Source organism: Stegostoma tigrinum, unplaced genomic scaffold, assembly GCF_030684315.1.
Source record: "Stegostoma tigrinum isolate sSteTig4 unplaced genomic scaffold, sSteTig4.hap1 scaffold_270, whole genome shotgun sequence".
In the NCBI taxonomy this organism is placed as follows: domain Eukaryota; kingdom Metazoa; phylum Chordata; class Chondrichthyes; order Orectolobiformes; family Stegostomatidae; genus Stegostoma; species Stegostoma tigrinum.
In genome coordinates this window covers 144,590-278,805 of record NW_026728199.1, presented here as the reverse complement: position 1 = coordinate 278,805, position 134,216 = coordinate 144,590, and the positions used below count along the sequence as shown (strand labels likewise).

Sequence of the window (134,216 nt, the reverse complement as noted above, 5' to 3'; positions counted from 1 at the left end):
GAGAGAGAGAGAGACTGGGTTATATATACTGTGTAAATAATCACTGTGCCAGTGAGAGAGAGAGAGACTGGGTTATATATACTGTGTAAATAATCACTGTGTCAGTGAGAGAGAGAGACTGGGTTATATATACTGTGTAAATAATCACTGTGTCAGTGAGAGAGAGAGACTGGGTTATATATACTGTGTAAATAATCACTGTGTCAGTGAGAGAGAGAGACTGGGTTATATATACTGTGTAAATAATCACTGTCAGTGAGAGAGAGAGAGACTGGGTTATATATACTGTGTAAATAATCACTGTGTCAGTGAGAGAGAGAGACTGGGTTATATATACTGTGTAAATAATCACTGTGTCAGTGAGAGAGAGAGACTGGGTTATATATACTGTGTAAATAATCACTGTCAGTGAGAGAGAGAGAGACTGGGTTATATATACTGTGTAAATAATCACTGTGTCAGTGAGAGAGAGAGACTGGGTTATATATACTGTGTAAATAATCACTGTCAGTGAGAGAGAGAGAGACTGGGTTATATATTACTGTGTAAATAATCACTGGTCAGTGAGAGAGAGAGACTGGGTTATATATACTGTGTAAATAATCACTGTCAGGAGAGAGAGAGAGACTGGGTTATATATACTGTGTAAATAATCACTGTGTCAGTGAGAGAGAGAGAGACTGGGTTATATATACTGTGTAAATAATCACTGTCAGTGAGAGAGAGAGAGACTGGGTTATATATACTGTGTAAATAATCACTGTCAGTGAGAGAGAGAGACTGGGTTATATATACTGTGTAAATAATCACTGTCAGTGAGAGAGAGAGAGACTGGGTTATATATACTGTGTAAATAATCACTGTGTCAGTGAGAGAGAGAGACTGGGTTATATATACTGTGTAAATAATCACTGTCAGTGAGAGAGAGAGAGACTGGGTTATATATACTGTGTAAATAATCACTGTGTCAGTGAGAGAGAGAGACTGGGTTATATATACTGTGTAAATAATCACTGTCAGTGAGAGAGAGAGAGACTGGGTTATATATACTGTGTAAATAATCACTGTGTCAGTGAGAGAGAGAGAGACTGGGTTATATATACTGTGTAAATAATCACTGTGTCAGTGAGAGAGAGAGACTGGGTTATATATACTGTGTAAATAATCACTGTCAGTGAGAGAGAGAGAGACTGGGTTATATATACTGTGTAAATAATCACTGTGTCAGTGAGAGAGAGAGACTGGGTTATATATACTGTGTAAATAATCACTGTGTCAGTGAGAGAGAGAGACTGGGTTATATATACTGTGTAAATAATCACTGTGTCAGTGAGAGAGAGAGAGACTGGGTTATATATACTGTGTAAATAATCACTGTGTCAGTGAGAGAGAGAGAGACTGGGTTATATATACTGTGTAAATAATCACTGTGTCAGTGAGAGAGAGAGAGACTGGGTTATATATACTGTGTAAATAATCACTGTGTCAGTGAGAGAGAGAGACTGGGTTATATATACTGTGTAAATAATCACTGTGTCAGTGAGAGAGAGAGAGACTGGGTTATATATACTGTGTAAATAATCACTGTGTCAGTGAGAGAGAGAGACTGGGTTATATATACTGTGTAAATAATCACTGTGTCAGTGAGAGAGAGAGAGACTGGGTTATATATACTGTGCAAATAATCACTGTGTCAGTGAGAGAGAGAGACTGGGTTATATATACTGTGTAAATAATCACTGTGTCAGTGAGAGAGAGAGACTGGGTTATATATACTGTGTAAATAATCACTGTCAGTGAGAGAGAGAGACTGGGTTATATATACTGTGTAAATAATCACTGTGTCAGTGAGAGAGAGAGAGACTGGGTTATATATACTGTGTAAATAATCACTGTGTCAGTGAGAGAGAGAGACTGGGTTATATATACTGTGTAAATAATCACTGTCAGTGAGAGAGAGAGAGACTGGGTTATATATACTGTGTAAATAATCACTGTGTCAGTGAGAGAGAGAGACTGGGTTATATATACTGTGTAAATAATCACTGTGTCAGTGAGAGAGAGAGAGACTGGGTTATATATACTGTGTAAATAATCACTGTCAGTGAGAGAGAGAGACTGGGTTATATATACTGTGTAAATAATCACTGTGTCAGTGAGAGAGAGAGACTGGGTTATATATACTGTGTAAATAATCACTGTGTCAGTGAGAGAGAGAGAGACTGGGTTATATATACTGTGTAAATAATCACTGTCAGTGAGAGAGAGAGAGACTGGGTTATATATACTGTGTAAATAATCACTGTGTCAGTGAGAGAGAGAGACTGGGTTATATATACTGTGTAAATAATCACTGTGTCAGTGAGAGAGAGAGAGACTGGGTTATATATACTGTGTAAATAATCACTGTCAGTGAGAGAGAGAGACTGGGTTATATATACTGTGTAAATAATCACTGTGTCAGTGAGAGAGAGAGAGACTGGGTTATATATACTGTGTAAATAATCACTGTGTCAGTGAGAGAGAGAGACTGGGTTATATATACTGTGTAAATAATCACTGTCAGAGAGAGAGAGAGACTGGGTTATATATACTGTGTAAATAATCACTGTGTCAGTGAGAGAGAGAGACTGGGTTATATATACTGTGTAAATAATCACTGTGTCAGTGAGAGAGAGAGACTGGGTTATATATACTGTGTAAATAATCACTGTGTCAGTGAGAGAGAGAGACTGGGTTATATATACTGTGTAAATAATCACTGTCAGTGAGAGAGAGAGACTGGGTTATATATACTGTGTAAATAATCACTGTGTCAGTGAGAGAGAGAGACTGGGTTATATATACTGTGTAAATAATCACTGTCAGAGAGAGAGAGAGAGACTGGGTTATATATACTGTGTAAATAATCACTGTCAGTGAGAGAGAGAGACTGGGTTATATATACTGTGTAAATAATCACTGTGTCAGTGAGAGAGAGAGAGACTGGGTTATATATACTGTGTAAATAATCACTGTCAGTGAGAGAGAGAGACTGGGTTATATATACTGTGTAAATAATCACTGTGTCAGTGAGAGAGAGAGACTGGGTTATATATACTGTGTAAATAATCACTGTCAGTGAGAGAGAGAGACTGGGTTATATATACTGTGTAAATAATCACTGTGTCAGTGAGAGAGAGAGACTGGGTTATATATACTGTGTAAATAATCACTGTCAGTGAGAGAGAGAGACTGGGTTATATATACTGTGTAAATAATCACTGTGTCAGTGAGAGAGAGAGAGACTGGGTTATATATACTGTGTAAATAATCACTGTGTCAGTGAGAGAGAGAGACTGGGTTATATATACTGTGTAAATAATCACTGTGTCAGTGAGAGAGAGAGACTGGGTTATATATACTGTGTAAATAATCACTGTGTCAGTGAGAGAGAGAGACTGGGTTATATATACTGTGTAAATAATCACTGTGTCAGTGAGAGAGAGAGACTGGGTTATATATACTGTGTAAATAATCACTGTCAGTGAGAGAGAGAGAGACTGGGTTATATATACTGTGTAAATAATCACTGTCAGAGAGAGAGAGACTGGGTTATATATACTGTGTAAATAATCACTGTCAGTGAGAGAGAGAGACTGGGTTATATATACTGTGTAAATAATCACTGTCAGTGAGAGAGAGAGACTGGGTTACATATACTGTGTAAATAATCACTGTGTCAGTGAGAGAGAGAGACTGGGTTATATATACTGTGTAAATAATCACTGTGTCAGTGAGAGAGAGAGACTGGGTTATATATACTGTGTAAATAATCACTGTCAGTGAGAGAGAGAGACTGGGTTATATATACTGTGTAAATAATCACTGTGTCAGTGAGAGAGAGAGAGACTGGGTTATATATACTGTGTAAATAATCACTGTCAGAGAGAGAGAGAGACTGGGTTATATATACTGTGCAAATAATCACTGTGTCAGTGAGAGAGAGAGACTGGGTTATATATACTGTGTAAATAATCACTGTGTCAGTGAGAGAGAGAGAGACTGGGTTATATATACTGTGTAAATAATCACTGTGTCAGTGAGAGAGAGAGAGACTGGGTTATATATACTGTGTAAATAATCACTGTGTCAGTGAGAGAGAGAGAGACTGGGTTATATATACTGTGTAAATAATCACTGTCAGTGAGAGAGAGAGACTGGGTTATATATACTGTGTAAATAATCACTGTGTCAGTGAGAGAGAGAGACTGGGTTATATATACTGTGTAAATAATCACTGTCAGAGAGAGAGAGAGACTGGGTTATATATACTGTGTAAATAATCACTGTGTCAGTGAGAGAGAGAGAGACTGGGTTATATAATACTGTGTAAATAATCACTGTCAGAGAGAGAGAGAGACTGGGTTATATATACTGTGTAAATAATCACTGTCAGTGAGAGAGAGAGAGACTGGGTTATATATACTGTGTAAATAATCACTGTCAGTGAGAGAGAGAGAGACTGGGTTATATATACTGTGTAAATAATCACTGTCAGTGAGAGAGAGAGAGACTGGGTTATATATACTGTGTAAATAATCACTGTGTCAGTGAGAGAGAGAGAGACTGGGTTATATATACTGTGTAAATAATCACTGTGTCAGTGAGAGAGAGAGACTGGGTTATATATACTGTGTAAATAATCACTGTGTCAGTGAGAGAGAGAGAGACTGGGTTATATATACTGTGTAAATAATCACTGTGTCAGTGAGAGAGAGAGACTGGGTTATATATACTGTGTAAATAATCACTGTGTCAGTGAGAGAGAGAGAGACTGGGTTATATATACTGTGTAAATAATCACTGTGTCAGTGAGAGAGAGAGAGACTGGGTTATATATACTGTGTAAATAATCACTGTCAGTGAGAGAGAGACTGGGTTATATATACTGTGTAAATAATCACTGTGTCAGTGAGAGAGAGAGAGACTGGGTTATATGTACTGTGTAAATAATCACTGTCAGTGAGAGAGAGAGACTGGGTTATATATACTGTGTAAATAATCACTGTGTCAGTGAGAGAGAGAGAGACTGGGTTATATATACTGTGTAAATAATCACTGTCAGTGAGAGAGAGAGACTGGGTTATATATACTGTGTAAATAATCACTGTGTCAGTGAGAGAGAGAGACTGGGTTATATATACTGTGTAAATAATCACTGTGTCAGTGAGAGAGAGAGAGAGACTGGGTTATATATACTGTGTAAATAATCACTGTGTCAGTGAGAGAGAGAGACTGGGTTATATATACTGTGTAAATAATCACTGTGTCAGTGAGAGAGAGAGACTGGGTTATATATACTGTGTAAATAATCACTGTGTCAGTGAGAGAGAGAGACTGGGTTATATATACTGTGTAAATAATCACTGTGTCAGAGAGAGAGAGAGACTGGGTTATATATACTGTGTAAATAATCACTGTGTCAGTGAGAGAGAGAGACTGGGTTATATATACTGTGTAAATAATCACTGTGTCAGAGAGAGAGAGAGACTGGGTTATATATACTGTGTAAATAATCACTGTGTCAGTGAGAGAGAGAGACTGGGTTATATATACTGTGTAAATAATCACTGTGTCAGTGAGAGAGAGAGACTGGGTTATATATACTGTGTAAATAATCACTGTGTCAGTGAGAGAGAGAGAGACTGGGTTATATATACTGTGTAAATAATCACTGTGTCAGTGAGAGAGAGAGAGACTGGGTTATATATACTGTGTAAATAATCACTGTGTCAGTGAGAGAGAGAGAGACTGGGTTATATATACTGTGTAAATAATCACTGTGTCAGTGAGAGAGAGAGACTGGGTTATATATACTGTGTAAATAATCACTGTCAGTGAGAGAGAGAGACTGGGTTATATATACTGTGTAAATAATCACTGTCAGTGAGAGAGAGAGAGACTGGGTTATATATACTGTGTAAATAATCACTGTGTCAGTGAGAGAGAGAGAGACTGGGTTATATATACTGTGTAAATAATCACTGTCAGAGAGAGAGAGACTGGGTTATATATACTGTGTAAATAATCACTGTCAGTGAGAGAGAGAGACTGGGTTATATATACTGTGTAAATAATCACTGTGTCAGTGAGAGAGAGAGACTGGGTTATATATACTGTGTAAATAATCACTGTGTCAGTGAGAGAGAGAGACTGGGTTATATATACTGTGTAAATAATCACTGTGTCAGTGAGAGAGAGAGACTGGGTTATATATACTGTGTAAATAATCACTGTGTCAGTGAGAGAGAGAGACTGGGTTATATATACTGTGCAAATAATCACTGTGTCAGTGAGAGAGAGAGAGAGAGAGACTGGGTTATATATACTGTGTAAATAATCACTGTGTCAGTGAGAGAGAGAGAGACTGGGTTATATATACTGTGTAAATAATCACTGTGTCAGTGAGAGAGAGAGAGACTGGGTTATATATACTGTGTAAATAATCACTGTGTCAGTGAGAGAGAGAGAGACTGGGTTATATATACTGTGTAAATAATCACTGTGTCAGTGAGAGAGAGAGAGACTGGGTTATATATACTGTGTAAATAATCACTGTGTCAGTGAGAGAGAGAGACTGGGTTATATATACTGTGTAAATAATCACTGTCAGTGAGAGAGAGAGAGACTGGGTTATATATACTGTGTAAATAATCACTGTGTCAGTGAGAGAGAGAGACTGGGTTATATATACTGTGTAAATAATCACTGTGTCAGTGAGAGAGAGAGAGACTGGGTTATATATACTGTGTAAATAATCACTGTCAGTGAGAGAGAGAGAGACTGGGTTATATATACTGTGTAAATAATCACTGTGTCAGTGGGAGAGAGAGACTGGGTTATATATACTGTGTAAATAATCACTGTGTCAGTGGGAGAGAGAGACTGGGTTATATATACTGTGTAAATAATCACTGTCAGTGAGAGAGAGAGACTGGGTTATATATACTGTGTAAATAATCACTGTGTCAGTGAGAGAGAGAGACTGGGTTATATATACTGTGTAAATAATCACTGTGTCAGTGAGAGAGAGAGAGACTGGGTTATATATACTGTGTAAATAATCACTGTGTCAGTGAGAGAGAGAGAGACTGGGTTATATATACTGTGTAAATAATCACTGTCAGTGAGAGAGAGAGAGACTGGGTTATATATACTGTGTAAATAATCACTGTGTCAGTGAGAGAGAGAGAGACTGGGTTATATATACTGTGTAAATAATCACTGTCAGTGAGAGAGAGAGAGACTGGGTTATATATACTGTGTAAATAATCACTGTGTCAGTGAGAGAGAGAGAGACTGGGTTATATATACTGTGTAAATAATCACTGTGTCAGTGAGAGAGAGAGAGACTGGGTTATATATACTGTGTAAATAATCACTGTGTCAGTGAGAGAGAGAGACTGGGTTATATATACTGTGTAAATAATCACTGTCAGTGAGAGAGAGAGACTGGGTTATATATACTGTGTAAATAATCACTGTCAGAGAGAGAGAGAGACTGGGTTATATATACTGTGTAAATAATCACTGTCAGTGAGAGAGAGAGACTGGGTTATATATACTGTGTAAATAATCACTGTGTCAGTGAGAGAGAGAGAGACTGGGTTATATATACTGTGTAAATAATCACTGTGTCAGTGAGAGAGAGAGACTGGGTTATATATACTGTGTAAATAATCACTGTGTCAGTGAGAGAGAGAGAGACTGGGTTATATATACTGTGTAAATAATCACTGTGTCAGTGAGAGAGAGAGACTGGGTTATATATACTGTGTAAATAATCACTGTGTCAGTGAGAGAGAGAGACTGGGTTATATATACTGTGTAAATAATCACTGTGTCAGTGAGAGAGAGAGACTGGGTTATATATACTGTGTAAATAATCACTGTCAGTGAGAGAGAGAGACTGGGTTATATATACTGTGTAAATAATCACTGTCAGTGAGAGAGAGAGACTGGGTTATATATACTGTGTAAATAATCACTGTGTCAGTGAGAGAGAGAGAGACTGGGTTATATATACTGTGTAAATAATCACTGTCAGTGAGAGAGAGAGACTGGGTTATATATACTGTGTAAATAATCACTGTCAGTGAGAGAGAGAGACTGGGTTATATATACTGTGTAAATAATCACTGTCAGTGAGAGAGAGAGACTGGGTTATATATACTGTGCAAATAATCACTGTCAGTGAGAGAGAGAGAGACTGGGTTATATATACTGTGTAAATAATCACTGTGTCAGTGAGAGAGAGAGAGACTGGGTTATATATACTGTGTAAATAATCACTGTCAGAGAGAGAGAGAGACTGGGTTATATATACTGTGTAAATAATCACTGTGTCAGTGAGAGAGAGAGAGACTGGGTTATATATACTGTGTAAATAATCACTGTCAGTGAGAGAGAGAGACTGGGTTATATATACTGTGTAAATAATCACTGTGTCAGTGAGAGAGAGAGAGACTGGGTTATATATACTGTGTAAATAATCACTGTGTCAGTGAGAGAGAGAGACTGGGTTATATATACTGTGTAAATAATCACTGTCAGTGAGAGAGAGAGACTGGGTTATATATACTGTGTAAATAATCACTGTGTCAGTGAGAGAGAGAGACTGGGTTATATATACTGTGTAAATAATCACTGTGTCAGTGAGAGAGAGAGACTGGGTTATATATACTGTGTAAATAATCACTGTGTCAGTGAGAGAGAGAGACTGGGTTATATATACTGTGTAAATAATCACTGTCAGTGAGAGAGAGAGAGACTGGGTTATATATACTGTGTAAATAATCACTGTCAGTGAGAGAGAGAGACTGGGTTATATATACTGTGTAAATAATCACTGTGTCAGTGAGAGAGAGAGAGACTGGGTTATATATACTGTGTAAATAATCACTGTGTCAGTGAGAGAGAGAGACTGGGTTATATATACTGTGTAAATAATCACTGTGTCAGTGAGAGAGAGAGAGACTGGGTTATATATACTGTGTAAATAATCACTGTCAGTGAGAGAGAGAGACTGGGTTATATATACTGTGTAAATAATCACTGTGTCAGTGAGAGAGAGAGACTGGGTTATATATACTGTGTAAATAATCACTGTGTCAGTGAGAGAGAGAGAGACTGGGTTATATATACTGTGTAAATAATCACTGTGTCAGTGAGAGAGAGAGACTGGGTTATATATACTGTGTAAATAATCACTGTGTCAGTGAGAGAGAGAGACTGGGTTATATATACTGTGTAAATAATCACTGTGTCAGTGAGAGAGAGAGACTGGGTTATATATACTGTGTAAATAATCACTGTCAGAGAGAGAGAGAGACTGGGTTATATATACTGTGTAAATAATCACTGACACAGTGAGAGAGAGAGACTGGGTTATATATACTGTGTAAATAATCACTGTGTCAGTGAGAGAGAGAGAGACTGGGTTATATATACTGTGTAAATAATCACTGTCAGAGAGAGAGAGAGACTGGGTTATATATACTGTGTAAATAATCACTGTCAGTGAGAGAGAGAGACTGGGTTATATATACTGTGTAAATAATCACTGTGTCAGTGAGAGAGAGAGAGACTAGGTTATATATACTGTGTAAATAATCACTGTGTCAGTGAGAGAGAGAGACTGGGTTATATATACTGTGTAAATAATCACTGTGTCAGTGAGAGAGAGAGAGACTGGGTTATATATACTGTGTAAATAATCACTGTGTCAGTGAGAGAGAGAGACTGGGTTATATATACTGTGTAAATAATCACTGTGTCAGTGAGAGAGAGAGAGACTGGGTTATATATACTGTGTAAATAATCACTGTGTCAGTGAGAGAGAGAGAGACTGGGTTATATATACTGTGTAAATAATCACTGTGTCAGTGAGAGAGAGAGACTGGGTTATATATACTGTGTAAATAATCACTGTCAGAGAGAGAGAGAGACTGGGTTATATATACTGTGTAAATAATCACTGTCAGAGAGAGAGAGAGACTGGGTTATATATACTGTGTAAATAATCACTGTGTCAGTGAGAGAGAGAGAGACTGGGTTATATATACTGTGTAAATAATCACTGTGTCAGTGAGAGAGAGAGACTGGGTTATATATACTGTGCAAATAATCACTGTGTCAGTGAGAGAGAGAGAGACTGGGATATATATACTGTGTAAATAATCACTGTGTCAGTGAGAGAGAGAGACTGGGTTATATATACTGTGTAAATAATCACTGTCAGTGAGAGAGAGAGAGACTGGGTTATATATACTGTGTAAATAATCACTGTGTCAGTGAGAGAGAGAGAGACTGGGTTATATATACTGTGTAAATCATCACTGTGTCAGTGAGAGAGAGAGAGACTGGGTTATATATACTGTGTAAATAATCACTGTCAGTGAGAGAGAGAGACTGGGTTATATATACTGTGCAAATAATCACTGTGTCAGTGAGAGAGAGAGAGACTGGGTTATATATACTGTGTAAATAATCACTGTGTCAGTGAGAGAGAGAGACTGGGTTATATATACTGTGTAAATAATCACTGTGTCAGTGAGAGAGAGAGAGACTGGGTTATATCTACTGTGTAAATAATCACTGTGTCAGTGAGAGAGAGAGACTGGGTTATATATACTGTGTAAATAATCACTGTGTCAGTGAGAGAGAGAGAGACTGGGTTACATATACTGTGTAAATAATCACTGTGTCAGTGAGAGAGAGAGAGACTGGGTTATATATACTGTGTAAATAATCACTGTGTCAGTGAGAGAGAGAGACTGGGTTATATATACTGTGTAAATAATCACTGTGTCAGTGAGAGAGAGAGACTGGGTTATATATACTGTGTAAATAATCACTGTGTCAGTGAGAGAGAGAGAGAGACTGGGTTATATATACTCTGTAAATAATCACTGTGTCAGTGAGAGAGAGAGACTGGGTTATATATACTGTGTAAATAATCACTGTCAGTGAGAGAGAGAGAGACTGGGTTATATATACTGTGTAAATAATCACTGTCAGTGAGAGAGAGAGACTGGGTTATATATACTGTGTAAATAATCACTGTGTCAGTGAGAGAGAGAGAGACTGGGTTATATATACTGTGTAAATAATCACTGTGTCAGTGAGAGAGAGAGAGAGACTGGGTTATATATACTCTGTAAATAATCACTGTGTCAGTGAGAGAGAGAGACTGGGTTATATATACTGTGTAAATAATCACTGTCAGTGAGAGAGAGAGAGACTGGGTTATATATACTGTGTAAATAATCACTGTCAGTGAGAGAGAGAGACTGGGTTATATATACTGTGTAAATAATCACTGTGTCAGTGAGAGAGAGAGACTGGGTTATATATACTGTGTAAATAATCACTGTGTCAGTGAGAGAGAGAGACTGGGTTATATATACTGTGTAAATAATCACTGTGCCAGTGAGAGAGAGAGACTGGGTTATATATACTGTGTAAATAATCACTGTGTCAGTGAGAGAGAGAGACTGGGTTATATATACTGTGTAAATAATCACTGTGTCAGTGAGAGAGAGAGACTGGGTTATATATACTGTGTAAATAATCACTGTGTCAGTGAGAGAGAGAGACTGGGTTATATATACTGTGTAAATAATCACTGTCAGTGAGAGAGAGAGAGACTGGGTTATATATACTGTGTAAATAATCACTGTGTCAGTGAGAGAGAGAGACTGGGTTATATATACTGTGTAAATAATCACTGTCAGTGAGAGAGAGAGACTGGGTTATATATACTGTGTAAATAATCACTGTGTCAGTGAGAGAGAGAGACTGGGTTATATATACTGTGTAAATAATCACTGTGTCAGTGAGAGAGAGAGACTGGGTTATATATACTGTGTAAATAATCACTGTGCCAGTGAGAGAGAGAGACTGGGTTATATATACTGTGTAAATAATCACTGTGTCAGTGAGAGAGAGAGACTGGGTTATATATACTGTGTAAATAATCACTGTGTCAGTGAGAGAGAGAGACTGGGTTATATATACTGTGTAAATAATCACTGTGTCAGTGAGAGAGAGAGACTGGGTTATATATACTGTGTAAATAATCACTGTCAGTGAGAGAGAGAGAGACTGGGTTATATATACTGTGTAAATAATCACTGTGTCAGTGAGAGAGAGAGACTGGGTTATATATACTGTGTAAATAATCACTGTCAGTGAGAGAGAGAGAGACTGGGTTATATATACTGTGCAAATAATCACTGTGTCAGTGAGAGAGAGAGACTGGGTTATATATACTGTGTAAATAATCACTGTGTCAGTGAGAGAGAGAGAGACTGGGTTATATATACTGTGTAAATAATCACTGTGTCAGTGAGAGAGAGAGAGACTGGGTTATATATACTGTGTAAATAATCACTGTGTCAGTGAGAGAGAGAGAGACTGGGTTATATATACTGTGTAAATAATCACTGTGTCAGTGAGAGAGAGAGAGACTGGGTTATATATACTGTGTAAATAATCACTGTGTCAGTGAGAGAGAGAGACTGGGTTATATATACTGTGTAAATAATCACTGTGTCAGTGAGAGAGAGAGACTGGGTTATATATACTGTGTAAATTCAGGCCTTGTCCCTGGGAAATCTTCACTCTCCACCCCCCCCACCCACCATCCCCCTCCCCCCACCCCCACCCCCATAAGTACAGCGCTGCAAACGTTTTTGATTTCAAATTAGACTGTTAGACCATAACCTTGTGTCTTGTGCCTTCTGATCTTACGTAAGCACATCAGGGTGGTAGAACAGGATGTAGCGTTACTGAGAAGGTGCCGTGTAAGATTAACTCTAATGCATGACAGGTCCGTTCATAAACCTGATAACAGCGAGGGAACAAACCGCTCTTCAATCTAAATGTGTTATTAAACGTTTGTACCTTTTTCCTGATGGAAGAGGTTGGGAGCGATTGAAACCTGTGTGGGACGTGTCTTTGATGTTGGCTGCCTTCCCGAGGCAGGGGGAAGTGTAGATGTATGGGAGGTTGGTCTCTGTGATGGTGTGGGCTGTGTTCACAACCCTCTGTAGTTTCTCACAGCCCTGGATAGAGGCGTTGACAGACCAAGCCGTGGTGCGTCTATAAGAACTGCTCTGAGTGCTTGGCGAGATGCTGAATGCCCTTAGCCTCCCGAGGAAGTAGACGCGCGGGTAGGTTGTGACAGACACTCGCTAATGCCCCTTTTTTAGGGAAGCTGGTCTGCCCATCCTTACGCGGCCTCGGGTAACTGCAGACCACAAAGCGATCGGGCTGGACTCTTCCCTCGCAAACAGCCAAAGGGTTCTGTGTCAATCAGGGATCGGCGATCTTTCTTTTAGATCGCCCACGTAGCTCCGTTGATGCAGTCTAACGTTGGAGTATTTTTGTACTGGAAGCGTGGCGAAGAAACGCCACTCTGTCCTCCTGGGTTTTAACGTAGCTTCTCTCTGTCTTCTTCCCGTCTGTCAGTGTGTCGTCATGTCATACCTACAGTGGCTTCAAGATAGTGATTATAATTCCGACTGTAACCTGTGCGATACTCCACTGACAGATGAGGACACCATCCGGTTAGTTTGTTATGGTGAGTCTCCTCCTCTTCGTTACCGACTTTGACCCAGCGACACCATATATTTCCCAGTCGGGATGGGGAGTGGCTCGGAGGGGAGCGTGCAGGGGGTGGTGTTCCCATGTACCTGCTGCCCCTTGTCCTTCTGGATGGAAGTAGTGGTGGGTTTGGAAGGTGCTGTCTAAGGAGCCTCGGTGAGTTGCTGCAGGGCGTCCTGTAGATGGTACACACTGCTGCGGCTGAGCGTCGGTGGGTGCAGGGGATTGACACTGAAGTTTGGAGTGCAGATCCAGCAGCAGACTTTTGTCCTGAGTTGTATTGTGTGGAGAGTATCTGTCGCGCTGCTGTCTTGTGGGGTGCCTGGAGAGTCAGAAGATGAGTTGTGTGCTGAAAGAGTTCCCACGCCCACACCGCTCACCCCTGTGCCTATACCACATACTCTGTGCCTGTGTTCCTGTGTGTGTTCCAGTCTCTACACATGCGCATATGGCGATGTTGCTGTCCCTCTCCCACTGTGTGTCGGTGTATTTGAGTGCCTGTGTGTGTCGGTGTATTTGAGTGAGTGTGTGTGTGTGTGGGTGTATTTGAGTGTCTGTGTGTGTGTGTGGGTGTATTTGAGTGTCTGTGTGTGTGTGTGGGTGTATTTGAGTGTCTGTGTGTGTGTGTCGGTGTATTTGAGTGTCTGTGTGTGTGTGTCGGTGTATTTGAGTGTGTGTGTGTGTGTGTGTGTGTGTGTGTGTCGGTGTATTTGAGTGTGTGTGTGTGTGTCGGTGCATTTGAGTGTGTCGGTGTATTTGAGTGTGTGTGTGTGTGTGTCGGTATATTTGAATGTGTGTGTGTGTGTCGGTATATTTGAGTGTGTGTGTGTGTGTCGGTGTATTTGAGTGTGTGTGTGTGTGTGTCGGTGTATTTGAGTGTGTGTGTGTGTGTGTCGGTGTATTTGAGTGTGTGTGTGTGTGTGTCGGTGTATTTGAGTGTGTGTGTGTGTGTGTGTCGGTGTATTTGAGTGTGTGTGTGTGTGTGTGTCGGTGTATTTGAGTGTGTGTGTGTGTGTGTGTCGGTGTATTTGAGTGTGTGTGTCTGTGTCGGTGTATTTGAGTGTGTGTGTGTGTGTGTGTCGGTGTATTTGAGTGTGTGTGTGTCGGTGTATTTGAGTGTGTGTGTGTCGGTGTATTTGAGTGTGTGTGTGTCGGTGTATTTGAGTGTGTGTGTGTCGGTGTATTTGAGTGTGTGTGTGTCGGTGTATTTGAGTGTGTGTGTGTCGGTGTATTTGAGTGTGCGTGTGTGTGTCGGTGTATTTGAGTGTGTGTGTGTGTGTCGGTGTATTTGAGTGTGTGTGTCGGTGTATTTGAGTGTGTGTGTGTGTGTGTGTGTCGGTGTATTTGAGTGTGTGTGTCGGTGTATTTGAGTGTGTGTGTCGGTGTATTTGAGTGTGTGTGTCGGTGTATTTGAGTGTGTGTGTCGGTGTATTTGAGTGTGTGTGTCGGTGTATTTGAGTGTGTGTGTCGGTGTATTTGAGTGTGTGTGTCGGTGTATTTGAGTGTGTGTGTCGGTGTATTTGAGTGTGTGTGTCGGTGTATTTGAGTGTGTGTGTCGGTGTATTTGAGTGTGTGTGTCGGTGTATTTGAGTGTGTGTGTCGGTGTATTTGAGTGTGTGTGTCGGTGTATTTGAGTGTGTGTGTCGGTGTATTTGAGTGTGTGTGTCGGTGTATTTGAGTGTGTGTGTGTGTGTCGGTGTATTTGAGTGTGTGTGTGTGTGTCGGTGTTTTTGAGTGTGTGTGTGTGTGTGTCGGTGTATTTGAGTGTGTGTGTCGGTGTATTTGAGTGTGTGTGTCGGTGTATTTGAGTGTGTGTGTCGGTGTATTTGAGTGTGTGTGTCGGTGTATTTGAGTGTGTGTGTCGGTGTATTTGAGTGTGTGTGTCGGTGTATTTGAGTGTGTGTGTGTGTGTCGGTGTATTTGAGTGTGTGCGTGTGTGTGTCGGTGTATTTGAGTGTGTGTGTGTGTGTGTGTCGGTGTATTTGAGTGTGTGTGTGTGTCGGTGTATTTGAGTGTGTGCGTGTGTGTGTCGGTGTATTTGAGTGTGTGCGTGTGTGTGTCGGTGTATTTGAGTGTGTGTGTGTGTGTCGGTGTATTTGAGTGTGTGTGTGTGTGTCGGTGTTTTTGAGTGTGTGTGTGTGTGTGTCGGTGTATTTGAGTGTGTGTGTCGGTGTATTTGAGTGTGTGTGTCGGTGTATTTGAGTGTGTGTGTCGGTGTATTTGAGTGTGTGTGTCGGTGTATTTGAGTGTGTGCGTGTGTGTGTCGGTGTATTTGAGTGTGTGCGTGTGTGTGTCGGTGTATTTGAGTGTGTGTGTCGGGGTATTTGAGTGTGTGTGTCGGGGTATTTGAGTGTGTGTGTCGGGGTATTTGAGTGTGTGTGTCGGGGTATTTGAGTGTGTGTGTCGGGGTATTTGAGTGTGTGTGTCGGGGTATTTGAGTGTGTGTGTCGGGGTATTTGAGTGTGTGTGTCGGGGTATTTGAGTGTGTGTGTCGGGGTATTTGAGTGTGTGTGTCGGGGTATTTGAGTGTGTGTGTCGGGGTATTTGAGTGTGTGTGTCGGGGTATTTGAGTGTGTGTGTCGGGGTATTTGAGTGTGTGTGTCGGGGTATTTGAGTGTGTGTGTCGGTGTGTGTGTGTGTGTGTGTGTCGGTGTATTTGTGTGTGTGTGTCGGTGTATTTGTGTGTGTGTGTCGGTGTATTTGTGTGTGTGTGTCGGTGTATTTGTGTGTGTGTGTCGGTGTATTTGTGTGTGTGTGTCGGTGTATTTGTGTGTGTGTGTCGGTGTATTTGTGTGTGTGTGTCGGTGTATTTGTGTGTGTGTGTCGGTGTATTTGTGTGTGTGTGTGTGTGTGTCGGTGTATTTGAGTGTGTGTGTGTGTGTGTGTCGGTGTATTTGAGTGTGTGTGTGTGTGTGTGTCGGTGTATTTGAGTGTGTGTGTGTGTGTCGGTGTATTTGAGTGTGTGTGTGTGTGTGTCGGTGTATTTGAGTGTGTGTCGGTGTATTTGAGTGTGTGTCGGTGTATTTGAGTGTGTGTCGGTGTATTTGAGTGTGTGTCGGTGTATTTGAGTGTGTGTCGGTGTATTTGAGTGTGTGTCGGTGTATTTGAGTGTGTGTCGGTGTATTTGAGTGTGTGTCGGTGTATTTGAGTGTGTGTCGGTGTATTTGAGTGTGTGTCGGTGTATTTGAGTGTGTGTCGGTGTATTTGAGTGTGTGTCGGTGTATTTGAGTGTGTGTGTGTGTGTCGGTGTATTTGAGTGTGTGTGTGTGTGTCGGTGTATTTGAGTGTGTGTGTGTGTGTCGGTGTATTTGAGTGTGTGTGTGTGTGTCGGTGTATTTGAGTGTGTGTGTGTGTGTGTCGGTGTATTTGAGTGTGTGTGTCGGTGTATTTGAGTGTGTGTGTGTCGGTGTATTTGAGTGTGTGTGTGTGCGTGTGTGTCGGTGTATTTGAGTGTGTGTGTGTTTCGGTGTATTTGAGTGTGTGTGTGTGTGTGTGTCGGTGTATTTGAGTGTGTGTGTGTGTGTCGGTGTATTTGAGTGTGTGTGTGTGTGTCGGTGTATTTGAGTGTGTGTGTGTGTGTCGGTGTATTTGAGTGTGTGTGTGTGTGTCGGTGTATTTGAGTGTGTGTGTGTGTGTGTGTGTGTGTCGGTGTATTTGAGTGTGTGTGTGTGTGTGTGTGTGTCGGTGTATTTGAGTGTGTGTGTGTGTCGGTGTATTTGAGTGTGTGTGTGTGTGTGTCGGTGTATTTGAGTGTGTGTGTGTCGGTGTATTTGAGTGTGTGTGTGTCGGTGTATTTGAGTGTGTGTGTGTCGGTGTATTTGAGTGTGTGTGTGTCGGTGTATTTGAGTGTGTGTGTGTCGGTGTATTTGAGTGTGTGTGTGTCGGTGTATTTGAGTGTGTGTGTGTCGGTGTATTTGAGTGTGTGTGTGTGCGTGTGTGTGTGTCGGTGTATTTGAGTGTGTGTGTGTTTCGGTGTATTTGAGTGTGTGTGTGTGTGTGTGTGTCGGTGTATTTGAGTATGTGTGTCGGTGTATTTGAGTGTGTGTGTGTGTGTGTGTGTGTCGGTGTATTTGAGTGTGTGTGTCGGTGTATTTGTGTGTGTGTGTCGGTGTATTTGAGTGTGTGTGTCGGTGTATTTGAGTGTGTGTGTCCGTGTATTTGAGTGTGTGTGTCGGTGTATTTGAGTGTGTGTGTCGGTGTATTTGAGTGTGTGTGTCGGTGTATTTGAGTGTGTGTGTCGGTGTATTTGAGTGTGTGTGTCGGTGTATTTGAGTGTGTGTGTCGGTGTATTTGAGTGTGTGTGTCGGTGTATTTGAGTGTGTGTGTCGGTGTATTTGAGTGTGTGTGTCGGTGTATTTGAGTGTGTGTGTCGGTGTATTTGAGTGTGTGTGTGTGTCGGTGTATTTGAGTGTGTGTGTGTGTCGGTGTATTTGAGTGTGTGTGTCGGTGTATTTGAGTGTGTGTGTGTGTCGGCGTATTTGAGTGTGTGTGTGTCGGCGTATTTGAGTGTGTGTGTGTCGGTGTATTTGTGTGTGTGTGTGTGTCGGTGTATTTGAGTGTCTGTGTGTGTGTGTGTCGGTGTATTTGAGTGTCTGTGTGTGTGTGTCGGTGTATTTGAGTGTGTGTGTGTGTGTCGGTGTATTTGAGTGTGTGTGTGTGTGTGTCGGTGTATTTGAGTTTGTGTGTGTATGTCGGTGTATTTGAGTATGTGTGTGTGTGTCGGTGTATTTGTGTATGTGTGTGTGTGTCGGTGTATTTGAGTATGTGTGTGTGTGTCGTTGTGTTTGTGTGTGTGTCGTTGTATTTGAGTGTGTGTGTGTGTGTCGGTGTATTTGAGTGTGTGTGTGTGTGTCGGTGTATTTGAGTGTGTGCGTGTGTGTGTCGGTGTATTTGAGTGTGTGTGTGTGCGTGTGTGTGTCGGTGTATTTGAGTGTGTGTGTGTGCGTGTGTGTGTCGGTGTATTTGAGTGTGTGTGTGTGTGTGTCGGTGTATTTGAGTGTGTGTGTGTGTGTGTGTGTGTGTGTCGGTGTATTTGAGTGTGTGTGTCGGTGTATTTGAGTGTGTGTGTCGGTGTATTTGAGTGTGTGTGTCGGTGTATTTGAGTGTGTGTGTCGGTGTATTTGAGTGTGTGTGTCGGTGTATTTGAGTGTGTGTGTCGGTGTATTTGAGTGTGTGTGAAGGTGTATTTGAGTGTGTGTGAAGGTGTATTTGAGTGTGTGTGAAGGTGTATTTGAGTGTGTGTGAAGGTGTATTTGAGTGTGTGTGTCGGTGTATTTGAGTGTGTGTGTGTGTGTCGGTGTATTTGAGTGTGTGTGTGTGTGTCGGCGTATTTGAGTGTGTGTGTGTGTGTGTCGGCGTATTTGAGTGTGTGTGTGTCGGTGTATTTGTGTGTGTGTGTGTGTCGGTGTATTTGAGTGTCTGTGTGTGTGTGTGTCGGTGTATTTGAGTGTCTGTGTGTGTGTGTCGGTGTATTTGAGTGTGTGTGTGTGTGTCGGTGTATTTGAGTGTGTATCGGTGTATTTGAGTGTGTATCGGTGTATTTGAGTGTGTGTGTGTGTATCGGTGTATTTGAGTGTGTGTGTGTGTGTATCGGTGTATTTGAGTGTGTGTGTGTGTGTATCGGTGTATTTGAGTGTGTGTGTGTGTGTGTCGGTGTATTTGAGTGTGTGTGTGTGTGTGTCGGTGTATTTGTGTATGTGTGTGTGTGTCGGTGTATTTGAGTATGTGTGTGTGTGTCGTTGTGTTTGTGTGTGTGTCGTTGTATTTGAGTGTGTGTGTGTGTGTGTCGGTGTATTTGAGTGTGTGTGTGTGTGTCGGTGTATTTGAGTGTGTGTGTGTGTGTCGGTGTATTTGAGTGTGTGTCGGTGTATTTGAGTGTGTGTGTGTGCGTGTGTGTGTGTGTGTGTGTGTGTGTGTCGGTGTATTTGAGTGTGTGTGTCGGTGTATTTGAGTGTGTGTGTCGGTGTATTTGAGTGTGTGTGAAGGTGTATTTGAGTGTGTGTGTCGGTGTATTTGAGTGTGTGTGTGTGTGTCGGTGTATTTGAGTGTGTGTGTGTGTGTGTCGGTGTATTTGAGTGTGTGTGTGTGTCGGTGTATTTGAGTGTGCGTGTGTGTGTCGGTGTATTTGAGTGTGTGTGTGTGTGTGTGTCGGTGTATTTGAGTGTGTGCGTGTGTGTGTCGGTGTATTTGAGTGTGTGCGTGTGTGTCGGGGTATTTGAGTGTGTGTGTCGGGGTATTTGAGTGTGTGTGTCGGGGTATTTGAGTGTGTGTGTCGGGGTATTTGAGTGTGTGTGTCGGGGTATTTGAGTGTGTGTGTCGGGGTATTTGAGTGTGTGTGTCGGGGTATTTGAGTGTGTGTGTCGGGGTATTTGAGTGTGTGTGTCGGGGTATTTGAGTGTGTGTGTCGGGGTATTTGAGTGTGTGTGTCGGTGTATTTGAGTGTGTGTGTCGGTGTATTTGAGTGTGTGTGTCGGTGTATTTGAGTGTGTGTGTCGGTGTATTTGAGTGTGTGTGTCGGTGTATTTGAGTGTGTGTGTCGGTGTATTTGAGTGTGTGTGTCGGTGTATTTGAGTGTGTGTGTCGGTGTATTTGAGTGTGTGTGTCGGTGTATTTGAGTGTGTGTGTCGGTGTATTTGAGTGTGTGTGTCGGTGTATTTGAGTGTGTGTGTCGGTGTATTTGAGTGTGTGTTTGTGTGTGTCGGTGTATTTGTGTGTGTGTGTGTCGGTGTATTTGTGTGTGTGTGTGTCGGTGTATTTGTGTGTGTGTGTGTCGGTGTATTTGTGTGTGTGTGTGTGTGTCGGTGTATTTGAGTGTGTGTGTGTCGGTGTATTTGAGTGTGTGTGTGTCGGTGTATTTGAGTGTGTGTGTGTGTGTGTGTGTGTCGGTGTATTTGTGTATGTGTGTGTGTGTCGGTGTATTTGAGTGTGTGTGTGTCGGTGTATTTGAGTGTGTGTGTGTGTGTGTGTGTGTGTCGGTGTATTTGAGTGTGTGTGTGTGTGTGTCGGTGTATTTGAGTGTGTGTGTTTTTGTGTGTGTCGGTGTATTTGTGTGTTTGTGTGTGTCGGTGTATTTGTGTGTTTGTGTGTGTCGGTGTATTTGTGTGTTTGTGTGTGTCGGTGTATTTGAGTGTGTGTGTGTCGGTGTATTTGAGTGTGTGTGTGTCGGTGTATTTGAGTGTGTGTGTGTCGCTGTATTTGTGTATGTGTGTGTCGGTGTATTTGAGTGTGTGTGTGTCGGTGTATTTGAGTGTGTGTGTGTGTGTGTGTGTGTGTGTGTGTCGGTGTATTTGAGTGTGTGTTTGTGTGTGTCGGTGTATTTGTGTGTTTGTGTGTGTCGGTGTATTTGTGTGTTTGTGTGTGTCGGTGTATTTGAGTGTGTGTGTGTCGGTGTATTTGAGTGTGTGTGTGTGTGTGTGTGTGTGTGTGTGTCGGTGTATTTGAGTGTGTGTTTGTGTGTGTCGGTGTATTTGTGTGTTTGTGTGTGTCGGTGTATTTGTGTGTTTGTGTGTGTCGGTGTATTTGAGTGTGTGTGTGTCGGTGTATTTGAGTGTGTGTGTGTCGGTGTATTTGAGTGTGTGTGTGTCGGTGTATTTGAGTGTGTGTGTGTCGGTGTATTTGAGTGTGTGTGTGTCGGTGTATTTGAGTGTGTGTGTGTCGGTGTATTTGAGTGTGTGTGTGTCGGTGTATTTGAGTGTGTGTGTGTCGGTGTATTTGAGTGTGTGTGTGTCGGTGTATTTGAGTGTGTGTGTGTCGGTGTATTTGAGTGTGTGTGTGTCGGTGTATTTGAGTGTGTGTGTGTCGGTGTATTTGAGTGTGTGTGTGTCGGTGTATTTGAGTGTGTGTGTGTCGGTGTATTTGAGTGTGTGTGTGTCGGTGTATTTGAGTGTGTGTGTGTCGGTGTATTTGAGTGTGTGTGTGTCGGTGTATTTGAGTGTGTGTGTGTCGGTGTATTTGAGTGTGTGTGTGTCGGTGTATTTGAGTGTGTGTGTGTCGGTGTATTTGAGTGTGTGTGTGTCGGTGTATTTGAGTGTGTGTGTGTGTGTCTCGGTGTATTTGAGTGTGTGTGTGTGTCTCGGTGTATTTGAGTGTGTGTGTGTGTCTCGGTGTATTTGAGTGTGTGTGTGTGTCGGTGTATTTGAGTGTGTGTGTGTGTCGGTGTATTTGAGTGTGTGTGTGTCGGTGTATTTGAGTGTGTGTGTGTCGGTGTATTTGAGTGTGTGTGTGTCGGTGTATTTGAGTGTGTGTGTGTCGGTGTATTTGAGTGTGTGTGTGTCGGTGTATTTGAGTGTGTGTGTGTGTGTGTGTGTCGGTGTATTTGAGTGTGTGTGTGTGTGTGTGTCGGTGTATTTGAGTGTGTGTGTGTGTGTGTGTCGGTGTATTTGAGTGTGTGTGTGTGTGTGTCGGTGTATTTGAGTGTGTGTGTGTGTGTGTCGGTGTATTTGAGTGTGTGTGTGTGTGTGTGTCGGTGTATTTGAGTGTGTGTGTGTGTGTCGGTGTATTTGAGTGTGTGTGTGTGTGTGTGTCGGTGTATTTGAGTGTGTGTGTGTGTGTCGGTGTATTTGAGTGTGTGTGTGTGTGTCGGTGTATTTGAGTGTGTGTGTGTGTGTCGGTGTATTTGAGTGTGTGTGTGTGTGTCGGTGTATTTGAGTGTGTGTGTGTGTGTCGGTGTATTTGAGTGTGTGTGTGTGTGTCGGTGTATTTGAGTGTGTGTGTGTGTGTCGGTGTATTTGAGTGTGTGTGTGTGTGTGTGTCGGTGTATTTGAGTGTGTGTGTGTGTGTGTGTGTCGGTGTATTTGAGTGTGTGTGTGTGTGTGTGTCGGTGTATTTGAGTGTGTGTGTGTGTGTGTGTCGGTGTATTTGAGTGTGTGTGTGTGTCGGTGTATTTGAGTGTGTGTGTGTGTGTGTGTGTGTCGGTGTATTTGAGTGTGTGTGTGTGTGTCGGTGTATTTGAGTGTGTGTGTGTGTGTGTGTGTCGGTGTATTTGAGTGTGTGTGTGTGTGTGTGTCGGTGTATTTGAGTGTGTGTGTGTGTGTGTCGGTGTATTTGAGTGTGTGTGTGTGTGTGTGTCGGTGTATTTGAGTGTGTGTGTGTGTGTGTCGGTGTATTTGAGTGTGTGTGTGTGTGTCGGTATATTTGAGTGTGTGTGTGTGTGTGTGTCGGTGTATTTGAGTGTGTGTGTGTGTGTGTCGGTGTATTTGAGTGTGTGTGTGTGTGTGTCGGTGTATTTGAGTGTGTGTGTGTGTGTGTCGGTGTATTTGAGTGTGTGTGTGTGTGTGTCGGTGTATTTGAGTGTGTGTGTGTGTGTGTCGGTGTATTTGAGTGTGTGTGTGTGTGTGTCGGTGTATTTGAGTGTGTGTGTGTGTGTGTCGGTGTATTTGAGTGTGTGTGTGTGTGTCGGTGTATTTGAGTGTGTGTGTGTGTGTCGGTGTATTTGAGTGTGTGTGTGTGTGTCGGTGTATTTGAGTGTGTGTGTGTGTGTGTCGGTGTATTTGAGTGTGTGTGTGTGTCGGTGTATTTGAGTGTGTGTGTGTGTGTCGGTGTATTTGAGTGTGTGTGTGTGTGTCGGTGTATTTGAGTGTGTGTGTGTGTGTCGGTGTATTTGAGTGTGTGTGTGTGTGTCGGTGTATTTGAGTGTGTGTGTGTGTGTGTCGGTGTATTTGAGTGTGTGTGTGTGTGTGTCGGTGTATTTGAGTGTGTGTGTGTGTGTGTGTGTGTGTGTGTGTCGGTGTATTTGAGTGTGTGTGTGTGTGTCGGTGCATTTGAGTGTGTGTGTGTGTGTGTCGGTGTATTTGAGTGTGTGTGTCGGTGTATTTGAGTGTGTGTGTCGGTGTATTTGAGTGTGTGTGTCGGTGTATTTGAGTGTGTGTGTCGGTGTATTTGAGTGTGTGTGTCGGTGTATTTGAGTGTGTGTGTCGGTGTATTTGAGTGTGTGTGTCGGTGTATTTGAGTGTGTGTGTCGGTGTATTTGAGTGTGTGTGTCGGTGTATTTGAGTGTGTGTGTGTCGGTGTATTTGAGTGTGTGTGTGTGTGTGTCGGTGTATTTGAGTGTGTGTGTGTGTGTGTCGGTGTATTTGAGTGTGTGTGTGTCGGTGTATTTGAGTGTGTGTGTGTGTCGGTGTATTTGAGTGTGTGTGTGTGTCGGTGTATTTGAGTGTGTGTGTGTGTCGGTGTATTTGAGTGTGTGTGTGTGTGTCGGTGTATTTGAGAGTGTGTGTGTGTGTCGGTGTATTTGAGAGTGTGTGTGTGTGTCCGTGTATTTGAGTGTGTGTGTGTGTCGGTGTATTTGAGTGTGTGTGTGTCGGTGTATTTGAGTGTGTGTGTGTCGGTGTATTTGAGTGTGTGTGTGTCGGTGTATTTGAGTGTGTGTGTGTCGGTGTATTTGAGTGTGTGTGTGTCGGTGTATTTGAGTGTGTGTGTGTGTGTGTCGGTGTATTTGAGTGTGTGTGTGTGTGTGTCGGTGTATTTGAGTGTGTGTGTGTGTGTGTGTCATGTGTGTGTGTGTGTGTCGGTGTATTTGAGTGTGTGTGTGTGTGTCGGTGTATTTGAGTGTGTGTGTGTGTGTCGGTGTATTTGAGTGTGTGTGTGTGTGTCGGTGTATTTGAGTGTGTGTGTGTGTGTCGGTGTATTTGAGTGTGTGTGTGTGTGTGTCGGTGTATTTGAGTGTGTGTGTGTCGGTGTATTTGAGTGTGTGTGTGTCGGTGTATTTGAGTGTGTGTGTGTCGGTGTATTTGAGTGTGTGTGTGTCGGTGTATTTGAGTGTGTGTGTGTCGGTGTATGTGAGTGTGTGTGTGTCGGTGTATGTGAGTGTGTGTGTGTGTGTGTGTGTGTCGGTGTATTTGAGTGTGTGTGTGTGTGTGTGTGTCGGTGTATTTGAGTGTGTGTGTGTGTGTGTGTGTCGGTGTATTTGAGTGTGTGTGTGTGTGTGTGTCGGTGTATTTGAGTGTGTGTGTGTGTGTGTGTGTCGGTGTATTTGAGTGTGTGTGTGTGTGTGTGTGTGTGTGTCGGTGTATTTGAGTGTGTGTGTGTGTGTGTGTGTGTGTCGGTGTATTTGAGTGTGTGTGTGTGTGTGTCGGTGTATTTGAGTGTGTGTGTCGGTGTATTTGAGTGTGTGTGTCGGTGTATTTGAGTGTGTGTGTCGGTGTATTTGAGTGTGTGTGTCGGTGTATTTGAGTGTGTGTGTCGGTGTATTTGAGTGTGTGTGTGTCGGTGTATTTGAGTGTGTGTGTGTCGGTGTATTTGAGTGTGTGTGTGTCGGTGTATTTGAGTGTGTGTGTGTGTCGGTGTATTTGAGTGTGTGTGTGTGTCGGTGTATTTGAGTGTGTGTGTGTGTGTGTCGGTGTATTTGAGTGTGTGTGTGTGTGTGTGTCATGTGTGTGTGTGTGTCGGTGTATTTGAGTGTGTGTGTGTCGGTGTATTTGAGTGTGTGTGTGTGTCGGTGTATTTGAGTGTGTGTGTGTCGGTGTATTTGAGTGTGTGTGTGTGTGTCGGTGTATTTGAGTGTGTGTGTGTGTGTGTCGGTGTATTTGAGTGTATGTGTGTGTGTGTCGGTGTATTTGAGTGTGTGTGTGTGTGTGTGTCGGTGTATTTGAGTGTGTGTGTGTGTGTCGGTGTATTTGAGTGTGTGTGTGTGTGTGTCGGTGTATTTGAGTTTGTGTGTGTATGTCGGTGTATTTGAGTATGTGTGTGTGTGTCGGTGTATTTGTGTATGTGTGTGTGTGTCGGTGTATTTGAGTATGTGTGTGTGTGTCGTTGTGTTTGTGTGTGTGTCGTTGTATTTGAGTGTGTGTGTGTGTGTCGGTGTATTTGAGTGTGTGTGTGTGTGTCGGTGTATTTGAGTGTGTGTGTGTGTGTGTCGGTGTATTTGAGTGTGTGTGTGTGTCGGTGTATTTGAGTGTGTGTGTGTGTGTGTCGGTGTATTTGAGTGTGTGTGTGTGTGTGTGTGTCATGTGTGTGTGTGTGTCGGTGTATTTGAGTGTGTGTGTGTCGGTGTATTTGAGTGTGTGTGTGTGTGTCGGTGTATTTGAGTGTGTGTGTGTGTCGGTGTATTTGAGTGTGTGTGTGTCGGTGTATTTGAGTGTGTGTGTGTCGGTGTATTTGAGTGTGTGTGTGTGTGTCGGTGTATTTGAGTGTATGTGTGTGTGTGTCGGTGTATTTGAGTGTATGTGTGTGTGTGTCGGTGTATTTGAGTGTGTGTGTGTGTGTGTCGGTGTATTTGAGTATGTGTGTGTGTGTCGGTGTATTTGTGTATGTGTGTGTGTGTCGGTGTATTTGAGTATGTGTGTGTGTGTCGTTGTGTTTGTGTGTGTGTCGTTGTATTTGAGTGTGTGTGTGTGTGTCGGTGTATTTGAGTGTGTGTGTGTGTGTCGGTGTATTTGAGTGTGTGCGTGTGTGTGTCGGTGTATTTGAGTGTGTGTGTGTGCGTGTGTGTGTCGGTGTATTTGAGTGTGTGTGTGTGCGTGTGTGTGTCGGTGTATTTGAGTGTGTGTGTGTGCGTGTGTGTGTCGGTGTATTTGAGTGTGTGTGTGTGCGTGTGTGTGTCGGTGTATTTGAGTGTGTGTGTGTGTGTGTGTGTGTGTGTCGGTGTATTTGAGTGTGTGTGTGTGTGTGTGTGTGTGTGTGTGTGTGTCGGTGTATTTGAGTGTGTGTGTCGGTGTATTTGAGTGTGTGTGTCGGTGTATTTGAGTGTGTGTGAAGGTGTATTTGAGTGTGTGTGTCGGTGTATTTGAGTGTGTGTGTGTCGGTGTATTTGAGTGTGTGTGTGTGTGTGTCGGTGTATTTGAGTGTGTGTGTCGGTGTATTTGAGTGTGTGTGTGTGTCGGCGTATTTGAGTGTGTGTGTGTGTGTGTGTCGGTGTATTTGAGTGTGTGTGTGTCGGTGTATTTGTGTGTGTGTGTGTGTCGGTGTATTTGAGTGTCTGTGTGTGTGTGTGTCGGTGTATTTGAGTGTCTGTGTGTGTGTGTCGGTGTATTTGAGTGTGTGTGTGTGTGTCGGTGTATTTGAGTGTGTATCGGTGTATTTGAGTGTGTATCGGTGTATTTGAGTGTGTGTGTGTGTATCGGTGTATTTGAGTGTGTGTGTGTGTGTATCGGTGTATTTGAGTGTGTGTGTGTGTGTGTGTCGGTGTATTTGAGTTTGTGTGTGTGTGTCGGTGTATTTGAGTATGTGTGTGTGTGTCGGTGTATTTGTGTATGTGTGTGTGTGTCGGTGTATTTGAGTATGTGTGTGTGTGTCGTTGTGTTTGTGTGTGTGTCGTTGTATTTGAGTGTGTGTGTGTGTGTCGGTGTATTTGAGTGTGTGTGTGTGTGTCGGTGTATTTGAGTGTGTGTGTGTGTGTCGGTGTATTTGAGTGTGTGTGTGTGTGTCGGTGTATTTGAGTGTGTGCGTGTGTGTGTCGGTGTATTTGAGTGTGTGTGTGTGCGTGTGTGTGTCGGTGTATTTGAGTGTGTGTGTGTGTGTGTGTGTGTCGGTGTATTTGAGTGTGTGTGTGTGTGTGTGTCGGTGTATTTGAGTGTGTGTGTCGGTGTATTTGAGTGTGTGTGTCGGTGTATTTGAGTGTGTGTGTCGGTGTATTTGAGTGTGTGTGTCGGTGTATTTGAGTGTGTGTGTCGGTGTATTTGAGTGTGTGTGTGTGTGTGTCGGTGTATTTGAGTGTGTGTGTGTGTGTGTCGGTGTATTTGAGTGTGTGTGTGTGTGTCGGTGTATTTGAGTGTGCGTGTGTGTGTCGGTGTATTTGAGTGTGTGTGTGTGTGTGTGTGTGTCGGTGTATTTGAGTGTGTGCGTGTGTGTGTCGGTGTATTTGAGTGTGTGCGTGTGTGTGTCGGTGTATTTGAGTGTGTGCGTGTGTGTGTCGGTGTATTTGAGTGTGTGTGTCGGTGTATTTGAGTGTGTGTGTCGGTGTATTTGAGTGTGTGTGTCGGGGTATTTGAGTGTGTGTGTCGGGGTATTTGAGTGTGTGTGTCGGGGTATTTGAGTGTGTGTGTCGGTGTATTTGAGTGTGTGTGTCGGTGTATTTGAGTGTGTGTGTCGGTGTATTTGAGTGTGTGTGTCGGTGTATTTGAGTGTGTGTGTCGGTGTATTTGAGTGTGTGTGTGTGTGTGTCGGTGTATTTGAGTGTGTGTGTGTGTGTGTGTCGGTGTATTTGAGTGTGTGTGTGTGTGTGTGTCGGTGTATTTGAGTGTGTGTGTGTGTGTGTGTCGGTGTATTTGTGTGTGTGTGTGTCGGTGTATTTGTGTGTGTGTGTGTGTGTGTGTGTGTGTCGGTGTATTTGAGTGTGTGTGTGTCGGTGTATTTGAGTGTGTGTGTGTCGGTGTATTTGAGTGTGTGTGTGTGTGTGTGTGTCGGTGTATTTGTGTATGTGTGTGTGTGTCGGTGTATTTGAGTGTGTGTGTGTCGGTGTATTTGAGTGTGTGTGTGTGTGTGTGTGTGTGTCGGTGTATTTGAGTGTGTGTGTGTGTGTGTGTCGGTGTATTTGAGTGTGTGTGTGTGTGTGTCGGTGTATTTGAGTGTGTGTGTTTTTGTGTGTGTCGGTGTATTTGTGTGTTTGTGTGTGTCGGTGTATTTGTGTGTTTGTGTGTGTCGGTGTATTTGTGTGTTTGTGTGTGTCGGTGTATTTGAGTGTGTGTGTGTCGGTGTATTTGAGTGTGTGTGTGTCGGTGTATTTGAGTGTGTGTGTGTGTGTGTCGGTGTATTTGAGTGTGTGTGTGTGTGTGTGTGTGTGTGTGTGTCGGTGTATTTGAGTGTGTGTTTGTGTGTGTCGGTGTATTTGTGTGTTTGTGTGTGTCGGTGTATTTGTGTGTTTGTGTGTGTCGGTGTATTTGTGTGTTTGTGTGTGTCGGTGTATTTGTGTGTTTGTGTGTGTCGGTGTATTTGTGTGTTTGTGTGTGTCGGTGTATTTGTGTGTTTGTGTGTGTCGGTGTATTTGTGTGTTTGTGTGTGTCGGTGTATTTGAGTGTGTGTGTGTCGGTGTATTTGAGTGTGTGTGTGTCGGTGTATTTGAGTGTGTGTGTGTCGGTGTATTTGAGTGTGTGTGTGTCGGTGTATTTGAGTGTGTGTGTGTCGGTGTATTTGAGTGTGTGTGTGTCGGTGTATTTGAGTGTGTGTGTGTCGGTGTATTTGAGTGTGTGTGTGTCGGTGTATTTGAGTGTGTGTGTGTCGGTGTATTTGAGTGTGTGTGTGTCGGTGTATTTGAGTGTGTGTGTGTCGGTGTATTTGAGTGTGTGTGTGTCGGTGTATTTGAGTGTGTGTGTGTCGGTGTATTTGAGTGTGTGTGTGTCGGTGTATTTGAGTGTGTGTGTGTCGGTGTATTTGAGTGTGTGTGTGTCGGTGTATTTGAGTGTGTGTGTGTCGGTGTATTTGAGTGTGTGTGTGTCGGTGTATTTGAGTGTGTGTGTGTCGGTGTATTTGAGTGTGTGTGTGTCGGTGTATTTGAGTGTGTGTGTGTGTCGGTGTATTTGAGTGTGTGTGTGTGTGTGTCTCGGTGTATTTGAGTGTGTGTGTGTGTCTCGGTGTATTTGAGTGTGTGTGTGTCGGTGTATTTGAGAGTGTGTGTGTCGGTGTATTTGAGAGTGTGTGTGTCGGTGTATTTGAGTGTGCGTGTGTGTGTGTCGGTGTATTTGAGTGTGCGTGTGTGTGTGTCGGTGTATTTGAGTGTGTGTGTGTGTGTCGGTGTATTTGAGTGTGTGTGTGTGTGTGTGTGTGTATCGGTGTATTTGAGTGTGTGTGTGTGTGTGTCGGTGTATTTGAGTGTGTGTGTGTGTCGGTGTATTTGAGTGTGTGTGTGTGTCGGTGTATTTGAGTGTGTGTGTGTGTGTCGGTGTATTTGAGTGTGTGTGTGTGTGTGTCGGTGTATTTGAGTGTGTGTGTGTGTGTCGGTGTATTTGAGTGTGTGTGTGTGTGTGTCATGTGTGTGTGTGTGTCGGTGTATTTGAGTGTGTGTGTGTCGGTGTATTTGAGTGTGTGTGTGTGTGTGTCGGTGTATTTGAGTGTGTGTGTGTGTCGGTGTATTTGAGTGTGTGTGTGTCGGTGTATTTGAGTGTGTGTGTGTGTCGGTGTATTTGAGTGTATGTGTGTGTGTGTCGGTGTATTTGAGTGTATGTGTGTGTGTGTCGGTGTATTTGAGTGTGTGTGTGTGTGTGTGTCGGTGTATTTGAGTGTGTGTGTGTGTGTCGGTGTATTTGAGTGTGTGTGTGTGTGTGTCGGTGTATTTGAGTTTGTGTGTGTATGTCGGTGTATTTGAGTATGTGTGTGTGTGTCGGTGTATTTGTGTATGTGTGTGTGTGTCGGTGTATTTGAGTATGTGTGTGTGTGTCGTTGTGTTTGTGTGTGTGTCGTTGTATTTGAGTGTGTGTGTGTGTGTCGGTGTATTTGAGTGTGTGTGTGTGTGTCGGTGTATTTGAGTGTGTGTGTGTGTGTCGGTGTATTTGAGTGTGTGTGTGTGTGTCGGTGTATTTGAGTGTGTGTGTGTGTGTCGGTGTATTTGAGTGTGTGTGTGTGTGTGTGTGTGTCGGTGTATTTGAGTGTGTGTGTGTGTGTGTGTGTGTGTGTCGGTGTATTTGAGTGTGTGTGTCGGTGTATTTGAGTGTGTGTGTCGGTGTATTTGAGTGTGTGTGTCGGTGTATTTGAGTGTGTGTGAAGGTGTATTTGAGTGTGTGTGAAGGTGTATTTGAGTGTGTGTGAAGGTGTATTTGAGTGTGTGTGTCGGTGTATTTGAGTGTGTGTGTGTGTGTCGGTGTATTTGAGTGTGTGTGTGTGTGTGTCGGTGTATTTGAGTGTGTGTGTCGGTGTATTTGAGTGTGTGTGTGTGTCGGCGTATTTGAGTGTGTGTGTGTGTGTCGGTGTATTTGAGTGTGTGTGTGTCGGTGTATTTGTGTGTGTGTGTGTGTGTCGGTGTATTTGAGTGTCTGTGTGTGTGTGTGTCGGTGTATTTGAGTGTCTGTGTGTGTGTGTCGGTGCATTTGAGTGTGTGTGTGTGTGTCGGTGTATTTGAGTGTGTATCGGTGTATTTGAGTGTGTATCGGTGTATTTGAGTGTGTGTGTGTGTATCGGTGTATTTGAGTGTGTGTGTGTGTGTCGGTGTATTTGAGTTTGTGTGTGTGTGTCGGTGTATTTGAGTATGTGTGTGTGTGTCGGTGTATTTGTGTATGTGTGTGTGTGTCGGTGTATTTGAGTATGTGTGTGTGTGTCGTTGTGTTTGTGTGTGTGTCGTTGTATTTGAGTGTGTGTGTGTGTGTCGGTGTATTTGAGTGTGTGTGTGTGTGTCGGTGTATTTGAGTGTGTGTGTGTGTGTCGGTGTATTTGAGTGTGTGTGTGTGTGTCGGTGTATTTGAGTGTGTGTGTGTGTGTCGGTGTATTTGAGTGTGTGCGTGTGTGTGTCGGTGTATTTGAGTGTGTGTGTGTGCGTGTGTGTGTCGGTGTATTTGAGTGTGTGTGTGTGTGTGTGTCGGTGTATTTGAGTGTGTGTGTGTGTGTGTCGGTGTATTTGAGTGTGTGTGTGTGTGTGTGTGTCGGTGTATTTGAGTGTGTGTGTCGGTGTATTTGAGTGTGTGTGAAGGTGTATTTGAGTGTGTGTGTCGGTGTATTTGAGTGTGTGTGTGTGTGTGTCGGTGTATTTGAGTGTGTGTGTGTGTGTGTGTCGGTGTATTTGAGTGTGTGTGTGTGTGTGTGTCGGTGTATTTGAGTGTGTGTGTGTGTCGGTGTATTTGAGTGTGTGTGTGTGTCGGTGTATTTGAGTGTGCGTGTGTGTGTCGGTGTATTTGAGTGTGTGTGTGTGTGTGTGTGTCGGTGTATTTGAGTGTGTGCGTGTGTGTGTCGGTGTATTTGAGTGTGTGCGTGTGTGTGTCGGTGTATTTGAGTGTGTGCGTGTGTGTGTCGGTGTATTTGAGTGTGTGTGTCGGTGTATTTGAGTGTGTGTGTCGGGGTATTTGAGTGTGTGTGTCGGGGTATTTGAGTGTGTGTGTCGGGGTATTTGAGTGTGTGTGTCGGTGTATTTGAGTGTGTGTGTCGGTGTATTTGAGTGTGTGTGTCGGTGTATTTGAGTGTGTGTGTCGGTGTATTTGAGTGTGTGTGTCGGTGTATTTGAGTGTGTGTGTCGGTGTATTTGAGTGTGTGTGTCGGTGTATTTGAGTGTGTGTGTCGGTGTATTTGAGTGTGTGTGTGTGTGTGTCGGTGTATTTGTGTGTGTGTGTGTCGGTGTATTTGTGTGTGTGTGTGTCGGTGTATTTGTGTGTGTGTGTGTGTGTGTGTGTGTCGGTGTATTTGAGTGTGTGTGTGTCGGTGTATTTGAGTGTGTGTGTGTCGGTGTATTTGAGTGTGTGTGTGTCGGTGTATTTGAGTGTGTGTGTGTCGGTGTATTTGAGTGTGTGTGTGTGTGTGTGTGTCGGTGTATTTGTGTGTTTGTGTGTGTCGGTGTATTTGTGTGTTTGTGTGTGTCGGTGTATTTGAGTGTGTGTGTGTCGGTGTATTTGAGTGTGTGTGTGTCGGTGTATTTGAGTGTGTGTGTGTCGGTGTATTTGAGTGTGTGTGTGTCGGTGTATTTGAGTGTGTGTGTCGGTGTATTTGAGTGTGTGTGTGTCGGTGTATTTGAGTGTGTGTGTGTGTGTGTCGGTGTATTTGTGTGTGTGTGTGTCGGTGTATTTGTGTGTGTGTGTGTCGGTGTATTTGTGTGTGTGTGTGTGTGTGTGTGTCGGTGTATTTGAGTGTGTGTGGGTCGGTGTATTTGAGTGTGTGTGTGTCGGTGTATTTGAGTGTGTGTGTGTGTGTGTGTCGGTGTATTTGTGTATGTGTGTGTGTGTCGGTGTATTTGAGTGTGTGTGTGTCGGTGTATTTGAGTGTGTGTGTGTGTGTGTGTGTGTGTGTCGGTGTATTTGAGTGTGTGTGTGTGTGTGTGTCGGTGTATTTGAGTGTGTGTGTTTTTGTGTGTGTCGGTGTGTTTGTGTGTGTCGGTGTATTTGTGTGTTTGTGTGTGTCGGTGTATTTGTGTGTTTGTGTGTGTCGGTGTATTTGAGTGTGTGTGTGTCGGTGTATTTGAGTGTGTGTGTGTGTGTGTCGGTGTATTTGTGTATGTGTGTGTCGGTGTATTTGAGTGTGTGTGTGTCGGTGTATTTGAGTGTGTGTGTGTGTGTGTGTGTGTGTCGGTGTATTTGTGTGTGTGTGTGTCGGTGTATTTGTGTGTGTGTGTGTGTGTGTGTGTGTCGGTGTATTTGAGTGTGTGTGGGTCGGTGTATTTGAGTGTGTGTGTGTCGGTGTATTTGAGTGTGTGTGTGTGTGTGTGTCGGTGTATTTGTGTATGTGTGTGTGTGTCGGTGTATTTGAGTGTGTGTGTGTCGGTGTATTTGAGTGTGTGTGTGTGTGTGTGTGTGTGTCGGTGTATTTGAGTGTGTGTGTGTGTGTGTGTCGGTGTATTTGAGTGTGTGTGTTTTTGTGTGTGTCGGTGTGTTTGTGTGTGTCGGTGTATTTGTGTGTTTGTGTGTGTCGGTGTATTTGTGTGTTTGTGTGTGTCGGTGTATTTGAGTGTGTGTGTGTCGGTGTATTTGAGTGTGTGTGTGTGTGTGTCGGTGTATTTGTGTATGTGTGTGTCGGTGTATTTGAGTGTGTGTGTGTCGGTGTATTTGAGTGTGTGTGTGTGTGTGTGTGTGTGTCGGTGTATTTGAGTGTGTGTTTGTGTGTGTCGGTGTATTTGTGTGTTTGTGTGTGTCGGTGTATTTGTGTGTTTGTGTGTGTCGGTGTGTTTGTGTGTGTCGTTGTATTTGTGTGTTTGTGTGTGTCGGTGTATTTGAGTGTGTGTGTGTCGGTGTATTTGAGTGTGTGTGGGTCGGTGTATTTGAGTGTGTGTGTGTCGGTGTATTTGAGTGTGTGTGTGTGTGTGTGTCGGTGTATTTGTGTATGTGTGTGTGTGTCGGTGTATTTGAGTGTGTGTGTGTCGGTGTATTTGAGTGTGTGTGTGTGTGTGTGTGTGTGTCGGTGTATTTGAGTGTGTGTGTGTGTGTGTGTCGGTGTATTTGAGTGTGTGTGTTTTTGTGTGTGTCGGTGTGTTTGTGTGTGTCGGTGTATTTGTGTGTTTGTGTGTGTCGGTGTATTTGTGTGTTTGTGTGTGTCGGTGTATTTGAGTGTGTGTGTGTCGGTGTATTTGAGTGTGTGTGTGTGTGTGTCGGTGTATTTGTGTATGTGTGTGTCGGTGTATTTGAGTGTGTGTGTGTCGGTGTATTTGAGTGTGTGTGTGTGTGTGTGTGTGTGTCGGTGTATTTGAGTGTGTGTTTGTGTGTGTCGGTGTATTTGTGTGTTTGTGTGTGTCGGTGTATTTGTGTGTTTGTGTGTGTCGGTGTATTTGTGTGTTTGTGTGTGTCGTTGTATTTGTGTGTTTGTGTGTGTCGGTGTATTTGAGTGTGTGTGTGTCGGTGTATTTGAGTGTGTGTGTGTCGGTGTATTTGAGTGTGTGTGTGTCGGTGTATTTGAGTGTGTGTGTGTCGGTGTATTTGAGTGTGTGTGTGTCGGTGTATTTGAGTGTGTGTGTGTCGGTGTATTTGAGTGTGTGTGTGTCGGTGTATTTGAGTGTGTGTGTGTCGGTGTATTTGAGTGTGTGTGTGTCGGTGTATTTGAGTGTGTGTGTGTCGGTGTATTTGAGTGTGTGTGTGTCGGTGTATTTGAGTGTGTGTGTGTCGGTGTATTTGAGTGTGTGTGTGTCGGTGTATTTGAGTGTGTGTGTGTCGGTGTATTTGAGTGTGTGTGTGTCGGTGTATTTGAGTGTGTGTGTGTCGGTGTATTTGAGTGTGTGTGTGTCGGTGTATTTGAGTGTGTGTGTGTCGGTGTATTTGAGTGTGTGTGTGTCGGTGTATTTGAGTGTGTGTGTGTCGGTGTATTTGAGTGTGTGTGTGTCGGTGTATTTGAGTGTGTGTGTGTCGGTGTATTTGAGTGTGTGTGTGTCGGTGTATTTGAGTGTGTGTGTGTCGGTGTATTTGAGTGTGTGTGTGTCGGTGTATTTGAGTGTGTGTGTGTCGGTGTATTTGAGTGTGTGTGTGTCGGTGTATTTGAGTGTGTGTGTGTCGGTGTATTTGAGTGTGTGTGTGTCGGTGTATTTGAGTGTGTGTGTGTCGGTGTATTTGAGTGTGTGTGTGTCGGTGTATTTGAGTGTGTGTGTGTCGGTGTATTTGAGTGTGTGTGTGTCGGTGTATTTGAGTGTGTGTGTGTCGGTGTATTTGAGTGTGTGTGTGTCGGTGTATTTGAGTGTGTGTGTGTGTCGGTGTATTTGAGTGTGTGTGTGTGTGTCTCGGTGTATTTGAGTGTGTGTGTGTGTGTCTCGGTGTATTTGAGTGTGTGTGTGTGTGTCTCGGTGTATTTGAGTGTGTGTGTGTGTGTCTCGGTGTATTTGAGTGTGTGTGTGTGTGTCTCGGTGTATTTGAGTGTGTGTGTGTGTCTCGGTGTATTTGAGTGTGTGTGTGTGTCGGTGTATTTGAGAGTGTGTGTGTCGGTGTATTTGAGAGTGTGTGTGTCGGTGTATTTGAGTGTGCGTGTGTGTGTGTCGGTGTATTTGAGTGTGCGTGTGTGTGTGTCGGTGTATTTGAGTGTGTGTGTGTGTGTCGGTGTATTTGAGTGTGTGTGTGTGTGTCGGTGTATTTGAGTGTGTGTGTGTGTGTGTGTGTGTGTCGGTGTATTTGAGTGTGTGTGTGTGTGTGTGTGTGTGTGTGTCGGTGTATTTGAGTGTGTGTGTGTGTCGGTGTATTTGAGTGTGTGTGTGTGTGTCGGTGTATTTGAGTGTGTGTGTGTGTGTCGGTGTATTTGAGTGTGTGTGTGTGTGTCGGTGTATTTGAGTGTGTGTGTGTGTGTGTCGGTGTATTTGAGTGTGTGTGTGTGTGTGTCGGTGTATTTGAGTGTGTGTGTGTGTGTCGGTGTATTTGAGTGTGTGTGTGTGTGTCGGTGTATTTGAGTGTGTGTGTGTGTGTCGGTGTATTTGAGTGTGTGTGTGTGTGTGTGTGTGTGTGTGTGTCGGTGTATTTGAGTGTGTGTGTGTCGGTGTATTTGAGTGTGTGTGTGTGTGTCGGTGTATTTGAGTGTGTGTGTGTGTGTGTCGGTGTATTTGAGTGTGTGTGTGTGTGTGTGTGTGTCGGTGTATTTGAGTGTGTGTGTGTGTGTGTCGGTGTATTTGAGTGTGTGTGTGTGTGTCGGTGCGTCGGTGTATTTGAGTGTGTGTGTGTGTGTCGGTGCATTTGAGTCTGTGTGTGTGTGTGTCGGTGTATTTGAGTGTGTGTGTCGGTGTATTTGAGTGTGTGTGTCGGTGTATTTGAGTGTGTGTGTCGGTGTATTTGAGTGTGTGTGTCGGTGTATTTGAGTGTGTGTGTCGGTGTATTTGAGTGTGTGTGTCGGTGTATTTGAGTGTGTGTGTGTCGGTGTATTTGAGTGTGTGTGTGTCGGTGTATTTGAGTGTGTGTGTGTCGGTGTATTTGAGTGTGTGTGTGTCGGTGTATTTGAGTGTGTGTGTGTGTGTGTCGGTGTATTTGAGTGTGTGTGTGTCGGTGTATTTGAGTGTGTGTGTGTGTGTGTGTCGGTGTATTTGAGTGTGTGTGTGTGTGTGTGTCGGTGTATTTGAGTGTGTGTGTGTGTGTGTCGGTGTATTTGAGTGTGTGTGTGTGTGTGTCGGTGTATTTGAGTGTGTGTGTGTGTGTCGGTGCGTCGGTGTATTTGAGTGTGTGTGTGTGTGTCGGTGCATTTGAGTCTGTGTGTCGGTGTATTTGAGTGTGTGTGTCGGTGTATTTGAGTGTGTGTGTCGGTGTATTTGAGTGTGTGTGTCGGTGTATTTGAGTGTGTGTGTCGGTGTATTTGAGTGTGTGTGTGTCGGTGTATTTGAGTGTGTGTGTGTCGGTGTATTTGAGTGTGTGTGTGTCGGTGTATTTGAGTGTGTGTGTGTGTGTGTCGGTGTATTTGAGTGTGTGTGTGTCGGTGTATTTGAATGTGTGTGTGTGTGTGTGTCATGTGTGTGCGTGTGTGTGTCGGTGTGTGTGTGTGTGTGTCGGTGTGTGTGTGTGTGTGTCGGTGTATTTGAGTGTGTGTGTGTCGGTGTATTTGAGTGTGTGTGTGTGTGTCGGTGTATTTGAGTGTGTGTGTGTGTGTCGGTGTATTTGAGTGTGTGTGTGTGTGTGTCGGTGTATTTGAGTGTGTGTGTGTCGGTGTATTTGAGTGTGTGTGTGTCGGTGTATTTGAGTGTGTGTGTGTGTCGGTGTATGTGAGTGTGTGTGTGTGTGTGTGTCGGTGTATTTGAGTGTGTGTGTGTGTGTGTGTGTCGGTGTATTTGAGTGTGTGTGTGTGTGTGTGTGTCGGTGTATTTGAGTGTGTGTGTGTGTGTGTCGGTGTATTTGAGTGTGTGTGTGTGTATGTCGGTGTATTTGAGTGTGTGTGTGTGTGTGTGTGTGTCGGTGTATTTGAGTGTGTGTGTGTGTGTGTGTGTGTGTCGGTGTATTTGAGTGTGTGTGTGTGTGTGTCGGTGTATTTGAGTGTGTGTGTCGGTGTATTTGAGTGTGTGTGTCGGTGTATTTGAGTGTGTGTGTCGGTGTATTTGAGTGTGTGTGTCGGTGTATTTGAGTGTGTGTGTCGGTGTATTTGAGTGTGTGTGTCGGTGTATTTGAGTGTGTGTGTGTCGGTGTATTTGAGTGTGTGTGTGTGTGTGTCGGTGTATTTGAATGTGTGTGTGTGTGTGTGTGTGTCGGTGTATTTGAGTGTGTGTGTGTGTGTGTGTCGGTGTATTTGAGTGTGTGTGTGTGTCGGTGTATTTGAGTGTGTGTGTGTGTGTGTCGGTGTATTTGAGTGTGTGTGTGTGTCTGTGTATTTGAGTGTGTGTGTGTGTCGGTGTATTTGAGTGTGTGTGTGTGTGTCGGTGTATTTGAGAGTGTGTGTGTGTGTCGGTGTATTTGAGAGTGTGTGTGTGTGTCGGTGTATTTGAGTGTGTGTGTGTGTCGGTGTATTTGAGTGTGTGTGTGTGTCGGTGTATTTGAGTGTGTGTGTGTGTGTCGGTGTATTTGAGTGTGTGTGTGTGTCGGTGTATTTGAGTGTGTGTGTGTGTGTGTGTCATGTGTGTGTGTGTGTCGGTGTATTTGAGTGTGTGTGTGTGTCGGTGTATTTGAGTGTGTGTGTGTCGGTGTATTTGAGTGTGTGTGTGTCGGTGTATTTGAGTGTGTGTGTGTGTCGGTGTATTTGAGTGTGTGTGTGTCGGTGTATTTGAGTGTGTGTGTGTCGGTGTATTTGAGTGTGTGTGTGTGTGTCGGTGTATTTGAGTGTGTGTGTGTCGGTGTATTTGAGTGTGTGTGTGTCGGTGTATTTGAGTGTGTGTGTGTGTGTCGGTGTATTTGAGTGTGTGTGTGTGTGTCGGTGTATTTGAGTGTATGTGTGTGTGTGTCGGTGTATTTGAGTGTATGTGTGTGTGTGTCGGTGTATTTGAGTGTGTGTGTGTGTGTGTGTCGGTGTATTTGAGTGTGTGTGTGTGTGTCTCGGTGTATTTGAGTGTGTGTGTGTGTGTGTGTCGGTGTATTTGAGTGTGTGTGTGTGTGTCGGTGTATTTGAGTGTGTGTGTGTGTGTGTCGGTGTATTTGAGTGTGTGTGTGTGTGTCGGTGTATTTGAGTGTGTGTGTCGGTGTATTTGAGTGAGTGTGTGTGTGTCGGTGTATTTGAGTGTGTGTGTGTCGGTGTATTTGAGTGTGTGTGTGTCGGTGTATTTGAGTGTGTGTGTGTCGGTGTATTTGAGTGTGTGTGTGTCGGTGTATTTGAGTGTGTGTGTGTCGGTGTATTTGAGTGTGTGTGTGTCGGTGTATTTGAGTGTGTGTGTGTCGGTGTATTTGAGTGTGTGTGTGTCGGTGTATTTGAGTGTGTGTGTGTCGGTGTATTTGAGTGTGTGTGTGTGTCGGTGTATTTGAGTGTGTGTGTGTGTGTCGGTGTATTTGAGTGTGTGTGTGTGTGTCGGTGTATTTGAGTGTGTGTGTGTGTCGGTGTATTTGAGTGTGTGTGTGTGTGTCGGTGTATTTGAGTGTGTGTGTGTGTCGGTGTATTTGAGTGTGTGTGTGTGTCGGTGTATTTGAGTGTGTGTGTGTGTCGGTGTATTTGAGTGTGTGTGTGTCGGTGTATTTGAGTGTGTGTGTGTCGGTGTATTTGAGTGTGTGTGTGTCGGTGTATTTGAGTGTGTGTGTGTCGGTGTATTTGAGTGTGTGTGTGTCGGTGTATTTGAGTGTGTGTGTGTCGGTGTATTTGAGTGTGTGTGTGTCGGTGTATTTGAGTGTGTGTGTGTGTGTGTCGGTGTATTTGAGTGTGTGTGTGTGTGTGTCGGTGTATTTGAGTGTGTGTGTGTGTCGGTGTATTTGAGTGTGTGTGTGTGTCGGTGTATTTGAGTGTGTGTGTGTGTCGGTGTATTTGAGTGTGTGTGTGTGTCGGTGTATTTGAGTGTGTGTGTCGGTGTATTTGAGTGTGTGTGTGTGTGTGTCGGTGTATTTGAGTGTGTGTGTGTGTGTGTCGGTGTATTTGAGTGTGTGTGTGTGTGTCGGTGTATTTGAGTGTGTGTGTGTGTGTCGGTGTATTTGAGTGTGTGTGTGTGTGTGTCGGTGTATTTGAGTGTGTGTGTGTGTGTGTCGGTGTATTTGAGTGTGTGTGTGTGTGTCGGTGTATTTGAGTGTGTGTGTGTGTGTCGGTGTATTTGAGTGTGTGTGTGTGTGTGTCGGTGTATTTGAGTGTGTGTGTGTGTCGGTGTATTTGAGTGTGTGTGTGTGTCGGTGTATTTGAGTGTGTGTGTGTGTGTCGGTGTATTTGAGTGTGTGTGTGTGTGTCGGTGTATTTGAGTGTGTGTGTGTCGGTGTATTTGAGTGTGTGTGTGTCGGTGTATTTGAGTGTGTGTGTGTCGGTGTATTTGAGTGTGTGTGTGTCGGTGTATTTGAGTGTGTGTGTGTGTCGGTGCATTTGAGTCTGTGTGTGTGTGTGTCGGTGTATTTGAGTGTGTGTGTCGGTGTATTTGAGTGTGTGTGTCGGTGTATTTGAGTGTGTGTGTCGGTGTATTTGAGTGTGTGTGTCGGTGTATTTGAGTGTGTGTGTCGGTGTATTTGAGTGTGTGTGTCGGTGTATTTGAGTGTGTGTGTCGGTGTATTTGAGTGTGTGTGTGTCGGTGTATTTGAGTGTGTGTGTGTCGGTGTATTTGAGTGTGTGTGTGTCGGTGTATTTGAGTGTGTGTGTGTGTGTGTCGGTGTATTTGAGTGTGTGTGTGTCGGTGTATTTGAGTGTGTGTGTGTGTGTGTGTGTCGGTGTATTTGAGTGTGTGTGTGTGTGTGTCGGTGTATTTGAGTGTGTGTGTGTGTGTCGGTGCGTCGGTGTATTTGAGTGTGTGTGTGTGTGTCGGTGCATTTGAGTCTGTGTGTGTGTGTGTCGGTGTATTTGAGTGTGTGTGTCGGTGTATTTGAGTGTGTGTGTCGGTGTATTTGAGTGTGTGTGTCGGTGTATTTGAGTGTGTGTGTCGGTGTATTTGAGTGTGTGTGTGTCGGTGTATTTGAGTGTGTGTGTGTCGGTGTATTTGAGTGTGTGTGTGTCGGTGTATTTGAGTGTGTGTGTGTCGGTGTATTTGAGTGTGTGTGTGTGTGTGTCGGTGTATTTGAGTGTGTGTGTGTCGGTGTATTTGAGTGTGTGTGTGTCGGTGTATTTGAGTGTGTGTGTGTGTGTCGGTGTATTTGAGTGTGTGTGTGTGTGTCGGTGTATTTGAGTGTGTGTGTGTGTGTGTCGGTGTATTTGAGTGTGTGTGTGTCGGTGTATTTGAGTGTGTGTGTGTGTCGGTGTATGTGAGTGTGTGTGTGTGTGTGTGTCGGTGTATTTGAGTGTGTGTGTGTGTGTGTGTGTCGGTGTATTTGAGTGTGTGTGTGTGTGTGTGTGTCGGTGTATTTGAGTGTGTGTGTGTGTGTGTCGGTGTATTTGTGTGTGTGTGTGTATGTCGGTGTATTTGAGTGTGTGTGTGTGTGTGTGTGTGTGTCGGTGTATTTGAGTGTGTGTGTGTGTGTGTGTGTGTGTCGGTGTATTTGAGTGTGTGTGTGTGTGTGTGTCGGTGTATTTGAGTGTGTGTGTCGGTGTATTTGAGTGTGTGTGTGTGTGTGTCGGTGTATTTGAGTGTGTGTGTCGGTGTATTTGAGTGTGTGTGTCGGTGTATTTGAGTGTGTGTGTCGGTGTATTTGAGTGTGTGTGTCGGTGTATTTGAGTGTGTGTGTCGGTGTATTTGAGTGTGTGTGTCGGTGTATTTGAGTGTGTGTGTCGGTGTATTTGAGTGTGTGTGTGTCGGTGTATTTGAGTGTGTGTGTGTGTGTGTCGGTGTATTTGAATGTGTGTGTGTGTGTGTGTGTGTCGGTGTATTTGAGTGTGTGTGTGTGTGTGTGTCGGTGTATTTGAGTGTGTGTGTGTGTCGGTGTATTTGAGTGTGTGTGTGTGTGTGTCGGTGTATTTGAGTGTGTGTGTGTGTCTGTGTATTTGAGTGTGTGTGTGTGTCGGTGTATTTGAGTGTGTGTGTGTGTGTCGGTGTATTTGAGAGTGTGTGTGTGTGTCGGTGTATTTGAGAGTGTGTGTGTGTGTCGGTGTATTTGAGTGTGTGTGTGTGTCGGTGTATTTGAGTGTGTGTGTGTGTCGGTGTATTTGAGTGTGTGTGTGTGTGTCGGTGTATTTGAGTGTGTGTGTGTGTCGGTGTATTTGAGTGTGTGTGTGTGTGTGTGTCATGTGTGTGTGTGTGTCGGTGTATTTCAGTGTGTGTGTGTGTCGGTGTATTTGAGTGTGTGTGTGTCGGTGTATTTGAGTGTGTGTGTGTCGGTGTATTTGAGTGTGTGTGTGTGTCGGTGTATTTGAGTGTGTGTGTGTGTCGGTGTATTTGAGTGTGTGTGTGTGTCGGTGTATTTGAGTGTGTGTGTGTCGGTGTATTTGAGTGTGTGTGTGTGTGTCGGTGTATTTGAGTGTGTGTGTGTCGGTGTATTTGAGTGTGTGTGTGTCGGTGTATTTGAGTGTGTGTGTGTGTGTCGGTGTATTTGAGTGTGTGTGTGTGTGTCGGTGTATTTGAGTGTATGTGTGTGTGTGTCGGTGTATTTGAGTGTATGTGTGTGTGTGTCGGTGTATTTGAGTGTATGTGTGTGTGTGTCGGTGTATTTGAGTGTGTGTGTGTGTGTGTGTCGGTGTATTTGAGTGTGTGTGTGTGTGTCTCGGTGTATTTGAGTGTGTGTGTGTGTGTGTGTCGGTGTATTTGAGTGTGTGTGTGTGTGTCGGTGTATTTGAGTGTGTGTGTGTGTGTGTCGGTGTATTTGAGTGTGTGTGTGTGTCGGTGTATTTGAGTGTGTGTGTGTGTGTCGGTGTATTTGAGTGTGTGTGTGTGTGTGTCGGTGTATTTGAGTGTGTGTGTGTGTGTCGGTGTATTTGAGTGTGTGTGTCGGTGTATTTGAGTGTGTGTGTGTGTGTCGGTGTATTTGAGTGTGTGTGTGTCGGTGTATTTGAGTGTGTGTGTGTCGGTGTATTTGAGTGTGTGTGTGTCGGTGTATTTGAGTGTGTGTGTGTCGGTGTATTTGAGTGTGTGTGTGTCGGTGTATTTGAGTGTGTGTGTGTCGGTGTATTTGAGTGTGTGTGTGTCGGTGTATTTGAGTGTGTGTGTGTGTCGGTGTATTTGAGTGTGTGTGTGTGTGTCGGTGTATTTGAGTGTGTGTGTGTGTCGGTGTATTTGAGTGTGTGTGTGTGTCGGTGTATTTGAGTGTGTGTGTGTGTCGGTGTATTTGAGTGTGTGTGTGTCGGTGTATTTGAGTGTGTGTGTGTCGGTGTATTTGAGTGTGTGTGTGTCGGTGTATTTGAGTGTGTGTGTGTCGGTGTATTTGAGTGTGTGTGTGTCGGTGTATTTGAGTGTGTGTGTGTCGGTGTATTTGAGTGTGTGTGTGTCGGTGTATTTGAGTGTGTGTGTGTCGGTGTATTTGAGTGTGTGTGTGTCGGTGTATTTGAGTGTGTGTGTGTGTGTGTCGGTGTATTTGAGTGTGTGTGTGTGTCGGTGTATTTGAGTGTGTGTGTGTGTCGGTGTATTTGAGTGTGTGTGTGTGTCGGTGTATTTGAGTGTGTGTGTCGGTGTATTTGAGTGTGTGTGTCGGTGTATTTGAGTGTGTGTGTGTGTGTGTCGGTGTATTTGAGTGTGTGTGTGTGTGTGTCGGTGTATTTGAGTGTGTGTGTGTGTGTCGGTGTATTTGAGTGTGTGTGTGTGTGTGTCGGTGTATTTGAGTGTGTGTGTGTGTGTGTCGGTGTATTTGAGTGTGTGTGTGTGTCGGTGTATTTGAGTGTGTGTGTGTGTCGGTGTATTTGAGTGTGTGTGTGTGTGTCGGTGTATTTGAGTGTGTGTGTGTGTGTCGGTGTATTTGAGTGTGTGTGTGTCGGTGTATTTGAGTGTGTGTGTGTCGGTGTATTTGAGTGTGTGTGTGTCGGTGTATTTGAGTGTGTGTGTGTCGGTGTATTTGAGTGTGTGTGTGTGTCGGTGCATTTGAGTCTGTGTGTGTGTGTGTCGGTGTATTTGAGTGTGTGTGTCGGTGTATTTGAGTGTGTGTGTCGGTGTATTTGAGTGTGTGTGTCGGTGTATTTGAGTGTGTGTGTCGGTGTATTTGAGTGTGTGTGTCGGTGTATTTGAGTGTGTGTGTCGGTGTATTTGAGTGTGTGTGTGTCGGTGTATTTGAGTGTGTGTGTGTCGGTGTATTTGAGTGTGTGTGTGTCGGTGTATTTGAGTGTGTGTGTGTCGGTGTATTTGAGTGTGTGTGTGTGTGTGTCGGTGTATTTGAGTGTGTGTGTGTCGGTGTATTTGAGTGTGTGTGTGTGTGTGTGTGTCGGTGTATTTGAGTGTGTGTGTGTGTGTGTCGGTGTATTTGAGTGTGTGTGTGTGTGTCGGTGCGTCGGTGTATTTGAGTGTGTGTGTGTGTGTCGGTGCATTTGAGTCTGTGTGTGTGTGTGTCGGTGTATTTGAGTGTGTGTGTCGGTGTATTTGAGTGTGTGTGTCGGTGTATTTGAGTGTGTGTGTCGGTGTATTTGAGTGTGTGTGTCGGTGTATTTGAGTGTGTGTGTGTCGGTGTATTTGAGTGTGTGTGTGTCGGTGTATTTGAGTGTGTGTGTGTCGGTGTATTTGAGTGTGTGTGTGTGTGTGTCGGTGTATTTGAGTGTGTGTGTGTCGGTGTATTTGAGTGTGTGTGTGTCGGTGTATTTGAATGTGTGTGTGTGTGTCATGTGTGTGTGTGTGTGTGTCGGTGTATTTGAGTGTGTGTGTGTCGGTGTATTTGAGTGTGTGTGTGTGTGTCGGTGTATTTGAGTGTGTGTGTGTGTGTCGGTGTATTTGAGTGTGTGTGTGTGTGTGTCGGTGTATTTGAGTGTGTGTGTGTCGGTGTATTTGAGTGTGTGTGTGTCGGTGTATTTGAGTGTGTGTGTGTCGGTGTATTTGAGTGTGTGTGTGTGTCGGTGTATGTGAGTGTGTGTGTGTGTGTGTGTCGGTGTATTTGAGTGTGTGTGTGTGTGTGTCGGTGTATTTGAGTGTGTGTGTGTGTGTGTCGGTGTATTTGAGTGTGTGTGTGTGTGTGTCGGTGTATTTGAGTGTGTGTGTGTATGTCGGTGTATTTGAGTGTGTGTGTGTGTGTGTGTGTGTCGGTGTATTTGAGTGTGTGTGTGTGTGTGTGTGTGTCGGTGTATTTGAGTGTGTGTGTGTGTGTGTCGGTGTATTTGAGTGTGTGTGTCGGTGTATTTGAGTGTGTGTGTCGGTGTATTTGAGTGTGTGTGTCGGTGTATTTGAGTGTGTGTGTCGGTGTATTTGAGTGTGTGTGTCGGTGTATTTGAGTGTGTGTGTGTCGGTGTATTTGAGTGTGTGTGTGTGTGTCGGTGTATTTGAATGTGTGTGTGTGTGTGTGTGTGTCGGTGTATTTGAGTGTGTGTGTGTGTGTGTGTCGGTGTATTTGAGTGTGTGTGTGTGTCGGTGTATTTGAGTGTGTGTGTGTGTGTCGGTGTATTTGAGTGTGTGTGTGTGTCGGTGTATTTGAGTGTGTGTGTGTGTGTCGGTGTATTTGAGTGTGTGTGTGTGTCGGTGTATTTGAGTGTGTGTGTGTGTGTGTGTCATGTGTGTGTGTGTGTCATGTGTGTGTGTGTGTCGGTGTATTTGAGTGTGTGTGTGTGTGTCGGTGTATTTGAGTGTGTGTGTGTCGGTGTATTTGAGTGTGTGTGTGTCGGTGTATTTGAGTGTGTGTGTGTGTCGGTGTATTTGAGTGTGTGTGTGTCGGTGTATTTGAGTGTGTGTGTGTGTCGGTGTATTTGAGTGTGTGTGTGTGTGTCGGTGTATTTGAGTGTGTGTGTGTCGGTGTATTTGAGTGTGTGTGTGTCGGTGTATTTGAGTGTGTGTGTGTGTGTCGGTGTATTTGAGTGTGTGTGTGTGTGTCGGTGTATTTGAGTGTATGTGTGTGTGTGTCGGTGTATTTGAGTGTATGTGTGTGTGTGTCGGTGTATTTGAGTGTGTGTGTGTGTGTGTGTGTCGGTGTATTTGAGTGTGTGTGTGTGTGTCTCGGTGTATTTGAGTGTGTGTGTGTGTGTGTGTCGGTGTATTTGAGTGTGTGTGTGTGTGTCGGTGTATTTGAGTGTGTGTGTGTGTGTGTCGGTGTATTTGAGTGTGTGTGTGTGTGTCGGTGTATTTGAGTGTGTGTGTCGGTGTATTTGAGTGTGTGTGTGTGTGTCGGTGTATTTGAGTGTGTGTGTGTCGGTGTATTTGAGTGTGTGTGTGTCGGTGTATTTGAGTGTGTGTGTGTCGGTGTATTTGAGTGTGTGTGTGTCGGTGTATTTGAGTGTGTGTGTGTCGGTGTATTTGAGTGTGTGTGTGTCGGTGTATTTGAGTGTGTGTGTGTCGGTGTATTTGAGTGTGTGTGTGTCGGTGTATTTGAGTGTGTGTGTGTCGGTGTATTTGAGTGTGTGTGTGTCGGTGTATTTGAGTGTGTGTGTGTGTCGGTGTATTTGAGTGTGTGTGTGTGTGTCGGTGTATTTGAGTGTGTGTGTGTGTCGGTGTATTTGAGTGTGTGTGTGTGTGTCGGTGTATTTGAGTGTGTGTGTGTGTCGGTGTATTTGAGTGTGTGTGTGTGTCGGTGTATTTGAGTGTGTGTGTGTGTGTCGGTGTATTTGAGTGTGTGTGTGTGTCGGTGTATTTGAGTGTGTGTGTGTGTCGGTGTATTTGAGTGTGTGTGTGTGTCGGTGTATTTGAGTGTGTGTGTGTCGGTGTATTTGAGTGTGTGTGTGTCGGTGTATTTGAGTGTGTGTGTGTCGGTGTATTTGAGTGTGTGTGTGTCGGTGTATTTGAGGGTGTGTGTGTGTCGGTGTATTTGAGTGTGTGTGTGTGTGTGTCGGTGTATTTGAGTGTGTGTGTGTGTCGGTGTATTTGAGTGTGTGTGTGTGTCGGTGTATTTGAGTGTGTGTGTGTGTCGGTGTATTTGAGTGTGTGTGTCGGTGTATTTGAGTGTGTGTGTGTGTGTGTCGGTGTATTTGAGTGTGTGTGTGTGTGTGTCGGTGTATTTGAGTGTGTGTGTGTGTGTCGGTGTATTTGAGTGTGTGTGTGTGTGTCGGTGTATTTGAGTGTGTGTGTGTGTGTGTCGGTGTATTTGAGTGTGTGTGTGTGTGTGTCGGTGTATTTGAGTGTGTGTGTGTGTCGGTGTATTTGAGTGTGTGTGTGTGTCGGTGTATTTGAGTGTGTGTGTGTGTGTCGGTGTATTTGAGTGTGTGTGTGTGTGTCGGTGTATTTGAGTGTGTGTGTGTCGGTGTATTTGAGTGTGTGTGTGTCGGTGTATTTGAGTGTGTGTGTGTCGGTGTATTTGAGTGTGTGTGTGTCGGTGTATTTGAGTGTGTGTGTGTGTCGGTGTATTTGAGTGTGTGTGTGTGTCGGTGTATTTGAGTGTGTGTGTGTGTGTGTCGGTGTATTTGAGTGTGTGTGTGTGTGTGTCGGTGTATTTGAGTGTGTGTGTGTGTGTGTCGGTGTATTTGAGTGTGTGTGTGTGTGTGTCGGTGTATTTGAGTGTGTGTGTCGGTGTATTTGAGTGTGTGTGTGTGTGTCGGTGTATTTGAGTGTGTGTGTCGGTGTATTTGAGTGTGTGTGTGTGTGTCGGTGTATTTGAGTGTGTGTGTGTCGGTGTATTTGAGTGTGTGTGTGTCGGTGTATTTGAGTGTGTGTGTGTGTGTCGGTGTATTTGAGTGTGTGTGTGTGTGTCGGTGTATTTGAGTGTGTGTGTGTCGGTGTATTTGAGTGTGTGTGTGTCGGTGTATTTGAGTGTGTGTGTGTCGGTGTATTTGAGTGTGTGTGTGTCGGTGTATTTGAGTGTGTGTGTGTGTGTGTCGGTGTATTTGAGTGTGTGTGTGTGTCGGTGTATTTGAGTGTGTGTGTGTGTCGGTGTATTTGAGTGTGTGTGTGTGTCGGTGTATTTGAGTGTGTGTGTGTGTCGCTGTATTTGAGTGTGTGTGTGTGTGTGTCGGTGTATTTGAGTGTGTGTGTGTGTGTGTGTCGGTGTATTTGAGTGTGTGTGTGTCGGTGTATTTGAGTGTGTGTGTGTCGGTGTATTTGAGTGTGTGTGTGTGTGTGTCGGTGTATTTGAGTGTGTGTGTGTGTCGGTGTATTTGAGTGTGTGTGTGTGTGTGTCGGTGTATTTGAGTGTGTGTGTGTGTCGGTGTATTTGAGTGTGTGTGTGTGTGTCGGTGTATTTGAGTGTGTGTGTGTGTGTGTCGGTGTATTTGAGTGTGTGTGTGTCGGTGTATTTGAGTGTGTGTGTGTCGGTGTATTTGAGTGTGTGTGTGTGTGTCGGTGTATTTGAGTGTGTGTGTGTGTCGGTGTATTTGAGTGTGTGTGTGTCGGTGTATTTGAGTGTGTGTGTGTCGGTGTATTTGAGTGTGTGTGTGTCGGTGTATTTGAGTGTGTGTGTGTCGGTGTATTTGAGTGTGTGTGTGTGTGTGTCGGTGTATTTGAGTGTGTGTGTGTGTCGGTGTATTTGAGTGTGTGTGTGTGTCGGTGTATTTGAGTGTGTGTGTGTGTCGGTGTATTTGAGTGTGTGTGTGTGTCGCTGTATTTGAGTGTGTGTGTGTGTGTGTCGGTGTATTTGAGTGTGTGTGTGTGTGTGTCGGTGTATTTGAGTGTGTGTGTGTCGGTGTATTTGAGTGTGTGTGTGTCGGTGTATTTGAGTGTGTGTGTGTCGGTGTATTTGAGTGTGTGTGTGTGTGTGTCGGTGTATTTGAGTGTGTGTGTGTGTCGGTGTATTTGAGTGTGTGTGTGTGTGTCGGTGTATTTGAGTGTGTGTGTGTGTGTCGGTGTATTTGAGTGTGTGTGTGTGTGTCGGTGTATTTGAGTGTGTGTGTGTGTGTCGGTGTATTTGAGTGTGTGTGTGTGTCGGTGTATTTGAGTGTGTGTGTGTGTCGGTGTATTTGAGTGTGTGTGTGTGTCGGTGTATTTGAGTGTGTGTGTGTGTCGGTGTATTTGAGTGTGTGTGTGTGTGTCGGTGTATTTGAGTGTGTGTGTGTGTCGGTGTATTTGAGTGTGTGTGTGTCGGTGTATTTGAGTGTGTGTGTGTCGGTGTATTTGAGTGTGTGTGTGTGTCGGTGTATTTGAGTGTGTGTGTGTGTCGGTGTATTTGAGTGTGTGTGTGTGTCGGTGTATTTGAGTGTGTGTGTGTCGGTGTATTTGAGTGTGTGTGTGTGTGTCGGTGTATTTGAGTGTGTGTGTGTGTGTCGGTGTATTTGAGTGTGTGTGTGTCGGTGTATTTGAGTGTGTGTGTGTCGGTGTATTTGAGTGTGTGTGTGTGTCGGTGTATTTGAGTGTGTGTGTGTGTCGGTGTATTTGAGTGTGTGTGTGTGTCGGTGTATTTGAGTGTGTGTGTGTCGGTGTATTTGAGTGTGTGTGTGTGTGTCGGTGTATTTGAGTGTGTGTGTGTGTGTCGGTGTATTTGAGTGTGTGTGTGTGTGTCGGTGTATTTGAGTGTGTGTGTGTGTGTCGGTGTATTTGAGTGTGTGTGTGTGTGTGTGTGTGTGTGTCGGTGTATTTGAGTGTGTGTGTCGGTGTATTTGAGTGTGTGTGTCGGTGTATTTGAGTGTGTGTGTCGGTGTATTTGAGTGTGTGTGTCGGTGTATTTGAGTGTGTGTGTCGGTGTATTTGAGTGTGTGTGTCGGTGTATTTGAGTGTGTGTGTGTCGGTGTATTTGAGTGTGTGTGTGTCGGTGTATTTGAGTGTGTGTGTGTCGGTGTATTTGAGTGTGTGTGTGTCGGTGTATTTGAGTGTGTGTGTGTCGGTGTATTTGAGTGTGTGTGTGTGTGTGTCGGTGTATTTGAGTGTGTGTGTGTCGGTGTATTTGAGTGTGTGTGTGTGTGTGTGTGTGTGTGTCGGTGTATTTGAGTGTGTGTGTGTGTGTGTCGGTGTATTTGAGTGTGTGTGTGTGTGTGTGTGTCGGTGTATTTGAGTGTGTGTGTGTGTGTGTCGGTGTATTTGAGTGTGTGTGTGTGTGTCGGTGCGTCGGTGTATTTGAGTGTGTGTGTGTGTGTCGGTGCATTTGAGTCTGTGTGTGTGTGTGTCGGTGTATTTGAGTGTGTGTGTCGGTGTATTTGAGTGTGTGTGTCGGTGTATTTGAGTGTGTGTGTCGGTGTATTTGAGTGTGTGTGTCGGTGTATTTGAGTGTGTGTGTCGGTGTATTTGAGTGTGTGTGTCGGTGTATTTGAGTGTGTGTGTCGGTGTATTTGAGTGTGTGTGTCGGTGTATTTGAGTGTGTGTGTGTCGGTGTATTTGAGTGTGTGTGTGTCGGTGTATTTGAGTGTGTGTGTGTCGGTGTATTTGAGTGTGTGTGTGTCGGTGTATTTGAGTGTGTGTGTGTCGGTGTATTTGAGTGTGTGTGTGTGTGTGTCGGTGTATTTGAGTGTGTGTGTGTCGGTGTATTTGAGTGTGTGTGTGTGTGTGTGTGTCGGTGTATTTGAGTGTGTGTGTGTGTGTGTCGGTGTATTTGAGTGTGTGTGTGTGTGTCGTGCGTCGGTGTATTTGAGTGTGTGTGTGTGTGTCGGTGCATTTGAGTCTGTGTGTGTGTGTGTCGGTGTATTTGAGTGTGTGTGTCGGTGTATTTGAGTGTGTGTGTCGGTGTATTTGAGTGTGTGTGTCGGTGTATTTGAGTGTGTGTGTCGGTGTATTTGAGTGTGTGTGTCGGTGTATTTGAGTGTGTGTGTGTCGGTGTATTTGAGTGTGTGTGTGTCGGTGTATTTGAGTGTGTGTGTGTCGGTGTATTTGAGTGTGTGTGTGTGTGTGTCGGTGTATTTGAGTGTGTGTGTGTCGGTGTATTTGAGTGTGTGTGTGTCGGTGTATTTGAATGTGTGTGTGTGTGTGTGTCATGTGTGTGTGTGTGTGTGTCGGTGTATTTGAGTGTGTGTGTGTCGGTGTATTTGAGTGTGTGTGTGTGTGTCGGTGTATTTGAGTGTGTGTGTGTGTGTCGGTGTATTTGAGTGTGTGTGTGTGTGTCGGTGTATTTGAGTGTGTGTGTGTGTGTGTCGGTGTATTTGAGTGTGTGTGTGTCGGTGTATTTGAGTGTGTGTGTGTCGGTGTATTTGAGTGTGTGTGTGTGTCGGTGTATGTGAGTGTGTGTGTGTGTGTGTGTGTCGGTGTATTTGAGTGTGTGTGTGTGTGTGTCGGTGTATTTGAGTGTGTGTGTGTGTATGTCGGTGTATTTGAGTGTGTGTGTGTGTGTGTGTGTGTCGGTGTATTTGAGTGTGTGTGTGTGTGTGTGTGTGTGTCGGTGTATTTGAGTGTGTGTGTGTGTGTGTCGGTGTATTTGAGTGTGTGTGTCGGTGTATTTGAGTGTGTGTGTCGGTGTATTTGAGTGTGTGTGTCGGTGTATTTGAGTGTGTGTGTCGGTGTATTTGAGTGTGTGTGTCGGTGTATTTGAGTGTGTGTGTCGGTGTATTTGAGTGTGTGTGTCGGTGTATTTGAGTGTGTGTGTGTCGGTGTATTTGAGTGTGTGTGTGTGTGTGTCGGTGTATTTGAATGTGTGTGTGTGTGTGTGTGTCGGTGTATTTGAGTGTGTGTGTGTGTGTGTGTCGGTGTATTTGAGTGTGTGTGTGTGTCGGTGTATTTGAGTGTGTGTGTGTGTGTGTCGGTGTATTTGAGTGTGTGTGTGTGTCTGTGTATTTGAGTGTGTGTGTGTGTCGGTGTATTTGAGTGTGTGTGTGTGTGTCGGTGTATTTGAGAGTGTGTGTGTGTGTCGGTGTATTTGAGAGTGTGTGTGTGTGTCGGTGTATTTGAGTGTGTGTGTCGGTGTATTTGAGTGTGTGTGTGTGTCGGTGTATTTGAGTGTGTGTGTGTGTGTCGGTGTATTTGAGTGTGTGTGTGTGTCGGTGTATTTGAGTGTGTGTGTGTGTGTGTGTCGTGTGTGTGTGTGTCGGTGTATTTGAGTGTGTGTGTGTGTCGGTGTATTTGAGTGTGTGTGTGTCGGTGTATTTGAGTGTGTGTGTGTGTCGGTGTATTTGAGTGTGTGTGTGTCGGTGTATTTGAGTGTGTGTGTGTCGGTGTATTTGAGTGTGTGTGTGTGTGTCGGTGTATTTGAGTGTGTGTGTGTCGGTGTATTTGAGTGTGTGTGTGTCGGTGTATTTGAGTGTGTGTGTGTGTGTCGGTGTATTTGAGTGTGTGTGTGTGTGTCGGTGTATTTGAGTGTATGTGTGTGTGTGTCGGTGTATTTGAGTGTATGTGTGTGTGTGTCGGTGTATTTGAGTGTGTGTGTGTGTGTGTGTCGGTGTATTTGAGTGTGTGTGTGTGTCTCGGTGTATTTGAGTGTGTGTGTGTGTGTGTCGGTGTATTTGAGTGTGTGTGTGTGTGTCGGTGTATTTGAGTGTGTGTGTGTGTGTGTCGGTGTATTTGAGTGTGTGTGTGTGTGTCGGTGTATTTGAGTGTGTGTGTCGGTGTATTTGAGTGTGTGTGTGTGTGTCGGTGTATTTGAGTGTGTGTGTGTCGGTGTATTTGAGTGTGTGTGTGTCGGTGTATTTGAGTGTGTGTGTGTCGGTGTATTTGAGTGTGTGTGTGTCGGTGTATTTGAGTGTGTGTGTGTCGGTGTATTTGAGTGTGTGTGTGTCGGTGTATTTGAGTGTGTGTGTGTCGGTGTATTTGAGTGTGTGTGTGTCGGTGTATTTGAGTGTGTGTGTGTCGGTGTATTTGAGTGTGTGTGTGTCGGTGTATTTGAGTGTGTGTGTGTCGGTGTATTTGAGTGTGTGTGTGTGTCGGTGTATTTGAGTGTGTGTGTGTGTGTGTCGGTGTATTTGAGTGTGTGTGTGTGTCGGTGTATTTGAGTGTGTGTGTGTGTCGGTGTATTTGAGTGTGTGTGTGTGTGTCGGTGTATTTGAGTGTGTGTGTGTGTCGGTGTATTTGAGTGTGTGTGTGTGTCGGTGTATTTGAGTGTGTGTGTCGGTGTATTTGAGTGTGTGTGTGTCGGTGTATTTGAGTGTGTGTGTGTCGGTGTATTTGAGTGTGTGTGTGTCGGTGTATTTGAGTGTGTGTGTGTCGGTGTATTTGAGTGTGTGTGTGTCGGTGTATTTGAGTGTGTGTGTGTCGGTGTATTTGAGTGTGTGTGTGTCGGTGTATTTGAGTGTGTGTGTGTCGGTGTATTTGAGTGTGTGTGTGTCGGTGTATTTGAGTGTGTGTGTGTCGGTGTATTTGAGTGTGTGTGTGTCGGTGTATTTGAGTGTGTGTGTGTCGGTGTATTTGAGTGTGTGTGTGTGTGTGTCGGTGTATTTGAGTGTGTGTGTGTGTCGGTGTATTTGAGTGTGTGTGTGTGTCGGTGTATTTGAGTGTGTGTGTGTGTCGGTGTATTTGAGTGTGTGTGTCGGTGTATTTGAGTGTGTGTGTGTGTGTGTCGGTGTATTTGAGTGTGTGTGTGTGTGTGTCGGTGTATTTGAGTGTGTGTGTGTGTGTCGGTGTATTTGAGTGTGTGTGTGTGTGTCGGTGTATTTGAGTGTGTGTGTGTGTGTGTGTCGGTGTATTTGAGTGTGTGTGTGTGTCGGTGTATTTGAGTGTGTGTGTGTGTCGGTGTATTTGAGTGTGTGTGTGTGTGTCGGTGTATTTGAGTGTGTGTGTGTGTGTCGGTGTATTTGAGTGTGTGTGTGTCGGTGTATTTGAGTGTGTGTGTGTCGGTGTATTTGAGTGTGTGTGTGTCGGTGTATTTGAGTGTGTGTGTGTCGGTGTATTTGAGTGTGTGTGTGTGTCGGTGTATTTGAGTGTGTGTGTGTGTCGGTGTATTTGAGTGTGTGTGTGTGTCGGTGTATTTGAGTGTGTGTGTGTGTGTGTCGGTGTATTTGAGTGTGTGTGTGTGTGTGTCGGTGTATTTGAGTGTGTGTGTGTGTGTGTCGGTGTATTTGAGTGTGTGTGTGTGTGTGTCGGTGTATTTGAGTGTGTGTGTCGGTGTATTTGAGTGTGTGTGTGTGTGTCGGTGTATTTGAGTGTGTGTGTCGGTGTATTTGAGTGTGTGTGTGTGTGTCGGTGTATTTGAGTGTGTGTGTGTCGGTGTATTTGAGTGTGTGTGTGTCGGTGTATTTGAGTGTGTGTGTGTGTGTCGGTGTATTTGAGTGTGTGTGTGTGTCGGTGTATTTGAGTGTGTGTGTGTGTGTCGGTGTATTTGAGTGTGTGTGTGTGTCGGTGTATTTGAGTGTGTGTGTGTCGGTGTATTTGAGTGTGTGTGTGTCGGTGTATTTGAGTGTGTGTGTGTCGGTGTATTTGAGTGTGTGTGTGTCGGTGTATTTGAGTGTGTGTGTGTGTGTGTCGGTGTATTTGAGTGTGTGTGTGTGTCGGTGTATTTGAGTGTGTGTGTGTGTCGGTGTATTTGAGTGTGTGTGTGTGTCGGTGTATTTGAGTGTGTGTGTGTGTCGCTGTATTTGAGTGTGTGTGTGTGTGTGTCGGTGTATTTGAGTGTGTGTGTGTGTGTGTGTCGGTGTATTTGAGTGTGTGTGTGTCGGTGTATTTGAGTGTGTGTGTGTCGGTGTATTTGAGTGTGTGTGTGTCGGTGTATTTGAGTGTGTGTGTGTCGGTGTATTTGAGTGTGTGTGTGTGTCGGTGTATTTGTGTGTGTGTGTCGGTGTATTTGAGTGTGTGTGTGTGTGTGTCGGTGTATTTGAGTGTGTGTGTGTGTGTCGGTGTATTTGAGTGTGTGTGTGTGTGTCGGTGTATTTGAGTGTGTGTGTGTGTCGGTGTATTTGAGTGTGTGTGTGTCGGTGTATTTGAGTGTGTGTGTGTCGGTGTATTTGAGTGTGTGTGTGTCGGTGTATTTGAGTGTGTGTGTGTGTGTGTCGGTGTATTTGAGTGTGTGTGTGTGTCGGTGTATTTGAGTGTGTGTGTGTGTCGGTGTATTTGAGTGTGTGTGTGTGTCGGTGTATTTGAGTGTGTGTGTGTGTCGGTGTATTTGAGTGTGTGTGTGTGTCGGTGTATTTGAGTGTGTGTGTGTGTCGGTGTATTTGAGTGTGTGTGTGTCGGTGTATTTGAGTGTGTGTGTGTCGGTGTATTTGAGTGTGTGTGTGTCGGTGTATTTGAGTGTGTGTGTGTGTCGGTGTATTTGAGTGTGTGTGTGTGTCGGTGTATTTGAGTGTGTGTGTGTGTCGGTGTATTTGAGTGTGTGTGTGTGTGTGTCGGTGTATTTGAGTGTGTGTGTGTGTGTGTCGGTGTATTTGAGTGTGTGTGTGTGTGTGTCGGTGTATTTGAGTGTGTGTGTGTGTGTGTCGGTGTATTTGAGTGTGTGTGTGTGTGTGTCGGTGTATTTGAGTGTGTGTGTGTGTGTCGGTGTATTTGAGTGTGTGTGTCGGTGTATTTGACTGTGTGTGTGTGTGTCGGTGTATTTGAGTGTGTGTGTCGGTGTATTTGAGTGTGTGTGTGTGTGTCGGTGTATTTGAGTGTGTGTGTGTCGGTGTATTTGAGTGTGTGTGTGTCGGTGTATTTGAGTGTGTGTGTTTCGGTGTATTTGAGTGTGTGTGTGTCGGTGTATTTGAGTGTGTGTGTGTCGGTGTATTTGAGTGTGTGTGTGTCGGTGTATTTGAGTGTGTGTGTGTCGGTGTATTTGAGTGTGTGTGTGTGTGTGTCGGTGTATTTGAGTGTGTGTGTGTGTCGGTGTATTTGAGTGTGTGTGTGTGTGTGTCGGTGTATTTGAGTGTGTGTGTGTTTGTCGGTGTATTTGAGTGTGTGTGTGTGTGTCGGTGTATTTGAGTGTGTGTGTGTGTGTCGGTGTATTTGAGTGTGTGTGTGTGTGTCGGTGTATTTGAGTGTGTGTGTCGGTGTATTTGAGTGTGTGTGTCGGTGTATTTGAGTGTGTGTGTGTGTGTCGGTGTATTTGAGTGTGTGTGTGTCGGTGTATTTGAGTGTGTGTGTGTCGGTGTATTTGAGTGTGTGTGTGTCGGTGTATTTGAGTGTGTGTGTGTCGGTGTATTTGAGTGTGTGTGTGTCGGTGTATTTGAGTGTGTGTGTGTCGGTGTATTTGAGTGTGTGTGTGTCGGTGTATTTGAGTGTGTGTGTGTCGGTGTATTTGAGTGTGTGTGTGTCGGTGTATTTGAGTGTGTGTGTGTGTCGGTGTATTTGAGTGTGTGTGTGTGTCGGTGTATTTGAGTGTGTGTGTGTGTGTGTCGGTGTATTTGAGTGTGTGTGTGTGTGTCGGTGTATTTGAGTGTGTGTGTGTGTGTCGGTGTATTTGAGTGTGTGTGTGTGTGTCGGTGTATTTGAGTGTGTGTGTGTGTGTCGGTGTATTTGAGTGTGTGTGTGTGTCGGTGTATTTGAGTGTGTGTGTGTGTGTCGGTGTATTTGAGTGTGTGTGTGTGTCGGTGTATTTGAGTGTGTGTGTGTGTGTCGGTGTATTTGAGTGTGTGTGTGTGTGTCGGTGTATTTGAGTGTGTGTGTGTGTGTCGGTGTATTTGAGTGTGTGTGTGTGTGTCGGTGTATTTGAGTGTGTGTGTGTGTGTCGGTGTATTTGAGTGTGTGTGTGTGTGTGTGTCGGTGTATTTGAGTGTGTGTGTGTGTGTGTCGGTGTATTTGAGTGTGTGTGTGTGTGTGTCGGTGTATTTGAGTGTGTGTGTGTGTGTCGGTGTATTTGAGTGTGTGTGTGTGTGTCGGTGTATTTGAGTGTGTGTGTGTGTGTGTCGGTGTATTTGAGTGTGTGTGTGTGTGTGTCGGTGTATTTGAGTGTGTGTGTGTGTGTGTGTGTCGGTGTATTTGAGTGTGTGTGTGTGTGTGTGTCGGTGTATTTGAGTGTGTGTGTGTGTGTGTGTCGGTGTATTTGAGTGTGTGTGTGTGTGTCGGTGTATTTGAGTGTGTGTGTGTGTGTCGGTGTATTTGAGTGTGTGTGTGTGTCGTGTGTGTGTGTGTCGGTGTATTTGAGTGTGTGTGTGTGTGTGTGTCGGTGTATTTGAGTGTGTGTGTGTGTCGTGTGTGTGTGTGTCGGTGTATTTGAGTGTGTGTGTGTGTGTCGGTGTATTTGAGTGTGTGTGTGTGTGTGTCGGTGTATTTGAGTGTGTGTGTGTGTGTGTCGGTGTATTTGAGTGTGTGTGTGTGTGTGTGTGTGTCGGTGTATTTGAGTGTGTGTGTGTGTGTGTGTCGGTGTATTTGAGTGTGTGTGTGTGTGTCGGTGTATTTGAGTGTGTGTGTGTGTGTGTGTCGGTGTATTTGAGTGTGTGTGTGTGTCGTGTGTGTGTGTGTCGGTGTATTTGAGTGTGTGTGTGTGTGTGTGTCGGTGTATTTGAGTGTGTGTGTGTGTCGTGTGTGTGTGTGTCGGTGTATTTGAGTGTGTGTGTGTGTCGTGTGTGTGTGTGTCGGTGTATTTGAGTGTGTGTGTGTGTCGTGTGTGTGTGTGTCGGTGTATTTGAGTGTGTGTGTGTGTCGTGTGTGTGTGTGTCGGTGTATTTGAGTGTGTGTGTGTGTCGTGTGTGTGTGTGTCGGTGTATTTGCGTGTGTGTGTGTGTCGGTGTATTTGAGGGTGTGTGTGTGTGTCGGTGTATTTGAGTGTGTGTGTGTGTCGGTGTATTTGAGTGTGTGTGTGTGTCGGTGTATTTGAGTGTGTGTGTGTGTCGGTGTATTTGAGTGTGTGTGTGTGTGTGTCGGTGTATTTGAGTGTGTGTGTGTGTGTGTCGGTGTATTTGAGTGTGTGTGTGTGTGTGTCGGTGTATTTGAGTGTGTGTGTGTGTGTCGGTGTATTTGAGTGTGTGTGTCGGTGTATTTGAGTGTGTGTGTGTGTGTCGGTGTATTTGAGTGTGTGTGTGTGTGTCGGTGTATTTGAGTGTGTGTGTGTCGGTGTATTTGAGTGTGTGTGTGTCGGTGTATTTGAGTGTGTGTGTGTCGGTGTATTTGAGTGTGTGTGTGTCGGTGTATTTGAGTGTGTGTGTGTCGGTGTATTTGAGTGTGTGTGTGTGTCGGTGTATTTGAGTGTGTGTGTGTGTCGGTGTATTTGAGTGTGTGTGTGTGTCGGTGTATTTGAGTGTGTGTGTGTGTGTGTGTCGGTGTATTTGAGTGTGTGTGTGTGTGTCGGTGTATTTGAGTGTGTCGGTGTATTTGAGTGTGTGTGTGTGTGTCGGTGTATTTGAGTGTGTGTGTGTGTGTCGGTGTATTTGAGTGTGTGTGTGTGTCGGTGTATTTGAGTGTGTGTGTGTGTCGGTGTATTTGAGTGTGTGTGTGTGTGTCGGTGTATTTGAGTGTGTGTGTGTGTGTGTCGGTGTATTTGAGTGTGTGTGTGTGTGTCGGTGTATTTGAGTGTGTGTGTGTGTGTCGGTGTATTTGAGTGTGTGTGTGTGTGTCGGTGTAGTTGAGTGTGTGTGTGTGTGTCGGTGTATTTGAGTGTGTGTGTGTGTGTCGGTGTATTTGAGGGTGTGTGTGTGTGTCGGTGTATTTGAGTGTGTGTGTGTGTGTCGGTGTATTTGAGTGTGTGTGTGTGTGTCGGTGTATTTGAGTGTGTGTGTGTGTCGGTGTATTTGAGTGTGTGTGTGTGTGTGCCGGTGTATTTGAGTGTGTGTGTGTGTGTCGGTGTATTTGAGTGTGTGTGTGTGTGTCGGTGTATTTGAGTGTGTGTGTGTGTGTCGGTGTATTTGAGTGTGTGTGTGTGTCGGTGTATTTGAGTGTGTGTGTGTGTGTCGGTGTATTTGAGTGTGTGTGTGTGTGTCGGTGTATTTGAGTGTGTGTGTGTGTGTGTCGGTGTATTTGAGTGTGTGTGTGTGTGTGTCGGTGTATTTGAGTGTGTGTGTGTGTGTGTCGGTGTATTTGAGTGTGTGTGTGTGTGTGTCGGTGTATTTGAGTGTGTGTGTGTGTGTGTCGGTGTATTTGAGTGTGTGTGTGTGTGTGTGTGTGTGTGTGTCGGTGTATTTGAGTGTGTGTGTGTGTGTGTGTCGGTGTATTTGAGTGTGTGTGTGTGTGTCGGTGTATTTGAGTGTGTGTGTGTGTGTGTGTCGGTGTATTTGAGTGTGTGTGTGTGTCGTGTGTGTGTGTGTCGGTGTATTTGAGTGTGTGTCGTGTGTGTGTGTGTCGGTGTATTTGAGTGTGTGTGTGTGTCGTGTGTGTGTGTGTGTCGGTGTATTTGCGTGTGTGTGTGTGTCGGTGTATTTGAGGGTGTGTGTGTGTGTCGGTGTATTTGAGGGTGTGTGTGTGTGTCGGTGTATTTGAGTGTGTGTGTGTGTCGGTGTATTTGAGTGTGTGTGTGTGTCGGTGTATTTGAGTGTGTGTGTGTGTGTGTGTCGGTGTATTTGAGTGTGTGTGTGTGTGTGTGTCGGTGTATTTGAGTGTGTGTGTGTGTGTGTGTCGGTGTATTTGAGTGTGTGTGTGTGTGTCGGTGTATTTGAGTGTGTGTGTGTGTGTGTGTCGGTGTATTTGTGTGTGTGTGTGTCGGTGTATTTGAGTGTGTGTGTGTGTGTGTGTCGGTGTATTTGAGTGTGTGTGTGTGTGTCGGTGTATTTGAGTGTGTGTGTGTGTGTTGGTGTATTTGAGTGTGTGTGTGTGTGTGTGTCGGTGTATTTGAGTGTGTGTGTGTGTGTGTGTCGGTGTATTTGAGTGTGTGTGTGTGTTGTGTGTGTGTGTGTCGGTGTATTTGAGTGTGTGTGTGTGTCGTGTGTGTGTGTGTCGGTGTATTTGAGTGTGTGTGTGTGTCGTGTGTGTGTGTGTCGGTGTATTTGAGGGTGTGTGTGTGTGTCGGTGTATTTGAGTATGTGTGTGTGTCGGTGTATTTGAGTGTGTGTGTGTGTGTGTGTCGGTGTATTTGAGTGTGTGTGTGTGTGTCGGTGTATTTGAGTGTGTGTGTGTGTGTGTGTCGGTGTATTTGTGTGTGTGTGTGTCGGTGTATTTGTGTGTGTGTGTGTCGGTGTATTTGTGTGTGTGTGTGTCGGTGTATTTGTGTGTGTGTGTGTCGGTGTATTTGAGTGTCTGTGTGTGTGTGCGTGTGCCGGTGTATTTGAGTGTGTGTGTGTGTGTGTGTCGGTGTATTTGAGTGTGTGTGTGTGTGTGTGTCGGTGTATTTGAGTGTGTGTGTGTGTGTGTGTCGGTGTATTTGAGTGTGTGTGTGTGTGTGTGTCGGTGTATTTGAGTGTGTGTGTGTGTGTGTGTCGGTGTATTTGAGTGTGTGTGTGTGTCGTGTGTGTGTGTGTCGGTGTATTTGAGTGTGTGTGTGTGTCGGTGTATTTGAGGGTGTGTGTGTGTGTCGGTGTATTTGAGTGTGTGTGTGTCGGTGTATTTGAGTGTGTGTGTGTGTGTGTGTGTCGGTGTATTTGAGTGTGTGTGTGTGTCGGTGTATTTGAGTGTGTGTGTGTGTCGGTGTATTTGTGTGTGTGTGTGTGTCGGTGTATTTGTGTGTGTGTGTGTGTCGGTGTATTTGTGTGTGTGTGTGTCGGTGTATTTGAGTGTGTGTGTGTGTGTGTGTCGGTGTATTTGAGTGTGTGTGTGTGTCGTGTGTGTGTGTGTCGGTGTATTTGAGTGTGTGTGTGTGTGTGTGTCGGTGTATTTGAGTGTGTGTGTGTGTGTCGGTGTATTTGAGTGTGTGTGTGTGTGTCGGTGTATTTGAGTGTGTGTGTGTGTGTCGGTGTATTTGAGTGTGTGTGTGTGTGTCGGTGTATTTGAGTGTGTGTGTGTGTGTCGGTGTATTTGAGTGTGTGTGTGTGTGTCGGTGTATTTGAGTGTGTGTGTGTGTGTCGGTGTATTTGAGTGTGTGTGTGTGTGTGTCGGTGTATTTGAGTGTGTGTGTGTGTGTGTCGGTGTATTTGAGTGTGTGTGTGTGTGTGTCGGTGTATTTGAGTGTGTGTGTGTGTGTGTCGGTGTATTTGAGTGTGTGTGTGTGTGTCGGTGTATTTGAGTGTGTGTGTGTGTGTCGGTGTATTTGAGTGTGTGTGTGTGTGTCGGTGTATTTGAGTGTGTGTGTGTGTGTCGGTGTATTTGAGTGTGTGTGTGTGTGTCGGTGTATTTGAGTGTGTGTGTGTGTGTCGGTGTATTTGAGTGTGTGTGTGTGTGTCGGTGTATTTGAGTGTGTGTGTGTGTGTCGGTGTATTTGAGTGTGTGTGTGTGTGTGTCGGTGTATTTGAGTGTGTGTGTGTGTGTGTGTCGGTGTATTTGAGTGTGTGTGTGTGTCGTGTGTGTGTGTGTCGGTGTATTTGAGTGTGTGTGTGTGTCGTGTGTGTGTGTGTCGGTGTATTTGAGTGTGTGTGTGTGTCGTGTGTGTGTGTGTCGGTGTATTTGAGGGTGTGTGTGTGTGTCGGTGTATTTGAGTGTGTGTGTGTGTCGGTGTATTTGAGTGTGTGTGTGTGTCGGTGTATTTGAGTGTGTGTGTGTGTCGGTGTATTTGAGTGTGTGTGTGTGTGTCGGTGTATTTGAGTGTGTGTGTGTGTGTCGGTGTATTTGAGTGTGTGTGTGTGTGTGTCGGTGTATTTGAGTGTGTGTGTGTGTGTGTCGGTGTATTTGAGTGTGTGTGTGTGTGTGTGTCGGTGTATTTGAGTGTGTGTGTGTGTGTGTCGGTGTATTTGTGTGTGTGTGTGTGTGTGTGTGTCGGTGTATTTGAGTGTGTGTGTGTGTGTGTGTGCCGGTGTATTTGAGTGTGTGTGTGTGTGTGTGTGCCGGTGTATTTGAGTGTGTGTGTGTGTCGGTGTATTTGAGTGTGTGTGTGTGTGTGTGTCGGTGTATTTGAGTGTGTGTGTGTGTCGTGTGTGTGTGTGTGTCGGTGTATTTGAGTGTGTGTGTGTGTCGTGTGTGTGTGTGTCGGTGTATTTGAGGGTGTGTGTGTGTGTCGGTGTATTTGAGTGTGTGTGTGTGTGTCGGTGTATTTGAGTGTGTGTGTGTGTGTCGGTGTATTTGAGTGTGTGTGTGTCGGTGTATTTGAGTGTGTGTGTGTGTCGGTGTATTTGAGTGTGTGTGTGTGTGTCGGTGTATTTGAGTGTGTGTGTGTCGGTGTATTTGTGTGTGTGTGTGTCGGTGTATTTGAGTGTGTGTGAGTGTGTGTGTGTGTGTGTGTGTCGGTGTATTTGAGTGTGTGTGTGTGTGTGTGTGTCGGTGTATTTGAGTGTGTGTGTGTGTGTGTGTGTGTGTCGGTGTATTTGAGTGTGTGTGTGTGTGTGTGTGTGTGTCGGTGTATTTGAGTGTGTGTGTGTGTCGTGTGTGTGTGTGTCGGTGTATTTGAGTGTGTGTGTGTGTCGTGTGTGTGTGTGTCGGTGTATTTGAGTGTGTGTGTGTGTCGGTGTATTTGAGTGTGTGTGTGTGTCGTGTGTGTGTGTGTCGGTGTATTTGAGGGTGTGTGTGTGTGTCGGTGTATTTGAGTGTGTGTGTGTGTCGGTGTATTTGAGTGTGTGTGTGTGTGTGTGTCGGTGTATTTGAGTGTGTGTGTGTGTGTCGGTGTATTTGAGTGTGTGTGTGTGTGTCGGTGTATTTGAGTGTGTGTGTGTGTGTCGGTGTATTTGAGTGTGTGTGTGTGTGTGTGTCGGTGTATTTGTGTGTGTGTGTGTCGGTGTATTTGTGTGTGTGTGTGTCGGTGTATTTGTGTGTGTGTGTGTCGGTGTATTTGAGTGTGTGTGTGTCGGTGTATTTGAGTGTGTGTGTGCCGGTGTATTTGAGTGTGTGTGTGTGTGTGTGTGCCGGTGTATTTGAGTGTGTGTGTGTGTGTGTGTCGGTGTATTTGAGTGTGTGTGTGTGTGTGTGTCGGTGTATTTGAGTGTATGTGTGTGTGTGTCGGTGTATTTGAGTGTGTGTGTGTGTGTGTGTGTCGGTGTATTTGAGTGTGTGTGTGTGTCGTGTGTGTGTGTGTCGGTGTATTTGAGTGTGTGTGTGTGTCGTGTGTGTGTGTGTCGGTGTATTTGAGGGTGTGTGTGTGTGTCGGTGTATTTGAGTGTGTGTGTGTCGGTGTATTTGAGTGTGTGTGTGTCGGTGTATTTGAGTGTGTGTGTGTCGGTGTATTTGAGTGTGTGTGTGTGTCGGTGTATTTGAGTGTGTGTGTGTGTGTCGGTGTATTTGAGTGTGTGTGTGTCGGTGTATTTGAGTGTGTGTGTGTGTCGGTGTATTTGAGTGTGTGTGTGTGTCGGTGTATTTGAGTGTGTCGGTGTATTTGAGTGTGTCGGTGTATTTGAGTGTGTCGGTGTATTTGAGTGTGTCGGTGTATTTGAGTGTGTCGGTGTATTTGAGTGTGTCGGTGTATTTGAGTGTGTCGGTGTATTTGAGTGTGTCGGTGTATTTGAGTGTGTGTGTGTGTGTCGGTGTATTTGAGTGTGTGTGTGTGTGTGTCGGTGTATTTGAGTGTGTGTGTGTGTGTGTCGGTGTATTTGTGTGTGTGTGTGTGTCGGTGTATTTGAGTGTGTGTGTCGGTGTATTTGAGTGTGTGTGTGTCGGTGTATTTGAGTGTGTGTGTGTGTGTGTCGGTGTATTTGTGTATGTGTGTGTGTGTCGGTGTATTTGAGTGTGTGTGTGTCGGTGTATTTGAGTGTGTGTGTCGGTGTATTTGAGTGTGTGTGTGTGTGTGTGTGTGTGTGTGTGTCGGTGTATTTGAGTGTGTGTGTGTGTGTGTCGGTGTATTTGAGTGTGTGTGTGTTTGTGTGTGTCGGTGTATTTGTGTGTTTGTGTGTGTCGGTGTATTTGTGTGTTTGTGTGTGTCGGTGTATTTGAGTGTGTGTGTGTCGGTGTATTTGAGTGTGTGTGTGTCGGTGTATTTGAGTGTGTGTGTGTCGGTGTATTTGAGTGTGTGTGTGTCGGTGTATTTGAGTGTGTGTGTGTCGGTGTATTTGAGTGTGTGTGTGTCGGTGTATTTGAGTGTGTGTGTGTCGGTGTATTTGAGTGTGTGTGTGTGTGTGTCGGTGTATTTGTGTATGTGTGTGTCGGTGTATTTGTGTATGTGTGTGTCGGTGTATTTGAGTGTGTGTGTGTCGGTGTATTTGAGTGTGTGTTTGTGTGTGTCGGTGTATTTGTGTGTTTGTGTGTGTCGGTGTATTTGAGTGTGTGTGTGTGTGTCGGTGTGTTTGTGTGTGTCGGTGTATTTGTGTGTTTGTGTGTGTCGGTGTATTTGAGTGTGGGTGTGTCGGTGTATTTGAGTGTGTGTGTGTCGGTGTATTTGAGTGTGTGTGTGTCGGTGTATTTGAGTGTGTGTGTGTCGGTGTATTTGAGTGTGCGTGTGTGTGTGTCGGTGTATTTGAGTGTGTGTGTGTGTGTCGGTGTATTTGAGTGTGTGTGTGTGTCGGTGTATTTGAGTGTGTGTGTGTGTGTCGGTGTATTTGAGTGTGTGTGTGTGTCGGTGTATTTGAGTGTGTGTGTGTCGGTGTATTTGAGTGTGTGTGTGTGTCGGTGTATTTGAGTGTGTGTGTGTGTCGGTGTATTTGAGTGTGTGTGTGTGTGTCGGTGTATTTGAGTGTGTGTGTGTGTGTCGGTGTATTTGAGTGTGTGTGTGTGTGTGTCGGTGTATTTGAGTGTGTGTGTGTGTGTCGGTGTATTTGAGAGTGTGTGTGTCGGTGTATTTGAGAGTGTGTGTGTCGGTGTATTTGAGAGTGTGTGTGTCGGTGTATTTGAGAGTGTGTGTGTCGGTGTATTTGAGTGTGCGTGTGTGTGTGTCGGTGTATTTGAGTGTGTGTGTCGGTGTATTTGAGTGTGTGTGTGTGTGTCGGTGTATTTGAGTGTGTGTGTGTGTCGGTGTATTTGAGTGTGTGTGTGTGTGTGTGTGTGTGTCGGTGTATTTGAGTGTGTGTGTGTGTCGGTGTATTTGAGTGTGTGTGTGTGTCGGTGTATTTGAGTGTGTGTGTGTGTCGGTGTATTTGAGTGTGTGTGTGTGTGTCGGTGTATTTGAGTGTCTGTCTGTGTGTGTGTGTGTGTGTGTGTGTGTGTGTCGGTGTATTTGAGTCTCTGTGTGTGTGTGTCGCTGTATTTGAGTGTCTGTCTGTCTGTGTGTGTGTGTGTGTGTGTGTCGGTGTATTTGAGTGTGTGTGTGTATGTGTCGGTGTATTTGAGTGTGTGTATGTGTCGGTGTATTTGAGTGTGTGTGTGTGTCGGTGTATTTGAGTGTGTTTGTGTGTGTCGGTGTACTTGAGTGTGTGTGTGTGTGTCGGTGTATTTGAGTGTGTGTGTGTGTGTCGGTGTATTTGAGTCTCTGTGTGTGTGTGTCGCTGTATTTGAGTGTCTGTGTGTGTGTGTGTGTGTGTATGTGTCGGTGTATTTGTGTGTGTATGTGTGTGTGTCGGTGTATTTGAGTGTGTGTGTGTGTGTCGGTGTATTTGAGTGTGTGTGTGTGTGTGTGTCGGTGTATTTGAGTGTGTGTGTGTGTGTGTGTCGGTGTATTTGAGTGTGTGTGTCGGTGTATTTGAGTGTCTGTCTCTGTGTGTGTGTGTGTGTGTGTGTGTCGGTGTATTTGAGTGTGTGTGTGTATGTGTCGGTGTATTTGAGTGTGTGTGTGTGTCGGTGTATTTGAGTGTGTGTGTGTGTGTCGGTGTATTTGAGTCTCTGTGTGTGTGTGTCGCTGTATTTGAGTGTCTGTCTGTGTGTGTGTGTCGGTGTATTTGAGTGTGTGTGTGTGTGTCGGTGTATTTGAGTGTGTGTGTGTGTGTCGGTGTATTTGAGTGTGTGTGTGTGTGTGTCGGTGTATTTGAGTGTCTGTGTGTGTGTGTGTGTGTGTGTGTGTCGGTGTATTTGAGTGTGTGTGTGTATGTGTCGGTGTATTTGAGTGTGTGTGTGTATGTGTCGGTGTATTTGAGTGTGTGTGTGTATGTGTCGGTGTATTTGAGTGTGTGTGTGTGTCGGTGTATTTGAGTGTGTGTGTGTGTGTGTGTCGGTGTATTTGAGTGTGTGTGTGTGTGTGTCGGTGTATTTTAGTGTCTGTGTGTGTGTGCGTGTCGGTGTATTTGAGTGTGTGTGTGTGTCGGTGTATTTGAGTGGTGTGTGTGTCGGTGTATTTGAGTGGTGTGTGTGTGTGTGTCGTATTTGAGTGCGTGTCGGTGTATTTGAGTGTCTGTGTGTGTGTCGGTGTGTCTGTGTGTCGGTGTATTTGAGTGTCTGTGTGTGTGTGTGTCGGTGTATTTGAGTGTGTGTGTGTGTGTGTGTCGGTGTATTTGAGTGTCTGTGTGTGTCGGTTTATTTGAGTGTGTGTGTGTGTGTGTGTGTGTGTGTCGGTGTATTTGAGTGTGTGTGTGTGTGTGTGTGTGTGTCGGTGTATTTGAGTGTGTGTGTGTGTGTCGGTGTATTTGAGTGTCTGTGTGTGTCGGTTTATTTGAGTGTGTGTGTGTGTGTGCGCCTGTGTGTCGGTGTATTTGAGTGTCTGTGTGTGTGTGTGTGTGTGTCGGTGTATTTGAGTGTGTGTGTGTCGGTGTATTTGAGTGTGTGTGTGTCGGTGTATTTGAGTGTGTGTGTGTCGGTGTATTTGAGTGTGTGTGTGTCGGTGTATTTGAGTGTGTGTGTGTGTGTGTGTCGGTGTATTTGAGTGTGTGTGTGTGTGTGTCGGTGTATTTGTGTATGTGTGTGTGTGTCGGTGTATTTGAGTGTGTGTGTGTCGGTGTATTTGAGTGTGTGTGTCGGTGTATTTGAGTGTGTGTGTGTGTGTGTGTGTCGGTGTATTTGAGTGTGTGTGTGTGTGTGTCGGTGTATTTGAGTGTGTGTGTGTTTGTGTGTGTCGGTGTATTTGTGTGTTTGTGTGTGTCGGTGTATTTGTGTGTTTGTGTGTGTCGGTGTATTTGAGTGTGTGTGTGTCGGTGTATTTGAGTGTGTGTGTGTCGGTGTATTTGAGTGTGTGTGTGTCGGTGTATTTGAGTGTGTGTGTGTCGGTGTATTTGAGTGTGTGTGTGTCGGTGTATTTGAGTGTGTGTGTGTGTGTGTCGGTGTATTTGTGTATGTGTGTGTCGGTGTATTTGTGTATGTGTGTGTCGGTGTATTTGAGTGTGTGTGTGTCGGTGTATTTGAGTGTGTGTGTGTGTGTGTGTGTGTCGGTGTATTTGAGTGTGTGTTTGTGTGTGTCGGTGTATTTGTGTGTTTGTGTGTGTCGGTGTATTTGTGTGTTTGTGTGTGTCGGTGTATTTGAGTGTGTGTGTGTGTGTCGGTGTGTTTGTGTGTGTCGGTGTATTTGTGTGTTTGTGTGTGTCGGTGTATTTGAGTGTGGGTGTGTCGGTGTATTTGAGTGTGTGTGTGTCGGTGTATTTGAGTGTGTGTGTGTCGGTGTATTTGAGTGTGCGTGTGTGTGTGTCGGTGTATTTGAGTGTGTGTGTGTGTGTCGGTGTATTTGAGTGTGTGTGTGTGTGTCGGTGTATTTGAGTGTGTGTGTGTGTCGGTGTATTTGAGTGTGTGTGTGTCGGTGTATTTGAGTGTGTGTGTGTGTCGGTGTATTTGAGTGTGTGTGTGTGTCGGTGTATTTGAGTGTGTGTGTGTGTCGGTGTATTTGAGTGTGTGTGTGTGTGTCGGTGTATTTGAGTGTGTGTGTGTGTGTCGGTGTATTTGAGAGTGTGTGTGTCGGTGTATTTGAGAGTGTGTGTGTCGGTGTATTTGAGTGTGCGTGTGTGTGTGTCGGTGTATTTGAGTGTGTGTGTGTGTCGGTGTATTTGAGTGTGTGTGTGTGTCGGTGTATTTGAGTGTGTGTGTGTGTCGGTGTATTTGAGTGTGTGTGTGTGTCGGTGTATTTGAGTGTGTGTGTGTGTGTCGGTGTATTTGAGTGTCTGTCTGTGTGTGTGTGTGTGTGTGTGTGTGTGTCGGTGTATTTGAGTCTGTGTGTGTGTGTGTCGCTGTATTTGAGTGTCTGTCTGTGTGTGTGTGTCGGTGTATTTGAGTGTGTGTGTGTGTGTCGGTGTATTTGAGTGTGTGTGTGTGTGTCGGTGTATTTGAGTGTGTGTGTGTGTGTCGGTGTATTTGAGTGTGTGTGTGTGTGTCGGTGTATTTGAGTGTGTGTGTGTGTGTCGGTGTATTTGAGTGTGTGTGTGTGTGTCGGTGTATTTGAGTGTGTGTGTGTGTGTGTCGGTGTATTTGAGTGTCTGTGTGTGTGTGTGTGTGTGTCGGTGTGTGTGTGTGTGTGTGTGTGTGTCGGTGTATTTGAGTGTGTGTGTGTGTGTGTGTGTGTGTGTCGGTGTATTTGAGTGTGTGTGTGTGTGTCGGTGTATTTGAGTGTGTGTGTGTGTGTCGGTGTATTTGAGTGTGTGTGTGTGTCGGTTTATTTGAGTGTGTGTGTGTGTGTGCGCCTGTGTGTCGGTGTATTTGAGTGTCTATGTGTGTGTGTGTCGGTGTATTTGAGTGTGTGTGTGTCGGTGTATTTGAGTGTGTGTGTGTCGGTGTATTTGAGTGTGTGTGTGTGTGTGTGTCGGTGTATTTGAGTGTGTGTGTGTGTGTGTCGGTGTATTTGTGTATGTGTGTGTGTGTCGGTGTATTTGAGTGTGTGTGTGTCGGTGTATTTGAGTGTGTGTGTCGGTGTATTTGAGTGTGTGTGTGTGTGTGTGTCGGTGTATTTGAGTGTGTGTGTGTGTGTGTCGGTGTATTTGAGTGTGTGTGTGTATGTGTCGGTGTATTTGAGTGTGTGTATGTGTCGGTGTATTTGAGTGTGTGTGTGTGTCGGTGTATTTGAGTGTGTTTGTGTGTGTCGGTGTACTTGAGTGTGTGTGTGTGTGTCGGTGTATTTGAGTGTGTGTGTGTGTGTCGGTGTATTTGAGTCTCTGTGTGTGTGTGTCGCTGTATTTGAGTGTCTGTGTGTGTGTGTGTGTGTGTATGTGTCGGTGTATTTGTGTGTGTATGTGTGTGTGTCGGTGTATTTGAGTGTGTGTGTGTGTGTCGGTGTATTTGAGTGTGTGTGTGTGTGTGTGTCGGTGTATTTGAGTGTGTGTGTGTGTGTGTGTCGGTGTATTTGAGTGTGTGTGTGTGTGTCGGTGTATTTGAGTGTCTGTCTCTGTGTGTGTGTGTGTGTGTGTGTGTCGGTGTATTTGAGTGTGTGTGTGTATGTGTCGGTGTATTTGAGTGTGTGTGTGTGTCGGTGTATTTGAGTGTGTGTGTGTGTGTCGGTGTATTTGAGTCTCTGTGTGTGTGTGTCGCTGTATTTGAGTGTCTGTCTGTGTGTGTGTGTCGGTGTATTTGAGTGTGTGTGTGTGTGTCGGTGTATTTGAGTGTGTGTGTGTGTGTCGGTGTATTTGAGTGTGTGTGTGTGTGTCGGTGTATTTGAGTGTGTGTGTGTGTGTGTCGGTGTATTTGAGTGTGTGTGTGTGTGTGTCGGTGTATTTGAGTGTCTGTGTGTGTGTGTGTGTGTGTGTGTGTCGGTGTATTTGAGTGTGTGTGTGTATGTGTCGGTGTATTTGAGTGTGTGTGTGTATGTGTCGGTGTATTTGAGTGTGTGTGTGTATGTGTCGGTGTATTTGAGTGTGTGTGTGTGTCGGTGTATTTGAGTGTGTGTGTGTGTGTGTCGGTGTATTTTAGTGTCTGTGTGTGTGTGCGTGTCGGTGTATTTGAGTGTGTGTGTGTGTCGGTGTATTTGAGTGGTGTGTGTGTCGGTGTATTTGAGTGGTGTGTGTGTGTGTGTCGTATTTGAGTGCGTGTCGGTGTATTTGAGTGTCTGTGTGTGTGTCGGTGTGTCTGTGTGTCGGTGTATTTGAGTGTCTGTGTGTGTGTGTGTCGGTGTATTTGAGTGTGTGTGTGTGTGTGTCGGTGTATTTGAGTGTGTGTGTGTGTGTGTGTGTGTGTCGGTGTATTTGAGTGTGTGTGTGTGTGTGTGTCGGTGTATTTGAGTGTGTGTGTGTGTGTGTGTCGGTGTATTTGAGTGTCTGTGTGTGTCGGTTTATTTGAGTGTGTGTGTGTGTGTGTCGGTGTATTTGAGTGTGTGTGTGTGTGTGTGTGTGTGTGTGTCGGTGTATTTGAGTGTGTGTGTGTGTGTCGGTGTATTTGAGTGTCTGTGTGTGTCGGTTTATTTGAGTGTGTGTGTGTGTGTGCGCCTGTGTGTCGGTGTATTTGAGTGTCTGTGTGTGTGTGTGTGTGTGTGTCGGTGTATTTGAGTGTGTGTGTGTCGGTGTATTTGAGTGTGTGTGTGTCGGTGTATTTGAGTGTGTGTGTGTCGGTGTATTTGAGTGTGTGTGTGTCGGTGTATTTGAGTGTGTGTGTGTGTGTGTGTCGGTGTATTTGAGTGTGTGTGTGTGTGTGTCGGTGTATTTGTGTATGTGTGTGTGTGTCGGTGTATTTGAGTGTGTGTGTGTCGGTGTATTTGAGTGTGTGTGTCGGTGTATTTGAGTGTGTGTGTGTGTGTGTGTCGGTGTATTTGAGTGTGTGTGTGTGTGTGTCGGTGTATTTGAGTGTGTGTGTGTTTGTGTGTGTCGGTGTATTTGTGTGTTTGTGTGTGTCGGTGTATTTGTGTGTTTGTGTGTGTCGGTGTATTTGAGTGTGTGTGTGTCGGTGTATTTGAGTGTGTGTGTGTCGGTGTATTTGAGTGTGTGTGTGTCGGTGTATTTGAGTGTGTGTGTGTCGGTGTATTTGAGTGTGTGTGTGTCGGTGTATTTGAGTGTGTGTGTGTGTGTGTCGGTGTATTTGTGTATGTGTGTGTCGGTGTATTTGTGTATGTGTGTGTCGGTGTATTTGAGTGTGTGTGTGTCGGTGTATTTGAGTGTGTGTGTGTGTGTGTGTGTGTCGGTGTATTTGAGTGTGTGTTTGTGTGTGTCGGTGTATTTGTGTGTTTGTGTGTGTCGGTGTATTTGTGTGTGTGTGTGTGTCGGTGTGTTTGTGTGTGTCGGTGTATTTGTGTGTTTGTGTGTGTCGGTGTATTTGAGTGTGGGTGTGTCGGTGTATTTGAGTGTGTGTGTGTCGGTGTATTTGAGTGTGTGTGTGTCGGTGTATTTGAGTGTGCGTGTGTGTGTGTCGGTGTATTTGAGTGTGTGTGTGTGTGTCGGTGTATTTGAGTGTGTGTGTGTGTGTCGGTGTATTTGAGTGTGTGTGTGTGTCGGTGTATTTGAGTGTGTGTGTGTCGGTGTATTTGAGTGTGTGTGTGTGTCGGTGTATTTGAGTGTGTGTGTGTGTCGGTGTATTTGAGTGTGTGTGTGTGTCGGTGTATTTGAGTGTGTGTGTGTGTGTCGGTGTATTTGAGTGTGTGTGTGTGTGTCGGTGTATTTGAGTGTGTGTGTGTGTGTCGGTGTATTTGAGAGTGTGTGTGTCGGTGTATTTGAGAGTGTGTGTGTCGGTGTGTTTGAGTGTGCGTGTGTGTGTGTCGGTGTATTTGAGTGTGTGTGTGTGTCGGTGTATTTGAGTGTGTGTGTGTGTCGGTGTATTTGAGTGTGTGTGTGTGTCGGTGTATTTGAGTGTGTGTGTGTGTCGGTGTATTTGAGTGTGTGTGTGTGTGTCGGTGTATTTGAGTGTCTGTCTGTGTGTGTGTGTGTGTGTGTGTGTGTGTCGGTGTATTTGAGTCTGTGTGTGTGTGTGTCGCTGTATTTGAGTGTCTGTCTGTGTGTGTGTGTCGGTGTATTTGAGTGTGTGTGTGTGTGTCGGTGTATTTGAGTGTGTGTGTGTGTGTCGGTGTATTTGAGTGTGTGTGTGTGTGTCGGTGTATTTGAGTGTGTGTGTGTGTGTCGGTGTATTTGAGTGTGTGTGTGTGTGTCGGTGTATTTGAGTGTGTGTGTGTGTGTCGGTGTATTTGAGTGTGTGTGTGTGTGTGTCGGTGTATTTGAGTGTCTGTGTGTGTGTGTGTGTGTGTGTGTGTCGGTGTGTGTGTGTGTGTGTGTGTGTGTCGGTGTATTTGAGTGTGTGTGTGTGTGTGTGTGTGTGTGTCGGTGTATTTGAGTGTGTGTGTGTGTGTCGGTGTATTTGAGTGTGTGTGTGTGTGTCGGTGTATTTGAGTGTGTGTGTGTGTCGGTTTATTTGAGTGTGTGTGTGTGTGTGCGCCTGTGTGTCGGTGTATTTGAGTGTCTATGTGTGTGTGTGTGTGTGTGTCGGTGTATTTGAGTGTGTGTGTGTCGGTGTATTTGAGTGTGTGTGTGTCGGTGTATTTGAGTGTGTGTGTGTGTGTGTGTCGGTGTATTTGAGTGTGTGTGTGTGTGTGTCGGTGTATTTGTGTATGTGTGTGTGTGTCGGTGTATTTGAGTGTGTGTGTGTCGGTGTATTTGAGTGTGTGTGTGTCGGTGTATTTGAGTGTGTGTGTGTGTGTGTCGGTGTATTTGAGTGTGTGTGTGTTTGTGTGTGTCGGTGTATTTGTGTGTTTGTGTGTGTCGGTGTATTTGTGTGTTTGTGTGTGTCGGTGTATTTGAGTGTGTGTGTGTCGGTGTATTTGAGTGTGTGTGTGTCGGTGTATTTGAGTGTGTGTGTGTCGGTGTATTTGAGTGTGTGTGTGTCGGTGTATTTGAGTGTGTGTGTGTCGGTGTATTTGAGTGTGTGTATGTGTGTGTCGGTGTATTTGTGTATGTGTGTGTCGGTGTATTTGAGTGTGTGTGTGTCGGTGTATTTGAGTGTGTGTGTGTGTGTGTGTGTCGGTGTATTTGAGTGTGTGTGTGTTTGTGTGTGTCGGTGTATTTGTGTGTTTGTGTGTGTCGGTGTATTTGTGTGTTTGTGTGTGTCGGTGTATTTGAGTGTGTGTGTGTCGGTGTATTTGAGTGTGTGTGTGTCGGTGTATTTGAGTGTGTGTGTGTCGGTGTATTTGAGTGTGTGTGTGTCGGTGTATTTGAGTGTGTGTGTGTCGGTGTATTTGAGTGTGTGTATGTGTGTGTCGGTGTATTTGTGTATGTGTGTGTCGGTGTATTTGAGTGTGTGTGTGTCGGTGTATTTGAGTGTGTGTGTGTGTGTGTGTGTCGGTGTATTTGAGTGTGTGTTTGTGTGTGTCGGTGTATTTGTGTGTTTGTGTGTGTCGGTGTATTTGTGTGTTTGTGTGTGTCGGTGTATTTGAGTGTGTGTGTGTGTGTCGGTGTGTTTGTGTGTGTCGGTGTATTTGTGTGTTTGTGTGTGTCGGTGTATTTGAGTGTGGGTGTGTCGGTGTATTTGAGTGTGTGTGTGTCGGTGTATTTGAGTGTGTGTGTGTCGGTGTATTTGAGTGTGCGTGTGTGTGTGTCGGTGTATTTGAGTGTGTGTGTGTGTGTCGGTGTATTTGAGTGTGTGTGTGTGTGTCGGTGTATTTGAGTGTGTGTGTGTGTGTCGGTGTATTTGAGTGTGTGTGTGTGTCGGTGTATTTGAGTGTGTGTGTGTCGGTGTATTTGAGTGTGTGTGTGTGTCGGTGTATTTGAGTGTGTGTGTGTGTCGGTGTATTTGAGTGTGTGTGTGTGTCGGTGTATTTGAGTGTGTGTGTGTGTCGGTGTATTTGAGTGTGTGTGTGTGTGTCGGTGTATTTGAGTGTGTGTGTGTGTGTCGGTGTATTTGAGAGTGTGTGTGTCGGTGTATTTGAGAGTGTGTGTGTCGGTGTATTTGAGTGTGCGTGTGTGTGTGTCGGTGTATTTGAGTGTGTGTGTCGGTGTATTTGAGTGTGTGTGTGTGTCGGTGTATTTGAGTGTGTGTGTGTGTGTGTGTGTGTGTGTGTGTCGGTGTATTTGAGTGTGTGTGTGTGTGTCGGTGTATTTGAGTGTGTGTGTGTGTCGGTGTATTTGAGTGTGTGTGTGTGTCGGTGTATTTGAGTGTGTGTGTGTGTGTCGGTGTATTTGAGTGTGTGTGTGTGTGTCGGTGTATTTGAGTGTCTGTCTGTGTGTGTGTGTGTGTGTGTGTGTGTCGGTGTATTTGAGTCTGTGTGTGTATGTGTCGGTGTATTTGAGTGTGTGTATGTGTCGGTGTATTTGAGTGTGTGTGTGTGTCGGTGTATTTGAGTGTGTGTGTGTGTGTCGGTGTACTTGAGTGTGTGTGTGTGTGTCGGTGTATTTGAGTGTGTGTGTGTGTGTCGGTGTATTTGAGTCTCTGTGTGTGTGTGTCGCTGTATTTGAGTGTCTGTGTGTGTCTGTGTGTGTGTATGTGTCGGTGTATTTGTGTGTGTATGTGTGTGTGTCGGTGTATTTGAGTGTGTGTGTGTGTGTCGGTGTATTTGAGTGTGTGTGTGTGTGTGTGTCGGTGTATTTGAGTGTGTGTGTGTGTGTGTGTCGGTGTATTTGAGTGTCTGTCTGTGTGTGTGTGTGTGTGTGTCGGTGTATTTGAGTGTGTGTGTGTGTCGGTGTATTTGAGTGTGTGTGTGTGTGTCGGTGTATTTGAGTCTCTGTGTGTGTGTGTCGCTGTATTTGAGTGTCTGTCTGTGTGTGTGTGTGTGTCGGTGTATTTGTGTGTGTGTGTCGGTGTATTTGAGTGTGTGTGTGTGTGTCGGTGTATTTGAGTGTGTGTGTGTGTGTGTCGGTGTATTTGAGTGTCTGTCTGTGTGTGTGTGTGTGTGTGTGTGTGTGTGTGTCGGTGTATTTGAGTGTGTGTGTGTATGTGTCGGTGTATTTGAGTGTGTGTGTGTATGTGTCGGTGTATTTGAGTGTGTGTGTGTATGTGTCGGTGTATTTGAGTGTGTGTGTGTGTCGGTGTATTTGAGTGTGTGTGTGTGTCGGTGTATTTGAGTGTGTGTGTGTGTGTGTCGGTGTATTTGAGTGTGTGTGTGTGTGTGTCGGTGTATTTGAGTGGGTGTGTGTGTGTGTCGGTGTATTTGAGTGGTGTGTGTGTGTGTGTCGTATTTGAGTGCGTGTCGGTGTATTTGAGTGTCTGTGTGTGTGTCGGTGTGTCTGTGTGTCGGTGTATTTGAGTGTCTGTGTGTGTGTGTGTCGGTGTATTTGAGTGTGTGTGTGTGTGTGTGTCGGTGTATTTGAGTGTGTGTGTGTGTGTGTCGGTGTATTTGAGTGTGTGTGTGTGTGTCGGTGTGTTTGAGTGTCTGTGTGTGTCGGTTTATTTGAGTGTGTGTGTGTGTGTGTGTGTGTGTGTCGGTGTATTTGAGTGTGTGTGTGTGTGTGTGTGTGTGTGTGTCGGTGTATTTGAGTGTGTGTGTGTGTGTCGGTGTATTTGAGTGTCTGTGTGTGTCGGTTTATTTGAGTGTGTGTGTGTGTGTGCGCCTGTGTGTCGGTGTATTTGAGTGTCTATGTGTGTGTGTGTGTGTGTGTCGGTGTATTTGAGTGTGTGTGTGTCGGTGTATTTGAGTGTGTGTGTGTGTGTGTTTCGGTGTATTTGAGTGTCTGTGTGTGTGTGTCGGTGTATTTGAGTGTCTGTGTGCGCGCGCGCGCTTTGGCGTGTGTGTCAGTGTGCGCGCGCTTCGGTGTGTCAGTGTGCACGCGCTTCGGTGTGTGTGTGTGCGCGCGCTGGTGTGTGTCTGTGCTGTGTCACAGGGCAGCGCGCTGTTCTCTTTGTGCCGTCACTTTCTCCTGCCTCGTTACTTTCACCATTCGGACATGTGTCCCTGTCTTCTTGCACGCCTGTGTTCCCGTTTTGGAGCGTGTGTTCGTGGCTGGGTGGCCCCTCTTCTATTTCTGGTACAGTTTAAGCACGTGTTGCTGGCTGTGTGCGCAGGCACGCCAGTCTGTGCGAGCATGGGTGCACCCACATGTGCCAGTCGGTCCCTGCGTGTGTCGGCGAGGTCACTGGCTTCGGGGTCCTCTGTGGTCACAGGACTCCTGTCCGCGCCTGTGCTTGGGTCTGTCTGTGTCTGCGTGCTCGCGGACCTGATTTTTCTGTGTGTTTGCACTGGAGGGGCGCGAATGAATGCAGGCGACAAACTGAAACCGTGAGCCCTGGGTTCACAGCCGAAGCCAGCCTGAGCCAGAGGGCTCTCTGCTGCGTCAGCTGCCAGGTTCACCCTCCAGGCCTGCGTGCTGAGGCTCACAATCGGTTCGTCCCACCCCAAGCTCCCCCACTGCCAGCACAGACCGCTGGAGCCTTGGGCAGAGGCAGGGTGAGGTCCGACTTCACGTTTCATGGAGTCTCGAGGCAGAGAGAGACACAGGCGCTTCCTGAGCAGAGATAATGGGAACTGCAGATGCTGGAGAATCCGAGATAACAAAGTGTGAAGCTGGATGAGCACAGCAGGCCAAGCAGCATCTCAGGAGCACAAAAGCTGACGTTTCGGGCCTAGACCCTTCCTCAGAGAGGGGGATGGGGAGAGGGTTCTGAAATAAATCGGGAGAGAAGGGGAGGTGGATCGAAGATGGGTTGGGGAGAAGATAGGTGGAGAGGTAGGGAGGGGATAGGTCCTCTCTCCATCCCCCTTTTTCTGATGAAGGGTCTAGGCCCGAAACGTCAGCTTTTGTGCCCCTAGGCCTGCTGTGTTCATCCAGCTCCACCCTTTGTTATCGCTTCTTGAGCAGTTGGGGTTGGGGAGTGAGGGAGCCACGAGGGAGAGGGAGTGTGACTGTTTCTTTACCTGTATGTTTGAGCTGTGTGGGCCGTGTGCCAGGGTTTCACTGGGAGGTAGTGGCCAAGTTGGATTTATCTCTGGGGCTGTTCATCTGAGGAAGGGTCCCTGGACCTGAAGTGTTACCTCTCGGTTTTTCTCTCCACGGACCCTGCCAGACCCGCTGAGTTTTTCCAGCAACTTCTGTTTTTGTCACGAGCCCAGAGACCTGCTGACCCAGACGGTGGAATTTAAATTAAACCTGGAATCAAGAGTCTAATGATGACCATGAGTCCACTGCCGATTGTCAGGAAAAACCCATCTGGTTCACTAATGCCCTTTTAGGGAAGGAATTTGCCATCCTTACCTGGTCTGGGCCTACACGTGACTCCAGGCCCACAGCGATGTGCAGTAAATGGCAGTCAGGAGGGGGGCAGAGCTGGGGACTAAATGGCGGGGAGGTGGGGGCAGTTAGGGATGGGCAATACATGGGCAGTGGGGAGGGGGGCAGGGGTTAAATGTTGGTGTGACGCCCATGTTTTGTGAACGAATAGAGGAAACCAGACCACTCCACCCCCCCCCCCCCCCAACCCCCCCCAACCCAAGGGCTTGTGAAGCTCTGTGCTTTGTGTGGTGTAGCGAGAAATCCTTCATTCATTTATGGGATGAGAGCGTCGCTGGCATTTATTGCCCAGAGGGCAGTTCAGAGTCAACCACCTTGCTGTGGGCCTGGAGTCACATGTAGACCAGAACAGGTGAGGGTGGCAGTTTCCTTCCCGAAAGGGCATTAGTGAACCAGGTGGGTTTTTACAACAAGGGTCATCATTAGAGTCTTAATTCCAGATTTATTTAAATTGAATTCAAATTCCACCACCTGCCGTGGGCGGGATTCGAACCCGGATCCCCAGAACATTACCTGGGTCTCTGGGTTAGCAGCCCAGCGATAATCCCACCAGGCCATCACCTCCCCCCGCCCCCCTGCCTACTATGAGGGGTGTGACTGTTACTCCCAGAGGGTCTGACCGCAGATGTTTCCCTTCTCTCTCTCTCTCTCTTTCTCTGACAGATATTTTTCACTGGTCCTGCCTGAACAAGATGGCTGCTCAGTTACCGAAGAACACGGCCCCAGCTGGTTACCAGTGCCCCATGTGTAAGGGGCCGATCTTTCCCCCGGCTAATACCGTCAGCCCGGTGGCCAACGTGCTCAAGGAGAAGCTGTCCACGGTCAACTGGGCGCGCGTCGGGCTCGGCCTCCCGCTGGTGAGGGGCGTGGGTGGGGGGTGGGTGCCCACGTCTGTGAAGCCACAGCGGCCAAATTGCCCCTTTCTGACCACAGTGTGCGCTTGCTGCATCCCGTGGGTTGGCGATGCCTCGCGCGGTTGGATGACCACGGGTTGCTGCGGTGCCCCACGCAGTCGAACAGACCCATGTTGCCGCTGCCGCGGTGCCCCACGCAGTCAAATAGACCCATGTTGGTGCTGCCAGGTAGTTGAATGGCCCCCGGTTACTGTCACCGTAATGCCTCGTGCAGTCAGATTGCCCTGGGCTGCTGTCGCCGCGATGCCTTGCGCAGTCGAATGGCTTCGAGATGCAGCCACTCCGATGCCCCGTGCAGTCGAATGGACACCTGTGGAGGTTGACGGTGCCCGGGGACAGGGAGGGATTGGGGTAGAATTGCCGTGACTCTCCTGGTTTGGTGATTGCTAACCCTGCCACGCCCCCACCTCGTTTCAGATCGATGAGATCCAACCTCTCCATGACCAGGAGTCACTTGACAGCACAGACTACGCTGACTGGTCAGTCCTGCCGGGTAAGCTGCTGCATTTCTCTAGCATCCCACCCCACCCCACCCCTCCCAGGGGACGGTGAGGCCTCAAGCCTCTGGCTTTGGCCTATACCGCCTCAGCGAGCTCCGTTCCCGAGCGCGCCCCTGAACGTAAGGCCTGCACACACACAACCCCCCCACCCCCCCCGCCACCTTCCATCACCCGTCCGGGACCCGTATCCCAGCTCCCCGGCCCCCTCCCCACCAGAAATCATCTCTCTTGCTGCGCTGGGTTGCAGTCTCCACCCTCCCCCTCCCCCCCACCACAACAACCCTGGCCTGCTGGGACCCAGTGCGCCCCCCCCACCTGGCCCTGGTCTACTGAGACCCAGTGCGCCCCCACCCCTGGCCCTGGCCGGCTGGGACCCAGTGCGCTCCCCCCCGCCCCGACCCTGGCCTGCTGGGACCCAGTGTGCCCCCCCCTACCTGGCCCTGGTCTACTGAGACCCAGTGCGCCCCCACCCCTGGCCCTGGCCTGCTGGGACCCAGTGCCCCCCCCCCCCCCCCACCGCGCTCCCCCCCCCCCCCCCGCCCCGACCCTGGCCTGCTGGGACCCAGTGCGCTCCCCCTGACCCTTGCCTGCTGGGAACCAGTGCGCACCGCCCCCCAGCCACTCACAGCCCAGCCCCCTGGACCTGCTGGCCCTGAGCCTTTCCCACCCTCCCACCTCCCGAAAACAATGTCAGCTATTCTCTGTTCAGTGAAGCCTCCACCTTCCCTGATCCCCCCACCCCCCCGCGTCCCCCCACAGCGAGTCCCGAGCACGGCTGGCAGTCCAGCGAAACTCCGCGATTTCACGCTCACGCCACTGTTCCCCCCCCCCGCCCCGTTTCTGTCCCCGCAGATCCCAGCTCGGACGAGGCCTCCCAGCAGCACCCGCCGAGCACGGTCTACTCCCCCCGGCAGGGGTATGGCACAGAGCTGAACAACGGCGCCGCGAAGGAGGGCCCTTCCATGGTCAGCGTGATACCGGACAACGAATCCATCACCCTGACGACCGGCAAGTCCCGGGCGAATGTTCCGTCAGGGAAGGGGCGGGGCGGGCCGGGCCGGGTGCTCTGGGGGTGGGAGCGCGGATTCGGGGTCACTGCTGTGCCAGGGGACGCTAACCTGGCTCGCTCCACATGGACCAGTTCGCCGGTGCCCTACCGCAGACTGCTCGAGGAGCAAGCCGTTTCTCTCTTTCCCGCCCCCCCCCAGCCCTGTGTGATGCTGCCCACAGTCGGATATCTGTCCGTCCACTGGCTGCAGAAGCCCATGTACGAATGGGGACGCTGCTCCCAGTCCCGGACCTGGGGTTGGGCGGAGGGGGGGAGGGGTGCAGAGGCTGCGGGGTAGGGGGTGGTGGTGGTAGAGTGTTTCCCCATTTTCTCTCCCAGAACGTGGTGGTGGTGGGGGAATGGGGGGGGGGGGGTGGTGTTTCCCCATTTTCTGTCCTAGAACCCGGTGGGGGGGGGGGTGGGGCGGGGGGCGGGCGGGTGTTTCCCCACTTTCTCTCCCAGAACCCCGGTGGGGAGGGGCGTGTTTCCCCGTTTTATTTTGACATTTTTGGGCATTGGGGAAGTATTTTACACTCAGCGGTCGTGGTTGGTGCAGGGGGTGGGGTCGGGGGGGGGGGGTGTGGGGAAATGTTTGCTCTTGCTGCTGTGGGTCAGGCAGAACTAGGCCCCGCTGTTTTCCAACCCCCCCCCCACCCCCCACCCCCCCAGCACCCGCGCTTTACACCGAGTTATCGCCTCCGTCGCAGTGACCCTGTTTTTCTCCCCCCCCCCCCCCCCCCCCCCCCCCCCCCGCCCGCCCGCCCCCATTCTGGGTTTCAGGAAGCTCTCTGGCATCCTCGCCCCGAAAGGTCTACGACAGCATCACGCGGGAAGCGACAAAACTGAGCGAGACCCGCATCGATTTTGACGACGACAAGTACAGGCGGAGGCCGGCGCTCAGCTGGTTCGCACGGTGGTTCAAGTACGTCCAGGGTACCGACTGGAGTAAAGCTCCCTCTGCACTGTGTTTCCCACCCCCCGGCTAAACACTCCCCAGGGCAGGGGCAGCATGGGGTTAGATACAGGGTAAAGCTCACTCTACACTGCCCCCCCCCATTAAACACTCCCCAGGACAGGGGCAGCACGGGGTTAGATACAGAGTAAAGGTCTCACTACACTCTTTCCCCCATCAAACACTCCCTAGGGCAGGGCAGTACAGGTAAAGCTCCCTCTACATTCTCCGCGCCCCCCCCCCCCCACCAATCAAGGGGACAGGTGCAATCTGAAGCTCAAAATCCTTGCTATGTGTTGAAAGCTGTTGAACTATAGGAGGCATCGCTGGATGGCGACAAGGTGCACGAGATATTTGTCTCTCTCTCTCTGTCCCTCGCCCCACCCTGCCCAGGGGGGGGTTGTTACCCACCCAAACACAGGCTGCAGGCTCCCCAGCAGTGCATGGGGAGCTGCGTGGTTTGCACGTGGGACGGTGGAGGTGTGTGACCGGGCAGGGGTGGGGAAGGGGCTGCTGGTTCCCGTTTGGTCCCGGCCACCTCTGGCCTTGTTTCCCAGCCTCCTGTCATGAGATCCATCTCTCCCCCCCCCCACCCCATTCTCCACCCACCCCCCCTCCTCCTCCAGTGAAACCGTCACCCATGTGGGCTCGAACCAACCTGGTCAACTAATGTGCTTCAGGGAAGGAAATTGCCATCCTTACCTGGTCTGGCCCTACACGTGACTTCAGACCCACAGCGATGTGATTGACTCTGAACTGCACCCTGGGCAATAAATGCTGCCCGGCCAGCGATGCCCTCACCCCGTGAATGAATTTAACTAGAAATGTGACCTGTTATGCCAGGTTGAAGATTTGGTATCCCTGGAATTAGGGGTTAAGAGGAGTTACAGGGAGAATGCTGACGAATAGGGCTGAGAAATAGATCAGCCCAATGGCGGACCAAGCCCAGATGGGCTGAATGGCTGAATTCTGCTCATACATCTTATGGTCACGAGTTGGGGAAGGGGGCAGAGGAAGTGGGTTTCCAGACCAGTCTCTCTCAGTTGCTGTGTAACGACTGTAATGTAAAGGGCAAACTCCCAGAGGGCCATAGGGCTGCTGCCTCACGGCGCCAGGGACCTGGGTTCGATCCCACCCTCAGGAGACTGTCTGTGTGGAGTTTGCACATTCTCCGTGTGTCTGCGTGGGTTTCCTCCGAGTGCTCCAGTTTCCTCCCACAGTCCAAAGGTGTGCAGGTTAGGGTGGATTGGCCGTGCTAAATTGTCCCATAGTGCCCAGGGATGTGCAGGTTAGGGTGGATTGACCGTGCTAAATTGTCCTGTAGTGCCCAGGGATGTGCAGGTTAGGGTGGATTGGCCGTGCTAAATTGTCCCATAGTGTCCAGGGATGTGCAGGTTAGGGTGGATTGGCCGTGCTAAATTGTCCCATAGTGTCCAGGGATGTGCAGGTTAGGGTGTATTGACCGTGCTAAATTGTCCTGTAGTGCCCAGGGATGTGCAGGTTAGGGTGGGTTGACCGTGCTAAATTGTTCCATAGTGCCCAGGGATGGGCAGGTTAGGGTGGATTGGCCGTGCTAAATTGCCCCATAGTGCCCAGGGATGTGCAGGTTAGGGTGGATTGGCCGTGCTAAATTGTCCCATAGTGCCCAGGGATGTGCAGGTTAGGGTGGATTGGCCGTGCTAAATTGTCCCATAGTGCCCAGGGATGTGCAGGTTGGGGTGGATTGGCTGTGCTAAATTGTCCCATAGTGTCCAGGGATGTGCAGGTTAGGGTGGATTGGCCGTGCTAAATTGTCCCATAGTGCCCAGGGATGTGCAGGTTAGGGTGGATTGGCCGTGCTAAATTGTCCCATAGTGCCCAGGGATGTGCAGGTTGGGGTGGATTGGCCGTGCTAAATTGTCCCATAGTGTCCAGGGATGTGCGGGTTAGGGTGGATTGGCCGTGCTAAATTGTCCCATAGTGCCCAGGGATGTGCAGGTTGGGGTGGATTGGCCGTGCTAAATTGTCCCATAGTGCCCAGGGATGTGCAGGTTGGGGTGGATTGGCCGTGCTAAATTGTCCCATAGTGCCCAGGGATGTGCGGGTTAGGGTGGGTTGGCCGTGCTAAATTGTCCCATAGTGCCCAGGGATGTGCGGGTTAGGGTGGATTGGCCGTGCTAAATTGTCCCATAGTGCCCAGGGATGTGCGGGTTAGGGTGGATTGGCCGTGCTAAATTGCCCCATAGTGTTCAGGGATGTGCGGGTTAGGGTGGATTGGCCGTGCTAAATTGTCCCATAGTGTTCAGGGATGTGCGGGTTAGGGTGGATTGGCCGTGCTAAATTGTCCCATAGTGCCCAGGGATGTGCAGGTTTGGGTGGATTGGCCGTGCTAAATTGTCCCATAGTGCCCAGGGATGTGCAGGTTGGGGTGGATTGGCCGTGCTAAATTGTCCCATAGTGTCCAGGGATGTGCGGGTTAGGGTGGATTGGCCGTGCTAAATTGTCCCATAGTGCCCAGGGATGTGCGGGTTGGGGTGGATTGGCCGTGCTAAATTGTCCCATAGTGCCCAGGGATGTGCAGGTTGGGGTGGATTGGCCGTGCTAAATTGTCCCATAGTGCCCAGGGATGTGCGGGTTAGGGTGGGTTGGCCGTGCTAAATTGTCCCATAGTGCCCAGGGATGTGCAGGTTAGGGTGGATTGGCCGTGCTAAATTGTCCCATAGTGCCCAGGGATGTGCGGGTTAGGGTGGATTGGCCGTGCTAAATTGTCCCATAGTGCCCAGGGATGTGCGGGTTAGGGTGGATTGGCCGTGCTAAATTGCCCCATAGTGTTCAGGGATGTGCGGGTTAGGGTGGATTGGCCGTGCTAAATTGTCCCATAGTGTCCAGGGATGTGCGGGTTAGGGTGGATTGGCCGTGCTAAATTGTCCCATATTGCCCAGGGATGTGCGGGTTAGGGTGGGTTGGCCGTGCTAAATTGTCCCATAGTGCCCAGGGATGTGCGGGTTAGGGTGGATTGGCCGTGGGAAATGCAGGGTTAAGGGGCTAGGGTCGGGGGAGTATCTGGGTGAGATGCTTTTCAGACGGTTGTTGTAGACTGATTGTGCCGAACGGCCTCTTTCTGCACTGACGGCGATTCTATGATTCCTTATCAGCGTGTGCGCGCACAACTCGACACAGCCAGCTGCCCGAGGGTGGGTTCGAGCCTGAGGACCCAGACGCTGTGAGGCAGCAGTGCTAATCACACTGAGCCACCGTGCCGCCCCATAGAGTTGCCGGGATGGGGAGTGTGCTTCCTTCCCACACTCTCTTGTTCCAGAATCGGGGGAGGGTGTGGAATTGGGATGTGGGTACAACCTTTGGAATTCTCTGCCCCCTCCCGAGAGGGAAGGGAGTGCATTCTCGCTGGAAAATGGAAGGATTTTGAGAGATGAATGCGATTTGAGGCTTGGGAAGCGGAAGGTGTGAAGGGGCCTCGGAGCCTCCTGTCTTCCTGCATTAAGCTATAAGAGGGCACCTCCGCAGTCACCCCCAACTCCCCCGGCCGTCGCAGTGCCTCTCCTCACCCTCTCTCTCTGTCTCTCTCCGGCCAGGAACGCCAGTGGAGCGAGGAAGCCACCCCTCTCCCGGTTCCAGCGCTTCGTGGTGGTCCTGCTGATCGGAATCCTGGGCTTCGTCACGCTGCTCGTCGTCATGTCGAAGCTCGGCAGGGCGTCCGTGGAGAACGACCCGAACTGGGACCTGATGCAGAACCCCCACGTGCAAGTGGGGGCCGAGTAGTGGGGGCTGGGATGGCGGGGCGGGGGTGCGGTGGTGTAGGAGTAGGGACGGACAAGAGTGGCAGCGTGGGAGTTGGGGTTGGTGGAAGCGTAGAGGGACTCCCTGTCATGCCTCCTCTGTCCCCTGTGGCCCGGATCCATAGGTTGGCAATTCCGGGCAGGTGGTGCATCCAGGTCGACGGGGCCTTATGCCTCAGGAACCCCCCCCCCCTCCCGTCTTCGAACACCCCCCGACCCGCCTCAGCCTCTCATTTCGCTGAGTCCAAGCTCCTCCCTCGGGCGACTACCCACCCTCTCCCCTCCGTCTCGCTTCTCTGGGATAACCGCACCACCCCTACTGCCACCCCCCCCCCCCAATCTCCACATCTGTGACAGGGAATGTCATCTCAAACCCTTTTCCCCAACAGCCCACCCTCCCCCGATTACCTTTTCTCGTGGGATCATGCTGTGCAGAAATCATTGGATTCCCAACAGGCTCGACACGTCTGCGACTGAGTTGGAGATTCCATATCCCCTGCCCACCCCCCCCCAAACCACCACCACCCAACGTGGGAAATCGCTGCTGCGGGGGCAGACAGCTCGGCGAGGCCTCCTGTTGAGGAATAGCCCGAGGTGGGGTTTTTCTTTTTCGGGGGGGCTAGAAAGTTCCTCCACCCTCCCCTGCCCCCCCCCCGATGGGATGCGGGTGGGGGCTTTTTGGATAGCAAGAATAAGGCACTTTATTATTGACATTGAATTTAAATACCCCCTCTGGGGGCTGAACTGCACCGAGGTGGGTCTGGCTGACACTGTGCTCCCCCCCCACGCCCCCATCGCTCTGGCGCCTCAGTACATCTCCTCTCTGAACTTGATGATTTCCAGCTCGAACCAGGTTCTCCCGAGGAAGACCCAGAAATTCAGAACTGGCGAGTAAGAGAAAAGCAAGGTTTTGACCGGGAGCGGGGGGCGGGGGACGCGGATAGAGCCGGGGGGGGGAGAGACAGAGAGAGGAGGAGGTGGTTAGCCGCTTACAAAATGGGATTGGGTGGGCGGGCCGTGGAGGCAGTGGATTCCCTTTCCTGAGGGGTGAGCCTGACGTTTTCCTACTCCCCACGCCTACCTCAGCACCCCTCCCCCACTACCCTCTACCCCTCCAAATCCCCTACCCCCTAGCCCTCCAAGCCCCCTCCTGCCACTCCACCCCTGCCCCCTCCCACAACTCCACCCTCACAACCCCCACCCCTCCCGCAACCCCACACCCCCTACAATCTCCCGTGCCCCCCCCCACAACTCCACCCCCACAAACCCCACCCCTACAACCTCTCTGTTCCCCCCCCCGAGTAGTGACCCCCCCCCCCCCGAGTAGTGACCCCCCCCAACTCACCGGCTGAGGTTAGAGCCAACAGGCAGAGGTGTTTGACCCCGCTCTGCACCGAGTAAATGGCTCCCAGGATCGCCCAGTAAAAGCTGACCACATGTGACATCTACAAAGGGCAAATCAAAACGGGGTGGGGGGGGGGGGGGAGAGAAAAAGACCCATGCGATTACACCATCCAGATGGGGGACCCCTTGGTGAACCGCTGCCGCGAAGCCCCATTTGGGTGGCAGGGCCCGAGGACTGAACTCAGCTCCCCGGACCGTAAATTCAGGGCAAACCCCTAACCCCCACCCCCCAACAAAAGTGGGGAGAATCCCAGTTCCTTGAGCTGCTTCTGTTGGGCTCTTTGACCCTGGCTGCAGTCCTGACTTCAGTCTACAGCCCTCCCTGTCCCTGAACCCCCACAAACCCCGCCAGTGCCCAAAGGAGTCTGTAACACATGCAGCAACCCCCCCACCCCCTGCTTTCCCGCCACAACCAAACACTAAACCCCCAGAACCTGGACTCCATCAAACTCTTTGTCTCTAATTCACTGCTAGGCTTGTGACCTATCCTGGAAAATCCAACTGATAAAAGTTTATGGAGGATATATATTGTGTATATCACGCAGGATTTTTTTTTTGGCCTTTTCAGATTTCTTTCCCCCCCCTGCGTGTTTCTTTCAAACTCTTTGTATTTATGAATCTCTTGATAAAATAAAAATCTGTTCATTTTCTCATTTTAACTGCGCCGAATCTGGTTGAGTTCCTGGCTGTCGGTGTCTCTGGTGAATTGGGGGTTGCGCACGTTCTGCTAGATGCTCTGAGCCGTTCAGAGACCGAGACTTGCAAGCGTCCCTTTCTGAGAATCTGAGCTTTCACATAGCCAGGTTGTTCTCTTCCGCTGTTTTATCCCCCCTCTCGCTCTTTCCCCTCCCTTTTCTTTCACTCTCTCTGTATCCGAGACCACAATCTCTACCTGATTATTAGTGTCTGCCTTTTATCCCCCCTCCCGCTCTTTCCCCTCCCTTTTCTTTCACTCTCTCTCTATCCGAGACCACAGTCTCTACCTGATTATTAGTATCTGCCTTTTATCCCCCCTCCCGCTCTTTCCCCTCCCTTTTCTTTCACTCTCTCTCTATCCGAGACCACAGTCTCTACCTGATTATTAGTATCTGCCTTTTATCCCCCCTCCCGCTCTTTCCCCTCCCTTTTCTTTCACTCTCTTTCTATCCAAGACCACAGTCTCTACCTGATTATTAGTATCTGCCTTTTATCCCCCCTCCTGCTCTTTCCCCTCCCTTTTCTTTCACTCTCTCTCTATCCGAGACCACAGTCTCTACCTGATTATATGTGTCTGCCTTTCTCCTTTTTTCTCTCACTAGCTGCAGGTGTCTGTTGGCTTCTGTGTGTCTATTTTTGTCTCATTCTCTATTCCTTTATCTGTGTGTGTCCCTCTCCCTCTCTCTCTCTCTGTAGATAAACTTTTCCCTCTTTCGGTTTGCCATTATTCATATCCACTCTCTTCAGTTTGTTAATCTTCTCTCTCTGTATTTCAGTCTCTATATGCATTTACACATTTCTGTTTCTGTCATTCATTATGTGTCTGTCTCTCTGTCTCACTTTATCTGAGCCTCCCTGTGTTTACGATTTCTTCTGTTCCTTACCCTCTGTTGAATAGAGAGACGTTCTGTCTTTATCAGATAAATACATACATATTGGGGCTGAAAAGAGGGACATAGACAGACAGACAGAGAGAAAATAATATATAAAATATACATAGAGATTGAAATGGGGGAGGAGAGCGAGAGAATCTCGTTCCCCCCCCCCATTTCAGTCTGTATGTGCATATATATTCTCAGTTTATCTTTACTGACCCTATACATATCTATTTATCTATTAATCAGAGTGCTGTCTCTCTCTCTTTTCTGTCTTTATATGTATTTAAGTCTCTCTCTCTCTGTATAAACATATTTTCTTTTTCTGTCATTCTCTCTGTCTCTTTATTTATGCTGTCTATATATTTCTCTCTTTGTCTCTCGCTCTCTCTGTCTCTCGCTCTCTGTCTCTCGCTCGCGCTCTCTCTGTCTCTCGCTCGCGCTCTCTCTGTGTCTGCCTGTCGGGGGCTCTCTCCCTGCCGGAGGAAGCAGACTTGCCTCTGAAGGATACAGTGTTTTGTGCCCAGCTGCTGTCTCGGCCAGAGTGTCTGCTCGGGGCCCATCAGCAGATGCTGAGCTCACTGTGGGAGGGGTACGGCCGTCTGGTGTGACAGTCAGCGCTTGCGAGTTTCCAGTCTCGGTGAGATTACAGCCCCTCTCCCAGAAAAAAAAAACTGGGCTATCCGTGAAAACACGGGAACAGGAGTGGGGTCTCGGAGCTGGGCTGGCACCTAGTTTCTCTCTGACTCCCCTTGATATCCACTTCTGTTTCCACACCCACCCCCATGCCCCCCGGTCCCTTTCTCTGCCTCGCTGCTGGAGCACTCCGGGACACGGCTACCTCGTCTCTCCGATGGTGACTGATGTCCCACTGGATGTAAGTGGTTCCCCCCGCCCCGGGCTGTCGCTACTTCCTTGCCCGTTGCACCCCATGTCCATTGGCACTGGCATTGACATTCTCATTTTAACTGCGCCGAATCTGGTTGAGTTCCTGGATGTCGGTGTCTCTGGTGAATTGGGGGTTGCGCACGTTCTGCTAGATTCTCTGAGCCGTTCAGAGACCGAGACTTGCAAGCGTCCCTTTCTGAGAATCTGAGCTTTCACATAGCCAGGTTTTTCTCGCCAAACCTTTTGGGGGGTGAGTGCCTGAGGCAAGCCCTGGATTAATGGGTTAATGAGCTGCTACCCCAATATGTGCATGCTCACTCATTCACACTCTCACTCACACACTCTCACACGAACATGCACACTCACTCACACGCACACACACACTCTCTCTCACTCACACTCTCTCTCACTCTCTCACTCTCACTCTCTCACTCACACACACTCTCTCACACACACTCTCTCACTCACACACTCACACACACAGGCTTACGCTCTCGCTCACACACTCTCGCTCACACACACGTTCACACTCTCATGCTCTCGCTCGCGCTTTCTCTCACGCTCGCGCTCTCTCTTGCTCGCGCTCTCTCTCTCGCTCGCTTGCTGTCTCTCGCTCACTCTCTCACACACCGATTAGCTGTGTGGCTCCGATGATTGGGGGTTGGGGGTGTGGGGACGTTGCTGAGTGTTTCTGACGACTGAGCTGAGGAGATGGTGTAAAGTCGCTGGGGCTGTGAATTCCAGAAGGCCAGCGCTGAGGGCCGTGGGGGCGGGTTCAAATCTCACCACAGCAGTTCGCATTTAGCCTTTAAATAAAGAAGTGGGGGCATTAGGGACATGGGAGTCGGGGGGGGGTGAAGGGGCGGTGGAAGAGAGTGGGCAAGTTGGGAGTTGTGGAGGGGGTGGGTGAAGGGGCGGGGGAAGAGAGTGGGCAAGTGGGGAGTCGGGATGGGGTGGAGTGGGCAGTAGAGGGGGGTGAAGGTGCGGGGGAACAGTGTGGGGGAGGAGATGGGTGGGTGAAGGGGGGTAGCGGAACAGGAAGGGGGTGGGGAGTAGAGGGGGGGGTGAAGGGGGTGCATGAAGTGGGTGGGGAGTAGAGGGGGGCGAAGGAGCGGGGGAACAGTGTGGGGGAGGAGAAGGGTGGGTGAAGTGGGGTAGTGGAACAGAGCGGGGGAGGGGTGAAGGGGGTGGGGGTGGTGGTCAGAAGATGGAACAGGGAAGAGAAGACTCACCAATAAAGCGACAGTGAATGAATAGCTCCAGCTGTGGAAGGACTCAGTGACTGAGTGAGCGATAATATCATTACACAGGACGATGGCGTGGAACAAGCAGAAAATGAAGGAGAGCAGAATGAATCCCTTCTTTTTCTGGATGTGGAGGGTACAGAACCGCTGCTTCCAACTCGCTGCTTTGATGCTGACAGCCTTCTGTCTCACGTGGATCAACCTGGTGCTGCTGCTGGCCCATTCCCTTCTCTCACGGTTGTCCAGGGTCTGGATACGTGTGGAGTAGTTGAACATGGCTGCTATCTGCCCCTGCTGCCCCCCTCCCCCTCTCCCTCTCTCCCTTCCCTCCCCCTCTCCCTCTCTCCCTTCCCTCTCCCTTCCCTCCCCCAAACTCTCCCTTCCCTCCCTTCAGTCCCCCTTCCCCCTCCTCCCCCCCTCAATCACCCCCCCCTCAGTTAGCCCCCCCCTCAGTCCCTCTCCTTCCCCCCCCCCCTCAGTCCCTCTCCTTCCCCCCCCCCCCTCTCGGTCCCTCTCCTTGCCCCCCCGTCTCGGTCCCTCTCCTTCCCCCCCGTCTCGGTCCCTCTCCTTTCCCCCCCTCTCTCCTTTCCCCCCCTCTCTCCTTTCCCCCCCTCTCTCCTTTCCCCCCCTCTCTCCTTTCCCCCCCTCTCTCCTTTCCCCCCCTCTCTCCTTTCCCCCCCTCTCTCCTTTTCCCCCCTCTCTCCTTTTCCCCCCTCTCTCCTTTCCCCCCTCTCTCCTTTTCCCCCCTCTCTCCTTTTCCCCCCTCTCTCCTTTTCCCCCCTCTCTCCTTTTCCCCCCTCTCTCCTTCTCCCCCCCCTCCTCCCCCCTCTCTCCTTCTCCCCCCCTCTCTCCTTCCCCCGCCAATCCCGCTCCCTCCCTCTCCTCCCCCCGCCCCTCACAGGGGGGTTGACTGGGAAGGAAAAACCTGAGAGGCCCCTGGACAGCGCAGCCGACAGAGAAGCTGGTGTTTTCGTTGGCAACAGAACCTGGTGATGCTAGCGGAACCGTTGCCATGGACCTGACTGTGACAACACCCCATCCCCCCCCCCCCCCCCCACCCACACACACAGCCCCTTGCTCCATTCCCTCACCCTGAGGTGTACAATCTGGCTCTCACCCCATCCCCCCTCCCCATCACAACACTGCTCTAATGCAAATTCTCCAGCTACAACTACACAGCTTGAACTCTACTCCTTTGAAACCCAACACATGCATGCTTGTTGGCATTAAATCGAGGCAGGGCAGCTCAGAGATGGCAAGAACTGCCGATGCTGGAGAATCTGAGCTAACAATATAGATAAGTCCCCTGGGCCGGATGGGATTTATCCCAGGATTCTCTGGGAAGCCAGGGAGGAGATTGCAGAGCCTTTGGCTTTGATCTTTATGCCGTCATTGTCTACAGGAATAGTGCCAGAAGGCTGGAACACAGCAAATGTTGTCCCCTTGTTCAAGAAAGGGAGTCGAGACAACCCTGGTAATTATAGACCAGTGAGCCTTACGTGGTTTGTGGGTAAGGTGGTGGAAAGGATTATAAGAGATATGATTTATAATCATCTAGAAAAGAATAAATTGATTAGGGATAGTCAATGCAGTTTTGTGAAGGGTAGGTCGTGCCTCACAAACCTTATTGAGTTCTTTGAGAAGGTGACCAAACTGGTGGATGAGGGTAAAGCGGTTGATGTGGTATATATGGATTTCAGTAAAGCGTTTGATAAGGTTCCCCACGGTCGGCTATTGCAGAAAATATGGAGACATGAGATTGAGGGTGATTTAGCGGTTTGGATCAAAAATTGGCTAGTTGGAAGAAGACAGAGGGTGGTGCATGATGGGAGATGTTCATCCTGAGTTCAGTTACTAGTGGTGTACTGAAACATCTGTTTTGGTGCTACTGCTATTTGTTATTTTTATAAATGACCTGGAGGAAGGCGTAGATGGACGGGTTAGTAAATTTGCAGATGACACTAAAGCCAGTGGAGTCGTAGATAGTGTGGAAGGATGTTGCAGGTTACAGAGAGACATAGATAAGCTGCAAAACTGGCTGCGAGGTGGCAAATGGAGTTTAATGTGGAAAAGTGTGAGGTGATTCACTTTGGAAAGAGTAACAGGAATACAGAGTAGGAGCTAATGGTAAGATTCTTGGTAGTGTAGATGAGCAGAGAGATCTCGGTGTCCATGTGCATAGATCCCTGAAAGGTGCCACCGAGGTTGATAGGGTTGTTAGGAAGGCGTATGGTGTGTTAGGTTTTATTGGCCTTGAGGGAATGAGTTTCAGAGCCATGAGGTCACGTTGCAGCTGTACAAAACTCTGGTGCAGCCGCACTTGGAGTATTGCATACAGTTCTGGTCTCCGCAATATAAGAAGGATGTGGAAGCTTTGGAAAGGGTGCAGAGGAGATTTACCAGGATGTTGCCTGGTATGGAGGGAAGGTCTTATGACGAAAGGCTGAGGGACTTGCTGTTTTCGTTAGAGAGAAGAAGGTTAAGAGGTGACTTAATAGAGACATACAAGATGATCAGAGGGTTAGATAGGATGGACAGTGAGAGCCTTTTCCTCGGATGATAACCGGAGGGACATAGCTTTAAATTGAGGGGTGATAGATATAGGACAGATGTCAGAGGTAGGTTCTTTACTCAGAGTAGTAAGGGCGTGGAATGCCCTGTCTGCAACAGTAGTAGACTCACCGACTTAGAAGGCATTTAAATGGTCACTGGATAAACATACGGATGATAATGGAATACAGTAGGTTAGATGGGCTTCAGTTGGTTTCACAGATTGAAGCATCATGGAGGGGCGAAGGGCCTGTGCTGCGCTCTAATGTTTCATGTTCTGTGTTCTAACAAGGTGCAGAGCTGGATGAACACAGCAGGTCAAGCAGCATCAGAGGAGCAGGAAGGCTGACGGTTCGGGACTGGACCCTTTTTCAGACAGGGCAGCTGACTTAATGCAAATGTCAGGGGTGGGGGGGATAAGCATGGAGACAAGTAATGAAAGTCTTTAGTACAAAAGTCTGGGGTGGAGAGTGGGTTAAATTGTCTCATAGAGTGACACAGCGCAGAAACGGACTCTTCGGCCCAACCAGCCCATAATCCCAAACTAAACCAGTCCGACCTGCCTGCCCCTGGCCCATAGCCCTCCAAACCTTTCCCTGTTCATGTACTTTGCAAATGTCTTTTTTACACTGGAATTGTATCCCCATCCACCACTTCCTCTGGAAGCTCATTCCATACACAAACCACGCTATGTTTAAAAAAGAACTTGCCACTTGTGTCTCTTTTAAATCTCTCTCCTCTCACCTTTAAAAACATGCCCCCTCGTCTAGAAATTCCCCCACCCGGGGAAAAAGACAACTACCATCAGCTGTATCTAGACCCCACACTATTTTGTAAACTTCTATAAAATTCCCTATCCAATTTGATTTCAGCCGCGACGACACATTCTATCTTTCAAACACAGTTGTTCTTCACTTCAGTCAGCGATCGTTTTCTCTTAAACTTTCTTGGGTTTATCTGTCTTAGCCCTCCAAAGGCGGTATTAGGAGTAGACGATTGATCCAGAAACCGCGCGGATGTGCTGGCGGACCTGGGTGTGAATCCCGCCCACGGCAGATGGTGGAATTGGAATTTAATAATAAAAGTCTGGAATTATGAATCGAACGGTCGCCATGAAATCATGGTGGATTGTAGGGGGAAAGACTGATCTGTTTCACTAAAATCCTTGAGGAAAGGAAACTGCCATCCTTACCTGGTCTGGGTCTACATGTGACTCCAGACACACGACAACATGGTTGACTCTCACCTGGGGTCTGAAATGGCCGAACAAGCCACTCAGTTGTAGCAAACACTACAAAGACTCAGAGAAATGAAACCGGACGCATCATCTGGCATCAGCCTAGTCACAGGAAAAGACAATTGCAGAAACAGCCCTGTCGACCCAGCAAAGTCCTCCTCAGTAACATCTGGCAGCTCGTACCCTCACTAATAGCATTGTGGGGTGACCAACAGCAGGAGGACAGCAGTGGTTCAGGAAGGCAGCGCACCAGCACCTTCTCAAGGGGGCAGCGAGGGATGGGCAAGAAATGCTGGCCACCCAGTAATGCCCACATCCTACAAGTGAATAGAAAACAAAATCACGCAGTGAGAGCCATCTTTAAAGCTTCGCCGTGCTAAATTGTCCCATAGTGCCCAGGGATGTGCAGTTTAGGGTGGGTTGGCCGTGCTAAATTGTCCCATAGTGCCCAGGGATGTGCGGGTTAGGGTGGATTGGCCGTGCTAAATTGTCCCATAGTGTCCAGGGATGTGCAGGTTAGGGTGGATTGACCGTGCTAAATTGTCCCATAGTGTCCAGGGATGTGCAGGTTAGGGTGGATTGGCCATGCTAAATTACCCATAGTGCCCAGGGATGTGCAGGTTAGGGTGGATTGGCCGTGCTAAATTACCCCATAGTGTCCAGGGATGTGCAGGTTAAGGTGGATTGGCCGTGCTAAATTGTCCCATAGTGTCCAGGGATGTGCAGGTTAGGGTGGATTGGCCGTGCTAAATTGTTCCATAGTGCCCAGGGATGTGCAGGTTAGGGTGGATTGGCCATGCTAAATTACCCATAGTGCCCAGGGATGTGCGGGTTAGGGTGGATTGGCCGTGCTAAATTGTCCCATAGTGTCCAGGGATGTGCGGGTTAGGGTGGGTCGGCCGTGCTAAATTGCCCCATAGTGCCCAGGGATGTGCAGGTGTGGGTGGATTGGCCGTGCTAAATTGTCCCATAGTGTCCAGGGATGTGCGGGTTGGGGTGGATTGGCCGTGCTAAATTGTTCCATAGTGCCCAGGGATGTGCAGGTTAGGGTGGGTTGGCTGTGCTAAGTTGTCCCATAGTGCCCAGGGATGTGCTGGTTAGGGTGGGTTGGCCGTGCTAAATTGTCCCATAGTGCCCAGGGATGTGCAGGGTAGGGAGGGTTGGCCGTGCTAAATTGTCCCATAGTGCCCAGGGATGTGCAGGTTAGGGTGGGTTGGCCATGCTAAATTGTCCCATAGTGCCCAGGGATGTGCAGGTTAGGGTGGATTAGCCGTGCTAAATTGTCCCATAGTGCCCAGGGATGTGCAGGTTAGGGTGGATTGGCCGTGCTAAATTGTCCCATAGTGCCCAGGGATGTGCAGGTTAGGGTGGGTTGGCTGTGCTAAATTGTCCCATAGTGCCCAGGGATGTGCAGGTTAGGGTGGATTGGCCGTGCTAAATTGCCCCATAGTGCCCAGGGATGTGCAGGTTAGGGTGGGTTGGCCATGCTAAATTGTCCCATAGTGCCCAGGGATGTGCAGGTTAGGGTGGATTGGCCGTGCTAAATTGCCCCATAGTGCCCAGGGATGTGCAGGTTAGGGTGGGTTGGCTGTGCTAAATTGTCCGATAGTGCCCAGGGATGTGCAGGTTAGGGTGGATTGGCCGTGCTAAATTGTCCCATAGTGCCCAGGGATGTGCAGGTTAGGGTGGATTGGCCGTGCTAAATTGCCCCATAGTGCCCAGGGATGTGCAGGTTAGGGTGGGTTGGCTGTGCTAAATTGCCCCATAGTGCCCAGGGATGTGCAGGTTAGGGTGGATTGGCTGTGCTAAATTGTCCGATAGTGCACAGGGATGTGCAGGTTAGGGTGGATTGGCCGTGTTAAATTGTCTCATAGTGCCCAGGGATGTGCAGGTTAGGGTGGATTGGCCGTGCTAAATTGTCCCATAGTGCCCAGGGATGTGTGGGTTAGGGTGGGTTGGCCGTGCTAAATTGTCCCATAGTGCCCAGGGATGTGCGGGTTAGGGTGGGTTGGCCGTGCTAAATTGCCCCATAGTGCCCAGGGATGTGCGGGTTAGGGTGGATTGGCCGTGCTAAATTGTCCCATAGTGCCCAGGGATGTGCGGGTTAGGGTGGATTGGCCGTGCTAAATTGTCCTATAGTGCCCAGGGATGTGCAGGTTAGGGTGGATTGACCGTGCTAAATTACCCCATAGTGCCCAGGGATGTGCGGGTTGGGGTGGATTGGCCGTGCTAAATTGTCCCATAGTGCCCAGGGATGTGCAGGTTAGTGTGGATTGGCCGTGCTAAATTGTCCCATAGTGTCCAGGGATGTGCAGGTTTGGGTGGATTGGCCGTGCTAAATTGTCCCATAGTGCCCAGGGATGTGCGGGTTAGGGTGGATTGGCCGTGCTAAATTGTCCCATAGTGTCCAGGGATGTGCAGGTTTGGGTGGATTGGCCGTGCTAAATTGTCCCATAGTGCCCAGGGATGTGCGGGTTAGGGTGGATTGGCCGTGCTAAATTGTCCCATAGTGCCCAGGGATGTGCAGGTTAGGGTGGATTGGCCGTGCTAAATTGTCCCATAGTGCCCAGGGATGTGCGGGTTAGGGTGGATTGGCCATGCTAAATTGCCCCATAGTGCCCAGGGATATGCGGGTTAGGGTGGATTGGCCGTGCTAAATTGTCCCATAGTGTCCAGGGATGTGCGGGTTAGGGTGGGTTGGCCGTGCTAAATTGTCCCATAGTGCCCAGGGATGTGCGGGTTAGGGTGGATTGGCTGTGCTAAATTGTCCCATAGTGCCCAGGGATGTGCGGGTTAGAGTGGATTGGCCGTGCTAAATTGTCCCATAGTGCCCAGGGATGTGCGGGTTAGGGTGGATTGGCCGTGCTAAATTGTCCCATCGTGTCCAGGGATGTGCGGGTTAGGGTGGATTGGCCGTGCTAAATTGTCCCATAGTGTCCAGGGATGTGCGGGTTAGGGTGGATTGGCCGTGCTAAATTGTCCGATAGTGTCCAGGGATGTGCGGGTTAGGGTGGATTGGCCGTGCTAAATTGTCCCATAGTGCCCAGGGATGTGCGGGTTAGAGTGTATTGGCCGTGCTAAATTGTCCCATAGTGCCCAGGGATGTGCGGGTTAGGGTGGATTGGCCGTGCTAAATTGTCCTATAGTGCCAAGGGATGTGCGGGTTAGGGTGGGTTGGCCGTGCTAAATTGTCCCATAGTGCCCAGGGATGTGCGGGTTAGGGTGGATTGGCCGTGCTAAATTGTCCCATAGTGCCCAGGGATGTGCAGGTTAGGGTGGGTTGGCCGTGCTAAATTGTCCCATAGTGCCCAGGGATGTGCAGGTTAGGGTGGGTTGGCCGTGCTAAATTGTCCCATAGTGCCCAGGGATGTGCAGGTTAGGGTGGATTGGCCGTGCTATCTTACCCCATAGTGCCCAGGGATGTGCGGGTTAGGGTGGATTGGCCGTGCCAAATTGTCCCGTAGTGCCCAGGGATGTGCGGGTTAGGGTGGATTGGCTGTGCTAAATTGTCCCGCAGTGCCCAGGGATGTGCGGGTTAGGGTGGATTGGCCGTGCTAAATTGTCCCATAGGGCCCAGGGATGTGCGGGTTAGGGTGGATTGGCCGTGCTAAATTGTCCCATAGTGTCCAGGGATGTGCGGGTTAGGGTGGATTGGCCGTGCTAAATTGTCCCATAGTGCCCAGGGATGTGCGGGTTAGGGTGGATTGGCCGTGCTAAATTGTCCCATAGTGTCCAGGGATGTGCGGGTTAGGGTGGATTGGCCGTGCTAAATTCTCCCATAGTGCCCAGGGATGTGCGGGTTAGGGTGGATTGGCCGTGTCAAATTGTCCCATAGTGCCCAGGGATGTGCAGGTGAGGGTGGATTGGCCGTGCTAAATTGTCCCATAGTGCCCAGGGATGTGCCGGTTTGGGTGGATTGGCCATGCTAAATTGTCCCATAGTGCCCAGGGATGTGCAGGTGAGGGTGGGTTGGCCGTGAGAAATTGTCCCATAGTGCCCAGGGATGTGCAGTTTAGGGTGGATTGGCCGTGCTAAATTGTCCCATAGTGCCCAGGGATGTGCGGGTTAGGGTGGATTGGCCGTGTCAAATTGTCCCATAGTGCCCAGGGATGTGCGGGTTAGGGTGGATTGGCCGTGCTAAATTACCCCATAGTGCCCAGGGATGTGCGGGATAGGGTGGATTGGCCGTGTCAAATTGTCCCATAGTGCACAGGGATGTGCGGGTTAGGGTGGATTGGCCGTGCTAAATTGTCACATAGTGTCCAGGGATGTGCAGGTTAGGGTGGATTGACCGTGCTAAATTGTCCCATAGTGTCCAGGGATGTGCAGGTTAGGGTGGATTGGCCGTGCTAAATTACCCCATAGTGCCCAGGGATGTGCGGGTTAGGGTGATTGGCCGTGCTAAATTACCCCATAGTGCCAGGGAGGTGCAGGGTTAGGGTGGATTGGCCGTGCTAGAATTGACTCAGGATCGTCAGTTAGGGTGGGGATTGGCCTTGCTAATGTGTCCAGGGATGTGCAGGTTAGGGTGGATTGGCCGTGCTAAATTGTCCTATAGTGCCCAGGGATGTGCGGGTTGGGGTGGATTGGCCGTGCTAAATTGTCCCATAGTGTCCAGGGATGTGCAGGTTTGGGTGGATTGGCCGTGCTAAATTGTCCCATAGTGCCCAGGGATGTGCAGGTTAGGGTGGATTGGCCGTGCTAAATTGTCCCATAGTGCCCAGGGATGTGCGGGTTAGGGTGGATTGGCCGTGCTAAATTGCCCCATAGTGCCCAGGGATGTGCGGGTTAGGGTGGATTGGCCGTGCTAAATTGTCCCATAGTGTCCAGGGATGTGCGGGTTAGGGTGGGTTGGCCGTGCTAAATTGTCCCATAGTGCCCAGGGATGTGTGGGTTAGGGTGGATTGGCCGTGCTAAATTGTCCCATAGTGCCCAGGGATGTGCGGGTTAGGGTGGATTGGCCGTGCTAAATTGTCCCATCGTGTCCAGGGATGTGCAGGTTAGGGTGGATTGGCCGTGCTAAATTGTCCGATAGTGTCCAGGGATGTGCGGGTTAGGGTGGATTGGCCGTGCTAAATTGTCCCATAGTGCCCAGGGATGTGCGGGTTAGAGTGTATTGGCCGTGCTAAATTGTCCCATAGTGCCCAGGGATGTGCAGGTTAGGGTGGATTGGCCGTGCTAAATTGTCCCATAGTGCCCAGGGATGTGCAGGTTAGGGTGGGTTGGCCGTGCTAAATTGTCCCGTAGTGCCCAGGGATGTGCGGGTTAGGGTGGATTGGCCGTGCCAAATTGTCCCGTAGTGCCCAGGGATGTGCGGGTTAGGGTGGATTGGCTGTGCTAAATTGTCCCGCAGTGCCCAGGGATGTGCGGGTTAGGGTGGATTGGCCGTGCTAAATTGTCCCGTAGTGCCCAGGGATGTGCGGGTTAGGGTGGATTGGCCGTGCTAAATTGTCCCATAGGGCCCAGGGATGTGCGGGTTAGGGTGGATTGGCCGTGCTAGGTGGATTGGCCGTGCTAAATTGTCCCATAGTGCCCAGGGATGTGCGGGTTAGGGTGGATTGGCCGTGCTAAATTGTCCCATAGTGTCCAGGGATGTGCGGGTTAGGGTGGATTGGCCGTGCTAAATTGCCCCATAGTGCCCAGGGATGTGCGGGTTAGGGTGGATTGGCCGTGTCAAATTGTCCCATAGTGCCCAGGGATGTGCGGGTTAGGGTGGTTTGGCCGTGCTAAATTACCCCATAGTGCCCAGGGATGTGCGGGATAGGGTGGATTGGCCGTGTCAAATTGTCCCATAGTGCCCAGGGATGTGCCGGTTAGGGTGGATTGGCCGTGCTAAATTGTCCCATAGTGCCCAGGGATGTGCAGGTGAGGGTGGGTTGGCCGTGAGAAATTGTCCCATAGTGCCCAGGGATGTGCAGTTTAGGGTGGATTGGCCGTGCTAAATTGTCCCATAATGCCCAGGGATGTGCAGGTTAGGGTGGATTGGCCGTGCTAAATTGTCCCATAGTGTCCAGGGATGTGCAGGTTAGGGTGGATTGGCCGTGCTAAATTGTCCCATAGTGCCCAGGGATGTGCGGGTTAGGGTGGGTTGGCCGTGCTAAATTGTCCCATAGTGCCCAGGGATGTGCAGTTTAGGGTGGATTGGCCGTGCTAAATTGTCCCATAGTGCCCAGGGATGTGCGGGTTAGGGTGGATTGGCCGTGTCAAATTGTCCCATAGTGCCCAGGGATGTGCGGGTTAGGGTGGATTGGCCGTGCTAAATTACCCCATAGTGCCCAGCGATGTGCGGGATAGGGTGGATTGGCCGTGTCAAATTGTCCCACAGTGCACAGGGATGTGCGGGTTAGGGTGGATTGGCCGTGCTAAATTGTCACATAGTGTCCAGGGATGTGCAGGTTAGGGTGGATTGACCGTGCTAAATTACCCCATAGTGCCCAGGGATGTGCGGGTTAGGGTGGATTGGCCGTGCTAAATTACCCCATAGTGTCCAGGGATGTGCAGGTTAGGGTGGATTGGCCATGCTAAATTGTCCTATAGTGCCCAGGGATGTGCGGGTTGGGGTGGATTGGCCGTGCTAAATTGTCCGATAGTGCCCAGGGATGTGCAGGTTAGTGTGGATTGGCCGTGCTAAATTGTCCCATAGTGTCCAGGGATGTGCAGGTTTGGGTGGATTGGCCGTGCTAAATTGTCCCATAGTGCCCAGGGATGTGCGGGTTAGGGTGGATTGGCCATGCTAAATTGCCCCATAGTGCCCAGGGATGTGCGGGTTAGGGTGGATTGGCCGTGCTAAATTGTCCCATAGTGCCCAGGGATGTGCGGGTTAGGGTGGATTGGCCGTGCTAAATTGTCCCATCGTGCCCAGGGATGTGCGGGTTACGGTGGATTGGCCGTGCTAAATTGTCCCGTAGTGCCCAGGGATGTGCGGGTTAGGGTGGATTGGCCGTGCTAAATTGTCCCGTAGTGCCCAGGGATGTGCGGGTTAGAGTGGATTGGCCGTGCTAAATTGTCCGATAGTGTCCAGGGATGTGCGGGTTAGGGTGGATTGGCCGTGCTAAATTGTCCCATAGTGCCCAGGGATGTGCGGGTTAGAGTGTATTGGCTGTGCTAAATTGTCCCATAGTGCCCAGGGATGTGCAGGTTAGGGTGGATTGGCCGTGTCAAATTGTCCCATAGTGCCCAGGGATGTGCGGGTTAGGGTGGATTGGCCGTGCTAAATTGTCCCATAGTGCCCAGGGATGTGCAGGTTAGGGTGGATTGGCCGTGCTAAATTGTCCTATAGTGCCAAGGGATGTGCGGGTTAGGGTGGATTGACCGTGCTAAATTACCCCATAGTGCCCAGGGATGTGCAGGTTAGGGTGGCTTGGCCGTGCTAAATTGTCCCATAGTGCCCAGGGATGTGCAGGTTAGGGTGGCTTGGCCGTGCTAAATTGTCCCATAGTGCCCAGGGATGTGCGGGTTAGGGTGGATTGGCCGTGCTAAATTGTCCGATAGTGTCCAGGGATGTGCGGGTTAGGGTGGATTGGCCGTGCTAAATTGTCCCATAGTGCCCAGGGATGTGCGGGTTAGAGTGTATTGGCTGTGCTAAATTGTCCCATAGTGCCCAGGGATGTGCAGGTTAGGGTGGATTGGCCGTGTCAAATTGTCCCATAGTGCCCAGGGATGTGCGGGTTAGGGTGGATTGGCCGTGCTAAATTGTCCCATAGTGCCCAGGGATGTGCAGGTTAGGGTGGATTGGCCGTGCTAAATTGTCCTATAGTGCCAAGGGATGTGCGGGTTAGGGTGGATTGACCGTGCTAAATTACCCCATAGTGCCCAGGGATGTGCAGGTTAGGGTGGCTTGGCCGTGCTAAATTGTCCCATAGTGCCCAGGGATGTGCAGGTTAGGGTGGCTTGGCCGTGCTAAATTGTCCCGTAGTGCCCAGGGATGTGCGGGTTAGAGTGGATTGGCCGTGCTAAATTGTCCGATAGTGTCCAGGGATGTGCGGGTTAGGGTGGATTGGCCGTGCTAAATTGTCCCATAGTGCCCAGGGATGTGCGGGTTAGAGTGTATTGGCTGTGCTAAATTGTCCCATAGTGCCCAGGGATGTGCAGGTTAGGGTGGATTGGCCGTGCTAAATTGTCCTATAGTGCCAAGGGATGTGCGGGTTAGGGTGGATTGACCGTGCTAAATTACCCCATAGTGCCCAGGGATGTGCAGGTTAGGGTGGCTTGGCCGTGCTAAATTGTCCCATAGTGCCCAGGGATGTGCAGTTTAGGGTGGCTTGGCCGTGCTAAATTGTCCCATAGTGCCCAGGGATGTGCAGGTGAGGGTGGCTTGGCCGTGCTAAATTGTCCCATAGTGCCCAGGGATGTGCAGGTTAGGGTGGCTTGGCCGTGCTAAATTGCCCCATAGTGTCCAGGGATGTGCAGGTTAGGGTGGATTGGCCGTGCTAAATTGCCCCATAGTGCCCAGGGATGTGCGGGTTAGGGTGGATTGGCCGTGTCAAATTGTCCCATAGTGCCCAGGGATGTGCGGGTTAGGGTGGATTGGCCGTGCTAAATTGTCCCATAGTGCCCAGGGATGTGCAGGTTAGGGTGGATTGGACATGCTAAATTGTCCCATAGTGCCCAGGGATGTGCGGGTTAGGGTGGATTGGCCGTGCTAAATTGTCCCATAGTGCCCAGGGATGTGCAGGTTAGGGTGGATTGGACATGCTAAATTGTCCCATAGTGCCCAGGGATGTGCGGGTTAGGGTGGATTGGCCGTGCTAAATTGTCCCATAGTGCCCAGGGATGTGCAGGTTAGGGTGGATTAGCCGTGCTAAATTGTCCTATAGTGCCCAGGGATGTGCAGGTTAGGGTGGATTAGCCGTGCTAAATTGTCCTATAGTGTCCAGGGATGTGCGGGTTAGGGTGGATTAGCCGTGCTAAATTGTCCTATAGTGCCCAGGGATGTGCAGGTTAGGGTGGATTGGCCGTGCTAAATTGTCCTATAGTGTCCAGGGATGTGCGGGTTAGGGTGGATTGGCCGTGCTAAATTGCCCCATAGTGCCCAGGGATGTGCGGGTTAGGGTGGATTGGCCGTGTCAAATTGTCCCATAGTGCCCAGGGATGTGCAGTTTAGGGTGGATTGGCCGTGCTAAATTACCCCATAGTGCCCAGGGATGTGCGGGATAGGGTGGATTGGCCGTGAGAAATTGTCCCATAGTGCCCAGGGATGTGCAGTTTAGGGTGGATTGGCCGTGCTAAATTGTCCCATAGTTCCCAGGGATGTGCAGGTTAGGGTGGATTGGCCGTGCTAAATTGTCCCATAGTGCCCAGGGATGTGCAGTTTAGGGTGGATTGGCCGTGCTAAATTGTCCCATAGTGCCCAGGGATGTGCGGGATAGGGTGGATTGGCCGTGCTAAATTACCCCATAGTGCCCAGCGATGTGCAGTTTAGGGTGGATTGGCCGTGCTAAATTGTCCCATAGTGCCCAGGGATGTGCAGGTTAGGGTGGATTGGCCGTGCTAAATTGTCCCATAGTGCCCAGGGATGTGCAGGTTAGGGTGGATTGGCCGTGCTAAATTGTCCCATAGTGTCCAGGGATGTGCAGGTTTGGGTGGATTGGCCGTGCTAAATTGTCCCATAGTGCCCAGGGATGTGCGGGTTAGGGTGGATTGGCCATGCTAAATTGCCCCATAGTGCCCAGGGATGTGCGGGTTAGGGTGGATTGGCCGTGCTAAATTGTCCCATAGTGCCCAGGGATGTGCGGGTTAGGGTGGATTGGCCGTGCTAAATTGTCCCATCGTGCCCAGGGATGTGCGGGTTACGGTGGATTGGCCGTGCTAAATTGTCCCGTAGTGCCCAGGGATGTGCGGGTTAGGGTGGATTGGCCGTGCTAAATTGTCCCGTAGTGCCCAGGGATGTGCGGGTTAGAGTGGATTGGCCGTGCTAAATTGTCCGATAGTGTCCAGGGATGTGCGGGTTAGGGTGGATTGGCCGTGCTAAATTGTCCCATAGTGCCCAGGGATGTGCGGGTTAGAGTGTATTGGCTGTGCTAAATTGTCCCATAGTGCCCAGGGATGTGCAGGTTAGGGTGGATTGGCCGTGTCAAATTGTCCCATAGTGCCCAGGGATGTGCGGGTTAGGGTGGATTGGCCGTGCTAAATTGTCCCATAGTGCCCAGGGATGTGCAGGTTAGGGTGGCTTGGCCGTGCTAAATTGTCCCATAGTGCCCAGGGATGTGCGGGTTAGGGTGGATTGGCCGTGCTAAATTGTCCCGTAGTGCCCAGGGATGTGCGGGTTAGAGTGGATTGGCCGTGCTAAATTGTCCGATAGTGTCCAGGGATGTGCGGGTTAGGGTGGATTGGCCGTGCTAAATTGTCCCATAGTGCCCAGGGATGTGCGGGTTAGAGTGTATTGGCTGTGCTAAATTGTCCCATAGTGCCCAGGGATGTGCAGGTTCGGGTGGATTGGCCGTGTCAAATTGTCCCATAGTGCCCAGGGATGTGCGGGTTAGGGTGGATTGGCCGTGCTAAATTGTCCCATAGTGCCCAGGGATGTGCAGGTTAGGGTGGATTGGCCATGCTAAATTACCCCATAGTGCCCAGGGATGTGCAGGTTAGGGTGGCTTGGCCGTGCTAAATTGTCCCATAGTGCCCAGGGATGTGCAGTTTAGGGTGGCTTGGCCGTGCTAAATTGTCCCATAGTGCCCAGGGATGTGCAGGTGAGGGTCGCTTGGCCGTGCTAAATTGTCCCATAGTGCCCAGGGATGTGCAGGTTAGGGTGGCTTGGCCGTGCTAAATTGCCCCATAGTGTCCAGGGATGTGCAGGTTAGGGTGGATTGGCCGTGCTAAATTGCCCCATAGTGCCCAGGGATGTGCGGGTTAGGGTGGATTGGCCGTGTCAAATTGTCCCATAGTGCCCAGGGATGTGCGGGTTAGGGTGGATTGGCCGTGCTAAATTGTCCCATAGTGCCCAGGGATGTGCAGGTTAGGGTGGATTGGACATGCTAAATTGTCCCATAGTGCCCAGGGATGTGCGGGTTAGGGTGGATTGGCCGTGCTAAATTGTCCCATAGTGCCCAGGGATGTGCAGGTTAGGGTGGATTGGACATGCTAAATTGTCCCATAGTGCCCAGGGATGTGCGGGTTAGGGTGGATTGGCCGTGCTAAATTGTCCCATAGTGCCCAGGGATGTGCAGGTTAGGGTGGATTAGCCGTGCTAAATTGTCCTATAGTGCCCAGGGATGTGCAGGTTAGGGTGGATTAGCCGTGCTAAATTGTCCTATAGTGTCCAGGGATGTGCGGGTTAGGGTGGATTAGCCGTGCTAAATTGTCCTATAGTGCCCAGGGATGTGCAGGTTAGGGTGGATTGGCCGTGCTAAATTGTCCTATAGTGTCCAGGGATGTGCGGGTTAGGGTGGATTAGCCGTGCTAAATTGTCCTATAGTGCCCAGGGATGTGCGGGTTAGGGTGGCTTGGCCGTGCTAAATTGTCCCATAGTGCCCAGGGATGTGCAGGTTAGGGTGGATTGGCCGTGCTAAATTGTCCCATATTGCCCAGGGATGTGCAGGTTAGGGTGGATTGGCCGTGCTAAATTGTCCCATAGTGCCCAGGGATGTGCGGGTTAGGGTGGATTGGCCGTGCTAAATTATCCCATGGTGCCCAGGGATGTGCGGGTTAGGGTGGGACTGGCCGTGCTAAATTATCCCATAGTGCCCAGGGATGTGCAGGTTAGGGTGGATTAGCCGTGCTAAATTGTCCCATAGTGTCCAGGGATGTGCAGGTTAGGGTGGATTGGCCGTGCTAAATTGTCCCATAGTGCCCAGGGATGTGCAGGTTAGGGTGGATTGGCCGTGCTAAATTGTCCCATAGTGCCCAGGGATGTGCAGGTTAGGGTGGTTTGGCCGGGCTAAATTGCCCCATCGTGCCCACGGATGTGCAGGTTAGGGTGGTTTGGCCGTGCTAAATTGCCCCACAGTGTCCAGGGATGTGCAGGTTAGGGTGAATTGGCTGTGCTGAATTGTCCCATATTGCCCAGGGATGTGCAGGTTAGTGTGGATTGGCCGTGCTAAATTGTCCAATAGTGCCCAGGGATGTGCAGGTTAGGGTGGATTGGCTGTGCTGAATTGTCCCATAGTGCCCAGGGATGTGCAGGTTAGGGTGGATTGACCCTCCTAAATTGTCCCATAGTGCCCAGGGATGTGCAGGTTAGGGTGGATTAACCCTCCTAAATTGTCCCATAGTGCCCAGGGATGTGCGGGTTAGGGTGGATTGGCCGTGCTTAATTGTCCCATAGTGCCCAGGGATGTGCGGGTTAGGGTGGACTGGCCGTGCTAAATTGTCCCGTAGTGCCCAGGGATGTGCGGGTTAGGGTGGATTGGCCGTGCTAAATTGTCCCATAGTGTCCAGGGATGTGCGGGTTAGGGTGGATTGGCCGTGCTAAATTGTCCCATAGTGTCCAGGGATGTGCAGGTTAGGCTGGATTGGCCGTGCTAAATTGTCCCATCGTGTCCAGGGATGTGCAGGTTAGGGTGGATTGGCCGTGCTAAGTTGTCCCATAGTGTCCAGGGATGTGGCGGTTAGGGTGGACTGGCCGTGCTAAATTGTCCCATAGTGCCCAGGGATGTGCAGGTTAGGGTGGATTGGCCGTGCTATATTGTCCCATAGTGCCCAGGGATGTGCAGGTTAGGGTGGATTGGCCATGCCAAATTGTCCCATAGTGCCCAGGGATGTGCGGGTTAGGGTGGATTGGCCGTGCTAAATTGTCCCATAGTGCCCAGGGATGTGCAGGTTAGGGTGGATTGGCCGTGCTAAATTGTCCCATAGTGCCCAGGGATGTGCAGGTTAGGGTGGATTGGCCGTGCTATATTGTCCCATAGTGCCCAGGGATGTGCAGGTTAGGGTGGATTGGCCATGCCAAATTGTCCCATAGTGCCCAGGGATGTGCGGGTTAGGGTGGATTGGCCGTGCTAAATTGTCCCATAGTGCCCAGGGATGTGTAGGTTAGGGTGGATTGGCCGTGCTAAATTGTCCCATAGTGCCCAGGGATGTGCAGGTTAGGGTGGATTGGCCGTGCTAAATTGTCCCATAGTGCCCAGGGATGTGCAGGTTAGGGTGGATTGGCCGTGCTAAATTGTCCCGTAGTGCCCAGGGATGTGCGGGTTAGGGTGGATTGGCCGTGCTAAATTGTCCCATAGTGCCCAGGGATGTGCGGGTTAGGGTGGGTTGGCCGTGCTAAATTGTCCCATAGTGCCCAGGGATGTGCAGGTTAGGGTGGATTGGCCGTGCTAAATTGTCCCATAGTGTCCAGGGATGTGCAGGTTAGGCTGGATTGGCCGTGCTAAATTGTCCCATAGTGCCCAGGGATGTGCTGGTTAAGGTGGATTGGCCGTGCTAAATTGTCTCATAGTGCCCAGGGATGTGCTGGTTAAGGTGGATTGGCCGTGCTAAATTGCCCCATAGTGCCCAGGGATGTGCGGGTTAGGGTGGATTGGCCGTGCTAAATTGTCCCATAGTGCCCAGGGATGTGCGGGTTAGAGTGGATTGGCCGTGCTAAATTGTCCCATAGTGCCCAGGGATGTGCGGGTTAGGGTGGATTGGCCGTGCTAAATTGTCCCATAGTGCCCAGGGATGTGCGGGTTAGGGTGGATTGGCCGTGCTAAATTGTCCCATAGTGTCCAGGGATGTGCAGGTTAGGGTGGATTGGCCGTGCTAAATTGCCCCATAGTGCCCAGGGATGTGCGGGTTAGGGTGGATTGGCCGTGCTAAATTGTCCCATAGTGCCCAGGGATGTGCAGGTTAGGGTGGATTGGCCGTGCTAAATTGCCCCATAGTGCCCAGGGATGTGCAGGTTAGGGTGGATTGGCCGTGCTAAATTGTCCCATAATGTCCAGGGATGTGCAGGTTCGGGTGGGTTGGCCGTGCTAAATTGTCCCATAGTGCCCAGGGATGTGCAGGTTAGGGTGGATTGGCCGTGCTAAATTGTCCCATAGTGTCCAGGGATGTGCAGGTTAGGGTGGGTTGGCCGTGCTAAATTGTCCCATAGTGCCCAGAGATGTGCAGGTTAGGGTGGATTGGCCGTGCTAAATTGTCCCATCATGTCCAGGGATGTGCAGGTTAGGGTGGGTTGGCCGTGCTAAATTGTCCCATCGTGCCCAGGGATGTGCAGGTTAGGGTGGATTGGCCATGCTAAATTGTCCCATATTGCCCAGGGATGTGCAGGTTAGGGTGGATTGGCCGTGCTAAATTGTCCCATAGTGTCCAGGGATGTGCAGGTTAGGGTGGATTGGCTGTGCTGAATTGTCCCATATTGCCCAGGGATGTGCAGGTTAGTGTGGATTGGCCGTGCTAAATTGCCCCATAGTGCCCAGGGATGTGCAGGTTAGGGTGGATTGGCCGTGCTAAATTGTCCCATTGTGCCCAGGGATGTGCAGGTTAGGGTGGATTGGCCGTGCTAAATTGCCCCATAGTGTCCAGGGATGTGCATGTTAGGGTGGATTGGCTGTGCTGAATTGTCCCATATTGCCCAGGGATGTGCAGGTTAGTGTGGATTGGCCATGCTAAATTGTCCCATAGTGTCCAGGGATGTGCAGGTTAGGGTGGATTGGCTGTGCTGAATTGTCCCATAGTGCCCAGGGATGTGCAGGTTTGGGTGGATTGGCCATGCTAAATTGTCCCATCGTGCCCAGGGATGTGCGGGTTAGGGTGGATTGGCCATGCTAAATTGTCCCATAGTGCCCAGGGATGTGCAGGTTTGGGTGGAATGGACGTGCTAAATTGTCCCGTAGTGCCCAGGGATGTGCAGGTTAGGGTGGATTGGCCATGCCAAATTGTACCATAGTGCCCAGGGATGTGCGGGTTAGGGTGGATTGGCCGTGCTAAATTGTCCTATAGTGCCCAGGGATGTGCGGGTTAGGGTGGATTGGCCGTGCTAAATTGTCCCATAGTGCCCAGGGATGTGCAGGTTAGGGTGGATTGGCCGTGCTATATTGTCCCATAGTGTCCAGGGATGTGCAGGTTAGGGTGGATTGGCCATGCTAAATTGTCCCATAGTGCCCAGGGATGTGCGGGTTAGGGTGGATTGGCCGTGCTAAATTGTCCCGTAGTGCCCAGGGATGTGCGGGTTAGGGTGGATTGGCCATGCTAAATTGTCCCGTAGTGCCCAGGGATGTGCGGGTTAGGGTGGATTGGCCGTGCTAAATTGTCCCGTAGTGCCCAGGGATGTGCGGGTTAGGGTGGATTGGCCGTGCTAAATTGTCCCATAGTGCCCAGGGATGTGCGGGTTAGGGTGGATTGGCCGTGCTAAATTACCCCATAGTGCCCAGGGATGTGCGGGTTAGGGTGGATTGGCCGTGCTAAATTACCCCATAGTGTTCAGGGATGTGCGGGTAAGGGTGGATTGGCCGTGCTAAATTACCCCATAGTGTTCAGGGATGTGCGGGTTAGGGTGGATTGGCCGTGCTAAATTGTCCCATATTGCCCAGGGATGTGCAGGTTAGTGTGGATTGGCCGTGCTAAATTGTCCCATAGTGCCCAGGGATGTGCAGGTTAGGGTGGATTGGCTGTGCTGAATTGTCCCATAGTGCCCAGGGATGTGCAGGTTCGGGTGCAATGGACGTGCTAAATTGTCCCGTAGTGCCCAGGGATGTGCGGGTTAGGGTGGATTGGCCGTGCTAAATTGTCCCATAGTGTCCAGGGATGTGCAGGTTAGGGTGGATTGGCCGTGATAAATTGTCCCATAGTGTCCAGGGATGTGCGGGTTAGGCTGGATTGGCCGTGCTAAATTGTCCCATAGTGCCCAGGGATGTGCAGGTTAGGGTGGATTGGCCGTGCTAAATTGTCCCATAGTGCCCAGGGATGTGCAGGTTAGGGTGGATTGGCCGTGATAAATTGTCCCATAGTGTCCAGGGATGTGCAGGTTAGGGTGGATTGGCCGTGCTAAATTGTCCCATAGTGCCCAGGGATGTGCAGGTTAGGGTGGATTGGCTGTGCTAAATTGTCTCATAGTGTCCAGGGATGTGCAGGATAGGCTGGATTGGCCGTGCTAAATTGTCCCATAGTGTTCAGGGATGTGCGGGTTAGGGTGGATTGGCCGTGCTAAATTGTCCCATAGTGCCCAGGGATGTGCGGGTTAGGGTGGATTGGCCGTGCTAAATTGTCCCATAGTGTCCAGGGATGTGCAGGTTAGGGTGGATTGGCCGTGCTAAATTACCCCATAGTGCCCAGGGATGTGCAGTTTAGGGTGGATTGGCCGTGCTAAATTGTCCCATAGTGCCCAGGGATGTGCAGGTTAGGGTGGATTGTCTGTGCTAAATTGTCCCATAGTGCCCAGGGATGTGCAGGTTAGGGTGGATTGGCCATGCTAAATTACCCCATAGTGCCCAGGGATGTGCAGGTTAGGGTGGATTGGCCGTGCTAAATTGTCCCATAGTGCCCAGGGATGTGCAGTTTAGGGTGGATTGGCCATGCTAAATTGTCCCATAGTGCCCAGGGATGTGCAGGTTAGGGTGGATTGGCCGTGCTAAATTACCCCATAGTGCCCAGGGATGTGCGGGTTCAGGTGGATTGGCCGTGCTAAATTACCCCATAGTGTTCAGGGATGTGCGGGTTAGGGTGGATTGGCCGTGCTAAATTACCCCATAGTGCCCAGGGATGTGTGGGTTAGGGTGGATTGGCCGTGCTAAATTGTCCCATATTGCCCAGGGATGTGCAGGTTAGTGTGGATTGGCCGTGCTAAATTGTCCCATAGTGTCCAGGGATGTGCAGGTTAGGGTGGATTGGCCGTGATAAATTGTCCCATAGTGCCCAGGGATGTACAGGTTAGGGTGGGTTGGCCGTGCTAAATTGCCCCATAGTGTCCAGGGATGTGCAGGTTAGGGTGGATTGGCCGTGCTAAATTGTCCCATAGTGCCCAGGGATGTGCGGGTTAGGGTGGATTGGCCGTGCTAAATTGTCCCATAGTGCCCAGGGATGTGCAGGTTCGGGTGGATTGGCCGTGCTAAATTGTCCCATAGTGCCCAGGGATGTGCAGGTTCGGGTGGAATGGACGTGCTAAATTGTCCCATAGTGCCCAGGGATGTGCAGGTTAGGGTGGATTGGCCATGCTAAATTGCCCCATAGTGCCCAGGGATGTGCGGGTTAGGGTGGATTGGCCGTGCTAAATTGTCCCATAGTGCCCAGGGATGTGCGGGTTAGGGTGGATTGGCCGTGCTAAATTGTCCCATAGTGCCCAGGGATGTGCGGGTGAGAGTGGATTGGCCGTGCTAAATTGTCCCATAGTGCCCAGGGATGTGCAGGTTAGGGTGGATTGGCCGTGCTAAATTGTCCCATAGTGCCCAGGGATGTGCAGGTTAGGGTGGATTGGCCGTGCTAAATTGTCCCATAGTGCCCAGGGATGTGCAGGTTAGGGTGGATTGGCCGTGCTAAATTGTCCCATAGTGCCCAGGGATGTGCAGGTTAGGTTGGATTGGCCGTGCTAAATTGTCCCATAGTGCCCAGGGATGTGCGTGTTAGGGTGGATTGGCCGTGCTAAATTGTCCCATAGTGCCCAGGGATGTGCGGGTTAGGGTGGATTGGCCGTGCTATATTGTCCCATAGTGCCCAGGGATGTGCAGGTTAGGGTGGATTGGACGTGCTAAATTGTCCCATAGTGTCCAGGGATGTGCAGGTTAGGGTGGATTGGCCATGCTAAATTGTCCCATAGTGCCCAGGGATGTGCAGGTTAGGGTGGGTTGGCCGTGCTAAATTGTCCCATAGTGTCCAGGGATGTGCAGGTTAGGGTGGGTTGGCCGTGCTAAATTGTCCCATAGTGCCCAGGGATGTGCAGGTTTGGGTTGATTGGCCGTGCTAAATTGTCCCATAGTGCCCAGGGATGTGCGGGTTAGGGTGGATTGGCCGTGCTAAATTGTCCCATAGTGCCCAGGGATGTGCGGGTTAGGGTGGATTGGCCGTGCTAAATTGTCCCATAGTGCCCAGGGATGTGCGGGTTAAGGTGGGTTGGCCGTGCTAAATTGTCCCATAGTGTCCAGGGATGGGCAGGTTATGGTGGATTGGCCATGCTAAATTGTCCCATAGTGTCCAGGGATGTGCAGGTTAGGGTGGATTGTCCGTGCTAAATTGTCCCATAGTTCCCAGGGATGTGCGGGTTAGGGTGGATTGGCCGTGCTAAATTGTCTCATAGTGTCCCGGGATGTGCAGGTTAGGGTGGATTGGCCGTGCTAAATTGTCCCATAGTGCCCAGTGATGTGCAGGTTAGGGTTGATTGGCCGTGCTAAATTGTCCCATAGTTCCCAGGGATGTGCGGGTTAGGGTGGATTGGCAGTGCTAAATTGTCTCATAGTGTCCAGGGATGTGCAGGTTAGGGTGGATTGGCCGTGCTAAGTTGTCCCATAGTGTCCAGGGATGTGGCGGTTAGGGTGGACTGGCCGTGCTAAATTGTCCCATAGTGCCCAGGGATGTGCAGGTTAGGGTGGATTGGCCGTGCTATATTGTCCCATAGTGCCCAGGGATGTGCAGGTTAGGGTGGAATGGCCGTGCTAAATTGTCCCATAGTGCCCAGGGATGTGCGGGTTAGGGTGGATTGGCCGTGCTAAATTGTCCCATAGTGTCCAGGGATGTGCAGGTTAGGCTGGATTGGCCGTGCTAAATTGTCCCATAGTGCCCAGGGATGTGCTGGTTAAGGTGGATTGGCCGTGCTAAATTGTCTCATAGTGCCCAGGGATGTGCTGGTTAAGGTGGATTGGCCGTGCTAAATTGCCCCATAGTGCCCAGGGATGTGCGGGTTAGGGTGGATTGGCCGTGCTAAATTGTCCCATAGTGCCCAGGGATGTGCGGGTTAGGGTGGATTGGCCGTGCTAAATTGTCCCATAGTGCCCAGGGATGTGCGGGTTAGGGTGGATTGGCCGTGCTAAATTGTCCCATAGTGCCCAGGGATGTGCGGGTTAGGGTGGATTGGCCGTGCTAAATTGTCCCATAGTGCCCAGGGATGTGCGGGTTAGGGTGGATTGGCCGTGCTAAATTGCCCCATAGTGCCCAGGGATGTGCAGGTTAGGGTGGATTGGCCGTGCTAAATTGTCCCATAATGTCCAGGGATGTGCAGGTTCGGGTGGGTTGGCCGTGCTAAATTGTCCCATAGTGCCCAGGGATGTGCAGGTTAGGGTGGATTGGCCGTGCTAAATTGTCCCATAGTGTCCAGGGATGTGCACGTTAGGGTGGGTTGGCCGTGCTAAATTGTCCCATAGTGCCCAGAGATGTGCAGGTTAGGGTGGATTGGCCGTGCTAAATTGTCCCATCGTGCCCAGGGATGTGCAGGTTAGGGTGGATTGGCCATGCTAAATTGTCCCATATTGCCCAGGGATGTGCAGGTTAGGGTGGATTGGCCGTGCTAAATTGTCCCATAGTGTCCAGGGATGTGCAGGTTAGGGTGGATTGGCTGTGCTGAATTGTCCCATATTGCCCAGGGATGTGCAGGTTAGTGTGGATTGGCCGTGCTAAATTGCCCCATAGTGCCCAGGGATGTGCAGGTTAGGGTGGATTGGCCGTGCTAAATTGTCCCATTGTGCCCAGGGATGTGCAGGTTAGGGTGGATTGGCCGTGCTAAATTGCCCCATAGTGTCCAGGGATGTGCATGTTAGGGTGGATTGGCTGTGCTGAATTGTCCCATATTGCCCAGGGATGTGCAGGTTAGTGTGGATTGGCCGTGCTAAATTGTCCCATAGTGTCCAGGGATGTGCAGGTTAGGGTGGATTGGCTGTGCTGAATTGTCCCATAGTGCCCAGGGATGTGCAGGTTTGGGTGGATTGGCCATGCTAAATTGTCCCATCGTGCCCAGGGATGTGCGGGTTAGGGTGGATTGGCCATGCTAAATTGTCCCATAGTGCCCAGGGATGTGCAGGTTTGGGTGGAATGGACGTGCTAAATTGTCCCGTAGTGCCCAGGGATGTGCAGGTTAGGGTGGATTGGCCATGCCAAATTGTACCATAGTGCCCAGGGATGTGCGGGTTAGGGTGAATTGGCCGTGCTAAATTGTCCTATAGTGCCCAGGGATGTGCGGGTTAGGGTGGATTGGCCGTGCTAAATTGTCCCATAGTGCCCAGGGATGTGCAGGTTAGGGTGGATTGGCCGTGCTATATTGTCCCATAGTGTCCAGGGATGTGCAGGTTAGGGTGGATTGGCCATGCTAAATTGTCCCATAGTGCCCAGGGATGTGCGGGTTAGGGTGGATTGGCCGTGCTAAATTGTCCCGTAGTGCCCAGGGATGTGCGGGTTAGGGTGGATTGGCCGTGCTAAATTGTCCCGTAGTGCCCAGGGATGTGCGGGTTAGGGTGGATTGGCCGTGCTAAATTGTCCCATAGTGCCCAGGGATGTGCGGGTTAGGGTGGATTGGCCGTGCTAAATTACCCCATAGTGCCCAGGGATGTGCGGGTTAAGGTGGATTGGCCGTGCTAAATTACCCCATAGTGTTCAGGGATGTGCGGGTTAGGGTGGATTGGCCGTGCTAAATTGTCCCATATTGCCCAGGGATGTGCAGGTTAGTGTGGATTGGCCGTGCTAAATTGTCCCATAGTGTCCAGGGATGTGCAGGTTAGGGTGGATTGGCTGTGCTAAATTGTCCCATAGTGTCCAGGGATGTGCGGGTTAGGGTGGATTGGCCGTGCTAAATTGTCCCATAGTGCCCAGGGATGTGCAGGTTCGGGTGCAATGGACGTGCTAAATTGTCCCGTAGTGCCCAGGGATGTGCGGGTTAGGGTGGATTGGCCGTGCTAAATTGTCCCATAGTGTCCAGGGATGTGCAGGTTTGGGTGGATTCGCCGTGCTAAATTGTCCCATAGTGCCCAGGGATGTGCAGGTTCGGGTGCAATGGACGTGCTAAATTGTCCCGTAGTGCCCAGGGATGTGCGGGTTAGGGTGGATTGGCCGTGCTAAATTGTCCCGTAGTGCCCAGGGATGTGCGGGTTAGGGTGGATTGGCCATGCCAAATTGTCCCATAGTGCCCAGGGATGTGCGGGTTAGGGTGGATTGGCCGTGCTAAATTTTCCCATAGTGCCCAGGGATGTGCGGGTTAGGGTGGATTGGCCGTGCTAAATTGTCCCATAGTGTCCAGGGATGTGCAGGTTAGGCTGGATTGGCCGTGCTAAATTGTCCCATAGTGCCCAGGGATGTGCTGGTTAAGGTGGATTGGCCGTGCTAAATTGTCCCATAGTGCCCAGGGATGTGCGGGTTAGGGTGGATTGGCCGTGCTAAATTGTCCCATAGTGTCCAGGGATGTGCGGGTTAGGCTGGATTGGCCGTGCTAAATTGTCCCATAGTGCCCAGGGATGTGCTGGTTAAGGTGGATTGGCCGTGCTAAATTGCCCCATAGTGCCCAGGGATGTGCGGGTTAGGGTGGATTGGCCGTGCTAAATTGTCCCATAGTGCCCAGGGATGTGCGGGTTAGGGTGGATTGGCCGTGCTAAATTGTCCCATAGTGCCCAGGGATGTGCGGGTTAGGGTGGATTGGCCGTGCTAAATTGTCCCATAGTGCCCAGGGATGTGCGGGTTAGGGTGGATTGGCCGTGCTAAATTGTCCCATAGTGCCCAGGGATGTGCGGGTTAGGGTGGATTGGCCGTGCTAAATTGCCCCATAGTGCCCAGGGATGTGCAGGTTAGGGTGGATTGGCCGTGCTAAATTGTCCCATAATGTCCAGGGATGTGCAGGTTCGGGTGGGTTGGCCGTGCTAAATTGTCCCATAGTGCCCAGGGATGTGCAGGTTAGGGTGGATTGGCCGTGCTAAATTGTCCCATAGTGTCCAGGGATGTGCAGGTTAGGGTGGGTTGGCCGTGCTAAATTGTCCCATAGTGCCCAGAGATGTGCAGGTTAGGGTGGATTGGCCGTGCTAAATTGTCCCATCGTGCCCAGGGATGTGCAGGTTAGGGTGGATTGGCCATGCTAAATTGTCCCATATTGCCCAGGGATGTGCAGGTTAGGGTGGATTGGCCGTGCTAAATTGTCCCATAGTGTCCAGGGATGTGCAGGTTAGGGTGGATTGGCTGTGCTGAATTGTCCCATATTGCCCAGGGATGTGCAGGTTAGTGTGGATTGGCCGTGCTAAATTGTCCCATAGTGTCCAGGGATGTGCAGGTTAGGGTGGATTAGCCGTGCTAAATTGCCCCATAGTGCCCAGGGATGTGCAGGTTAGGGTGGATTAGCCGTGCTAAATTACCCCATAGTGTCCAGGGATGTGCGGGTTAGGGTGGATTAGCCGTGCTAAATTGTCCCATAGTGTCCAGGGATGTGCAGGTTAGGGTGGATTAGCCGTGCTAAATTACCCCATAGTGTCCAGGGATGTGCGGGTTAGGGTGGATTAGCCGTGCTAAATTGCCCCATAGTGCCCAGGGATGTGCAGGTTAGGGTGGATTGGCCGTGCTAAATTGTCCCATTGTGCCCAGGGATGTGCAGGTTAGGGTGGATTGGCCGTGCTAAATTGCCCCATAGTGTCCAGGGATGTGCATGTTAGGGTGGATTGGCTGTGCTGAATTGTCCCATATTGCCCAGGGATGTGCAGGTTAGTGTGGATTGGCCGTGCTAAATTGTCCCATAGTGTCCAGGGATGTGCAGGTTAGGGTGGATTGGCTGTGCTGAATTGTCCCATAGTGCCCAGGGATGTGCAGGTTTGGGTGGATTGGCCATGCTAAATTGTCCCATCGTGCCCAGGGATGTGCGGGTTAGGGTGGATTGGCCATGCTAAATTGTCCCATAGTGCCCAGGGATGTGCAGGTTTGGGTGGAATGGACGTGCTAAATTGTCCCGTAGTGCCCAGGGATGTGCAGGTTAGGGTGGATTGGCCATGCCAAATTGTACCATAGTGCCCAGGGATGTGCGGGTTAGGGTGGATTGGCCGTGCTAAATTGTCCTATAGTGCCCAGGGATGTGCGGGTTAGGGTGGATTGGCCGTGCTAAATTGTCCCATAGTGCCCAGGGATGTGCAGGTTAGGGTGGATTGGCCGTGCTATATTGTCCCATAGTGTCCAGGGATGTGCAGGTTAGGGTGGATTGGCCATGCTAAATTGTCCCATAGTGCCCAGGGATGTGCGGGTTAGGGTGGATTGGCCGTGCTAAATTGTCCCGTAGTGCCCAGGGATGTGCGGGTTAGGGTGGATTGGCCGTGCTAAATTGTCCCGTAGTGCCCAGGGATGTGCGGGTTAGGGTGGATTGGCCGTGCTAAATTGTCCCATAGTGCCCAGGGATGTGCGGGTTAGGGTGGATTGGCCGTGCTAAATTACCCCATAGTGCCCAGGGATGTGCGGGTTAAGGTGGATTGGCCGTGCTAAATTACCCCATAGTGTTCAGGGATGTGCGGGTTAGGGTGGATTGGCCGTGCTAAATTGTCCCATATTGCCCAGGGATGTGCAGGTTAGTGTGGATTGGCCGTGCTAAATTGTCCCATAGTGTCCAGGGATGTGCAGGTTAGGGTGGATTGGCTGTGCTAAATTGTCCCATAGTGTCCAGGGATGTGCGGGTTAGGGTGGATTGGCCGTGCTAAATTGTCCCATAGTGCCCAGGGATGTGCAGGTTCGGGTGCAATGGACGTGCTAAATTGTCCCGTAGTGCCCAGGGATGTGCGGGTTAGGGTGGATTGGCCGTGCTAAATTGTCCCATAGTGTCCAGGGATGTGCAGGTTTGGGTGGATTGGCCGTGCTAAATTGTCCCATAGTGCCCAGGGATGTGCAGGTTCGGGTGCAATGGACGTGCTAAATTGTCCCGTAGTGCCCAGGGATGTGCGGGTTAGGGTGGATTGGCCGTGCTAAATTGTCCCGTAGTGCCCAGGGATGTGCGGGTTAGGGTGGATTGGCCATGCCAAATTGTCCCATAGTGCCCAGGGATGTGCGGGTTAGGGTGGATTGGCCGTGCTAAATTTTCCCATAGTGCCCAGGGATGTGCGGGTTAGGCTGGATTGGCCGTGCTAAATTGTCCCATAGTGCCCAGGGATGTGCAGGTTAGGGTGGATTGGCCGTGCTAAATTGTCCCATAGTTCCCAGGGATGTACAGGTTAGGCTGGATTGGCCGTGCTAAATTGTCCCATAGTGTCCAGGGATGTGCAGATTAGGGTGGATTGGCCGTGCTAAATTACCCCATAGTGCCCAGGGATGTGCAGTTTAGGGTGGATTGGCCGTGCTAAATTGTCCCATAGTGCCCAGGGATGTGCAGGTTAGGGTGGATTGTCTGTGCTAAATTGTCCCATAGTGCCCAGGGATGTGCAGGTTAGGGTGGATTGGCCATGCTAAATTACCCCATAGTGCCCAGGGATGTGCAGGTTAGGGTGGATTGGCCGTGCTAAATTACCCCATAGTGCCCAGGGATGTGCAGGTTAGGGTGGATTGGCCGTGCTAAATTGTCCCATAGTGCCCAGGGATGTGCAGTTTAGGGTGGATTGGCCATGCTAAATTGTCCCATAGTGCCCAGGGATGTGCAGGTTAGGGTGGATTGGCCGTGCTAAATTACCCCATAGTGCCCAGGGATGTGCGGGTTCAGGTGGATTGGCCGTGCTAAATTACCCCATAGTGTTCAGGGATGTGCGGGTTAGGGTGGATTGGCCGTGCTAAATTACCCCATAGTGCCCAGGGATGTGTGGGTTAGGGTGGATTGGCCGTGCTAAATTGTCCCATATTGCCCAGGGATGTGCAGGTTAGTGTGGATTGGCCGTGCTAAATTGTCCCATAGTGTCCAGGGATGTGCAGGTTAGGGTGGATTGGCCGTGCTAAATTGTCCCATAGTGTCCAGGGATGTGCAGGTTAGTGTGGATTGGCCGTGCTAAATTGTCCCATAGTGTCCAGGGATGTGCAGGTTAGGGTGGATTGGCCGTGCTAAATTGTCCCATAGTGTCCAGGGATGTGCAGGTTAGGGTGGATTGGCCGTGCTGAATTGTCCCATAGTGCCCAGGGATGTGCAGGTTTGGGTGGATTGGCCGTGCTGAATTGTCCCATAGTGCCCAGGGATGTGCAGGTTTGGGTGGATTGGCCGTGCTAAATTGTCCCATAGTGCCCAGGGATGTGCAGGTTCGGGTGGAATGGACGTGCTAAATTGTCCCTTAGTGCCCAGGGATGTGCAGGTTAGGGTGGATTGGCCATGCCAAATTGTCCCATAGTGCCCAGGGATGTGCGGGTTAGGGTGGATTGGCCGTGCTAAATTGTCCCATAGTGCCCAGGGATGTGTGGGTTAGGGTGGATTGGCCGTGCTAAATTGTCCCATAGTGCCCAGGGATGTGCAGGTTAGGGTGGATTGGCCGTGCTAAATTGTCCCATAGTGCCCAGGGATGTGCGGGTTAGGGTGGATTGGCCGTGCTAAATTGTCCCATAGTGCCCAGGGATGTGCGGGTTAAGGTGGGTTGGCCGTGCTAAATTGTCCCATAGTGTCCAGGGATGGGCAGGTTATGGTGGATTGGCCGTGCTAAATTGCCCCATCGTGTCCAGGGATGTGCAGGTTAGGGTGGATTGGCCGTTCTAAAGTGTCCCATAGTGCCCAGGGATGTGCAGGTTAGGGTGGGTTGGCCGTGCCAAATTGTCCCATAGTGCCCAGGGATGTGCAGGTTAGGGTGGATTGGCCGTGCTAAATTGTCCCATAGTGCCCAGGGATGTGCGGGTGAGGGTGGATTGGCCGTGCTAAATTGCCCCATAGTGTCCAGGGATGTGCAGGTTAGGGTGGATTGGCCGTGCTAAATTGTCCCATAGTGCCCAGGGATGTGCAGGTTAGGTTGGATTGTCCATGCTATATTGTCCCATAGTGCCCAGGGATGTGCAGGTTAGGGTGGATTGGACGTGCTAAATTGTCCCATAGTGCCCAGGGATGGGCAGGTTCGGGTGGATTGGCCGTGCTAAATTGTCCCATAGTGCCCAGGGATGTGCAGGTTAGGGTGGATTGGCCGTGCTAAATTGTCCTATAGTGCCCAGGGATGTGCAGGTTAGGGTGGATTGGCCGTGCTAAATTGTCCCATAATGCCCAGGGATGTGCAGGTTAGGGTGGATTGGCCGTGCTAAATTGTCCCATAGTGCCCAGGGATGTGCAGGTTAGGGTGGATTGGCCGTGCTAAATTGTCCCATAGTGCCCAGGGATGTGCAGGTTAGGGTGGATTGGCCGTGCTAAATTGTCCCATAGTGCCCAGGGATGTGCAGGTTAGGGTGGATTGGCCATGCTAAATTGTCCCATAGTGCCCAGGGATGGGCAGGTTCGGGTGGATTGGCCGTGCTAAATTGTCCCATAGTGCCCAGGGATGTGCAGGGTAGGGTGGATTGGACGTGCTAAATTGTCCCATAGTGCCCAGGGATGGGCAGGTTCGGGTGGATTGGCCATGCTAAATTGTCCCATAGTGCCCAGGAATGTGCAGGTTAGGGTGGATTGGCCGTGCTTAATTGTCCCATAGTGCCCAGGGATGGGCAGGTTCGGGTGGATTGGCCGTGCTAAATTGTCCCATAGTGCCCAGGGATGTGCGGGTTAGGGTTGTTTGGCCATGCTAAATTGTCCCGTAGTGTCCAGGGATGTGCAGGTTTGGGTGGATTGGCCGTGCTAAATTGCCCCGTAGTGTCCAGGGATGTGCAGGTTAGGGTGGATTGGCCGTGCTAAATTGCCCCATAGTGCTCAGGGATGTACAGGTTAGGATGGATTGGCCGTGCTAAATTGTCGCTTAGTGCCCAGGGATGTGTGGGTTAGGGTGGATTGGCCGTGCTAAATTGTCCCATAGTGTCCAGGGATGTGCAGGTTAGGGTGGATTGGCCGTGCTAAATTGTCCCATAGTGCCCAGGGATGTGCAGGTTAGGGTGGATTGGCCGTGCTAAATTGTCCCATAGTGCCCAGGGATGTGCAGGTTAGGGTGGATTGGCCGTGCTAAATTGTCCCATAGTGCCCAGGGATGTGCAGGTTAGGGTGGGTTGGCCGTGCTAAATTGTCCCATAGTGCCCAGGGATGTGCAGGTTAGGGTGGATTGGCCGTGATAAATTGTCCCATAGTGCCCAGGGATGTGCAGGTTAGGGTGGATTGGCCATGCTAAATTTTCCCATAGTGTCCAGGGATGTGCAGGTTTGGGTGGATTGGACGTGCTAAATTGTCCCATAGTGCCCAGGGATGGGCAGGTTCGGGTGGATTGGCCGTGCTAAATTGTCCCATAGTGCCCAGGGATGTGCAGGGTAGGGTGGATTGGACGTGCTAAATTGTCCCATAGTGCCCAGGGATGGGCAGGTTCGGGTGGATTGGCCGTGCTAAATTGCCCCATAGTGCTCAGGGATGTACAGGTTAGGATGGATTGGCCGTGCTAAATTGTCGCTTAGTGCCCAGGGATGTGTGCGTTAGGGTGGATTGGCCGTGCTAAATTGTCCCATAGTGTCCAGGGATGTGCAGGTTAGGGTGGATTGGCCGTGCTAAATTGTCCCATAGTGCCCAGGGATGTGCAGGTTAGGGTGGATTGGCCGTGCTAAATTGTCCCATAGTGCCCAGGGATGTGCAGGTTAGGGTGGATTGGCCATGCTAAATTTTCCCATAGTGTCCAGGGATGTGCAGGTTTGGGTGGATTGGACGTGCTAAATTGTCCCATAGTGCCCAGGGATGGGCAGGTTCGGGTGGATTGGCCGTGCTAAATTGTCCCATAGTGTCCAGGGATGTGCAGGTTAGGGTGGATTGGCCGTGCTAAATTGTCGCAAAGTGCCCAGGGATGTGCAGGTTAGGGTGGATTGGCCGTGCTAAATTGTCCCATAGTGCCCAGGGATGTGTGGGTTAGGGTGGATTGGCCATGCTAAATTGTCCCATAGTGCCCAGGGATGTGCAGGTTAGGGTGGATTGGCCGTGCTAAATTGTCCCATAGTGCCCAGGGATGTGCAGGTTAGGGTGGATTGGCCGTGCTAAATTGTCCCATAATGCCCAGGGATGTGCAGGTTAGGGTGGATTGGCCGTGCTAAATTGTCCCATCGTGCCCAGGGATGTGCGGGTTAGGGTGGATTGGCCGTGCTAAATTGTCCCATAGTGCCCAGGGATGTGCGGGTTAGGGTGGATTGGCCGTGCTAAATTGTCCCATAGTGCCCAGGGATGTGCGGGTTAGGGTGGATTGGCCATGCTAAATTGTCCCGTAGTGTCCAGGGATGTGCGGGTTAGGGTGGGTTGGCCGTGCTAAATTGTCCCATAGTGTCCAGGGATGGGCAGGTTAGGGTGGATTGGCCGTGCTAAATTGCCCCATCGTGTCCAGGGATGTGCAGGTTAGGGTGGATTGGCCGTTCTAAAGTGTCCCATAGTGCCCAGGGATGTGCAGGTTAGGGTGGGTTGGCCGTGCTAAATTGTCCCATAGTGCCCAGGGATGTGCAGGTTAGGGTGGATTGGCCGTGCTAAATTGTCCCATAGTGCCCAGGGATGTGCGGGTTAGGGTGGATTGGCCGTGCTAAATTGCCCCATAGTGTCCAGGGATGTGCAGGTTAGGGTGGATTGGCCGTGCTAAATTGTCCCATAGTGCCCAGGGATGTGCAGGTTAGGGTGGATTGTCCATGCTATATTGTCCCATAGTGCCCAGGGATGTGCAGGTTAGGGTGGATTGGACGTGCTAAATTGTCCCATAGTGCCCAGGGATGGGCAGGTTCGGGTGGATTGGCCGTGCTAAATTGTCCCATAGTGCCCAGGGATGTGCAGGTTAGGGTGGATTGGCCGTGCTAAATTGTCCCATAGTGCCCAGGGATGTGCGGGTTAGGGTGGATTGGCCGTGCTAAATTGTCCCATAGTGCCCAGGGATGTGCAGGTTAGGGTGGATTGGCCGTGCTAAATTGTCCCATAGTGCCCAGGGATGGGCAGGTTCGGGTGGATTGGCCGTGCTAAATTGTCCCATAGTGTCCAGGGATGTGCAGGTTAGGATGGATTGGCCGTGCTAAATTGTCCTATAGTGTCCAGGGATGTGCAGGTTAGGGTGGATTGGCCGTGCTAAATTGTCCCATAGTGTCCAGGGATGTGCAGGTTAGGGTGGATTGGCCGTGCTAAATTGTCCCATAGTGTCCAGGGATGTGCAGGTTAGGGTGGATTGGCCGTGCTAAATTGTCTCGTAGTGCCCAGGGATGTGCAGGGTAGGGTGGATTGGACGTGCTAAATTGTCCAATCGTGCCCAGGGATGGGCAGGTTCGGGTGGATTGGCCGTGCTAAATTGTCCCATAGTGCCCAGGGATGTGCGGGTTAGGGTGGATTGGCCGTGCTAAATTGTCCCGTAGTGTCCAGTGATGTGCAGGTTTGGGTGGATTGGCCGTGCTAAATTGCCCCGTAGTGTCCAGGGATGTGCAGGTTAGGGTGGATTGGCCGTGCTAAATTGCCCCATAGTGCTCAGGGATGTACAGGTTAGGATGGATTGGCCGTGCTAAATTGTCGCTTAGTGCCCAGGGATGTGTGGGTTAGGGTGGATTGGCCGTGCTAAATTGTCGCTTAGTGCCCAGGGATGTGTGGGTTAGGGTGGATTGGCCGTGCTAAATTGTCCCATAGTGTCCAGGGATGTGCAGGTTAGGGTGGGTTGGCCGTGCTAAATTGTCCCATAGTGTCCACGGATGTGCAGGTTAGGGTGGGTTGGCCGTGCTAAATTGTCCCATAGTGCCCAGGGATGTGCGGGTTAGGGTGGATTGGCCATGCTAAATTGTCCCATAGTGCCCAGGGATGGGCAGGTTCGGGTGGATTGGCCGTGCTAAATTGTCCCATAGTGCCCAGGGATGTGCAGGTTAGCGTGGATTGGCCGTGCTAAATTGTCCCATAGTGCCCAGGGATGTGCAGGTTCGGGTGGAATGGACGTGCTAAATTGTCCCGTAGTGCCCAGGGATGTACAGGTTAGGGTGGATTGGCCATGCCAAATTGTCCCATAGTGCCCAGGGATGTGCGGGTTAGGGTGGATTGGCCGTGCTAAATTGTCCCATAGTGCCCAGGGATGTGCAGGTTAGGGTGGATTGGCCGTGCTAAATTGTCCCATAGTGCACAGGGATGTGCTGGTTAGTGTGGATTGGCCGTGCTAAATTGTCCCATAGTGTCCAGGGATGTGCTGGTTAGTGTGGATTGGCCGTGCTAAATTGTCCCATAGTGCCCAGGGATGTGCAGGTTAGGGTGGATTGGCCGTGCTAAATTGTCCCATAGTGTCCAGGGATGTGCGGGTTAGGGTGGATTGGCCGTGCTAAATTGTCCCATAGTGCCCAGGGATGTGTGTGTTAGGGTGGATTGGCCGTGCTAAATTGTCCCATAGTGCCCAGGGATGTGCAGGTTAGGGTGGATTGGCCGTGCTGAATTGTCCCATAGTGTCCAGGGATGTGCGGGTTAGGGTGGATTGGCAGTGCTAAATTGTCCCATAGTGCCCAGGGATGTGCAGGTTAGGGTGGATTGGCCGTGCTAAATTGTCCCATAGTGCCCAGGGATGTGCGGGTTAGGGTGGATTGGCCGTGCTAAATTATCCCATAGTGCCCAGGGATGTGCGGGTTAGGGTGGATTGGCCGTGCTAAATTGTCCCATAGTGTCCAGGGATGTGCAGGTTAGGGTGGATTGGCCGTGCTAAATTGTTCCATAGTGCCCAGGGATGTGCAGGTTAGGGTGGATTGGCCGTGCTAAATTGTCCCATAGTGCCCAGGGATGTGCAGGTTAGGGTGGATTGGCCGTGCTAAATTGTCCCATAGTGCCCAGGGATGTGCAGGTTATGGTGGATTGGCCGTGCTGAATTGTCCCATAGTGCCCAGGGATGTGCAGGTTAGAGTGGATTGGCCGTGCTGAATTGTCCCATAGTGTCCAGGGATGTGCGGGTTAGGGTGGATTGGACATGCTAAATTGTCCCATAGTGCCCGGGGATGTGCAGGTTAGGGTGGATTGGCCGTGCTAAATTACCCCATAGTGCCCAGGGATGTGCGGGTTAAGGTGGATTGGCCGTGCTAAATTACCCCATAGTGTTCAGGGATGTGCGGGTTAGGGTGGATTGGCCGTGCTAAATTGTCCCATATTGCCCAGGGATGTGCAGGTTAGTGTGGATTGGCCGTGCTAAATTGTCCCATAGTGTCCAGGGATGTGCAGGTTAGGGTGGATTGGCTGTGCTAAATTGTCCCATAGTGTCCAGGGATGTGCGGGTTAGGGTGGATTGGCCGTGCTAAATTGTCCCATAGTGCCCAGGGATGTGCAGGTTCGGGTGCAATGGACGTGCTAAATTGTCCCGTAGTGCCCAGGGATGTGCGGGTTAGGGTGGATTGGCCGTGCTAAATTGTCCCATAGTGTCCAGGGATGTGCAGGTTTGGGTGGATTGGCCGTGCTAAATTGTCCCATAGTGCCCAGGGATGTGCAGGTTCGGGTGCAATGGACGTGCTAAATTGTCCCGTAGTGCCCAGGGATGTGCGGGTTAGGGTGGATTGGCCGTGCTAAATTGTCCCATAGTGCCCAGGGATGTGCGGGTTAGGGTGGATTGGCCGTGCTAAATTGTCCCATAGTGCCCAGGGATGTGCAGGTTAGGGTGGATTGGCCGTGCTAAATTGTCCCGTAGTGCCCAGGGATGTGCGGGTTAGGGTGGATTGGCCATGCCAAATTGTCCCATAGTGCCCAGGGATGTGCGGGTTAGGGTGGATTGGCCGTGCTAAATTTTCCCATAGTGCCCAGGGATGTGCGGGTTAGGCTGGATTGGCCGTGCTAAATTGTCCCATAGTGCCCAGGGATGTGCAGGTTAGGGTGGATTGGCCGTGCTAAATTGTCCCATAGTTCCCAGGGATGTACAGGTTAGGCTGGATTGGCCGTGCTAAATTGTCTCATAGTGTCCAGGGATGTGCAGGATAGGCTGGATTGGCCGTGCTAAATTGTCCCATAGTGTCCAGGGATGTGCGGATTAGGGTGGATTGGCCGTGCTAAATTACCCCATAGTGCCCAGGGATGTGCAGTTTAGGGTGGATTGGCCGTGCTAAATTGTCCCATAGTGCCCAGGGATGTGCAGGTTAGGGTGGATTGTCTGTGCTAAATTGTCCCATAGTGCCCAGGGATGTGCAGGTTAGGGTGGATTGGCCATGCTAAATTACCCCATAGTGCCCAGGGATGTGCAGGTTAGGGTGGATTGGCCGTGCTAAATTACCCCATAGTGCCCAGGGATGTGCAGGTTAGGGTGGATTGGCCGTGCTAAATTGTCCCATAGTGCCCAGGGATGTGCAGTTTAGGGTGGATTGGCCATGCTAAATTGTCCCATAGTGCCCAGGGATGTGCAGGTTAGGGTGGATTGGCCGTGCTAAATTACCCCATAGTGCCCAGGGATGTGCGGGTTCAGGTGGATTGGCCGTGCTAAATTACCCCATAGTGTTCAGGGATGTGCGGGTTAGGGTGGATTGGCCGTGCTAAATTACCCCATAGTGCCCAGGGATGTGTGGGTTAGGGTGGATTGGCCGTGCTAAATTGTCCCATATTGCCCAGGGATGTGCAGGTTAGTGTGGATTGGCCGTGCTAAATTGTCCCATAGTGTCCAGGGATGTGCAGGTTAGGGTGGATTGGCCGTGCTAAATTGTCCCATAGTGTCCAGGGATGTGCAGGTTAGGGTGGATTGGCCGTGCTGAATTGTCCCATAGTGCCCAGGGATGTGCAGGTTTGGGTGGATTGGCCGTGCTGAATTGTCCCATAGTGCCCAGGGATGTGCAGGTTTGGGTGGATTGGCCGTGCTAAATTGTCCCATAGTGCCCAGGGATGTGCAGGTTCGGGTGGAATGGACGTGCTAAATTGTCCCTTAGTGCCCAGGGATGTGCAGGTTAGGGTGGATTGGCCATGCCAAATTGTCCCATAGTGCCCAGGGATGTGCGGGTTAGGGTGGATTGGCCGTGCTAAATTGTCCCATAGTGCCCAGGGATGTGTGGGTTAGGGTGGATTGGCCGTGCTAAATTGTCCCATAGTGCCCAGGGATGTGCAGGTTAGGGTGGATTGGCCGTGCTAAATTGTCCCATAGTGCCCAGGGATGTGCAGGTTAGGTTGGATTGGCCGTGCTAAATTGTCCCATAGTGCCCAGGGATGTGCGGGTTAGGGTGGATTGGCCGTGCTAAATTGTCCCATAGTGCCCAGGGATGTGCGGGTTAAGGTGGGTTGGCCGTGCTAAATTGTCCCATAGTGTCCAGGGATGGGCAGGTTATGGTGGATTGGCCGTGCTAAATTGCCCCATCGTGTCCAGGGATGTGCAGGTTAGGGTGGATTGGCCGTTCTAAAGTGTCCCATAGTGCCCAGGGATGTGCAGGTTAGGGTGGGTTGGCCGTGCTAAATTGTCCCATAGTGCCCAGGGATGTGCAGGTTAGGGTGGATTGGCCGTGCTAAATTGTCCCATAGTGCCCAGGGATGTGCGGGTGAGGGTGGATTGGCCGTGCTAAATTGCCCCATAGTGTCCAGGGATGTGCAGGTTAGGGTGGATTGGCCGTGCTAAATTGTCCCATAGTGCCCAGGGATGTGCAGGTTAGGTTGGATTGTCCATGCTATATTGTCCCATAGTGCCCAGGGATGTGCAGGTTAGGGTGGATTGGACGTGCTAAATTGTCCCATAGTGCCCAGGGATGGGCAGGTTCGGGTGGATTGGCCGTGCTAAATTGTCCCATAGTGCCCAGGGATGTGCAGGTTAGGGTGGATTGGCCGTGCTAAATTGTCCTATAGTGCCCAGGGATGTGCAGGTTAGGGTGGATTGGCCGTGCTAAATTGTCCCCATAGTGCCCAGGGATGTGCAGGTTAGGGTGGATTGGCCGTGCTAAATTGTCCCATAGTGCCCAGGGATGTGCAGGTTAGGGTGGATTGGCCATGCTAAATTGTCCCATAGTGCCCAGGGATGGGCAGGTTCGGGTGGATTGGCCGTGCTAAATTGTCCCATAGTGCCCAGGGATGTGCAGGGTAGGGTGGATTGGACGTGCTAAATTGTCCCATAGTGCCCAGGGATGGGCAGGTTCGGGTGGATTGGCCATGCTAAATTGTCCCATAGTGCCCAGGAATGTGCAGGTTAGGGTGGATTGGCCGTGCTTAATTGTCCCATAGTGCCCAGGGATGGGCAGGTTCGGGTGGATTGGCCGTGCTAAATTGTCCCATAGTGCCCAGGGATGTGCGGGTTAGGGTTGTTTGGCCATGCTAAATTGTCCCGTAGTGTCCAGGGATGTGCAGGTTTGGGTGGATTGGCCGTGCTAAATTGCCCCGTAGTGTCCAGGGATGTGCAGGTTAGGGTGGATTGGCCGTGCTAAATTGCCCCATAGTGCTCAGGGATGTACAGGTTAGGATGGATTGGCCGTGCTAAATTGTCGCTTAGTGCCCAGGGATGTGTGGGTTAGGGTGGATTGGCCGTGCTAAATTGTCCCATAGTGTCCAGGGATGTGCAGGTTAGGGTGGATTGGCCGTGCTAAATTGTCCCATAGTGCCCAGGGATGTGCAGGTTAGGGTGGATTGGCCGTGCTAAATTGTCCCATAGTGCCCAGGGATGTGCAGGTTAGGGTGGATTGGCCGTGCTAAATTGTCCCATAGTGCCCAGGGATGTGCAGGTTAGGGTGGGTTGGCCGTGCTAAATTGTCCCATAGTGCCCAGGGATGTGCAGGTTAGGGTGGATTGGCCGTGCTAAATTGTCCCATAGTGCCCAGGGATGTGCAGGTTAGGGTGGATTGGCCATGCTAAATTTTCCCATAGTGTCCAGGGATGTGCAGGTTTGGGTGGATTGGACGTGCTAAATTGTCCCATAGTGCCCAGGGATGGGCAGGTTCGGGTGGATTGGCCGTGCTAAATTGTCCCATAGTGCCCAGGGATGTGCAGGGTAGGGTGGATTGGACGTGCTAAATTGTCCCATAGTGCCCAGGGATGGGCAGGTTCGGGTGGATTGGCCGTGCTAAATTGCCCCATAGTGCTCAGGGATGTACAGGTTAGGATGGATTGGCCGTGCTAAATTGTCGCTTAGTGCCCAGGGATGTGTGCGTTAGGGTGGATTGGCCGTGCTAAATTGTCCCATAGTGTCCAGGGATGTGCAGGTTAGGGTGGATTGGCCGTGCTAAATTGTCCCATAGTGCCCAGGGATGTGCAGGTTAGGGTGGATTGGCCGTGCTAAATTGTCCCATAGTGCCCAGGGATGTGCAGGTTAGGGTGGATTGGCCGTGCTAAATTGTCCCATAGTGCCCAGGGATGTGCAGGTTAGGGTGGATTGGCCGTGCTAAATTGTCCCATAGTGTCCAGGGATGTGCAGGTTAGGGTGGATTGGCCGTGCTAAATTTTCCCATAGTGTCCAGGGATGTGCAGGTTTGGGTGGATTGGACGTGCTAAATTGTCCCATAGTGCCCAGGGATGGGCAGGTTCGGGTGGATTGGCCGTGCTAAATTGTCCCATAGTGTCCAGGGATGTGCAGGTTAGGGTGGATTGGCCGTGCTAAATTGTCGCAAAGTGCCCAGGGATGTGCAGGTTAGGGTGGATTGGCCGTGCTAAATTGTCCCATAGTGCCCAGGGATGTGTGGGTTAGGGTGGATTGGCCGTGCTAAATTGTCCCATAGTGCCCAGGGATGTGTGGGTTAGGGTGGATTGGCCATGCTAAATTGTCCCATAGTGCCCAGGGATGTGCAGGTTAGGGTGGATTGGCCGTGCTAAATTGTCCCATAGTGCCCAGGGATGTGCAGGTTAGGGTGGATTGGCCGTGCTAAATTGTCCCATAATGCCCAGGGATGTGCAGGTTAGGGTGGATTGGCCGTGCTAAATTGTCCCATAGTGTCCAGGGATGTGCAGGTTAGGGTGGATTGGCCGTGCTAAATTGTCCCATCGTGCCCAGGGATGTGCGGGTTAGGGTGGATTGGCCGTGCTAAATTGTCCCATAGTGCCCAGGGATGTGCAGGTTAGGGTGGATTGGCCGTGCTAAATTGTCCCATCGTGCCCAGGGATGTGCGGGTTAGGGTGGATTGGCCGTGCTAAATTGTCCCATAGTGCCCAGGGATGTGCGGGTTAGGGTGGATTGGCCGTGCTAAATTGTCCCATAGTGTCCAGGGATGTGCGGGTTAGGGTGGATTGGCTGTGCTAAATTGTCCCATAGTGCCCAGGGATGTGCGGGTTAGGGTGGATTGGCTGTGCTAAATTGTCCCATAGTGCCCAGGGATGTGCGGGTTAGGGTGGATTGGCCGTGCTAAATTGTCCCATAGTGCCCAGGGATGTGCGGGTTAGGGTGGATTGGCCATGCTAAATTGTCCCGTAGTGTCCAGGGATGTGCGGGTTAGGGTGGGTTGGCCGTGCTAAATTGTCCCATAGTGTCCAGGGATGGGCAGGTTAGGGTGGATTGGCCGTGCTAAATTGCCCCATCGTGTCCAGGGATGTGCAGGTTAGGGTGGATTGGCCGTTCTAAAGTGTCCCATAGTGCCCAGGGATGTGCAGGTTAGGGTGGGTTGGCCGTGCTAAATTGTCCCATAGTGCCCAGGGATGTGCAGGTTAGGGTGGATTGGCCGTGCTAAATTGTCCCATAGTGCCCAGGGATGTGCGGGTTAGGGTGGATTGGCCGTGCTAAATTGCCCCATAGTGTCCAGGGATGTGCAGGTTAGGGTGGATTGGCCGTGCTAAATTGTCCCATAGTGCCCAGGGATGTGCAGGTTAGGGTGGATTGTCCATGCTATATTGTCCCATAGTGCCCAGGGATGTGCAGGTTAGGGTGGATTGGACGTGCTAAATTGTCCCATAGTGCCCAGGGATGGGCAGGTTCGGGTGGATTGGCCGTGCTAAATTGTCCCATAGTGCCCAGGGATGTGCAGGTTAGGGTGGATTGGCCGTGCTAAATTGTCCCATAGTGCCCAGGGATGTGCGGGTTAGGGTGGATTGGCCGTGCTAAATTGTCCCATAGTGCCCAGGGATGTGCAGGTTAGGGTGGATTGGCCATGCTAAATTGTCCCATAGTGCCCAGGGATGGGCAGGTTCGGGTGGATTGGCCGTGCTAAATTGTCCCATAGTGTCCAGGGATGTGCAGGTTAGGATGGATTGGCCGTGCTAAATTGTCCCATAGTGTCCAGGGATGTGCAGGTTAGGGTGGATTGGCCGTGCTAAATTGTCCCATAGTGTCCAGGGATGTGCAGGTTAGGGTGGATTGGCCGTGCTAAATTGTCTCGTAGTGCCCAGGGATGTGCAGGGTAGGGTGGATTGGACGTGCTAAATTGTCCCATCGTGCCCAGGGATGGGCAGGTTCGGGTGGATTGGCCGTGCTAAATTGTCCCATAGTGCCCAGGGATGTGCGGGTTAGGGTGGATTGGCCGTGCTAAATTGTCCCGTAGTGTCCAGTGATGTGCAGGTTTGGGTGGATTGGCCGTGCTAAATTGCCCCGTAGTGTCCAGGGATGTGCAGGTTAGGGTGGATTGGCCGTGCTAAATTGCCCCATAGTGCTCAGGGATGTACAGGTTAGGATGGATTGGCCGTGCTAAATTGTCGCTTAGTGCCCAGGGATGTGTGGGTTAGGGTGGATTGGCCGTGCTAAATTGTCGCTTAGTGCCCAGGGATGTGTGGGTTAGGGTGGATTGGCCGTGCTAAATTGTCCCATAGTGTCCAGGGATGTGCAGGTTAGGGTGGGTTGGCCGTGCTAAATTGTCCCATAGTGTCCACGGATGTGCAGGTTAGGGTGGGTTGGCCGTGCTAAATTGTCCCATAGTGCCCAGGGATGTGCGGGTTAGGGTGGATTGGCCATGCTAAATTGTCCCATAGTGCCCAGGGATGGGCAGGTTCGGGTGGATTGGCCGTGCTAAATTGTCCCATAGTGCCCAGGGATGTGCAGGTTAGGGTGGATTGGCCGTGCTAAATTGTCCCATAGTGCCCAGGGATGTGCAGGTTCGGGTGGAATGGACGTGCTAAATTGTCCCGTAGTGCCCAGGGATGTACAGGTTAGGGTGGATTGGCCATGCCAAATTGTCCCATAGTGCCCAGGGATGTGCGGGTTAGGGTGGATTGGCCGTGCTAAATTGTCCCATAGTGCCCAGGGATGTGCAGGTTAGGGTGGATTGGCCGTGCTAAATTGTCCCATAGTGCCCAGGGATGTGCGGGTTAGGGTGGATTGGCCGTGCTAAATTGTCCCATAGTGCCCAGGGATGTGCGGGTTAGGGTGGATTGGCCGTGCTAAATTGTCCCATAGTGCCCAGGGATGTGCAGGTTAGGGTGGATTGGCCGTGCTAAATTGTCCCATAGTGCCCAGGGATGTGCAAGTTAGGGTGGGTTGGCCGTGCTAAATTGTTCCATAGTGCCCAGGGATGTGCGGGTTAGGGTGGATTGGCCATGCTAAATTGTCCCATAGTGTCCAGGGATGTGCAGGTTAGGGTGGATTGGCCGTGCTAAATTGTCCCATAGTGCCCAGGGATGTACAGGTTAGGGTGGATTGGCCGTGCTAAATTGTCCCATAGTGCCTAGGGATGTGCGGGTTAGGGTGGATTGGCCGTGCTAAATTGTCCCATAGTGCACAGGGATGTGCTGGTTAGTGTGGATTGGCCGTGCTAAATTGTCCCATAGTGTCCAGGGATGTGCTGGTTAGTGTGGATTGGCCGTGCTAAATTGTCCCATAGTGCCCAGGGATGTGCGGGTTAGGGTGGATTGGCCGTGCTAAATTGTCCCATAGTGCCCAGGGATGTGCAGGTTAGGGTGGATTGGCCGTGCTAAATTGTCCCATAGTGTCCAGGGATGTGCGGGTTAGGGTGGATTGGCCGTGCTAAATTGTCCCATAGTGCCCAGGGATGTGTGTGTTAGGGTGGATTGGCCGTGCTAAATTGTCCCATAGTGCCCAGGGATGTGCAGGTTAGGGTGGATTGGCCGTGCTGAATTGTCCCATAGTGCCCAGGGATGTGCGGGTTAGGGTGGATTGGCCGTGCTAAATTGTCCCATAGTGCCCAGGGATGTGCAGGTTATGGTGGATTGGCCGTGCTGAATTGTCCCATAGTGCCCAGGGATGTGCAGGTTAGAGTGGATTGGCCGTGCTGAATTGTCCCATAGTGTCCAGGGATGTGCGGGTTAGGGTGGATTGGACATGCTAAATTGTCCCATAGTGCCCGGGGATGTGCAGGTTAGGGTGGATTGGCTGTGCTAAATTGTCCCATAGTGCCCAGGGATGTGCAGGTTAGTGTGGATTGGCCGTGCTAAATAGTCCCATAGTGCACAGGGATGTGCGGGTTAGGGTGGATTGGCCGTGCTAAATTGTCCCATAGTGCGCAGGGATGTGCGGGTTAGGGTGGATTGGCCGTGCTAAATTGTCCCATAGTGTCCAGGGATGTGCGGGTTAGGGTGGATTGGCCGTGCTAAATTGTCCCATAGTGCCCAGGGATGTGCGGGTTAGGGTGGATTGGCCATGCTAAATTGTCCCATAGTGCCCAGGGATGTGCAGGTTAGGGTGGATTGGCCGTGCTAAATTGTCCCATAGTACCCAGGGATGTGCGGGTTAGGGTGGATTGGCCGTGCTAAATTGTTCCATAGTGCCCAGGGATGTGCAGGTTAGGGTGGATTGGCCGTGCTAAATTGTCCTATAGTGCCCAGGGATGTGCAGGTTAGGGTGGATAGGCCGTGCTAAATTGTTCCATAGTGCCCAGGGATGTGCGGGTTAGGGTGGATTGGCCGTGCTAAATTGTCCTATAGTGCCCAGGGATGTGCAGGTTAGGGTGGATTGGCCGTGCTAAATTGTTCCATAGTGCCCAGGGATGTGCGGGTTAGGGTGGATTGGCCGTGCTAAATTGTCCTATAGTGCCCAGGGATGTGCAGGTTAGGGTGGATTGGCCGTGCTAAATTGTCCCATAGTGCCCAGGGATGTGCTGGTTAGGGTGGATTGGCCGTGCTAAATTGTCCTATAGTGCCCAGGGATGTGCAGGTTAGGGTGGATTGGCCGCGCTAAATTGTCCCATAGTGTCCAAGGATGTGCGGGTTAGGGTGGATTGGCCGTGCTAAATTGTCCCATAGTGTCCAGGGATGTGTGGGTTAGGGTGGATTGGCCGTGCTAAATTGTCCCTTAGTGCCCAGGGATGTGCAGGTTAGGGTGGATTGGCCGTGCTAAATTGTCCCATAGTGTCCAGGGATGTGTGGGTTAGGGTGGATTGGCCGTGCTAAATTGTCCCTTAGTGCCCAGGGATGTGCAGGTTAGGGTGGATTGGCCGTGCTAAATTGTCCCATAGTGTCCAGGGATGTGTGGGTTAGGGTGGATTGGCCGTGCTAAATTGTCCCATAGTGTCCAGGGATGTGCAGGTTAGGGTGGATTGGCCGTGCTAAATTGTCCCATAGTGTCCAAGGATGTGCGGGTTAGGGTGGATTGGCCGTGCTAAATTGTCCCGTAGTGCCCAGGGATGTGCGGGTTAGGGTGGATTGGCCGTGCTAAATTGTCCCATAGTGTCCAAGGATGTGCGGGTTAGGGTGGATTGGCCGTGCTAAATTGTCCCGTAGTGCCCAGGGATGTGCGGGTTAGGGTGGATTGGCCGTGCTAAATTGTCCCATAGTGTCCAAGGATGTGCGGGTTAGGGTGGATTGGCCGTGCTAAATTGTCCCGTAGTGCCCAGGGATGTGCGGGTTAGGGTGGATTGGCCGTGCTAAATTGTTTATTAACCAGTCCCTGATCTCCACTGCGCTCTCCTTCCGTTTGAATGTCTGAAGTCCTGGTCGCGAGGCATCTCCCTTCTGTAATTTATTTCACATTATACCTTTGCTTCGCCTTGCCAGGAAAGGGTCACGTTTTCGCCCTGCCCCTGTGACTTGCGACAGGATTGGCGGGGGACAACCCTGGGTGAATGAATGGGATCTTGCTATGCGGAGACAGCAAGCGACTGGGTTGGTTGGGGGCGGGCAACCCTGGGTCGGATGGATGGGCACTTGCTGTGTGGGGATACATTGTCCCAGTCAACGCGGAGAGAGGAGGGCGACAGCATCACCCCAACGCCCCAAGACGAAAGGGCCATCATGAACCGAACATGACCGTTTTTCGGTGCTTTCCAGAGCCAAGGGGGCGGCCTTTCTGCTAAAATCAAAATGTGGCCACAAAATAATTGCGCCAGGCCTAGAGTTGGGGGTTTGAGTTCGCAAACACTCTGATTAGGTTTAGACCCGCAGCCATGTGTTAGAAAGATAATTGTTTTCATGTTTTTAAGGGAAAGGTGGTGACAGAAGCCTTTTGTGCTAGGCCTCTTCAACAAGAACTTTATTGTTCCAGGCCCTGGCCGCCGGGTTGTTGTTGTTGGGAAGATGGCGGCGGCGGCGGCGGAGCCCGAGCCCGAAGCGGAGCCGGAGCCGGGCCCCGGGAAGAAGCGGCGGATCCGGGGGATGCTCAAACTCTACTACGGCCTGAACGAGGGCTCCCGGGAGCCGCTCGACCCCGGGGACATCGACGGGGCCCACTTCCAGCCCGAGTTTTACCTCAACAAGGTGCCGCCCCCCCCCCTCACACACCCCCCTCCCCCCCCCCTCACACACCCCCCTCCCCCCCCCTCACACACCCCCCTCCCCCCCCCTCACACACCCCCCCTCCCCCCCCCTCACACACCCCCCCTCCCCCCCCCCTCACACACCCCCCTCCCCCCCCCCTCACACACCCCCCTCCCCCCCCCTCACACACCCCCCTCCCCCCCTCACACACCCCCCCTCCCCCCCCTCACACACCCCCCTCCCCCCCCTCACACACCCCCCTCCCCCCCCTCACACACCCCCCTCCCCCCCCTCACACACCCCCCTCCCCCCCCTCACACACCCCCCTCCCCCCCCCTCACACACCCCCCCTCCTCCCCCCCTCACACAGCCCCCCCTCCTCCCCCCCTCACACAGCCCCCCCCCCCTCAGCCCCCCCCTCCCCCCCCCTCACACAGCCCCCCCCTCCCCCCCCTCACACACCCCCCCCCTCACACACACCCCTCCCCCCCCTCCCCCCCTCACACACCCCCTCCCCCCTCACACACCCCCTCCCCCCTCACACCCCCCCCTCACACACCCCCCCTCCCCCCCTCACACACCCCCCTCCCCCCCTCACACACCCCCCTCCCCCCCCTCACACACCCCCCTCCCCCCCCTCACACACCCCCCTCCCCCCCCTCACACACCCCCCTCCCCCCCCTCACACACCCCCCTTCCCCCCCTCACACACCCCCCTTCCCCCCCCTCACACACCCCCCTTCCCCCCCTCACACACCCCCCTCCCCCCCCTCACACACCCCCCCCCCCCTCACACACCCTCCCCTCCCCCCCTCTCACACCCTCCCCTCCCCCCCTCTCACACCCTCCCCCCCCTCACACACCCTCCCCCCCCTCACACACCCTCCCCCCCCTCACACACCCTCCCCCCCCCTCACACACCCTCTCCCCCCCCTCACACACCCTCCCCCCCCTCACACACCCTCCCCCCCCCTCACACACCCTCCCCCCCCTCACACACCCTCCCCCCCCTCACACACCCTCCCCCCCCTCACACACCCTCCCCCCCCCTCACACACCCTCCCCCCCCCTCACACACCCTCCCCCCCCCTCACACACCCTCGCCCCCCTCACACACCCTCCCCTCCCCCCCTCAAACCCTCCCCCCCTCAAACC

The 134,216-nt window shown here is 49.6% G+C and overlaps 2 protein-coding genes across 2 annotated transcripts in view; both read left to right on the top strand.

The window, feature by feature from the left end:
* Positions 1–13,515: 13,515 nt before the first annotated feature.
* On the top strand, positions 13,516–83,219 carry zfpl1 (zinc finger protein-like 1; the record flags this gene model as incomplete). Its single annotated transcript, XM_059643794.1, has 6 exons — positions 13,516–13,627; positions 76,369–76,562; positions 77,037–77,112; positions 77,972–78,127; positions 78,948–79,089; positions 82,692–83,219. Coding segments are annotated over 6 exons (867 nt in total), but the record flags the coding sequence as incomplete, so codon positions are not given.
* Positions 83,220–132,838: 49,619 nt separating this feature from the next.
* vps51 (VPS51 subunit of GARP complex) overlaps positions 132,839–134,216 on the top strand; it is a 22,714-nt gene continuing 21,336 nt past the window's right edge. The window contains exon 1 of the mRNA XM_059643792.1: positions 132,839–133,061. Within this exon, the coding sequence (XP_059499775.1) occupies positions 132,882–133,061 (180 nt within the window). The 5' untranslated portion in view covers positions 132,839–132,881. The remainder of the gene's footprint in view (positions 133,062–134,216) is intronic.